General features: G+C 43.5%; 2 protein-coding genes and 1 long non-coding RNA gene across 10 annotated transcripts in view; 2 read left to right on the top strand and 1 right to left on the bottom strand.

Moving 5' to 3' along the window:
* Positions 1-11,521, top strand: part of UNC5A (unc-5 netrin receptor A) — a 307,237-nt gene extending 295,716 nt beyond the window's left edge. For all 4 annotated transcript variants that reach the window (XM_083182136.1, XM_083182133.1, XM_083182135.1 and 1 more), the window contains 3 exons: positions 2,024-2,188; positions 4,125-4,303; positions 10,307-11,521. In XM_083182136.1, coding sequence (XP_083038262.1) covers positions 2,024-2,188; positions 4,125-4,303; positions 10,307-10,472 — 510 coding nt within the window. In that variant the 3' untranslated portion in view covers positions 10,473-11,521. The remainder of the gene's footprint in view (positions 1-2,023; positions 2,189-4,124; positions 4,304-10,306) is intronic.
* Positions 11,522-22,982: 11,461 nt separating this feature from the next.
* On the bottom strand, positions 22,983-114,165 carry HK3 (hexokinase 3). 3 transcript variants are annotated; one of them, XM_083182130.1, is made up of 18 exons: positions 114,081-114,165; positions 87,405-87,567; positions 48,535-48,677; positions 42,384-42,503; positions 41,582-41,677; positions 41,377-41,476; positions 41,115-41,295; positions 38,223-38,378; positions 37,081-37,311; positions 34,215-34,513; positions 33,821-33,969; positions 32,155-32,274; positions 31,974-32,069; positions 31,325-31,424; positions 30,449-30,632; positions 28,657-28,812; positions 24,998-25,231; positions 22,983-23,249 (listed from the first exon to the last, which is right to left on the bottom strand). In XM_083182130.1, the coding sequence occupies exons 1-18, from the start codon at positions 114,135-114,137 to the stop codon at positions 23,099-23,101; spliced, it is 2,736 nt and encodes a 911-aa protein (XP_083038256.1). In that variant the 5' UTR covers positions 114,138-114,165; the 3' UTR covers positions 22,983-23,098. The 3 variants fall into 3 exon arrangements, with proteins under 3 accessions (XP_083038256.1, XP_083038258.1, XP_083038257.1); XM_083182132.1 differs by lacking the exons at positions 87,405-87,567; positions 114,081-114,165 and adding an exon at positions 70,536-70,553; XM_083182131.1 differs by lacking the exons at positions 87,405-87,567; positions 114,081-114,165 and adding an exon at positions 53,404-53,498.
* LOC146074243 (uncharacterized) lies at positions 53,543-79,121 on the top strand. 3 transcript variants are annotated; one of them, XR_014473393.1, is made up of 6 exons: positions 53,543-53,632; positions 54,515-54,754; positions 61,451-61,571; positions 70,655-70,731; positions 72,456-72,572; positions 78,565-79,121. It is a non-coding gene; the product is annotated as an uncharacterized LOC146074243 (long non-coding RNA). The 3 variants fall into 3 exon arrangements; XR_014473394.1 differs by having other exon boundaries at positions 72,456-72,653; XR_014473395.1 differs by having other exon boundaries at positions 70,655-70,755.
* Positions 114,166-144,179: the final 30,014 nt, after the last annotated feature.

Raw genomic sequence — 144,179 nt, 5'->3', positions numbered from 1 at the left:
TATCTGGTCAATGCCAGCCATTCATATAGTAGATGAAGGGTCTATGAACTAAGCCTTATAGAGAGAAAAAGTGGATGGAGATAAAGTACCAACCAATCAGTTACTTACTGCATATCTCCTAACTGTACTGATTTCCGTGGGACTGTCCGGCTTCCCAACTATGGCCGGTGGTGTCCCAGGGTGTCAGTTGGGAATACCGCCTGTCACAGCGGTGAATAGACGCTGTGCTCATGTGAAAAGCATCTATATCCACTGAATAGAGGGACAGGGGGCATAGACAGAAGCTCCTAAGGCTCTGGCCATGCCCCCGCAACAGTAAAAAGGGGGGCATAGCCTAGTGGGGGATGCAGTTAAAATCCCGGCGGTCGGGATCCCGGCATTCAGAATCCCGACGCCGGAATCCCAACCGCCGAAATCCCGACACATTCTCCCTCCGTGGGTGTCCACGACACCCCTGGAGGGAGAATAAATTAGTGTGCCCGCTGCGTGGCAAGCGCAGCGAGCCCGCAAGGGGGGGCGATCCACGTCCCCCCCTTGTCGGGATTTTGGCTGTCGGGATTCCGAACGCCGGGATCCCGACCGCCGGGATTCAGTACTGAATCCCCTAGTGGGAAGTGCTGCGATTGTAGGCCATGCATCCTGGTTGCAAGGTCACGCCCCCTAGCTTGGCAGTTAACAATTGATTGGCTGGTACTTTATCTCCATCCGCATAATCTCTTTCCAAGGCTTAATAGATACAACTGGCCCCCAGAGCGAGTTTGGTCACAATATTATTTTGTTGCGCAGATGCATATTCATTACGTCAGTAGTTCCCAGACATTGATGGTGCACTATCAGCTGTTTTGTCCATGGCACATAGGAGCCTTCACCAAACTTTGCTATTTACGTCAATAGCTGAAACTTTAGATCATGATGCAAACAGATTGCCATCACAGCCACGCCAAAAGCCATGGATCTTCATGCAATTACAGTCTGCCACCCCCGGCAGTAATCATCAGGACGCAGGCCCTTATCTTTATATCATTCCACACAAAGGGCCAAATTCAGAATTTGCAGTGGACAGTGAGGAGAAAGCCATCTCAGAAACAGAAAGAGTAACTGCTCCTTGCAAAACTGCAAGAGAAATGCGAAGGGACAACAAGTGTACAAACCAGCGCTGGTTAAGTTGTGTACTTATTTATTGTGTGGTCATAAGTATCCACTTGCAAATCCACAAACAATTCCCAAACCATCTAATGGCTTTTACTGTCTGTGCAAATGTGAGTAGGTCTTAAAGCATCTACTAATATGAGAATGAGACCGGGTGTAAGTGGTCATGACAGATCCTCCTTACAAATTCCTGGGTTCACCTGAATTTTTTCAGATACACCCAAAAAATGGCAGATTTACACCCCTTAATGCCGACATCCTGTCAGTCAAACTGTGAGAGGATTATATTTATGATCCATGCACATTTCTGTCACTACTTCTTCTCGAGCCTGATGGATGCCAATACTAGAGCATGTGCAGTCATTCTATAATCGCTCGATTTGCTATTTCACTAATTAGCTGTCAAGTCTGAGTTAGACCCATATAGCACAAACATCAACACAACACAACTGAACATCTTGACAACCTAGTCAAGTACACTGCATCTCAAAGCCTACAGAATATAACCACAAATACTAATAATTGCGATAGCATGAGACATTTACATAAACATACAATCGTTTAGCACAAATCAACCATAGTTTTAAGAGCGTATTTTACAGTGAAACAACTTTTCCATCAAATGTAACCTTTTGCCCACACTATAACTTTCTGCCGGTTTAATAGTTGGCTGAACACAATCATGTCATTGCTTCTTTGGCAGGCACACAACTGATTTGTGGATCTTGCCCCAGGCACTTCTTATTCTCTCTATGGGTTCCTGGCTTGCGAGCATTTTGGAATTTGCCAGGTCACATAATAAGTGTTTGTCCTTAACGAACTGCAATTGTCTGAGTTGTATTCATCATCTCTTTTGTTACTGTCCTTGATGCAGGAGATTCCATTCTATCACATCTGGAATGGAGTACATGAGAACCTACACTGCACTTTCACATTGGAGCGCTTCAGCCTCAGTACTTGTGACCTCTCCTGTAGGGTCTGGGTATGGCAAGTAGAAGGAGATGGTCAGAGTTTTAACATCAACATCAACCTAAACAAGGTGAGAGAAAAGTAGCTTTGTATAAAATGTTCTCCTTTATTACAAACATACTTGTTGATGTAGTGATCCCAGATGAACGTAAGAGTTCCTGTTATAATTACAGGTTATGGGTGTTACCAATCCAGGGTTCCAACTGTCAGAATACCCCAATAGTTGACATCTTTTGCATTTTCGACATTGGATCCGACACAAAACTCAACAGTCTGAATACAATGTTCCGAGTGTTGAGTGTCAAAAACGCCATACATTGTCGGAAAATGTCCGTGAATTTGACATTTTGCGGCAGCTTCTGGCAAAATAGATCCGACTTTATGCAGGTTCAAGCTCCTTATCCGATCCAATGCGCACGGGACCGCGCATTGGATGGGTTTGGGGTTTGGATGACAAACACATGCCATTTGGCCACTTTTCATCCGATTTCTCAGTTCAATCTGTTGTAATCGGGTGAATTAGCCAAAATCGCATAAGTGTATGGCCAGCTTTAGTGTATCAAGATAGATAACGGCGGTGTCTAATTGCAGGGAGAAAGATAATGGTGGTGTCTAATTGCAGAGAGATAGATACTGGCACCCGGTGTCCGACCCGGCAAATGTTCAGGGTTGGACACGGGGCTTCCCCGGAGTTAGGGGCCATGTAAATGGGTAACCCGGGTCATCCGACCCAGGGACCCATTTCCTCCAATCAGGGAGCCCCAACCTCCGGACCACAGCACCCTGAGGTCAGCCCGGAGGTTGGGCAGGGGCTGCGTACAGCCTCCGCTGCTGTCTGCGGTACTATGAAGATAGCAGCAGAGGTGCGGCATCCATTCACCTCATGAACGGAGGCTGGTGGCAGCCCGGCAGCTTACCTGGCTGCTGGGCTTGCCAGCGTGTCGGTCGGCGTTGCGGGGGTGTCAGGCGATATTGCGGGGTGACGGTCGGCGGGTTTCCCGTCGCTTGGAGATAATGTCATCACCGAGCGCTGGCTCGGTACCCGAATTCACCGGCGTCCCCTACCCGGCTTAATGCCAGGGGACGCCAGTGTAAAAGGGAACAACTGTCGTGTCGCATCCGGGTCCAAAAACCCGAGTGCGACCCAGCAGTTTTGGTGTAAAAGGGGTATCAGAAAGCTCAGCAAAATGTGCTGCGCTGTGTGCTGAGCAATCTGTAAGGCCCAGTGCTCTCCGCTGAGAACACTGACCCTGAACCCGGCGTCCCCGACGATTAACTTGATTTATCCACCATGCTTAATATTAATCGCCGTGGCCACGCATCACTCAGAAAATGGTCTGACATCGTTACGTGTGTAGGCCCCATTAGACATTGCCATTATCTATCTCCAAGCATTAGACACTACCATTATCTATCTCCACGCACTTTGACACTTTCGTTATCTGTCTCCGCGCACTGGATTGTGCTTGGAATACAGTTAGTATAGAAGTAATTCAATATTTACCACTTCCATTGGTGACAAAATAAATACAGAACATATGGGATGAACTGAGCATATTGTTTCATTTGAGTTTCCCTATAAAAAGTTGGTAGACTAGAATAGTAACATAAGCAGCTTTGAAGCGCTGTATTTGAAGAGCTAAATAGGAAATATGAAGATTATGTATTGAAGTTCACTATGTGACTTATACTGCAGCTAAAGAGGTCAATGACAGTTGAACAGTTAAGCGATTCTCCTGCGGTACACAGGATAAATTCTGCCCAATGTCTACCTGTATGCAATATATGGCATTACTCTTTCTGTGCAGTTTTTAAAAGGTATGCACAATGAAAACTGGAGAGCTGACAATAGCTACAGATTGCAAAGTACTAGGTCACTCTCAGTGTAGTGTTTTATTTCCGCTGTACCCATTCTCCTGTACCCTAGTTTTATCTAAGTTTATATTTCTACTGTGACATATACATCTGGTCACATAAAGGTTCTAACTAAGAATGGTTTGATTTAGGAAAGTCGCCCATCACAGATACTACTGGATGAAGGAGAAAAGGATGCACCAGCTCTGGTGGGACCCAGCGCCTTCAAAATCCCCTTTCTAATGAGACAGAAGATCATTACAAGCTTAGATGAGCCATCCTCCCATGGAGCCGAATGGAGAGTGTTAGCTCAGAAGCTGAATCTGGACAGGTTAGTTGAGTATTAAAACAAAGCTTGCTTGGAGATTGCTGTATAATATACTCAATTTGTAAATAGCATGATACGGGGCATACAGTAGTAGAGCAACATTCTCATTGGAATCCCAATCTGCCAAGCTCACACTTTCCTCATACTACTACATTTAAATAACAACAACATAAAAACCCGTGACTTTAGACAAATACTAAGGGCGGGTTTTCTATTTCTGACAGCGGAAATAGCGGCAGCACCCATTCAATGCTGGTATTTCCAAAAGCATTAAAGGCGGAATTCAACAAAATTAATCCGACTGTAAAACCAGTCGGATCTGTGTTGTCGAAAACAAACATGGATTGTCAAATTCACAGACATGTCCCCTTTTCGACAATGGACAGGCGGAACATTGAATTCCGCCTGCCGATATACTGTTGAGCCAGGCGAAAACGGGCCAGGATTGAATACCCCCGCTGTATTGTTTTTGCCTACTGAAATTGTATCTGGTTGAGTTTTACAGTGTGAGCACAGGGGCATCGGAAAAAGGGGGGACAAACATGACAGAGACACAGCTGCAGGAGAGTGCTAAACTCCAGATCCATACAGGCTGCTTCTCCTTTAAAAGTAGTGTGATGCTACATGGTGCAGAGAACTGGCTACCAAAGAAGAAGGAAAATCCACTGCAGGCATCCGGAGTAAGCACTGGGGGGAGTGGGGATGCATCCCGTCACTCATCACATACTTATAGGCAGTTACTTAAGCTATATGCATTAATCAAATTGCAAAGGACAGCTCTTGTGGCAAGAGCTGGGTAATTGCTACATCCAAGTTGGCTAATAACCCTCTGATGTCACCTGCTACCTGCCTCCTCATGAGGGGAAAGATCAAGTGCTGTGGAGGGACTGTTAGGTTAGTTTATGGAGGAGAATGGTTAGGGTTAAGCTGCAGGGGTTTAGGCAGTGGCGTAACTACTGTAAGGCAGCCCCAGCAGCCGCTTGGAGGAGCAAGCAGCAGTGAGGTCTGTTTGGGCGCTGGCACCCGCTCGACGCACTGACATGCTGCTGCCTGCCGCTGCCCACTGGCTGAGCACTGGAGGCGAGTCAGCCACAGCGCGGGTGCGGCAATGGCAGAGATGACAAATCCCCCCACTGATTAAATTTATACACAGCCGGCTATTGGCTACTGTGTAGAGGATGGGCAGGCGGATGGGCGTGCTAGGGCGGCCTGGGATGTGTCAGAGTCAAGGGAAGCATCAGTGCATCACATGCTGGGGAAACACGCCGGAGAGGAGCCGGAGGGGGGGGGGGGGTGCCAAAGACTGTTTGGCAGGGGGGAGCAGAATTTATAGTTACGCCACTGGGTTTAGGGTAGGCTGAAGGGGTGGAGGGTTAGGTTTAGACTGTGGAAGTGATAGTGGGTTAGGATACAGGGATACAGGGAGCGGCCAGTGGCTAGTTAGGGCTAGGCTGCATGTGGCGGACAGTTAGGTTTAGGCTGAAGGAGTGGAAGGGTTTGGTTGGTGGTTGTGGCCAGTTAGGGTTTGTCTGTGGGGGATAGAGGTTAAGGTTGCAGGAGGGGATGGTTAGAGTAAGGGGAGGGGCAAGATATAACTTAGATATAACTTAGATATAGACTCAACTTTAGGAGCTGTCCTTTGTGATGATTGGGCTACCGGGATTATGACCTGGTGTCCTATCTGTACATGGCATGGGGGGGGGTCATGTGCTGGGAGGGATCCAATTGGGTCCCTTTCAGTAGTGAAATGTGAATAGAGGTCTTTAGGCTTCTATAGGGCAACACCATCTGAACATGGTGTTGGCCACCCACCGCATCAAAGCCCCGGAATCTACAGTATCCCATTACTAGACATTTTTTGGTTTACTGCATACCGTACCAGGTATGGGTCTCGCATATACAGTATGGGCACCATAAGAGTGATGTCATACAAGGGTTTTACTAAATAGCACTAGAGTTCATAAACTCAATGGCAATTATAATGACTGTGTTATCCTGATGTACAGTATATAAGGTCCTCCCCTATCACATAGAAACAATGTAACCTAACCAATTAAGATTCTCCATGCAATGTTTTCTGATCTGAATTACTCTTGTTTGATCACTGCAAGATATTACTAGCAATAAATGCTATACTTTTCTTGTGAAAAAGGCATTCGTGATCTCCACCATAAAGAAAATGTCCATTGAATGGTGTTTTTCTTGTTTAAATGTATGCACTTCACTTAATATTAACATTTGCAAACAATTTTACTAATTTCTCTGATCCTTTCTGACAGTATCAGCTCTGTTTTCTGCCAGCATTGTGTGATTGATAGCTGGGAAGGGATGGGGAAGTAAGCTGTGCTATCCAGCTGAACAATAGATACAACATATTACATTTAATCTTCTTTTGCTTATTTTCTAACAGAACACACAAGCATAATAATAATAATAATAATAATAATAATAATAATAATCATCATTCAAACATCATTATTATAATTTGGGGTGTAGGAATTACTAGTGTTCCAGTGCTAATTTAAACATTACAATGAATTTAAGACCGGGTTGCCTACCCTCTGGGAAATTGGGACCGCCTCCCCAATTTCTACCTGTCTCGCGCACCCCTCCCATTGGCGGGGGTCGGTAGGACCAAATTACATGTTTGCGTTGCCCCCACTGTGCAATGCCTGCAATAGCAGCATTGTACAGCGGGGATGTGTCCATGAGGACTCGTTCCCATGCCCTCAAACTGTCATATCACCCTAGTTCCGCCCTTTCCAGCACAAAAGAAGGCAACCCTGAGTTAAAATGGTGAACTAAAATAAGTGTACATACAGTAGTAGTGTATTAATATACTGTTGCGCCAGAACCGACATGACTGTATTAAACAATAATTATATATATTCTCTACATATATAATCATTAAGTGTTGCATCTGTGGTATTTGGAAGATGTCTTGAAGTGTTATCGTAATTTAAAAAGGAAATCTGCTTCATACACAGATTATTTTGGATTATACAGTACTTCTCCTTTAAGTAACCTGTTTTTTTCTACTATGAAATGCATGTCCTTCTCACCAACTGTATATCACTTTTTACAATCTACAGATAACAGCAACAATTCAAAAACCATAGCAACCAGCCATTTCCTTGCCCCTTTATGCACCATCACACACACAACTATAAAAGAAAATGTCACAGTTATTAAATGTCCTATGTGTAGCCTATGTTTTGTTTCCTTAGTAGGCTAAAAGAATTTAGCAAAAACTTCACACCAAGGCCTGAACCTGAAGTGAGGATAAAGCAAAGTTGCTTTAAATTAGTTTGTTCTCCAAGAAAATGGTGTAGAACAATTTCCAGCTCACACAAAGCCAGTTATAATATGTTGGGTGAAATTATCATTCATTTTAATGGAAAGCCCAGTGAATTCAAAATGCGGGTTATTAATGTCAAGTAGACTTAGTTGACCTGTAAAATTAGTTTAGGTAGATAAAGCTAGTTAGTGAAATAGCATGTGATTAGAAGAAGGGTTTAGGAGGTGCCCGATTCAGAGAGGTTTAATTACTAAAGGGGGGAATTGACTAAGATGGGAGTTTTATTTCAGATGGGATACTGCTATTGGAAACCAATTAGATACTATCTATTATCTTCTAGAACAGGCCTACGGCCCTCCAGCTGTTGTGAAACTACACATCCCAGCACACCCTGCCACAGTTTTAGCATTTTCTAACAGCAATAATAACAGCAACAGTGTGGCAGAGCGATTTATCGCTGGTGCACACTCCAATCACTGGCAATATGGTTGCTCAGCGACCATATTGCCAGCGATAAGTGTACCGTGTGTACACAGCTTGAGAGAAACCAGACATTTGGTGATGGTTATGGAGACTGGGAGAGTGGGCTTGGCCGTAGATTGGAGTAACAGCTGGCCTGTTTGTTTTCGGGTGGCTAGTCCTGGTACACAGGAAAGACCAGTAGCAGTCTGTGACCATAATGACAAAAGAATAGTATTTACAAATGTACAACGTTGCAGATGAAGCACAAATGTTGCACATACATAACATTGATCAGTTTATGTTAGCATTGTGGTTGTCACCCACCTCCAGTTAATGCCACAAGCCAATTAATTTCTCCCCCAGCATCACCCTCATGTCTAGCCTGCAACTGAAGTTCCCTACTTCCCCCACTACCATCCATTTGCTAATTTCTACTTCTGCACCTTTAGTTTATTACTGTCTCAGCATACAGTATTTCAGCTCCTATCGCCCTGTCTCTGTCGCTTTCTCCTTAATAGGATCAGTATCTTCTGATTAAAGCTTCATAAAGAGGAGAAAAGACATCAACAACAAAATGGAAGCCTCCGAATTAGGCGGCCGCAGGGGATTCCAGCTAAACTCTGAGGTTTTTTTGAAAGGGCAATCATTTACAAGGCAAAACCAAAAAAACCTCTAACTTCGGTTGGCATCCCGCACGGCCACCGACCTCGCAGGCTATTACATTTGGCCATGTATTTTGGTTATTACTGATTATATATATATATATATATATATATATATATATATATATATAGTCCATTTGGGTGTCACTTAAACACTGCAGTGAGTGAAACGACATCGCTTTCTCTCACACAGATGCACAAACACAGAGGCAATCACAAGGTAGTAGACTACAGGGGCAAACGCAGGATTTTCAGAAGGGGGTTTCCAGAGGGGCGGAGCAAAGCAACGGAGATGGACACTTAGGTGACCCAGTATATGCCGGGTCAGTTAGAGTATTATAGATAGACCAAATGTATATAAATAATAATAATAATAATAATATATATATATATATATATATATATATACACATAACAATATATATATATATATATATATATATATATATATATATACATACATACATACATACATACATAACAGCAGTGTAGACCACTGGACATAGCAATGTATTGGGGCCCCTACCGATCCTCCAGCGGTAGGGGTAGGGGAAGCTTTGATGTCCCGCGGGTGGTAGGGGGTATTATATCAACCGCTCAGCATGTAGGGCTCAGTAATTTCCACTAATTACCCCTTTACTGCACAGATGGTGGGAGATGGGTTGGGAGAAGGGGGCATTGGGCTTAATGAAGGGGCCCTGATACATAACTTCCAGGGTAGTGGAGGATGTTTAATACTCAGGAGGGGTGTATAGTGGAGTGGGCTTATTCATAATTTTCTGGTGGGAGGACAGCTTGTTTGACTGCAGATATCTCCAGTTCCCGGAAATAGATTTCTTAGCTTTTAATGGAATTAAAAACTAGAGAATCCCACCTAACAAATGGTATTGGGGACTAGGGGATCAGAATTCAGGAGGCAGAGCAATCCGCCAACAAGAATATAAAACTACATACCAGGTGTGTGGAGCTGGAGCAGTAACCAGCTGCTGGAAGGCTGATATCTCTGGTTCTGGGAATAGTAGAGACAAGCTACTAGTGTCCCTCAAAGGGGGAAGAGTCCCAGCTTTTGGAATATACCCTCAGAAAAACTCTAAGTCAGACAGAACCTGAAATATCTGACTGGGAAGAGCAATTAACAGGCTTGGATGGGGACCACTGCTTTTAAGTCAGATATCTCCGGTTCCCCAGGGCCGATTTTTAAAATTCTTGTACCCATGGAAAGAGGGGACCCTCAGCTTTCAGACTATGGCCCTCAGATTCCTGGAGGGGTTTCTGGGTACTCAGAACCCCCCCCCCCCCCCCTGCGTGCGCTACTGGACTAGCTTTCAAAGCATTTGCTTTGAGCGGGCTTAGTAGTGTCTTTATAAATAAGCTTGCACTATATTAAATAACTTTAGCCTGCCATACACCTAGCTGGTTGGATAGATAATCTTTAGGTGTATGACAAGCTTTTTAGATACATTCCCAAAATATGTCATGCTGGTAAAGGAAGACTACATGCAATCAACATTTCCTGGTTTATTGAAAATCTGCTGTCCATTGATAAGAAACTTCAGTTAATCTCTTCTATCTTTTCTATTGCAGCCATTTAGGTTTCTTTATCTCCAAGTCAAGCCCTACTGCCATCCTCCTGAATTTCTGGGAGGCACAGAACTTCCCCAATGGGAACCTGGCAAGGTTGGCAGCAGCTGTGGCAGACATTGGGAAACAAGACTCACTCATGTACATGATGTCAGAGGCAGAGTGCTGAAAGAGTATCAGTCACCTGCACATTTCCAGCAAGTCCAATGTCCAGGCATGGCCAAAGGCCTCTTAGATTCCTGATACCAGGTTCATGGACTTTACCCTTAAAATTCCCCCTTCCCTGGCAACTGTGGGGGGTGGAGGGCTTTAAACATATCTTTCTTGGTTCTAAAAACCCCTGCCAGTGAAAGGGTTAATGAAACGTTCAGCAGCTCCTTTATGCAGAGCAGGATTTTCAAAATCCATCATAGTAACGTTGCTCTCATTCAAACACGTTAATTGTGAAGACGAAACCAGAACAATGAAGAAAAATTCCACATTAAAAAAAAAAAAAAGGCATTACAAAGCCACTGTCTATAAAGTTGTTTCGTTTCATATTGTGGACCCTTCTAATGAACACTAACACCATCTAGTACCAAGTGCACTGGACTGAAAAAAAAAAAAAAATCACCACCTGCCACTCCCAGGGAATGAACCCACCAATCACTACAGACTTTACTTCTAAACCAAGTGTCTTGTATTGCTACCTTGTCAGAGAGGTGCGACAGTGACACCCAGTATTTGTGTTGTTCAGTTTTTACCAACACCCATACCCAGGTAAGTGGAGAAAGGTGCAATAGATTTGAAAAAAGATTCCCAATAAATACAGATATCCTCTATTTGATAGCCATAAGGACATTGAAGGGCACACCAGATCTCATTTTCTACAAATAAGGGAGAAATTCAGACAAATAAAGTTTATTGGCCTTTTCACCCCTAAGCCAGCTGTATATGCAAAATGAGAGCACTCCCTGCTCCAGGAGTAAGTGAATGAGTGTGTTTGATTGTGAAAGTGTGCGCACAAGTGTTTTATTTATTTCTTATTTTCAGATAAGAGAAATCATTTGAACAATAAAAATGTGTAATGACCAGTGTTTTTATTTTCTACATTCTGTATTAAAGTGCATTCAAGTATTTACACTTGGCCTTATGTATATATTATGTTCATTCCGCTGAAGGTGTATAGTACTTTTAGGTGACTTGAATGTAAATAAATTATATATATATTGCTAAAAAGGTTGTATGGTTTGATTACAAGCAGAGATCTGAGATTGTTGCACATCTTATAAAGTTTTAGTTATGGTGCCCTATTGTTCTCCTGTCATTTTGGGTTATAAAGTTTATTAGGTACAGGTAGGTGAGCCCTATTTACTGAATCATTCGGGATCATCCCGGTGGTAGAGTTGCCAGGCTTCTTACCACAGAAGCCTCCCAAAGACTTGCAGGAGAATGGGAAAAGTTATTAACAAAGATATTCCCCTTTTTATGCATAATATAATGTTTTATTTAATAAAGTTTTCTTTCTATGTCATTGTTTTGAAACTGCATGCATTGATGCAACAGAGATTGGCTGTCAAAGTGCTAATAGTTCTCTTACCCCTACCAGCCAGTATTCCCCAGCAATATTTTCTTGCATTAAGGAGCGAGACAAGACTTAATGAAACTTAAAAGTAACTTGTAGTTTTACCAAAAGCTACATGGTGAAAACAAAAACAGCTTAACTGACTTCTTTGGTAGCAGGGCCGGCGCTACCCACTCAGCAGCTCCTGCAAAGCAGGGAGGCACCATGCTGAAAAGGCGCTGTCTCCCTCCCTGCTCTGCTAAAGCTGCCTCATCCCTCACTGTCACTGCCTCCTGCACGCCACCCGCAGCGCCTGTCTGACAGCGGGCGGCAGTATGGAGAGGCTGAGCAGCTCCCTGCACAGTGCACACACTGTCCTTCTCCTGTGACCTGCCCCCTCTTCCTCATGGACACTTGCGCTGAGGCATGTAGCGCTGTTTGTGAATGCCTGAATGACATGTCATGTCCAGATCTGCCCCCTACCCATTGCTCCCTGCGCCTGTCAGCTGTCAATCAAATGATGAACAGGCAGCAGTGCCGCCTCCCCTTCCTTCCCTCTTCTCAGTGTGCTGTGCCAGTGCCAGTCCTCAACACCCCGCCCCCTCTATCTCCTCCACTCTTCTTCCATCTCCTCCTTCTCTCCCCTCCTTTCCCCCTCAGTCACAAGAGGGGTGTAATGGCGTCCTCAGCGTCCTGCCTACGCAGATAGAAGAGGAGGGACTGCACAAGAGTTAAACAGCAAAAGAACAGCAAGTCTTTTATTATACATGTTTATAACAATTTTTTTAATAATTGAAGATTTTTTTATATTAATTTAGACACTTTTTAAATAATGGTCTGGGTTATGTGCCTAAAGGTGGCCATACACACTGCAATAGCAGCATGCGATGCGATGTGCTGCACATACTTTTTGTACTGCTTTCGGATCGCATCGCACACACATTGCATGCATTTCGTACGATGCGATCTAGCCCATAACGTATGCGATTCTTGCAGCGTGTATGTGCACCTTTTGTGCCTGCAACATTTTACGGACACAGCACTGAGATGGTGTATGCATACATGTACATGCACCTGAGATCCTCCATAAGATCGCGTGTTGCATACACTCCCACAATCGGGCTGCAGCTTGTTGCAATGGCAATGTGAAAGAGCGCAAAATTTATGGTTTGCAGGAGGGCGCCAGACACCCTACCACCGGCCCTGTTTGGTAGTCATTTATAAGTCATATATTTACTCTCAGGAAGCTTAGGTATGTTTGTTTCGTTCAATTTGATAGTCCAGGGGTGGCCAAATGGAATGCAGTCCCTGGGTCGACAATATCTAGGTCAACAATGACTAGATAGACTACTAATGGTCAACACCTATAAATGGTAGACATAACCAAGGTAGACATTGACAGAAGGTCGACACAAGCAAAATGTTGACATTAACATGGTTGAGACTGAAAAGGTCAACACGTTTTTTTATTTTAGACTGACTTAGTTCATACTTTACCATCCAAGTGGACTACAGGTGTGTGTACACACGGGCATTTATCACTGGCAATATGGTTGCTGAGTGACCATATTGCCAGCGATTGGACTGTGCGCTCCCGTTTTTAGCCCCCTTGTGATCGCTGGAGCTTGGTCCTGCGACCAGCTAATTCCCTCTGCGGCTCCCTTTCATCAGCAACCCCCATGCGTACACAGCTATAGAGTTAGATTATAAGTGTGCCAAACCCAGCAAAAGCATTGAGCCATGTGAGGGGAGGCAGTACAATTATAGAGTGTCCATTTCGACACAGACAACAATAAAGTGAAAAACTAGTGTCAAATTCTTAAGCTTTAACCATGGCAATGTTGACCTTTTGCTTGTCGATTTTCTGCCAAAGTAGATCTAGGGTATATCCAGCCACTTAGGGGCGGTAGTTGGGAGCAGGGCAGGAGGGAGAGCGCTAGGTCTGGCTTAGCGGGCAGGAGGGAGGGCTCGCTGCGCTGTGTGCAGTTCAGTCCCAGACCCGGTGCATGTTATCTGACATTTTCCTCCACCCGCACCGTGTACAGCCGCTCAGCGTCTGAGGGTGAGCCAAGTGCTCAGCGCTGCCCGGCTGAGCGGCTGTACACAGTGCGGGTGGAGGAAGATGTCAGTCACACTGCGCCGGGACTTAACTGCGAGGCCTCCCTCCTGCCCGCTAAGCCAGACCTCCAGCTCTCCCTCCCGCCCGCTGAGCTAGACCCGAGCTCCTCCTGAAGGGTGAGTAATTATATATACACCGGAACAGCACGGTGGCCGTATCCCTCTCCGCCCCCCCCCCCCCCCCCCCCCCAAAATCAGCGTGCCGGCCGCATCACGCATCACACCCCCCACCACCCAGGAGCAGCACGGCATCCGTATTCCTCCCCACCCGTGGAGCAGGTGAGCGCCGGGGCGCTCCGGCACTGGGTATATCAACCATTTATAATAGTCTACCATTCATCCCCGAACCGTATTAACCAGTCATTGAGCTCTACCAGCAGTCCACCTAGCTATTGCACAGGTGTGGTCATTACTATCAGTCACATTTTAAATCATGTACTGCATTCATTCCTAACCAACACATTGTACAGATCCACAGGTGGCCTGGAAACTGAACTGTTGGCAGTTTTTGAGGGCAGTTCGGCCACACCTGACCTCTTATAGGGCCTACATACATGCCATTATGAAGGCATTTTCTAAGCGACTTTGCTTAGTTTGGCAAAGTCACTTAGAAAATGCCTCTAAAAATCGGTGTGTGTGTGTCTGTAGGGCTAGTGACAGCAGTGCACGTCACTGACCGATTGATGGACAGTGTCCATCAATCTCGCTGGTCGCCAGTGTTCTCCACTGGCACTATCAGCTCGTTCAGCGCCGTCAGCTCTGTGTGCTGTGCGACAGCACCACCCAACCTAGCATAGCTAGGAAGCCCTAAACACATCGCTGTGTGTGGGGCCCATTAAGTTACAATTTTGTTTTTCAATATTGAAGCTAAAAACAATGTATTTTCACACTCCTGAATTTACAGTCATATAAACTTATAAAAATCTCTACAGTATTGATCTGTAGAGTTTACTATTAATTATGGATGTATAATGGTGCAGTTACAAAATTACATAATCTCTTTTAAAGTGCAACTAAGCAGAGTACTAGGACATGCAGTAAGGTTATAGAGTACATACATCATATAGGGTCTAATTAAGTAGAGAGTCACTAAATGTTAATTTTCAACAATCTGCTCATGCGTGTATGAGACCCATGAAACTGCAGTCGCGTTGAGAAAAATGCAACTAGGGGGAGGGGCACAGTGGCTGTGTGATCATGCAATTCTCAAAAGGTTTTGTAAATTGAATAGGATTTTCATTTAATGGACCCTTATAGGCATTTAACATCTTCAGTGGTATGGCCAGGACTCTCTCGGGCTGAGCTGCGCTGCAGAAGTGGGCTCTCCCGAGCAATTTCCAGGCATGCTACTGTAAAGAAAGTAGCCAGTAAGTGGCGAACCACTGGCACACCACTATACCCCGTCGCTAATCCTCCCCATCACTGCCTACAATCCTACTTGTCGCCAAACAAAGGAATGCCCAAGCACATGAGTGCTCCCAAACCCCCCAAGTGACCCCCAAACTTCTCTAAGGGGTCACAAACAGCCAAAGCTGACAGCAACAGCCCCAGGGGAGCAGGAGCTACTGCAGAAGACAGTGGCTGCCCCTTCTGTGGTGAGTATTTCTGCGGCAGGACAAACCCCTGGGTAGGTTTGCCCTGCCCCAGGAAAACCCACCACTCAAGGGGTTAAAGGTCCACTTAAGGGAATCTATTTATGTGTTTTATTCGGTGCCAGAGAGGAGGGGATGGGGAGGGGGAAAGAGAGCGGGTACTTTTTACCCAGTCCCGCATTTGATGAAGGATCCCATGCCCCCTCCCCATCAGCATAGAACAGTCAGTGGGAGTAGAGAGCAGCGGCTGCCACAGCAGCACAGCCTCCTCTCCCCCGCTCATCACACACTGCTCAGGCAGCAGTGCCGGTACACATCCCACACCCCCTGCAATTAAAAAAAAAAAAAAATTATATATATATATATATATATATATATATATATATATATATATATATATATATATATATATATATATATATATATATATATATATATATATATACACAGGTTGAGTATCCCTTATCCAAAATGCTCGGGACCAGGAGAATTTTGGATAACGGATTATTCCGTATTTCGGAATATTTTAATATTTCAATGATGTATTTTGAAGTATCTTGCATTTATGCTGTATAAACACATAATATACACACAAATATATTTTATTACCACATAAAATACACACAAATATATTTTAATTGTTCAAAAAACAAGGTTTCAAAACGTGAAACAAAATGTGTGTACTATCTCAGCACTGAATTTGAATGCCAAGCAATCATTGTCTTGCACATATATAGTGCCAGTTACATATCATGTCCCCAGTGATGCTGTTGCAAATGTCCCCAGTGAGTTTTTATCAAAAAAAAATTTTTTTTTTCACTTTCTGGAATGTCCGTACGGAATAATTCGGATAACGGATATTCGGATACGGGATACTCGACCTGTATATATATATATATATATATATATATATATAGCAAATGGTTGAAATAGAGGTATGAGCGACAATAAATACCTGTATACTACACGGAATACTCTTTATAATAAAAAAGTTTTATTTTATATATATATAAAAAAGTGCACAATAGCACTAAGAAATGGGGAACAGACAATAATACAGTTTACATAGAAAAAACAGTAGTAAAAAATGCGATATTATTACTAAAAAAGGCCTACAAGTGATGTCGCTAAAAAATGGGGAGGGAATTACTCTAAAAAAGTCTAAAAAGTGAAGGACTTATCTTAGTGGAGGAGTCAGCAGGCACTGCCCAACGCGTTTTGTCTAGGAGACTTCTTCAAGGGGTGAGGGAGAGAGGTGTCTTGTGCTCTATTTATACTATGTATGCCTAATGCACATAGTTATGAGGTCACATCCTGTGGGATGTGTCCTCCGTTTCTATATTCATGGTTTCACGCAGAATTTTCATCTGCTTCTATAGTGAATATAATGGCTTCATGGCAACTCACTTACAAAAACAAAAAGCGCAGAAAAAACATGAATATAGTCAGAGAAATAGACAATAAAGCTTAATTGGGGGATGCGCGTCCCCACTTCCGGTGGGTGGACGTCACTTCCACCCCGTTTCCTGTGTGCGTATAGTTCAATGTACTGGGCGGCTTCCGCCCTTCTTCGGCGGATGTACTGCATTGCCACACTTCAGCTCTGTTGCGCTTTGCACGGAATGGCTGCGGCGGTTGTCAGTCAGATTCAGATTTGCGATTCAGGCCGTCTTGGCTCTAGTATGGTTTTTTGTCTCCGTTCAGCGGCCATTTTTCCGGGGACCTTTGGGGACTTTTGCATTGAAAAGCGGCCATCTTAATGGATTCTCAGTACGTGAATTGGAGTTCATATTTTCATTCATAGCGATTTCGCATGGGACATGGAAATATAAGATATATTATATTAGTACTTGCACATTTGCACATATTAAATGATTTTGTGTGACTTGATGACGATATTATATATATATATATATATATATATATATATATATATATATATATATATATATATATATAGTGAATTAAGGAAAATAATATATAGCAGCAATAATGAATAGGGGTAAGAAAAAATTAAGGTAGATGATTATATGGCAATATTCATGATATAGCAGCAGGAATAAATACATTAAAAATGTATATAGCAGCGGGAATAAAATATATATATATAATATAGCAGCATGTTTAATAAAGTGCTTAAGTATACTTAGTGAGAGAAGGACTAGTTATATGCATAAAGTATTTATGTATAAATATTATAAATATTAGGAGGAGGTGCTGAAAAAAGGCTAGGGTGTAGGTGAACCAGTGATTAAACATATTTCTGTTTCTTATGTTACAATAAGTGTCTATATAAGACCTCTTGTTTGTGGATGGGTGGTTAAGGTGATAAGTGACAGGCATAAAAGGTGAGATGTATAGAGAAATGAGCGAGAGGGTGAGTGTGCCCAAAGGGTAAAAATGTGTGTTGAACTGAGCCTTGGTATTTTTGGGTTGTCCTTATCACGAGTTTTCTTGTTTCCTTCATTACAGAAACTATTCTTCTCAGGTAGTCTCCTGTCCTGATACTGGACAGGCCCAAACACTGCTTGGCTGCCAAGATCGGACGAGATTGGGCATTGCCAGTGTGGTGTGACTAATGTTTTTTGATCCTGGAAACCTCTCGGACCCGAGTACCTATTTGCTCAGAGAGTAACTATAGTGTATAGAAGAAGGGGGATATAAAGGGATGAAAAAGAAGGGGAAAAAGAAAACAGGGGGGGAGGGGGGTGCATGTGTGTGGAAGAAGTACAGGGGGATAAAATTCCTCTCATGGGAGGGTTACAGGACCTTTACAGGAACGGGGCAATTTCGTATCCCTCATTTAGACCATTAGGGTGTAGTGTCTGGAGCTGAAATATCCAATACATTTCCCTTTGGGAAAGTTTCTTCGCCAGATCGCCTCCTCTTTCTCCCAGCTGGACATGTTCAATAACTTTGAATGTCATATCTTCTGGGTTGGATTTGTGGGTTGTTGAAAAATGTCTAGGAACTGCATGATTGTCCAGTTTGTTTTTGATACTCCTTACGCGTTCTTGAATCCTGATTTTCAATGGGCGCTTGGTTTTCCCTATATATTTCTTTCCACACGTACATTCCAGTAGGTATATGACAGAAGTAGAATTGCAGTTCATGAAGTCCTTGATCTGGAACTCGTTATTGTCCCCAGTGTCTGTAAAGTGTTTTCTGTTTGGATGGAGGTATTTGCAAATGACACATTTCCCGCATTTATAGGATCCTTTGCATTTGGGTAATTTTGTGGAGGGCTTAGATGTTTTCAGCATACTAGGTGCCAATAGGTCCTTTAGGTTTTTCGATTTCCTGTAAACGATGTCAGGTCTTGGGGGTAGGATCTCTTTAAGGATTGGGTCCATCAATAAGATCCCCCAGTGATTTTGTATTGATTTTTTAATTATGTTTTCGTGTCTGTTGTAGGTAGTAATAAAAGCTACCGATTCGCTCTTGTCCTCTTCCTTGGTTTTATATGTTAATAGTGACGTGCGGCTCGTGTTTCTTGTCTTTTCTGCTGCTTTTTCGATAAGGCCCGCTGGGTATTCTTTTTCCATAAATCGCTGACCATATGGGGTGAGTTGTTCTTCTAGATCTTCCTGTTTGCTACAATTGCGTTTAATTCTGTGGAATTGAGAGTATGGGATGTTTTCTTTCCATTTTTTTCAAATGATTACTTTTGTGGTGTAGGTAGCTGTTTTTGTCCACGCTTTTTACGAAATTCTTTGTTATCACTTTGTTGTTCTCGTGCGTCAGGATCAGGTCAAGGAATTCTATGGATGCTTGCTGTATATTGGAAGTGAATTTAAGGTTCAAATAGTTTCCGTCCAGGCCTTTAAAAAATTCTTCGAATTGTGCGTTTGTTCCGTCCCAAATAATTCAAATATCGTCTATATATCATTTATATAGTATTATGGCACTCTTATAAACTTGGTTATTGTAGATATAAAAGTTTTCCCAGTGTCCCATAAAAAGATTTGCGAAACTGGGCGCAAATATAGTCCCCATTGCTGTTCCGCATTGTTGTAAGTAAAATTGGTCTTTGACTTTAAAATAGTTGTGGTGCAGAATAAAAAACATTACATCGCAGATAAAATTTATGTGTTCCGGTGAAAGTGAGGCATCTTCTTCTAAGTATCCTTTGCAGGCTTCTACTCCTTTATGATGTTCAATACAAGTGTATAGTGACTGAACATCTATGGTTACCCATTTGTAGGTCTCTTTCCATTCAAAGTCTTCCATAGTGTTCAGCACTGCTGTCGTATCCTTTAGATACGAGGGTAGGCATTTTACGTATTTATTGAGGAAAATATCCACATACTGAGACAAGTTGGAGGTTAATGAGTCGATACCAGCCACAATTGGTCTTCCGGGTGGGTTGGTCATGCACTTGTGGACCTTTGGTAAAAAGTAAAATATTGGGGTAATAGGGTCTGATCTTAATAAATATTGATATTCGTCTTTTGTTAAAATATTGGTTCTAAGACCTTGTAGCAGAAGAGTGCGTAGTTCTTTGATGTATGTATCTTTTGGATCATTCGTGAGTCTACTGTATGATTTTTCATCTGCCAGGAGCCTCTCTGCCTCTTTTACATAGGCTTCCCGGTCCATGAGGACCATACCCCCCCCCCCCTTTGTCAGCAGGTTTTAATACTAAGTCTTTGTCTTTCTGTAGTTTCTTCAATGCCTCCCTTTCAGAATTCGTCAGATTCTTGGTTTTTATTGGTGCTTGCTCTGTATCACATAGATCCTTTTTAACCAGGTCATAAAAAATGTTGATGTTGGACCCCTTCGACTCAATTGGGTAGTATTTAGATGTGGGTTTTAGACCTGATTTAGATCTATTCTCAAAGTTCGATGTTATCGCGTCATCTTTCCTCAGGAAGTGCCTCTTTAATGTGAGTTTTCGAACAAACTTGTTTAGATCGATGTATGTCTCAAACCTGTTCATATTACTTGTAGGTGCAAAAGAGGGTCCCTTCCCCAGAAAGGAGACCTCTGGGGCTGTAAGTTCATGTTTTGATAGGTTAAAGATGCCTTTATTGGTTGCCATATTTGCGATGTCTTGCTTCGTTACGCCGCTCTTTTTTTGGGATCTCTGCCTCCCGCTGCCCCGTTTTCCTCTTCGTCTGGCAATCTTCTTTTTAGGGGGGAAGCTTGTTTTACGTTTTCCTCCAAGACCACTCTCCAATCTTCCTTCCTTCTTGTTCCTGTGCTCTGGGACAAAAAAGAAGACGATGCGGCGGACAGTTCTTGTTCTCCATTTGATCTTAATCTTTGTAGAGCTGTAAATCTGTTGTTGGTCCTTACTGGTACATTATTACGTTGAGGTAATAAAAACCACCATTTACAAGTCCTCCAGTGCCGTGCTTGGTCTCTTCTTGATGTTGGGATTCTACCGTCTATATATATATATATATATATATATATATATATATATATATATATATATATATATATATATATATATATATATATATATATATATATATATATATATATATATATATTATTTATTTTCTTACAGGGGATCGACCACGCCTCCTCTTATTGGTTACTCCCCTGCCATTGACCACACCAGGGCCTGGTGGCACTTTCAGCAGCCCTGGTTGTATTCAAGAAGTCCTAAGTTTTCCAGTGACATACTGTATCACAATGCATGAAAACAGAAATACAGTAGCATGGACCCTTTTGCCAGCACTCTTAAGGGCTCGTCTGATTAAACCCTTCTTCGAACCTTGATGATATGGTAGGGTGCAAAGTTTGATGATAACTAGTTCAAGCATTTGAGAGTTATTGTCAAACATCCATACACACACACACAACATCATTTAATTATACTTCTGTAGATATTAAAATTAGATTTTTGCCTGAGCGTTAAACAATAAAATGGGAGTAGTAGTCTTGATAAATTCTTAAACCGCACCTCCAGAAGAAAACTAGATCCTTTCCCACACAGTCATCGGAGATGAACAAGTCAGACATCTGTGGAGGTTGATAGAAGCTAATCTTCCAGCAGCTATTGATCCACAGTGGCGTTACTATTATGCAGCAGACCTGTGGTGGCTTGGGGGAGCTAGTGCCAGGGTCTGCGGGATGAGCTACAAAAAATTGAGCTTCAGTGCAGGGAAGCACAGCAGGGTCTGCCGGAAGTGAGAGGCAAAGCACCCGCACCCCAAGAGCCCGGCTCCTGCATGGAGAGACATCCACCCCCCATCCTTCCCTACACCCAGTGATGTCACTAGCGGGGTGTGGGGACCACCGCTGCTGTGCTCCAAAGCAAATGCTTCTCATAGTTGCTACACTCCTGCAGGGAGAGGAATAGCAGCCGGCAGGGAGAGGAGATGGCAGTATATGACCTAGCCTGCATGACGTTACAACCAGCATACAGACATTCCTCACCAGTGACAGCCTCTCCGAGTGCAGGGCCAGATATGACAAGGATCAACAATTTTTTTTTGTGTGTGTTTAAATCCTGATTTACCATCCATTGTGAACTACTATTGGGAATAGTAACCGGGCAATCACAGCAGTAACTGAACTAGGCACTTTGCTCTGAGCATGGGGAAGCGAACATGTTCTCACAAATTTTGCCCAGTGATGGTAAAACAAAACAAAATAAAAAAAACCTTTTAGCCAACCATTTTCATATCTACCTTTTCTGCGGCCTTCCTTTATACAGGGTCAACCTGTTGACTATCTTTTTCCTTTAGATCTATTGAACGATACCCGTAAACAACAGTGCTACATTTGTTTAGCTCCCTATACTGTATTAAAGGTATACTTCTACTGAGTAGTTAAAGATACAGAATGCAAAATTTAGATTTTCTGGGTAGACCAGACTACCAAGCCGGGGGCCCTGTGGAGCGCAAGAACCTTTAAGACTGCCTTATGATTTTAAAGTATGTATTTTTTTTATTCCTTTGTTGACTGTATGTGGTAGGGAGTTTTTCAGGTGTTTTTCTAACAGATCATTGTAAAGAAATGTAAAGCAACACTTATGGATCTGCACAGGGCTGGGGAAATCCACTATTAGGAGGACTCCTAGACCTCCTGGAAGATAGAGGCCTCTGGAACATGGTGAATATAAGGTTGACAAAGAAAGTTAGGATATTTTCACAGGGTTAGAATCCATTTCTACAAATAACAGTAGCATTAGCTAACCAGTCACACCGTATAGATTCTGGTGTCTATAGTTTCCTCAGAAAATCTGTGGCGTTCGCTATATTCAGTCTACATATCAACAGGATGTGAACAATGTCAAAAATTTTGTTTAAAGGCAAGTCCATCCTTAACCCAATTAGTATGGATAGTCTCCATGGTAAAATCTTGACATATGTAAAAAGGTCTGAATGCTGTCGTCAACATAATAAAGGCCAATAGTCTGACTGCACTGCAGTCTCATGGCATGATGAGGCCACAAAAGAAACAAAACAAAATCAATGCAAAAATATTTAATTTGTACATAAAGTAAAATTATTCCATATAAATAGAACATTTTATAAACATATGTCCATGATTTGGGAAGACTTTTCTTATGTCCACATACGGATATTAAGCTGCCCTCGCCTCAGTACCAGCAACACGACAGGCAACTGCAGTAATCAGAGCCGCCCCTTTACCAGAGCCATCTTCAGAGATGTGAAAGGTGACATCACAGTGTGGAGCCAGCATCTGCACAGCCTTCTGAACTTCTCCAGCAAAGCTACAAGAGAAACTTAGTTAGATACAGAATGCACTGAGGTACAGTCTAAACCAGGCATGTCCAAACTATGGCCCTCCAGCTGTTGTGAAATTTCAAGTGCCATCATCCCTTGCCACACTTTTGCTATTAGGGTATGCTAATTCTATGGCAAGGCATGCTGGGATGTGTAGTTTTGTAACAGCTGGATGGCCGCAGGTTGGGCAGGCCTGATTTAGCTTCTTTATGAATGCTAGATGGCTCTTGCAACTATGGCAGTTTAAATAATTGCTGCAATATATTTTTCTGCTCTGGGTGTTGTATGCCATTGCTGCCAAATTAAACAGCAAATGCATTTCAGATATAGACCATGTTTCTACAAATAAACATTACGTTGCTTGATTCATATAGGTGTTAAGATAATACAAGACAGATTCTTCAACTTTCCCAGATCAGGTTGTCATTTCCCGCTGACAGCACTTAGTACATAGAACACTAGGGGTGTAATTGGGGCCAGATGTAATAGCATGCGAGAATCAGAAATTTAGAGATTTTGGGAGAGTTTTCCCCATTTTTTTTAAAGCGGCTATCAGTAACACTGAAAAAAACAGGTTGATTTTGCCATGTAATTGATTGCAGCTTAAAAAAATAAATAAAAATAAACTCTCTCACTTTCCGATTCTTACACCTTATTGCATTTGGTCCTTGGAGAGAGACAAAGTACCAGCCAAATAGCTCTTAACTCTTTGAGTGCAAGAGATGTGCAAAATATCAGCTAAAATGCCAGCCTTACTTACAGCGACTTTCTTTTTTGGGTGAGCAATGTTTAACTAAATTCTGGTTAATTGACTTCAGATCATTTGCCTGAAGTCATCACTAAAGTGATTCATATTCCTCGACTTCAGCATTTTTAATGAATATTTTGCAAATCTCTCAAAGCAAAGTGGGCAATCAAAGGGTTAAAGGTCTAGTGCCATCTGGAAGTGGCATGGCCTCTTGTCCATTAACATTGTAGAATCCCCCCCCCCCACCAAAAAAAACAAAAACCTGTCCTGTTGAATGGCATTGTACATTGTGTTGAGGACTCTGCTACTAGCAACATCCCTAGTGAATGTGGCATAGTGTGAACTAGCTCACTAAAAAGTGGGCTTAACATCTGCCATACTGGGAGTATTCACATACTGTACTGACAATGTTGTTAATAAGGTACGTCACTATGACAATTTTGTTGGTAGAGGTCCCCAAATGTTTGTTGTTACTGGGTCCCCTCTGCTACAGTATGTAGCCTAGAAAGAGCTACTAAATCATTTTAAATGAAGAGTGTCAATTTTATCGGCTACCACTTTAGAGTAATGGAATACGGACATTGACAAGACATCAGATTTTGGGCACTTGAGGCTAGAGTGGGTCTGTGAGAAGCTATTAGAAAGTACAAGATCAGAGAATTCTCATTTCTAATCATTGCCACACCAATTACTCAACTTATTATCTTGCCAATTATGTACTACTAAGAGCTGGGGGAAGCAAAGGCAAAAATCTTTCCACCACCAGAGCATTAAGTACTTCATGCAATAAGCAGTCAGTGATGCAACATGACCAAAGATGGTGACCTAATTTTTACTATATGTGGAGGATGGGATAAGAAAATGTCCAAAACATTACTGGAAGCAGGAGCTTATGTGCAAACACGTATATACTATAAAGCAAGTAATGGCTAAAATAGTAATGATGGCTTAAATGTATAACAAAATAAATATTGATCATTCACTTACTGTGGATGCTGTTTGTACAGAGTTCCATCTACCCCTACAGTGATTTGGAGATGGTCAAGGCCCCGATTTTCTCTTATCTTTTCCACCACAGCAGCAATGCCAGCAGCACACAGCTGAGCTGCCCTCCTGGACACCTTCATGCAAACCTCTTTTACCACAACTGCGTCATCGCATGTGCATGCCAGGCCTAAACCAGTCAGGATAGCCCGGACCTCCAGTAAGCCAAGAGTATCCCTGTGAGAAGGGGTAAAAACAAAAATGTATTTTTACAAATAAAATACGTAATTAGTTGCCCCAATACAATAACTAAAATCAGTGCTAAAAAGATTCACACGCACACACACACACACACACACACTAAGGCCGCAATCAACGGATTTGGAAGAGTCGCTGCACAAGCTACAATATTGCTTAGTGACATATACAAGTCCCTTGAATGCCACCTTATTTGTATTAATTGGACACATACAGTAGAAGGACATGTATATTGTGAGAATAGGAGTATTATTCAAAAGATTCTGAACCCCCCCCCCAAAAGACGGTATTAGAATTAAAGATGGATCTGCATTAAATGTGTCTGTTCCAATGCAAAGCCACCCTTGTGTTTTGTCATCTTAGCACAGTGGTTCCCAAACTGGGTGCTGTGGCACCCTGGGGTGCCTCGGTGGGGACTTGTAGGGGTGCCTTGGTTTGGTGGGCCATGGTCAATTAAAATTATTTATAACCAGAATGCAGTAATAGGCAAACTGTGGACAAACAGAAGTGAATCCTGAGCATTACCATTTAACTGACACGAAGAATGACCTATTAACACAATTTAGCTCATTTAAAAAATGTTCCTGATTTTAATGAGACACTTTTGCCCCAGGGCAAAAATTGATACTCCAGCATGCCCAAATAAAACAAAATATATATATATATATATATATAATAAAAACTTTGGGAACCACTGTTTTAGCCTGTTTTTGTTCCTACAGTAAGATTACACTCAATACAGTAACATTAATTTCGGATAAATTTGACCACCTCACAATAATGTTATTGCATATAAGCCAAAAGCCGGCTAGCTAAACTGCAGCACAAACACAAGGCATGTCTTTTTTCTAAAAAGGTGTTACAGTATTACCAAATAACTGAACCAACAACAGAAAGCAATACAACAGGGAAATGTACTAACCAAAAAAAAGGAAACACCTGAAGTGAATGCAATCTACATTACCGCACATGGCCCCAGTACCATACTTACCAACTTTCTGGCTGCCCAATTCAAAAGCTACAGTGATGGGATTTGGTGCAAATCACATCATGGTCTGCCAACCAGATCATTTACTTGCTGACAGCTGGGAAGCCGGCTGGATACAAGAGGATTGCCCACATCCCCAGGAAACAGAGCACTGCAGCAGCCCCTGGGCTGGATGGGAATGTGGGGGAACTATTGGCGTAGAGCCGTGGGAATTTGAAAATGGGCAGCACAGAACAGTCTGTGAGAATTATACCAGTTAGCTAAAGAGGACAGTAGCATACTGTATGTAAGAAAGTCATGTAACTTTAACCACTCCATAGTTGCATATCTTCCAACTTCTATAATGTTCCATACTTGGGGACTTGTTTTAAAGTGAAAAAACCGCAGCATTAAATAGGTGTTGGCAGAAATAGCATCCGGGAATGAATACCCGCCAAAAGCTCCGGTGGGACAGAAGCAAATGATATGCAGGAGTGTACCTTATCTGCTCTGCATACTGTGTAATACGATTAGCTCTAAACCAGAATTTTTTTCAAGCACATGGAATCACACACACACACACACACACACACACACACAAAATCCACGTGATAGAAAAATAACTGATCTGTATAGCAAATTGCTATCAAGTTCAGAATATCATAGAAGTCCTTTTCTAATATCATCCAATCCATATAGAAACAAAATATAGATAAGTCAATATCTACAAATTCCCATACCCAAAATCAAAACCTTCCGGAAGCAGAGAAACATTGCAAACCAGCAGCAGATGAAAGTTGCATTTGAGATTGCATTGTGCGTACACAGAATAAAATGGCAATAAAATGACCAGCCTGGAACTAAGGTGGCCTGATAGAATACCTCTATATGGAGAATACCTCTATATGGAGAAAAAAAAAAATACCCAGACTGATTTAATCAGCGTATTTATACAATCCTGCAGAAATCTATCACCATCCTGCCAGAATCCTTGTGGAACACAAAATAATGGGCTATTGAATTTCACCTTAAGTTGTACATTTACAAAAGTGGGAGTTTTTAGAGGAGAGGTTGCGCTTAGCAACCAGATTCTACTTCTCTAGTACCTTCTAGATCAGGGATAGTCAACTCCAGTCCTCTAGCGCAGCGGTTCTCAAACTGTGGGTCCTGACCCCCAAGTGGGTCCCGACTCCATGTTGCTGACCATAAGGCTGATGACTTTTCTAATCTCAATCAGTGATTGAAGGAGTCTAAAAGGTGTTGGATTGTCTGTTATTTTAGACTCCTCCCATCATTTTGTGCCTCCACAATGCTGCCATGCATGTACTATCTGCTGACTACATATGTGATGTGATGACCTTCTGCAGTAACGTGCTGGGGTCCTGTCATTTTTATTGTTTGATGGGGTCCCAGAGCAATATAGTTTGAGGAACGCTGCTCTAGAGCGAAGAACAGTTAACGTTTTCCATGTCTCCTCACAGAATCACAAGTGAGGTAATTAGCTCCACATGTAGATCATTTATAATGTCAGTCAGTAATGAGTGCACCCGACTGGTTTCTGTGGGAAAGATCTCAATTCTAAAAACTTACACTTTAGTAAATTCACCCCTTAGAATTGATGACTTGCATGCAGTTGGAAAAGGGACACAAAACAATCTCTTTAAAAAAGTAATCAAGGCACCATTGGGTCCACCGTAAAACAAAATAGTCAGTAAATGGGAAAACCATCACTGCAACTTATCTCCCTAGTATTGGCCAATTTTCAAAGTGCACAGTGCCAACTGTTCAAAGATGCCAATAATAATCTTAGTAGTTTAGCTGAAGATGTACAGAGATCTATACAATATGCAAACCGATCCATTCACAAGTCTACAGTAGTAGGACTCCATGATAGAAGCCACTAGCTGTCCAAGAAAGGCATCTCTGCACATCTGGATGTTCTGCAGAAGTACTGGGTCTGATTATTTTCTTGCCAACACCAAAATGTACAGTATAACACACACATTCCAAAGGGTGCAGCACATACTTTGATGTGTGTGATGTTGTATTCTATATTCCAAGAATGTATGGGCTTCAAAATTTCACTTCCATTAACCAATCACAATTAGTCAATTCAAGGAGCTATATGAAGAAGGCAAAGATAACCATATCTTCTCCTTTTTACTAAATCTTGAAGAAAAAAAAGTGCTAACCAGTCAGATTATGCCATTGTTCTAGCACAGCCTGTTAGAAGATGATTGGTTGGTGCTTTCACTCGCCAAGATTTAATAACCCCTCCTGTTTTTTTGCAGCTTGGCAGTGTACTGAATATGCTTCAATATATAAAATAACAGCATTTGTTCAAGATGGGTTTTGCTAGAGGTAACTAACTAAACAAGGGAAAAATCTAGAATGAAGAAGTTATCCAAATGAATAGGACATCTAACCCTCCCCTTACCTTTCAATGTCTGATAAAAATTTTGTAGGGAACAGGTTTCTTGTATTTAACTTCTCTGAGATTTTGCCACCAAACAAAACTCCACGTTGAGTAAGGACAATTAAAACTTGACGTACAATCTCTCCTAGGTACATTCCACTGATCATCTTCTCAAATCTGGAAGAAAGTACACATGGGCAATAATTATAAATTAGAATACTACGAATACTAAATTAGAAAATGATTGACTTCACATTTGTAAAGCTGGCAATAGACATGCAGATACAATAATTCACTTATTTGACAAATATTGCAGACCACTGTGCCACTAACAAGGCTGTGCCATGCCCTTGCACCACATTGTTTGTGGAGGCTAGGTGTAGGAGGGAACAGTAAGAGGTGTAGGGACAGAGGGAATGAGAGCGGCGGGGGGGGGGGGGGGGAATAAGAAAAGGAGGTGGGAGTAATATGAGACATTAAAAGGATTGAGTAAATAAAGATATGGGGAAGCAGAGACGGTTTAAGCCTTCAGGGGCCCGGGTCACTTTAGACAGGGGGCTCTCTCCCTCTTGTCATTACTGGCCACAAATGGCAATATTAGCAGCAAAGCCTTGCATACATATTTATTTATAATGTCACGGACTAGTTCAAATGAACTAGGAGGCAAGTTCAAATGCAAGGACATGTTATGAAGCAAAGTAGGAACATTGCGATAAGAGTACATGTAAACTCCAAAGTTGTTGGAAAAGTGCATGTGAACTCCATGGGTAAGTGGGCATTTGGATTATCAGTAAAGTGATATACAGCCAGCCAATCAGCTCCTACCTGCCATGTTACAGGCTAAGCTTGAAAAATGACAGGTAGGTGCCGATTAGCTCGCTGTTTATCACAGTCAGCTCCCAGTAATGCACTGCACAATTGTGTACTCAGCTCCCGATGCTCAAATAAATAAATCAATAACCTGGTACCACTCCACCTGCACTGTAAGATGGGATTCAGCTTCACATTACAGACTGTTGACTCTTGAGAGTCTGACCCAGTACTCACAAGAGTACTAGCAGAGATACAATTTTTGTTACAGAGGTTTTGAATACAGGCCTTATTTAATCCGCACTTTCAGGATTAATTGTTATTTATACAATATGTGAACACCAAGCTACAAATTTTGGTTTACATCGGAGAACCTATATAATCTCCTCTTGTATTTTTTCTTGGCCAGCAAGCCACACAAATTGGGTATTGGAGATTAGGTCATTAAACTATAACAGAACCCAACATGAATCAATTTATACAATGATTTTATTGAACAAGATGCTGAGCCATAACATACTGAAAGAGAATTACAGTACTGTTGGCACATTGGAATTCCCGCATCAGTTTTTTTTAATACTCACATCACTGTTTGTCCTCTTTATTTTATTTTTTTACATACTGTATTTAGCAGTTTTTTTTATAATTATTAAAAAAGTTAAATTGAATTTCTCTTTTCTACTTTGGTGCACCACACTCAGACAAACCATTTCCTGTCCAGTTTACAGTAATTATCCTAATATTTTTGTCTGTGGTAGCACACCCTGATAAAAATTTGTGATCCAGTGGATAATAAATACCAATAAAGGAATAAAGAGATCTCTACAGTATATAAATATCTAATCGATATGTACACCTGATGGTGATTGATTCATAGACGTTGTGTGGAAATCAATCAGTTAATCCATTACTTTAGAGTTAGTGTAGCAACCATTTTATACCATGCATGCACCACTAACACTGTACACGTAGAAGCAACAACTCTCAACTAACTAGTACTAACCTCTGTTTACCCTGATTAATTGAGAACTGGTCTACATCACAGTCATAGGCGGTAAGGATATCATGCAGGCATCCATTGTCTCCAAACGCCCCCCACTCCATATTTATACACATCCTTCCCTCATCCCCCTCCAGGACCTTCACATTCCTCATTTCCTCCATATAACAAGCATTTGTTCCAGTACCTGCAAGATCAGAATAAGCAGTTTAGAAATCCAGAACGAAAAAAAAAAAAAAAAAAAGATTTAATTTAATAGAAAGCATTGAATAATACAGGGCACTGGTGTAGCTACCATGGGTGCAGGGTTGCAGCAGCTGTAGAACCAGAGCTACTTTCAGAGCCTGCTGCTCCTTCTGCATCCAGGCACAGAATGCCCCCAAAGCACACCACTCCCTTCAGCCCCAGTAGATGGACTGTGGAGGATGTGTGGTGGGGGGGCACATGGCGCAAACATTTACCCAGCCTGGCCTATCTATTACACCACTACCTGACTGGCTCCCAGGAGCAAACAGTGCAGTGATTCACAGGTATTTAGAGGGTAAGAGATAATGATAGGATTTTACCTTCACCCAAAGCCCGTTCCCCCTCACCCCTCTTCCTCCCTGACTGTCTCTCCTAGATGCAGTTAAACTCCCTCTTTAACTGAAGACCCGCACTGTCCCCACATGGCTCTGTATCCCCCGGACATACTCTCACTAGTGACAATGAGGGTGGGGGCTATAGGTCCTACAGAATTCTAGATGCACCCCTAATACGTGGTCTAAATTACCGCCAATAGAAGGGAGTAACCCTGGTTATAATTTCAGCATTAAGAGAAAATAAATACATAAAAGCATCACATTTCTACAATAGCATGCTGGAAATTATGTCGCTCACCCACAATTAGCCCGATTTCACAGGCTGCGTCATCATATCCACAAGACATCATTGTTCCAACAGTGTCATTCACCAGAGCTACCACATGGAAGTCAGGGTTCTGGAAAATACAGTAAGTGCGCAGTTAGCAGGTTTGCAAAACATCAGCAACAGTTTCAATCACCAGTAAAAAAAAAGCCAATGAAAGAACATCTTCATAATCCCTGACCCCATTCTGACAATCTTAACATTCCAATCTCCACAGAGTTTCATCACACAAGATAATTTACCACTAAACAGAGGCAGAACTCTGGGAGGCAAGGGAGTCATCTGTCGCCGGGCTCCTGCTCCCAAAGGGGCACCTCTCCTCCCCATGCAAGTATAAAGAAGTTATTTAAAAGCCAACGATATTGCTTCTGTGGCTGAGTTCTGAGAAATATATGTGTTATCTATCGATATTACTATATAAACATATACTTTATATAAGGTTTTATTGGTTTGTGTATGCGTGTACGTGGGGGAGGGGGCACCAATATATATCTTGCCTCTGGGCAACTGGAACGAACTTACGCCACTGCCACTAAATACTGTTTATCACAATAGTAGTGACAGTGCTGGAACAGGAACACAAAAACAAGAAAGAATCAAGGAGTACATAGTATTAAAATACTTTTTTCCGAATAGCTGCCTCTCGAAGAAGCTTGACCACATCTTCTCCCACACATCCAGATGCACTGAATCCCTTTGTCCATGAAATTAGAATGCCCTGTATACGGAAGGACACAAGTGAGTGATACAAGCATATAAAGCATACAAACAATTTGGCGCCATACAGTGGCTACAGTATGTACCCGATCAAGGCTGGTCTGACTACAGGGGAAGGAGAACGTGAAGCCTAGAGGCAGCCTCTTCCCTTCAAGACCATTTTCTTTTTGAAATTCAGTGATGCAATCCACGATGTGATCAAAGAGCTGGGGAGAGAAGATGGGCTTTATCCAACATGGCAAATGTTTCAGACATCCATAGCTTCACAGTCAACACAGCAGAGTAGCGCATTGTATTGTATTTGCAAATTGCCATCTTTAGATACAGGGAAAGCCATAATGCAAAGTCATTTATTTAAAGTGTACGATTACATGCACAAAAGAAAGGCAATCATTTTACTGGATGAATAGAAGAATGCAGCCAATCAGAAAATCTGGAGAAATAAAGTTATTTTCCAGGGAATCTCTTAATCACAAACTGTGCATGGAACCTTAACATTAGTCATCGAAGATATCTTGCAGAAAAACAATTAGTTCCACTTGTGCTCACAGTGTATTAGTCAATTAACACATGTTTAATGAGAATGGGTTTGGGAAACCTTGACCTAGAGCAGGGCCAAGGTCCACCCATATAGGCGCCTTTATGCCCTGCTCAAAATTGGTTTGTGGGCATCTGCCATCTGAGCTTCTTGGTAGGCAGCAGAGAATGCGGCCTGGCCACTTTGATTGTGAATCACACAGAGTGACCATGCAGCATTTTCTACCAGCCTCATAGCCTGCAGCCAGGCAGTGAATGGCTGTTAGCATGCTGATTTGTGGATGGATGGAGCTCTCAACCAGAGTGCAGCATTCTCTACCTGCCTTCCAACTGCAGCCAAACCGTAAATGGATGTCAGCATTTTGATTGGTGGATGGACAGCCACTCACTGTATGGAAGAAAGTGGAGAGATGGCATGGGACCACAGTTCATATTTGGCAGGTGTACTAATTTCACCACTTTTAAAAGATTCCCAGGTGAATATAATTATTCACTTGTTTCCCTGGGTTTCTCGCAGAATCATATGTACTGATGGTGTCCTTGAGGACCGAATTTAGGAACCACTGCCCTAGAATAGATAGCCCTCCTAAACACATACTCCTCCACTGCATGGGTGGGGGAGAAATTACCCAAGCTGGTGTGAAATATCATACCGGTCCCAACACATAACATTGCAGGGGTGGGGCTACAGAAGCACACAAGACCCCCTATTTGGGCTACAATCCTATCTGTTGATTGTGACGCATATAGAAACGCAGCCTGTAATGCCTTGCAGATGGTAATAGCAGTAACCTTGCAGGTTTATAGTCTACCGTTGGTAGGTAATTAAACAGACTTCTTTCCAATGCCAGCAGTCTTATCTATAAAGTACAATATAAAACACTGAATGGCTTGCAAGAAAGGCCGCCGTCCCAATTCTTAATGCAGTCACTAAAGCTTTTCAAGCAGCTCTTCAACATCTATATATATTGTACACAAGTAGTATTTCAGCAGATTTATGAAATTATTCACATGACAGTTGTACAAAGATGGGGGGTTGGCTACAGGAACACTTTAAAACCCTTTTATTTCAATAGAGCAGCATTCACTAAGAAACAACCCTTAAGTAGTTAAAAAAATAAAAAATAATAATTTATTATTATGCAAAAACATTCATTGGTATTACCACTTTATATAAGACAGACCCAATATAAGCAGTACTGAGGGGAGACTTACCTCTTCTCCTGTTCCCTGGATCACATGAGTTGACAAGGTAAATGTTTTGCTCACCATTTGGATCCCTCCTTCATTTTTTATGCCCACCCGGGTATACAGAACTCGAAAATTGGTTCCACCTAAATCTAGAGCTAAAAACTCCCCTCTTTCTGTAAGGGACAAAAAAGTAAATATAAATTGCAGCCCACCACAACAGGGTATGCAGATTAAAGTGATAGAACTGTGGCTATACTTAGGGCAGTCCGAGATTTAGGCAAGGGCATTTTATACTATTAGCACAAAACCTAACCAACTGTTAACTTCAAAAATCTAGTGGAATAGTAACTATAGGTAACACAGCACATATAAAGTGGGTATATTAAACAGTTCTATATCATTACGTTATGTTGGTTACCTGTTCCATCAGGTGTAGCGGACACATAGGTAGGGAGCATTTTCACAGTACCCTGAGCTCCACGCTGTAGCCCAATATCCATTTCTTTGCGCATGAGACGTTGTACCTCTTTTAACTGCCTTTCAGACATAACGAATGGGGCCAGGATTTCATTGATGCAACGTCTTTGTTCTACCCGTCGTTGAGCTACAGCTGTAACTATAGCAGTGCCCTTTCCACTTCCATCCTCAGATACTAGAAATTTGATTTGGCAGCTTGGCGCCAGTTCCTCTATTGCCTTGCTGAGATATGCACCAAATCTGGAAGACAGATGTACTTTATTCCCTTTACACAGGGATATACTGTAGTTCTGTTTCTATAGAGCTAATTACAGTTCTAAGTTATACCTCTTTCACACCGCACAAATAACCTGTGGACACGGTGTGGTCTGAAAGGGCCTTTAAGAAGAGACCGGGTCCAGCAACCTGGCAATCCGACCCAGGTACAAAGAAGGGTTTTATGCGGATTGGGTGGCCCGGGTCCCGTCCACTTCTATGGAGGAGGCAAGAGCGTGACCTTAGTGCTGCCTCCTCCCCTGCTGCCCCTCCACAATGTCCACTGGATGACATCAGCAATAATCTGGGTAACTTCTGGGACGGACCAGTGTCAAACTCCCGGGTCCGACCCGGCATTTGCGATGAGAAAGCGGTATAAGAGGAACAGCAACAACATTTTATTAGGGATCCGGGCTAGAGCCGCAAGCTGGGGGGGGGGGGGGGGGTGTAATCCATACATATGCCTTTTATTAATATACAGCATAGAACATATACTCTGATTTTAAATGAGAGAGTGCAGAATGTTCAATATCATCCACTGTTGAAGGCGTGTTATTGTGCATGTTACTGTAGAAGCCTACCTTGAAGAGAAGTAACATGTACAATAACACACTTTCAACAGTGGATGATATTGAACATCTGCACTCTCTCATTTAAAATCAGAGTATATGTTCTAAGCTGTATATTAATAAAAGGCATACGTATGAATTACAACCCACCAAAATGGCTGTTGAGGCTACTATGGAGCGTATGCAGAGCCATCTTGAGATTGTGGGCGGGCTCCACTAAAAACTTTGTTGATGCATCCCGCTACACATTGCCTAGGTTTCGCATACATACTAATTGCATAAGCACCAACTTATGTGATAAGTGACCTGAAAGGACAGCTCTTCCCGTATGAGCTGTTTATCAATGAGCTCACGTCACTGGATGTGTAGAGTGACACAGTGGTAGATACTGTAGACTACACTTAGAGCAAACGAGGCCCTTGTTTACCTACTAAATAACTCCACTGGTTAAATAACCGAGCTGTTCATAGTTGCAATTCATCTGCTGGGGTGTACAGAAACTCTGCTGTATCCTAAAGCCGGCACATATTTCCAACATGTGCATGCTCTTACCTTTGGAAAACCGACTGGGAGGATTAATTAGAAATTAAGAATGTCAGCTTCCATTGCTAAATGCCAGCGAGAGTTAAGAGAAAAGGGGAAGCCCATATAAGGGCAGTTTGTGAATGTCAGTAAATGCATAGGAATATGTAACATCACTGAAATGTGGTAGTGTTAAGGAAACTCTTTCCTTGCAACCCATTAAAGAATAGTGAAGTCACAATGCTATGGAACAGGTTTACCATACAAATGTGTCCTCTTACATCTTCACTCACGCCATGCCATTCCGGCATCTAGTTAAAGGCATATACAATCTTGTGTCCCCTTCAATGGTATATAGTATGTGCACTTATTAACATCATGGTGAGCAAGAGGTAATATATGTAGCAATTAGTGGCAATGCCCACTCTCGCATTGCATAGAAATTAACGGTGGTTTAAGTGCAGACCATGCAATGAACAAAGCAGCAGCAGGGGGGTGGCTTGGTCTCCCTGGCCTTAATAGGACTCGAACCACAGTGGAATGCTATGTACGAGTTTCCCAATGCAGTCCTCAAAGCAACCTAATAGCCAAGATTTATAAGATATTCAAGGCTCAGCACAGATGGTTAAATCAAATTGACTGAGGCAATAATTAATTCACCTGTAGCCAAGCATGGATATACTTGAAACTTGGACTGTTCATGTGCTTTGCGGACGCACATGTGAATCTCTGCTTTATGTTCAGCATTAACCAGGCCAATAACCCAGTGAGCGAGATGCTGCACAGGCTGAGCAGAACCTGAGCTGCAATAAATGAGATGTTGCCCGAGTCTTGTACTGTAATTCAATATTCACACCAATTGACAGTATCTAATACTCAATTAATACAATGATCAGTCCTGTAGGTGCGACAAAAACAGCAGATACTTTGTGCCAAGATTTATAGTGTACTACAGCTTAATTTATTGCATAGTACAATGGGAATTAATAAGGGCCTGTTCATGAAGCGCATGGTCTAAGATGCAAAAATATCTGCTACAAAAATCCTTTGGTTGTGGCGTTGATGGTGTCAATGCGATTACATTGGGACTATAGGTCCCAGCCAGCCAAAACCAGCAGTTCGGCACTTTGAGAACTGCAAGTACCAGGACGTCTTGACAATAATGGGCTACTGGCACCTATACTACCTCTATGAAGAGAAGATGAACTATAAAAATAAGACACCAAATTACTTTATCCATTATTACATACTCACCTAGTCCTTGGTGGTGCTCGGTCCCCTTGTCAAAGTAGAATAAGGTCTTCAGAAATCAATACACCACCGAATCCCTGGACACATTGTACTACCGCAGCGCTAATGACCATTCAGCACATTGTTCTCTCATCTAATCAGTGGGCGGCGGAACAGTAACTATATTGGCTGTGTGATGCATGCACAGTGCAGGAAAAGCGACAATCTTACTTGGGGTTTGTTTTGTACACATATCCATCTACTCCCACTGTGATTCTGCCCACTGGGTCTGGTCTGTTTTTGATGCGGTTGGCCACTGCAGCAAGTCCAGCGGCGCACAGCTTGGCAGACCTCATAAGCACAGCATTGCATACGCTCTTCACAGTCGCGCAGTCCTGATCACTTGGAGTTAGTCCCAAAGAGGTCAACACACTTTTAGTTTTCTCCAAACCAAAAGGTTCACTGTACAAGAGAACATAAATAAGAATACATCAAGAAGGAAGCTAGATCTCATGTCCCACTAGCCCAAATACCATCTCTCTCACAGGAGGAAAATTACTAAGATGGGAGATCTATTTCACATGCTATGTTGCTATGGCTAACTAATCAGAATCTACATATTTATCTGATTTGTTGCCCACAGCAACATCCCATATGATATAGATCTCCCATCTTAATAAATGTCCCGCAGAGTTTCCATGCTTTTTGCAGCGCCCCATTACTGCCATGCCCTCTTTCCTCCCTAATATGCCTGCATAACTCCAATATCCTCCTGATAATTTGACTGATTAGACCCTCTCTCCTCATTTTCCAACATGGGACTACCAAGGCCACTGCCCCACTACCAATGTCTCTATCGGACAGGGTCATCTATGTCATTGGCTAGTTTTTGTACTAGGCTTATGTGGAATTCTTCTGTCTGGACATTAAGCTTCGCCAAAACTGCATCCCTCCCTTTTATTCTGTGTCACTGCAATGCTCATGTCTTGCATTTTGTCTTTCTGGGATTTGGTTGGAAATGGAACACTATTTATTCATTTTTATACTTTATAATGGGAGTTACCATGCAGATTAGGCAGTATGGCTTGCCGTTTGGTCATTAATTACAACCACGCACTCGATTATGATTGTATAATTTTCCTGTAGTTCTGTAAAGCACTGCAAAATCTGTAGAGACGTAAATAATCTTTGAGGATGACAGATCAATATAAAGCTTACAGTGGATACTATAGAACCATGCACAGTCCATAAATAACCATTGCGCTCACACATTCTACAATGTTTGTAGGTTACATATTGATTAATAGGGAACAATTAAGAAGCAGTTTAGTTTGCATTCTATAACTAAATGTAAGTTACGTAAAAACACTCACTTCTCAATTTCTAAGACATCCTTTGTCCCGATTGATCCTTTAGTGTCCAATTGCGATGTCTTGACACCTCCAAACAGAAGACCTTTATTGGTAAGCTCCAGGAGTACGTAACGTACAATCTCACCCATGTACATTCCACTAGTCATCTTTTCAAATCTGTATGGAAAGGTGGAATATATATGTAATTAGAAAGGTTTCACACATATATTGGTATATTAAAAAAAAGCATGTTTAGAATGTATTCATATACTGTACTGTACTTAGGTCTGCATAAGGTGTTTATTCAAAATAAAATTATTATTTTAGATAGAGAATACATGTATTTTGCATACATGACCTTAGTAACCTAATTTTAAGTTACAGGGACATCCCTGCATGAATAACCAGTTCCCCATATATTGTGTAGATGTCTAGCAGATGGATTGTAGAAAAAAAATTAATAAAAAAACTTGACAAAAACCACACTTCAAGTGTCTACATATTTGGGCCACCTGAGCTTACTGCAGACACAAGACTAATAATTATATTAATTTTGCACAATTGCAGTAAAACTATGTCCCTCCTCACCACTGTTATTTTAGATAATTCTACAAAAAGCAACTTACTCCAAATCTTTAATAAAAAAAGTATTTTTTATTTATTATAGTAGCGTTTCTTAAATTAGTTAGGCACCCTTGCTTAAAGTCATTAAACAGGTGGCTTTGTCCAATACTTTGCTTCTCTGTTTGACCACCGGCATAATTACAATCTCATTTAAGGTTAACACAGAGAAGTTCCATAATGGTAAAGTTAGCAGACACTGAAGTTCTGAAATACTTAGATCCTTTTACTTTAGCTAATTGGAGATCAGTGCTGTATAGCAAAAGGTACAAAATGGGAGCTTGGAACATAATTAGCTCTTAGATGTTCAAAGACTGTATGGTGTATTATGTTCTACATTTGAAGATAGAGATTTTTAATTTTAAAAAGCTCCTGCCAGTTCTCTTGAGTTGACAGTGTAAAGAAATTTATATATATATATATATATATATATATATATATATATATATATATATATATATATATATATATATATATATATATATATATATATATATATATATATATATATATATATATATATATATATATATATATATATATATTTTAAGTAGGTGTGGCACTCAGCTTTCTCATCCAAATAAGGAAATGACGACAGGACCAAGTCGACGTGTCGTGTCAACGTTTCAGTGCTTTTATTTGTACACCATCATCAGGATCCTGATGATAGTGCACAAATAAAAGCAATGAAACGTTGACACGTCGACTTGATTCATCTTATTTGCATTGTTATGTAACCAGGACACACAAGGAGCTTCCAATGATTAAAATGATATGCAGCATGCCTATATTCTGTGTGCGACTGTGGCTGTACCTGCATATGGAGTGCTATGTTACAGTGATTTCTATGAATACACTATTTCATATGCAGATACAGCCTCACTCACACACAGAATATAGGAGTGCTGCATATCATTTTAATCAGCAGAAGCTGCTGGTGCCCCTAGGCATTCCAAATGCCCTAGGCAGTTGCATAGTCTGCCTATACCTAAGGCCGGCTCTGCATATATGCATATATATATATATATATATATATATATATATATATATATATATATATATATATATATATATATATATATATATATATATATATATATATATATACACATATACACACGTTATATTTTGTAGCTAATTTACATTACCGATGTTTCTGTATTATAATGGGAAAAGAACAAGATAACATGCTTTAACAACCAAGGCAGATCTGTCTTCTGTTCAAAACACAAGAAAATATTGTGTAGTAGTTGAGCATTAGATTAGGGATTACCAAACATAGTCCTCATGTTATAACAAAATACATGCTTGAGCACAGATGGATAAATAAAAAAATAACTGAAGTACTAATGAAGTCACCTGTGCTCAAGTATGGCTATACTTTCAGTCCAGACTGTTTTTGTGCCTTAAGCCCCGTACACACGGGGGAGATATATTGCTCAGCCATATACAGTATGGCTGAGCAATATATTGCTCAGTTTCTCCTTTTCATCAGCGACCAGAGATGGTCGCTGATGGGAACCTCTGCCGGCGGTGCCGCAGTGGTAATCAGCTGATCGCAGGAGCAAGCTCCTGCAACCAGCGATTAGAATGGGGCTGAGAACGGGAGCGCGCACCCGACGACTTATCGCCAGGGCACACTCCCATCACTGGCAATATTTCCAGCGATTTCAGCCCCTATCGCCCCCGTGTGTACACAGCTTTGGAGTCAGTGGTAAGGAACCCCTGCCATAGAACATAGATGTGTATTTTATACCCTATAAGCCAAGCCCTGCCAGCTACACAACTATATGCTTAGAAGGCACTAAAAACCAGAACAGCTTTCTCCCATATACTGTAATTACTTGATAATGCAATTCTAGGATTATTTGAATGGGCTCAAAACTACTAACTTAATTTAGTGAAAAACGGTTTGTGTGTGTGTGGGGGGGGGGGGGGGCTAAAGGCACCCCATCCCTGATCTGACACTTCTAGGGGATTTTATTTCCTTCTTTATCTGCAGTCCAGAAAAATAAATCCCTGAAAAAGGTGACCCTTTTCCAAAATCACGAAGACACAAACTCACAGCCGTCCATCACAGATTATATTTTGGTATAAAAACATGTTTTACCATGAGGAATTATCTCCATTACTTTTTTAAATTTTAAAGATTTGCACATTTATTTATTTTTTTTTAAAAGGTGAAATGGACGTTTTGAGGAACAAACAGCAAAATACTGCAAATAACTTATGTAAATGGAACAACCACTTATTGTGCTGCACAAATGAGAATGAAATTTAGGCTACACGTACCGTTGCTTTCCAGGTAAACTGGATGCTTGATCTACTTGAGCGTCATAAGCAGTCTCAATATTTAATGCTCCATCATCGCCAAGTGCTCCCCACTCCATGCTAACGCACATTGTACCTTCATCTCCCTCTACAGACTCCACGTTACCCATCTCTTCCATATAACATACATTGGTGCCAGTATCTGAGGATAGACAATAGGACAACTTGGTACAATGGATTTAGTGCTGCTAAAATGGAATTAAGCGCACCCCATAGAACTCACCAATAATAAAGCCAACTTCACAGCTGTGATCTTCATAGCCGCAACTCATCATAGTCCCAACAGTATCATTGACAATGGCAAGTACATCAACTTTATAGTCCTGTAGGAAGAACAAGATTTTACATGTTCTAGCATGGTTATAGTGGGATGTGTGAACTAGTACCACAAGTCAATTATTAATCAGGCAAGTGTGGCCAAAACTCACTCCACATCTCTGAATGGCATCCTTCAACAACTGAACCACATCATGTCCTTCTACACCAGAGCAGCGAAATCCCTTTGTCCAAGAAATAAGTACACTCTGTGGGAAGAGAATTGATTGGGCACAGGGTTACATCAGCTACACACTATTGTTCTAAAGTAAAAGGTATATGTGCAAGGGCAGAACTTCCAGGGGTGTAGCGGCTATGGGGCTCACTTCTGGGAGGGTCTGTCCCATGTTTCTTTGAAAGTTTTTTCCCCATTGGACCCTTATTTCCCTGGTAGTGGCACACAATGGCATGGCTAAGACTGTTCACCACCAATAATGACTGTATGGATTGCTATTTTATTTTTTGCTGTAAAAACATTCACATAGATTAGCATATCTTGGGGGGGAAATCACAAGGCTTGGCTATGCTGCAGATGCCATTGCTTAACTAATGCCCAACAAGAACACCAAAGGAAATTTTGACATTGTAACAATTTCAACAACATGAATGTTGAACTTTGGTGACTGCATTTCAAATAAAGTAGGGTTTGCCAGAATACATGCTGGTTTATTCTGAAGAGGTGGGCTTCGGGCCATCTTTACAAAAAGGCTTACATCTAGGGCCTAACATTAAGCTTTTGAGTAAATCAGTCGAGGTAAAAGTTATCTCCACCAGCTGATATACTGGGAACACTCAAACACCAACAAGGAAGATTTCCTCTAAAATGTACACTCAACCTTGTTCAGTACATTATTCTGTGACTGCATGATAGGAGGAGAGGGAAAATAAAGAGTGAACTGAACACTATGATTTTACCTTGTCTAGTTCAGTTTGCTTACAGGGAAATGAGAAGGTGAAACCAAGTGGGAGAACTTCATCCTTCAGGTTCTGTTTTTCAAGAAAAAGACTGAGGCACTCAGCAACATGAACAAATAACTGCAAGGATAGAAAGAGAAGGGGAAACTTTTAAGGTTTGATTGGATGAAATAACAAATTGAGGAAGTGAATGGAGATCAAGTACCGGCCAATCAGCTCCTAATTGCCATGTTACAGGCAGTGTTTGAAAGAGGACTTTCAATTGGTAGCTGTTTGATTGGTACTGTACCTCCATCCAATTTCTCCCTAGAAGGCTGAATACACTTGTACAGAGACTCATTTGCTTTCTTTCAAGCTATTAAGTCTTCAGAAGTCAGTTTACAACAGGACATTCGCAGACCAAAACCCACAACATTTTTTCATCGGGTTCAGTATGATTTACCTACAGCCAAAATCCTGACGTCAAAATACCGGCAAGGTCAAAAAGAAGACATGATTTTTTTGCGCTTGGCACACTATTATAGTGCCCCTCCACTGGGTATGAACAAATGTGTTTCAAAGAAAGAAATCATGAAAAACTCATGACGAATTTTTGACCTATCGACATTTTAAACAGCAGTACTATTGACCATGCCAGCATAATGAATGTAGGCATTTTGATCATCAGATCGAAAGCCTCTCAATCAGGGGCAAACGCAGGATTTTCAGAAGGGGGGGGGGGTTGCCAGAAGGGCGGAGCAAAGCACGGAGATGGACACTTAGGTGACCCAGTATATGCCGGGTCAGTTAAAGTATTATAGATAGACCAAATGTATATATATATATAAATAAATATATACATACTGTACATACATGCATGGGCGTCAACAGCAGTGTAGACCCCTGGGCATAGCAATGCATTGGGGCCCCTACTGTTCCTCCAGCGGTAGGTGTGGGGGTAGCTTTAATGTCCCGCGGGTGGTAGGGAGTATTATATCAACCGCTAAATGTAGGGCCTAGATCAGTAATTTCCACTAATTACCCCTTTACTGCACAGATGGTGGGAGAAGGGGGCATTGGGCTGAATGAAGGGACCCTGATACATAACTTCCAGGGTGGTAGAGGATGTTTAATATGCAGAGGAGGGGTGTATAGTGGAGTGGGCTTATTATTCATAATTTTCTGGTGGGAGGACAGCTTGCTTGACTGCAGATATCTCCAGTTCCCGGAAATAGATTTTAATGGAATTAAAAACTAGAGAATCCCTCCTACCAAATGGTATTGGGTGCAGGACGTGGTCCCCTCAGTCATTTACCCGACGTCGGGATCCCGACTGTCAAAACGCAGACAGCCACCCCCTTTTTTCCCCTCGTGGGAGTCCACGACCCCATAGAGGGTGAAAAGAATAGGTGGCTCGTGTAGCGAGCCACTGTGCCCGCAGCGAGCCCGCAAGGGGCTTTGTTGCGCTTGCCATAATGTCTGAGTCTGGGCAGTCAAGATCCCGACATCGGGCTAATGACTGTCGGGATCCCAACTGTCAGAACCCCATACCACACCCATGGTATTGGGGACTAGGGGATCAGAGTTCAGGAGGCAGAGCAATCCCCCAACGAGAATATAAAATTACATACCAGGTGTGTGGAGCTAGAGCAGTAACCAGCTGCTGGAAGGCTGATATCTCTGGTTCTGGGAACAGTAGAGACAAGCTACTAGTGTCCATCAAAGGAGGAGAGTCCCAGCTTTTGGAATATACTTTACCCTCAGAAAAACAGTCAGACAGAACCTGAAATATCTGACTGGGAAGCACAATTAACAGGCTTGGATGGGGACCACTGCTTTGAAGTGAGATATCTCTGGTTCCCAAGGGACGATTTTTAAAATTCTTGTACCCTTGGAAAAAGAGGGGATCCTCACCTTTCAGCCTAGAGCCTTTAGACTCCTGGTAGGGTTTCTGGGTACTCAGAACCCCCCCCCCCTGTGTGCGCCACTGTATAAAAAAAAAAGTCTGAGCAATATTCAATTATGCTATGCCCACACACTGACCAATCATTCTGATCATGCCAGCATTTGGTACGCTACACTATTATCGTTCCCCACCAGGTGAGGCAATAGATTCACATGCTAAGAGAGCATCACCCAATCTGGCCATGAAGGATCACCAAAAAAAAAAAAAAGAAAGTACCCAGCACCTGGTCAGTTACATTTATTGAAAGCTATACTTTTTAAATAATCGTATAGATATATATATATCTCTTACTAGCGTGACAAATATACAGAATTTTCTCTCCCCTCCCCCCCCCTTCAAATTGGCCTCTAGTTGTAAATCTAGTGAAGTACAGATCAAATGATCAGATTATATCATCAAGAGGGTACACAAACTGTTTATAATACACGATAGACCCAGAGGCGTAACAATAGCGACACAGACCTGGCGTGTGGGCAATTGTTACGCTGCCGCCACATCTGCTGTGACCGGGAGTCGGGACCCAAAGATTTACTAGCATGCGTCCCGGTGCTCCTCCTGGCTGGCTCCTTATGAAAAATGTCCCTCACAAAATGGCCAGCACCTTACAGCAGACAGTTTGAGGATGCTAGAGGAGGAGGTGAACATGCAATAGGTTGACAAGGCAAAACGTCAACACATGAAAAGGTCAACATGAGTCATTTTTTGTCGACATGGACTCCCAGTTAGTGTAGAGCATACCCTTGCCATGATTCAGGCAAGTTTGAAAAAGTCCATCCGTCCGTCCCCGCCCCCCCCCCCCCCCCCCAAAAAAAGGAAGTTCAAAACTTGTCATCCTTTTCATTTGTTTGTCAACATTTTGTCAAGGTCTACCCATTACATGTCGACTTAACGGTTTACTTAGAAACTGTAGACCTTTTAACCATTTCCCAGTAAGATTAATATTATGGAAAAAAAAAAAAAACAATATTTAGAAAAATTTACTGCTGTTCAAGTTAACATTTTCACATCCTATATAACATACCTCTCAACATGACCCTTTCCAGGAGGGACATAATGCTCTGTTTCTGAACATCCCTCTTAATGTATGATTACCATCACCTGTGTTGAAGCACCTTATCAATTAACCTGGTGATGGCAATCATACATTAAGAGGTCCAAAAACAGTGCATTGTGTCCCTCCTGGAGAGGGTCATGTTGGGAAGTATGATGTAATAAGAGGCAAAATACTGCCTCACCTTTATGGTAGTGAACTATTTTTAAATTATTTATAGTTTCTTATATAGTGCAGCACATTCTGTTGCGCTTTACAATTGTAGACAGGGATAAAACAAACTGGGTAACAACAGACAGACTTGGAGGTAAGAGGGCCCTACTGCAAGCTTACAATCTATAGGGACAGTGGAGGGAATTTAAGTGTTTTGCCACTAGATGGCACCCAACAGAGAAATTAAAGTGCTGCATCATACTGCCATGCACAACCACTGATACGGACATTACTGATAGCTTACATTACGGATGGCCATTGTTGCCAATTGTGCAACTGGCCATCGAGAGTGATAAACTATACAATGGATGACCATCGATTTTTTTTACAGAACAATGGTCATCCATTGTGTTTGATTGATTGGCCTGTGGGCCAATCAAAACACAGGGTGGGGCTTTGCAGGTGAAATCAGTGAAAAACACAGCAAAGCATAATTTTGCTGTTCCATCGATCGAGGGAAACCATCTGGTTCTCCCCCATGGCGAAAGTATTTGACATCAGCCATGAACCATTAATGATTTTGAATCATCGATGGTCATCCCTAGCTTGTATTATCATTTTGATGGGCTGGGAACTAGTACAGTATGCCAATAATCTGCCACACCTTGCATGCAGTGAATGCATAGGCGTGCACACAGAGGGCAGTATTCAATGTGGATTTTGGCGATGTGCAGCGAATCCTGTTTAGGATTCGCTGCACATTCGCCACTGGTCGCCGCGTTCCGGAGCCTCGCCGGCTCCGGTATTCAACGAGTCAGGGGCTCGCTGCCCCTGACCGGCGAATTTGAGCTCCTGCGGCGGACGCCGCAGGGAGCCTGAGGACGGTGGCAGGCAGGGAGATGGAAGTCTCCCTGCCTGCCCCAGAACGTTTGTGGGGGGGAGGTGGGCTCCCCGGGTGCCAGGCAGCACAGGCTGCCTGCAGGGGACCGGGTATATTCACTACACCCGATCATGCATATGTAATGATCGGGTGAAGTGAATATATGAATATCTAATGAGCGGCTCGGCTCCGGCCCCCTGCTGGCTGGTCTGTGTAAAATAAAAATATATTTTTTTAAATTAAATATATATTCATGTGCTTACAGCACATGAATAAAAATAGCATGCCCCTCCTCAGAATAAAATTCCTGATTTTTTTACACCAAATGTAAAAAACAAAACACTTTATTTTAAAAGTTCACATTCCACTTCACCATAAAAAGATAGCGATTGCTACTCGGTGAATCATGGCGAAAAAAACCTTGAAATGTATTCGCCATCTGGTCATTGAATAGGGTGATTCACCGTTTTTGTCAAAAATTTGCCTTACAGCACAAAATCGCCATAAAAACATGGCGAATCAGCCTCATTGAATACCGCCCAGAGTGTTAGGGGTGCAGAGGCACCCCCTTATGCTGCGCCGGCCCTTAAACACCTCCCTGCCTCTAGCAATTAGCAATACCTTTTACCAAAGACTTTTGCTTTTTAGAACTGTATTCTATTAATGTTTTGCATTGTTAATTGTACTAGACCATTGTCATATCACTACATACCTGTGTAATCCATATATGTTTTTTACTTTTATTTGAATGAACTGTTACATAGAGTAATAAGAAGATTAAAAACGGACTGAAATAAGCAGGAGATTATATCGTGGCTGAGAGACTTTTATATTGTAGTGAGTGCCAATAGATGATGGTAGACACGTCTGATTGGTGGTGTTAGACAAACCCAATGGGTGTTAGACATGCACAATTGGTGGTGCACCCCCCTAATAAAAATGTGCTGCGCACGCCTATGAGTGAGACCACACACACAGAAAACCCCGCCCATTTAACAGGTACTTGTTCCCCAATGGTACTGATCACTGCTGTTGTTGAATAAATAAATACTAAGGACAACTTGGGCTGGTATATTATGCCTATGCATGGTAAGACTTTAAATGAAGATTGTAACAAAATACAAAAATAAATAAATGAAAAAGGGGTGAGGAGAATTATTCTCAAGTAGAGATTTTTAGGAAGACCCCTGTATTTGCACAAAAATGATCAACTCTTAAGAGCCATACACACTAGAAGATTATCTTTCCAATCTGGCTGGTTGGAATGAAAATCTGGACATTTTTGGGAACAAATGGCAATAGACCATTTGCCCCAAACATGGAAAAAATTGGTTCATTTAGGGCCCATACACACTAGAACTGGGGTAGCAAACTCCAGTCCTCAAAAGCTACCAACCGTTAATGTTTTCCATGTCTCCTCACAGAGGGGCAGATTTATTAAGCTCAGTAAAGTGATAGTGTCTGGATTTTACCACCGGCCAATCAGCTCCTAACTGTGATGTTACAGGCTGTTGGTTTGAAAAATTACAGTTAGGAGCTGATTGGCCAGTGATGAAGCCAGACACTATCACTTAACCAAGCTTAATAAACCTGCCCCAGAATCACAAGTGAAGTAATTAGCTCCACCTGTGGATCTTTTAATATGTGTCAGTCAGTAATGAGTACAACTTTGCAGCAGCTAGGTGGTCTGGAAAATGAAAACGGTTGGTAGCTCTCGAGGACCGAAAGATATTGGTCAACAATTTCCCTTAAGCTGATCATGAAAGATTTTGTGCATCCACACTGAAAGACGGGTGCAAATGGCCTGAGCAATATTGGCAGATTGACCTGCATGTCCAGAAAACAAGATTGATGCCAATATCTTCTAGTGTGTATGGGCCTTTATGCAAATTATTGCTTTTGTCCATTTTCCAAATGGTCAATTGTAATTTGTACCCAGAAATTTCCAGATTTTCATTCCAACCTACCAGATTGGAAATATAATTTTCTGCTGCTTAAGTGAGAAAACCATAAATAATTACATTACATTACATATTGCATCAGGAATAGGTGAAAAACATAGCAGTCCATTTTAGTTCCACAGTGAATTTTTTTTTTTTTTAAAGCCCTACTTAAAATGTACCTGTTTTCCTTCCCCGGTCACTACGGTCCCAGGAATGTCATATACTTCACTGTCCATTTCTACTCCCCTAGAGCCGTCCAATTTCACCTTGATGATACGGATATTAGCACCTCCAAGATCAAGAGCCAAGAAAACACCACGTTCTGTAACAAAAACAAGCTAATAAAAAAAATCCTAGGAGCAAAATCTATCACAGACTACAAGAGATTGTGGGGTATATGTATGAAGCAGTGATAAGGGAGGAGGAGAAATGAGCCGGGGAAGTGCCCATGGCAACCAATCAGCACTGAAGTAACATCTATAATTTGCATAATATAAAATTATACAGAGCAGCTGATTGGTTGCCAAGGGCCACTTCTCCTCCCTTATCACTGCTTCATACATCTGCCCCTGTGAGAGATAAAGTACTAACCAATAAGCTTCTAATTTACATTATGCAAGTTGTGATTGAAAAATTACAACTAAGGGCTGTTTTGGGTGCTAATCTGTCTCTCACAATTTTATCGCTTACCAAACTTTAATAAATACCCCTCTAAAACGTACTTAATGGACAAAATTATTCATTATTTCACAAAGTTTAACTGGCCCTTACATCATTGGATGGTTTCCATGCGTACATACCATGAATTTGTGTCTGCCTCTTATCCTTAAGCCATGTACACACGGCTGCAATAGGGGCTGATATCACTGGGAATATGGTCGCTGGCGACCATATTGCCAGTGATAGGAGTGTGCCGCGGTGATAAATCGATAAAACGCTGGGTGAGTGCTCCTATTTTAAGCCCCCTTCTAATCGCTGGTCGCAGGAGCTTGCTCCTGCGACCAGCTGATTACCTCTGCGGCACCGCCGGCAGAGGTTCCCTTTCATCAGCGACCATTTCTGGTCGCTTGATGAAAAGGAGACACTGAGCAACATATTGCTCAGCAATATATGTCCCCTGTGTGAACGCACCTATAGTTTTTGCATGTATCAATTTGCATACCTCCCAATATGACCTCTTCAGGAGGGACAGAATGCTAATTTCCTGGACTTCCCCCTTAATTTCTGATTGCTATCACCTGTGTTGAAGCACTTTTCTTATGGAAGTCCAGAAACAGAGCATTGTGTCCCTCTGGAATGGGTCATGTTGGGAGGTATGGACCCAGGTTGGGAATGCCTGCCCTGGAGTATCCCAGATTTTTACAAAATAAACTTTCACATACAGTAGATGTACACTTGCTCCATAATGGTTCTGACATAGGGTCAGATGTATTATAGCAACACTTCCTGCTTCGCCTCATTACCGATCAGTGGCTGATTAAAACAAGATGAAATGCAGGCTTCAAGTCAGCAGCCGCAGAACCTGTGTAAATCATACTGTAGGTGTCTCAGTTTAAAGGGATAATATGGTAAAGAAAGCCCATGTATAGGGGTCCCTGATTGCCTTATTTTCATTCCTAACATACTGCAACTTAAGGTGTGTACAAAAAAGTCCCTACACATCACCCCGTGTGTATGGGGCTTAAAGGTGCCCACACACGCACCGATCCCGGCGGTGCGATGCTATGCGATGGGGCAGAGCCGGCCCTAGCCTAAATGACGCCCTAGGCAAGATTTTGGCTGGTGCCCCCTAGCACTGCGACTAGTTCCACCTCTGACCCTGCTCCCCTTTCCCAGCACCATCAACCCTCATCATAGCAGTCATCATTTCGGTGCTCCTACACGCAATATTTTAACCACTTAAGTGGTATGCCCGGAGATTTTCCGGGCTCAGCTGCGCTGCCACAGCTGGCTGTCCCGGAAAATCTCCGGGCATACCACTATGTACTGTAGGTGCGCGCCAGTGGTGTCTCCATCGGAGCACCACTGGCGCACTACCTTAGGGGTGCCCCCCCCCCCCTCGGTCAGCCTCTCCCCACCCCTCTTGTTGCCCCCCGGGTCCCTCTGCTCCGGCGTACACGGCGATCGTACGCCGGAGCTTCCCCACCGCCGGCCGCCAATCATCTGACCTGTAGTGACGTCGGCGGCAGGCTCGGGGATGTTCGGGCGGCTCGGGGGAACTCGGGACAGTTCAGTAACCAGAGTCCTCCCGAGCCGCGAACATCCCCCAGCCTGCCGCCGACGTCACTGCAGAATGTGACAGGCGCCGCGGCTGAAGGATGAGATGCTGAGCGGCTGCAGGGAAGCTCCGGCGTACTAACGCCGGAGCAAAAGGGGGACCTTCCAGCTGTCTTGTGGTGGGTTTTGCTGGGGCAGGATAAACCTGCCCTGGTAGGTTTGTCCTGCCCCAGCAAAACCCACCACTCAAGGGGTTAAATAGAAACAGTGCACACATTCGGTGCTCAGCCCAAACAGGGGTGCAACTTTATTCACATTATATCTTGCGATGGTGTCCTTTATTCATGTTACATCACACAGTAGTACCACTTTACCTTATGTACATTACTCCTCACATTATTCACATTATACCCTTAGAAAAAAATCCTGAGAAATATTGTATTTTAAGCACCTCCATGGCCACACTGCAACCCAGCACAAAGCAGTGTGTGCTGGACAGAGGAGAAGAGCTGCAGCTGCTGCTGTCACCTAAGGGGAGGTGGCCCAGGGCCCCCATTGGGCCCTTCCATCAGACTTTGGCCTGGGTAATTTATACCCCCTACCCCTTTCTCTCTGTACCCCTGATAATACCACACAGTAATGCCCCTTACACATGACACACATTATTAATGTCCTTATAACCATAATGCCCCTTACACATTATGCCAACATTTATTAATGCCCTTCATACACATAATGACACACATAATGCCCATTACACATATGTTGCATATTATTAATGCACTAATACACATGACACACATAATGCCTGTTACACATATGTTGCACATTATTAATGCATTTATACATGACACACTTACACATATGCCGAACACTATTGCACAAGCAACCCACCTGCAGATAGCACTCGCACAGCCACTAACACTGTGACCTCTGCTTGGATACAGATGTTTCCTCATACATTTTGACTTAATAAGACATGCAGCTCCTGGCCAGTTCTGCTAACATTTGTTGAAAATTCATCTTATTTGCATTGTTATGACCAGCACACACAAGGAGCTTCCAATGATTAAAATTATATGTGGCATGCCTATATTCTGTGTGCGACTGTGGCTGTACATGCATACGGAATGCTATGTTACAGTGATTTCCATGAATACACTATTTTATGTGCAGATTCAGCCTCACTCACACACAGAATATAGGCATGCTGCATATCATTTTAATCAGCAGAAGCTGCTGATGCCCCTAGGCATTCCAAATGCCCTAGGCAATTGCCTAGTTTGCCTATGCCTAAGGCCGGCTCTGCGATGGGGTGCGCGCTTCCGCGGCACCTCATCGCACAGTACAAAAAGTATGTGCTGCACATACTTTTTGTACTAGCTTTTTATCGCATAGCATCGCATCGCATGCACATCGCATGCACAAGGCATACGATGTGATGCTATGTGTGCTAGTTAAGCACAGAACGCACGCCGGGATCGATGCGTCTGTGGGCACCTTAACAGTGCATGTTTTCCAGATCTCGTCACAGAATCGCAAATTAAATAATTAGAACCACCTGTGGATCTTTTTTAAAAAGTGTGTCATTGAATATACATTTGCTCCAGCAAGGAGATAGGAAAACATGCACTCTTAAGACCTGTGCACACGGGGAGATTTCAGCATGAAACGCCGGTGATATGATCGCTAAGTGACCATATCCCCATGTGTAAAGGAGTACAGGGTGATAGTCGCCGGGAGCACTCTCCCGCGATCAGCCCGGAAGTCATCGCTGGTCACCGGAGCATGCTTATGCTACCAGCATCTTCCTGGCGACCAGCGGCTTCCCTCAGTAGAGTGTCTTGTTTTCACCAACGACCATTGCTGGTCCCTGATGAAAACGGGGCACTCCGCAATTTGGTCTCTGAGCGATATATTGCTCAGCAACCAATCGCTCGATATGTACGGAGCTGTACTGTGTGCAGAAGACTGGATTTGAGAAGCACTGGTTAATTCTATAGTTAACATAGTGCCATCAAATTACAATACATAATGCTTTTCAATCACAAAACATTTGTTTGTTCACATCATATACTAATTAGAATCTGTGTAGTCCAGTTGGCTTTTGCTGCCTGGATAAAAAAAATAATGATATATACACCCTCAACCTATTGCTTGTCGAACTACTTGGTGGAGACCCAATGACCGTATTGTACAGGCTCCACAGTACAAACACCAGCTCCTGTTACACAGGTGTGGCTGCATGTAACATGTACTGTATGTAGCTGAGCTCTTACGCAGCCCATGTGCTAACAGTGACCTCCATGCATTGTGAAATGGGGTGCATTAAATCGGGTGCATTAAAGCAGGTGCAGTCTGATATGGGGGTGCTGTATTGAGTAGTGTCGGGTGATATGAACATTGCAGTATATGCTTGTGACATGGGGTTCAGTAAATTCAATAAACCACTTTGCGCTATATATAATCGCTTTTTATTTTATAGTAGTGCCTTACTATAAAATAAAAAGCAATTATATTGGTAACTGTCTAAATTTCCATTTTTTTTAGATGAGCGCAAAGTGGTTTATTGAATTTACAGGTATCCTTACGAGAGTGGACTTCTTGTCCATTTCTGCAGCACTCCAGAGACCTAGGCACATCCTATTGAGTGTAGACACATTCATTCTATTCTATGGGGATTCAGTAGGCAGGGGGACATGGGGCGCAGGGTGACGGGGTGTAGTAAGCACAGGGCCGGATTAACAATGGGACGGATGGAGTTTCTGCTCCAGGTCTCTCATTGTAAATAGGCCCACAGGACACTGACAGCTTTGCTCCAGCAATCTCACCTTAGCTTAGATCAGTTTCACTGCAGAACTGTCACTGTGCAGGTTGCAGTGTCATCATGTGGTGACCGTGCAGGCAGTGTGGTGGCCGCCCCTCCCTTCAGCTCTCTTTTCCTCTCCAGGGTCCTCAGCCTGGCCTGCTGCCACTCACAGTCACAAGCTCCGCCCCCAGGCCTCACGAGGAGCTGCTGCTGCGGGAAGCCTGCCTGGTACTAGCATCAATCAGTGTACAGTATGTACTACTGTGTGTGTGTTTATGTGGTGATATGTGTGTGTATATGTGTTCAATGTGTGTGTATTGAGTCTGTGTCTAGTGTGTACTCTCTCTGTGTGTGTGTGTGTGTGTGTGTGTGTGTGTGTGTACCAGTGTCATTCCTTTTAGTATGTCCATACAGTATATATATATGTATATATATATATATATATATATATATATATGGTGATGTGTGTAAAATGTGTATACTGTATGTGGTGTGTGTATACGTGGTGCATGTGTATGTACTGCATGTGTGTAGTGTGTGCTGTTTTTATATATGTGGTATACTGTATGTGTGTACAGTATATGTGGTTTGTGTGTATTGAATGTGTATGTACATATGTGGTGGTGGTGTGTGTGTATATATATGTACATGGTATGTTGTTGTGTACTGTGTGTGTGTCTACTGTCTGTGGTGATGTCTGTGTGATTTACATGGTTTCCGGCTTTTTCATTGCATGTACTATGATTTCTGGCTTTTCTAATACACTTTACAGTATGTGGTGCATGTGTGTGTAGTGTGTGTGCTGTTTGCATACTGTACTGTGCGTGTATTGTGCATATGTGGTGGGTTTGTGTGTACTGTATGTGTGTAGTGTTGATTGTAAGCTTGCGAGCAGTGCCCTCCTACCTTTTGACTGTCTGTAAATCCGCTTTTTGTTGTATCAATGTCTCCTTTTGTAAAGCAAAACGGAATATGCTGCGCTATATAAGAAACTGTTAATTTATAAATAAATAATAATTAATAGTGTGTGTGTGCAGTGACATAACTATAGAGGGTGCTGGGGATGCAGCTGTTATGGTGCCTGGGTAGCCATAGCAGATAATCCCCTGCACCCTCTTGATTTTATTTTCCAGTTTTTTATAGTGCAGTGCAGGCAGTTGCTAAGCCGCTGCTCTGGGTCCCCCTATAGTCACTGCGGGAGCAGGAGACCCAGCACTGAACCAGGGGAGACACGGTGCCGCATCAGAGGAGTTCCGGTGTCACACCAGCGAAGACATGGCGCTGCACCAGAGGTAACTTGGCATTGCACAGATGACCCACTGCCTAGGAGAAAACCACTGCGCTGTGAATGGGAGACCAGGTGCTTACAGCTGGTGAGTGAGAGACCTATTACTGCCATATGTGTACACAGTGCCGCTTGTACTGAAGGGTGGGGGTGGAGGAGGTAGATTAGGAGAGACAAAGTGATATCCCTGCTCTCCATTATCTACCCACCCCCCTTTGCCTCCCATCCTACCCTCACCCCCCTCTCTCCCTTCCATCCTCTCCCTACTACCCTTTGCCTCCCTCCTACACTCACCCCCTCTTTCTCCCTCCCATCCTCTCCACACACCCCCTTGCCTTCCCTCCTACTCTCACCCCTCTCTCTACCTCCCATCCCTCACACTGACTCTCACCTTTCTTTTTCTCCCCCATCTTTCGTAATTTTCTCCCACCCCACCCTTTCTTTTGCTCCTCCCATTTTCTCTCAACACTTTCTCACTCCTGTTTCATCTCATCACTTCATCTCTCTGCCCCTAAAGTCTTTCTCCTCTTTCCCGGCCCCCCTCTTTTCCTGAGATCTTCTCTCTCTCCTCTTTCCCCACCCCCTCTCTTCCTGAGACCTTCTCTTTCTCTCTCTCCCTGCCTTAGACCTTCTCTCTCTTCCTGAAATGTTCTCTCTCTCTCTTCCTGAGACCCCCCCCCCCTTCTCTCTCTCTCTCTTCCTGAGACCTTCTCTCTCTCTCTCCCCGAGACCTTCTCTCTTTCTCCCTGGGACCTTCTCTCTCTCTCTCTCTCTCCCTCTCTCTCTCTCCCTGATACCTTCTCTCTCGCTCTCTCTTTTCCTGAGACTTTCTCTCTCTCTTCCTGAGACCTCTCATGACAATGTTTATGCGTGTGTCTGTAAATTTGGTAATGTGTGTTTGTGTACTGTATGTGGTTGTAGTGTGTGAGTGTGGGGCATTTAATATTTGTATAAGAGGCACTGCTACCGTGCACATTTTTCTGCACGTGTAAGTGCACATTTTTGTGGGTGTAAGTGGCACTGCTATTGTAGGCGTTTATTATGTATATAAGTGGTTCTACTACTGTGGCCATTTATTATCTATATAAGCAGCACTGCTACCATGGGCATTTAGTGTTCACTCTAGGATGGAGACCGGGCAGGGCGCCGGGGGGGGACCGGGCCACAGCTGGGGGCGGTCCCGGGCCGCCAGTGTCATCATAGGGGCGTGCCCGGGCCGCCGGCGTCATAAAAGGGGCGTGCCCGGCCCGCCGGCATCATCAAAGGGGCGTGCCTGGGCCGCCGGTGTCATCAAAGGGGCGTGCCCGGGCCGCCGGCGTCATCAAAGGGGTGTGCCCGGGCCACCGGCATCATCAAAGGGGCGTGCCCCTCCAAAGCCACTGCTTCCGGGGAAGCGCCGGGCATCGCCGTCTACGGAGACGCTGGGCTTCCCCGTGAGGCTGTTTTAGCGGGGTGCTGCGAGAGGGGCAGGGCGTTTTGACCTTTAAAAATCGGGCAGGGCGCAGCGCCCCGCTTAAACAGCCTAGCGGGAACACTAGGCATTTATTATGTATATATAAGTGGCACTGCTACCATGTGGATTGATACGGGTATACACTGTGTGCAAATGTTCCTTTAAACTAGTGATGGCTAACCTTGACACTTGTTGAACTGGACATCCCAGCATGCCCTGCATCAGTCTTAGCATGGCCAAATAGTAAAACTGTAGCAGAAACAGGAAATGCTGACATGAGTTTCAAGGTTTCTGTGGTGACCATTTTTATCTTGTAGCATCTGGACCCCAACTAGTGTACCATGTCTCCTTATTTTGGGTAAGGTGCCTTGCTTTGCAACCCCAGCAATTGGCACATTTTATCGTATGTTGACCATGTACCGTGTTGGCCTTTCGACCATGTTGCCCAATAGTGGTCAACCTATAGGCTGTATAGCGGAACATTACCAAAAACCTAAGACTCTCCCACTGACGTTTGGAAAGTGGGGAGATATGTATGTAAATGCTTTACAAAACGGTAACACCATCCAACTGTTCATAGCTAAAGAGACATTTAGGTTGGAGATATAGCATTGGGCCTGCGGTAGTCACTCCTGCTTGTTCACGTTCTCTATGGTATCACTGGTCCTCCAGCCCAGCTCACTGCTGTGTGCGGGTTGGAAATACTTTCCTGTGGATGTCCCATAACTATTATATATTGTGCAACTGTCTCTGCTTTCATTTCTAATTTGCCCTTGTATGGACACAAACAATTAATGCTTTAATGTATCAATGTTTACCCCAACTGTGGACATCCTTACTCTCGATGTAATATGCACGGTCACAGGTTTCTTTCTTACGCAGTTAATGGCTTCTGTCATGCTGACCTTCCACCAATCACAGCGGTGGGATTATTCAGACACTAATGGATGGCTGAGGTCAGATCTAGGATCTTGTTTTTAATGCAAGAAAATGATTGGAAAGCAAATTTATTAATTAATTGTTTTATCAATATAAGATATTTACTGTTTTCCTCCTAAATTGTTGGTGTTTGCATTGTGTAGCAGATTGTCTAGTTAAATACATACAGGTACATGTATATATTTTTATGTAAGCCACCAGGCCGGGAGGCATTATGCTTTGCTACTGGGAAACTCATATTAGCCAGATTATGGCTTTCTTTGCTGAGCAAGGGGTTTAACACGATCCCTCAGCATACATTGCGGTACACCTGCAATGCACCCGGCGATGCTGTGTGCTGAGCAATCATGCTGAGCGGGGCTTAGCCTATTGTTTATAGGCAAAGCCCGGCGATCTAGCAGGAAAGCCAGTGCAAGCACTGGCTTTCCTTGCGGGCGGTAGCGACGTGCGAAAACGTGCGTCGCTATGGGGCAAACACATGGATCACCCAGTGCTCAAAGCGATCTAGTCTAGTCAAAGGAAGCCACAGACTCACATTTCTTCAGACATTGGGAAGAGGTTGCAGGGCATTCTTGGGTAGCAGTAACAATTGTAGTATGAGAATGGTTACCAGTGGGGGAGGTAACCCAAAGGCCTTTAAAGGCAGCATAGAAAAGGAAGGAATTGATGACAGATTGGATGACATAGAGGAAGTAGATCTGCACCTCCTAGCTGTGGTAGTCTTGCTCAGATGTCTACGCTTACCCAAATAACCTAAAGGACAATAAATAAGTCGCCTAAGGCCCAAATGGTCCGTTACATAGTACAAATAGGTCACAATGGAATCAAACAACTCTGTAGGAAGGAAACTTATGCCAGAAGAGCAGAAATGAAATAAAGTTAGCAACGTATCTATCCCATTGACTTGACTATGGGCAAATAGAATATATCACCAAACTAAATTTTAAACAACCTCAGGAGACAAAAGCAGAGAGTAAACAGTAATAAGTAATAATTCACACACAGGCATATTTGATAGGACAAACAGCTTTATTCTGATCGGCAAAGCCAAAGAGCTGAGAATAGGAAGCTCAATAATAATGTGGCCAACTTGAATGGGTGGTCCACTGCAAGTTTGGTAAGAAGTCTTTCAATGATTGAGCAGAGGATGGTATTGTTCTCTGGTTACAAGGACCACTCTGAGCATATATATGAAAATCCAAAGATGAGATCTTCTGGAGAGATGTTATATCCTGGGGGATCCTGAAAACAATAGGCATTAGGCTGGTCTTCAGGAGTGGACTGCTGCATTGCCTGTGGCTGGAATGGTGGAGGGATTGTCTGGTTTTCTACATTCTCCCATGAAATGCTGGCATAAAATGGGTGCAGCCGTATGTTTCCGTACCATCCAAAGCGAGTGTGCCATTCCTTGTCGAACAATTTCTGCAAGATGTCTATAGCCTCAGTGCTCATCTCTTTTGGATAGATGGGTTCATATTTCAATATTGATTTAATTATGGAATTTTTTGTCTTCCCCCTGAATGGATACTTTCCTGTTAATATTCGGAAAAGTATTACACCAAAAGCCCACCAGTCTGATGAAAGGCCATATGGGTCTCGAGCCACCATTTCTGGTGCCATGTAGTAAAGCGTTCCTGCATATCCAAATATTGTTTTTACCCCAAAAATGTTTTCTACTGCCAGACCAAAATCACAAATTTTGATGTGTCCCTTTTGGTCAATGATGATATTGTCCAATTTCAGATCTCTGTGGAGTATTCCCAGATTATGTAGGAATTTGATCCCACACGCAATCTCGGCAGTACATGTCAATGCAGTGGTGTGGTCCAGGGAGCCCTTACGGGCTATTTGATCTTCTACAGTCCCACCACTTAGGTGTTTCATCACTATAAAAGCATATATGCTGTTCTGAAAAGTGGCATAGCAGTTACATAGGTAGGGTTTGCCAGACACTTCCTGCAGTATGCGTTTCTCTTTGTGCAGGCTTTCTTTATTTTTCTTGAGAATTATTTTAACAGCTACTGGGATGTTGCTGCATGGTGGGGTTGCCAGCATCACCCTCCCGAAAGTACCTTTGCCGATGACTTGGTGGAAGTGGTACTGAGATGCAATTAACGGAAGGGGCCTTCCCAGGGGTTTGGCTGTTTCATTCTCAAGCTTTTTTTTTTTCCGACTTCCTCCTGATTAGCGTCACTCTCTAGACGTCTTTTGCCTAGTGTATGTGTTTCGGGCCTCTTCGCGTGTGCTCTGCCCTCGCTGTGTTTCTGGCCATGACATTTTACATCATTTGTCTTTCTGCAACTCTTTTTTGTCACATTGCAAGGATCATGTTCATCATTATCTCTCCCCCTCTTTATGCCTCCACTGTGCTCAGCGCTACATTCATCTCTACACCTCTTTACACTTCTCTGTCCATCATCACATCCATTTCTGCTCCTCTTCAGGCTTTCTCTATGTTCATCACTACATGCATTTCTGCTCCTCCTCACTCCTCCTTTCTGTCCATCATGACTTTGCCTTTTCCTCTTTTTGTCAAGGCTATGACTACTCCTTTCTCCTCCAGGGGGTAGCTTTTTGATGCTCTGAGATGTTCCGTCATCATTGCTACCATTTTCCATTTTTCGTTCTCCAAGCTACAACAATTTGTGCTCAAAGTCCAGTATCCATAACAGGAATGAACCAATGTTCAGAATGTCACTACTGTGGCATAAACAGTGATGTCATAGAGGAGCACTATTTGCTGATTTAAAGGGGCCCATCTACAGATTTAAAAATCATTGCGTTTGATGTATGAGGTTCCTGCCAATAAGCTCTTAACTGTAATGTGTTTGAAAAATGACTGTTGGGAGATGATTGGCTGGAGCTAGGGTTGCCACCTCATCCCTTTAAAACTGGAGACATATTAATTACACAGGTTCTGTGGCTGATTAAAAAAATACAGTTGGAATGAAGTCTGATGGCTGTTTAAAAAATAACAGTTGAAATTGAGTCTTGAAGTGAGCCAGCCACATAACCTGTGTAATTAATATGTCTCCAGTTTTAAAGGGATGAGGTGGCAACCCTAGCTGGAGCTCTGTTTATCATACACAATACATTTAGTAGATAAAATGCCTTGGTAAATGGGCCCTTTAATAGCCAATGTATTTTCCTGTGGATACCTTATCAATTCTGTTAGGTATATGACATCTGAGGTCTCCTATATAAAAGGTCTCATGAGGCTTACTCAATTCAAATGACTTCCAGGTTGCCAGCAGCTGCAGACCAACCCGGTAGTGTCTACTCTTGTGTATGCTCCACAAGGGAAAGATAGCATGGTGTTATATTGCAGACCTAGACTTTAGACTTAAAGGCCCCCACACTTTTGCCGCAATCTGGTGCATTCCACCAAATCTGACATCCGATGCGCCATCCCATGCGCATCAGAGTCGGATTGGCAGGCCATAAGATGGGTTGGAATCGGACCATTGTTATCAGTGGTACATTGCATCCGATCAGGTCCGTAGGTGTGTGTCTATAGGTGTGTGCCAATTAATAGCCATCCACTTATTTGATAAGAGTTTTGAAATCTCCTGCCTGCCCACCCGCCGCTACAAAAACTGCACATTCATTTTAACATTCAACTTCCCCGGCAGTTTTTACATGCGATAAATGGTACATGAGTCTTCCTGGGGAGCTGCTGGTGAAGATCAAAGAAAATTGGGTCCAACTTGTCCTTGGGACAAGTCAGCCTAGTGTATGGGGATCTTAACTTTTGCTGAGATTTTGCAGCCACCATCTTAAAGGGAAATAAAGGCTATTATCATTTGCCATATATAAGATTTGTTCCCAAATTTCATCTGGTTACCAGCTTTTTGATAAAATTGATATAATAATTTTGTAGCCAGCATGTACTGTAACATATGTTTCGGGGGTTTTCTCCCTATTACTACCCTCAGCCTTACTCCTTAATGGTATACTTATAATTATATTTAGGGTGAAATGTAATAGGATGAGAGATTCAGAAAGTGAGAGATTTGGTAAGAAATCTCCGGTTTTATGTCAGTAATATGTCCATACAGCGTCCAGATTTAGGTGTGATATCTGCAGCTGATAGGAGGGTGGACAGCATTGAGAATTAGTATAGTGTGGGATCGGGAATATGGACTAAAATGCTGAAAGTATACATAGCCTAGTGAACAGGTCTGAATCAGACCCTCCCTGAAAATGCCTGGGCACACCTGCGTTTTCCCTGACACCCACGGCTATTATTTAATAAAAGATGCTGGATTTAATCGCAGGATGGCCTTACGCATGTGACTGCAAGCTTTACGCATGCACAGTTGATGGATAGTCATCAGGGCTGAGAATTCACAGGTCTGAATAACCCCCAATGCTTTATGTCTATTACTGTAGCTGCCTGGAAAAGTAACAAAACCAAGGGGCCGTGCTGAGTTACTGGTACACAATATACCCAGATGGCACCCAGCCAGTCGGAGTCCTGTGTCACATGGACACAGACGATGGTGGATGGATTGTAAGTACTTAACCATTGGACACAGGACAAACGTAGTTGCTCTATGCTGGGAAATTACTAAAGAGCAGTTTAATCAAGCTTTCATCTGTCATTTCTTAGACCATACTAGATCTAGAAGCTGAGTAGTTGCTCTGTTTAAATTCTCTACTTTGTCTGCCTCCAATGCTTGATACATCTCCTCCTTTGGGTGTTAGCATTAGGCTTTTGTTAGCTATATATATGCATGTGTACCGATTGATGTAAGGCAGCCTTACTTCATCCTCTGGCAGAAGGACAGGTTGCTGGAAAGCTCCTACTACAATCATATCAATAAACTTTAAATAGCTGGCAGCAGTTATCAACTTAAGATCTATATGCATAGCAGTCACAATGATTAACAGCTTGTCAGCATGAGATGATCCAAATAGTCTCCAGAGTATGCACCAGGAGACCGAGCAGAGACTGTTACCGGCCTTATACATGCCAATGGTAACTCCTGGAGCAGGACAGATCTGGACATCTATGCTGTAAGCCACTACTAACGCGTTTCACCATGATTGCACTTCATCAGGGGTTGTCAACCTAATTCACTGGTGCGGCTTAAATGCCTGTCAGCTGCTTATGTCAGCCGCATCTGATTACATCATTAAACATGCTATTATTTCAAACAATTGTGCACAATCAAATGATGCAGGCTAAAACAATATGTGGAGAACATTATCACATGCTTAAATAAAGTGCCAGTACTTCAGGTCTTCATTTATATGAGGATCTAGGTAGATTAGAGAAATGGTCAAGAGCATGGCAACTACAGTTTAATGCCAAAAAATGCAAAATCATGCACTTGGGTCTCAGAAATCCAAAGACTAAATATAGTATAAATGGCACTATTATGGAAACTACTGAGGAAGAGAGGGATCTAGGTGTCACTATTTCAGGGGACTTAAAAGCAGGTAGGCAATGTAAAGGCCCATACACACTTGAAGATTTTCATTTCAAAAGCCTTTGCCAAAATCTCTGAAAGATATATTTGTCACCAAATTAGTGCATACACACTGAGCTATTTTCCCCAAAGAGCAAGGGATTTTCAGGAGGCGAAAGACTTTGCTGAAAATCTTTCATATAAAAGGCTATTTACATAATGGGCAGGGTTTGTATTCCAAGGGTGGGAGCAGGGGCCATTTTATTCAGTGCATTTCTGTTCTAGGGGCCTGATTCAGAACTGATCGCTGGGCTGTGTATATTCGGAGCCCAGCAAACAGGTAAACGCTACCTGACTCTGATCCGACTGGGCAAAATCCCACCCATGTGCACAACTACCATTTAATTTGCCACCGTGCACGTAGGGAGAAATCCATTCACCTTCCCCAGCAATGTATACATTACCGCCACAACTAAATATACATTGGGGGGCAGTGGCGGTGGTAACATATACATTGTTGACCTGCGCCGGCAGTGTATACATTAACGCCATAAAAATATACATTGATGGCCAGTGGCAGTGGTCTCATATACATTGCTCCAGCAGTGTTTACATTAATAACTATTATCACTATACATTGGTGCGCAGCAGTGCTTAAAGTGGTGAAATTCGCTTCCCTGACTCCCCCATTATGTCACAGCCACACAGTCAGGAAAAGAAGAATGTGGCCACATAATACCACCCCTGATTCAAAATGATGCCCCACAGTGCAAAACAACCCAACACCTAATAAAAACTGAACATTTTGTGCCAAAAATTTTAGGGCATGGCTTTATGGGACAGGGACACAGAAATGCACACAGTAATGCCAATTACACATTATGCCACACACCGTAATGTCCATTATACTATATGCCAAACACGGTAATGCCCATTTCACAATATGCCAAACATGGTAATGCCCATTTTTTATTATGCCACATAAGTGCCGCTTACATACATGCTCATTGCCAGGTATTACATTCTCAGTGCCAGGGGTAACATGCCCAGTGCCAGAGGTGTGCACTGTGTGGGAAAGGAGACAGCAGGGCAGAGCGGTGGGAAACCCGGATGTCTCAGAACAGGTCCGTGCGTCCGTGGTGCGGCTATTTCAAATGACTTGCGAGCCAATCGGTGCTCGCGGCCCGGCAGCTCCTCATTTGTTGCCGTCCCGCGAGCTCTGATTGGCTCACGAGCCGTGAGTTGGCACATAATTTTAAAATAGCTACGCCACGGACGGATGGACCTGCTCTGAGACATCCGGATTTCCCACCGCTCTGCCCGGCTGTCAGCTGTTTAGCGATGCGGACGGAGGCGGAACCATTCCACCTCAAAAATAAAACTGATGGAACGCAGTTCTGCCCAGTTCCTGCTCACTTTAACCCTGGTGGGCAGTGGTGCCCATAATATATACATTGCTGGCCTGTGTCAACAATGTATATATTACTGGCTTGTAAGTAACATTGGTGGGCAGTGATGCCACTAAAATATACATTGCTGGCATGTGCCAGCAATGTATATATTACTGGCTAATTCATAATTATTTGTGGGCAGCAAGCAAATTAATAATAATTGGTGCCCAGTGGTGCCAATAATATATACATTGCTGGCCTGTGCCAGCAATGTATATATTACTTGCTTATAAGTAACATTACATTGGTGGCAAGTGGTGCCAGCAATATATACATTGCTGGCATATGCCAGCAATGTATATATTACTGCCTTAAAAATGTAACATTGGTGCCCAGTGGTGCTAGCAATATATACATTGCTGGCATATGCCAGCAATGTATATATTACTGCCTTAAAAATGTAACATTGGTGCCCAGTGGTTCCAGCAATATATACATTGCTGGCATATGCCAGCAATGTATATATTACTGATTTAAACATAAAACATTGGTGGCCAGCAGTGCCCCCTGCTCTCAGTGCTCTGTGTTAAGCATAGCAGGGGGGGCGGGGCCAGCAGAGAGTATTGCCGGGTGAGGGAGAAGTGCTCCGTGGTGAGCAGGAGGGCGGGACAAGCAGACAGGCAGGGACTCGGAGCAGGATGCATGGAGCCGGCGCAGCAGCACTTGGACAGGGTGAGTATTATGAGGGGCGGCGGGGCGGTCCGCCGGGCTGAAAGTGGTTAATCTTTCAGCCCGGCAGGCGTACACACATGGCGATGATGGATGAAAAACCATCCATCATCGCCACATCTGCTGGTAAAACCAGCAGATGAACCACTTTCCTAGCGATGATGCGGGAGCGCGCATCATCGCTAGTCGGCAATCTCCGGGGCATACACACTGGGCGATTTTCGGCCGAAAATCGCTCAAAACTGCTGTTTTGAGCGATTTTCAGCTGAAAATCGTCAAGTGTGTATGGGCCTTAACAAAGCAATGAAGAAGGCAAGTCAGATGCTTGGTTGCATAGGGAGAGGTATCAGCAGTACAAAAAAGAAGTAATAATGCCACTGTATAGGTCATTGGTATGACCTCACCTAGAGTATTGTGTTCAGTTCTGGAGGCCATATCTCCAGAAGGATATAAATACATTAGAGACTGTACAAAGAAGGGCAACTAAAATGGTGCATGGCCTACATCACAAAACGTACCAGGAAAGACTAAAAGATCTTAATATGTATACTTTAGAGCAGAGAAGGGAAAGGGGGGACATGATAGAAACTTTCAAATATATCAAGGGTTTTAACAAGGTACAGGTGGGAGACATTCTTCACAGGAAGAGGAGCAACAGAACACGAGGACATGCACTGAAACTAGAGGGAGGAAGATTCAGGGGAAATGTGAGGAAGAATTACTTCACAGAAAGAGTAGTAGATAAGTGGAATAGCCTCCCATCAGAGGTGGTAGAGGCAAATACAGTAGTATAATTTAAACATGCTTGGGATAAGCATATTGATATCCTTACAAAAAATAAGGATCAAATATGGTTTGAGGTAACATGTTCAAAAAAAGGGGCAGACTAGATGGGCCAAGTGAATCCAGGGGCGGATTGGCCCGGCGGGAAACCGGGCCATATCCCGGTGGGCCGGCCCATAAGAGGTCAAAACTGGCCGCTGGACCCCCCTGGCTGGGCCGCGGACCGGCTGTCTCAGCGGTTAGCGGCCGCACCATCTTGCCCACATCAATGACAATAGTTAAAATGGCCGCGGGAGGGCTGCTGCGCATGCGCAGCCGCAAGCAACACCTCCCGCGGTACTTTGGTGTGGCTGACTGGTAGTCAGTAAGCCGAAGGACTGGCTCCCCTCTGCAAACTGCATTATGGGAGAGAACTCGGAGAGGATAGAGGAGCAGTGTGCAGCCAAAAGCTGAGAACGCTGCAGCAGTGCTTCCTCCCAGACCCAGACTGAGCCTTCGCCCGGAGGAGAGAGATGACCTGCCTGGCTGCTAGTAGTACTTTGTGTCTCACGTGGAATGTGTGATGCGCTGCCTGTCAGCTGAGGAGCTGAGCCTGCTGTCGGGATGCTGACACCATCATGTCATGGTGTGAGGCCAGGTATTTGTGTGGAGGAGGGTTTTTGTGTTTATGTGGGTTGTGGGCTGTCAGTGTGTGGGGCGATATATATAGTATACTGTATGTGAGACGTTTGAGGTGGGAGGCTGTAAGGTTGTTGTCAGTCAGTGTCAGGGGGAGGTGGAGCAGTATGTGTATCTATTTTACATTTGTTAGTGGACTATGAGGGTAATATGTGTTTGGGATGGTTTTCAGTTGGGGGGGGGGGGGGGTTCATATTTAAGTGTTTTAATATTTTTAAGTTTAAGCTGTATTCTTTGTTTCGTACACTCCTGACGATGGGGCCACGGCAGTCGCGTAACTACCATGAGGCAGACCCCGTGGCGGTTTGGAAGAGGGAGCGCCAGTGGGGCCTGTGGCACCCGGCGCACTGCATTAGGCTGCTGAGCTGACAGTCAGTGACAAAACAGTCTGATGCCCGGTCGTGGCAATGGTGGGCAGCATTAAGTTGCGCTGCCGCTGGCCTGGGCATTGACTGTCACTTAGACAAATTGGCACAATCCCACTGTGCTACTGTACACAGCCTATTGGCTACTGTGTACAGGATGGGTGGGCTGGCCGGGATGGAGGGGAAGCAGCTGCTGCGTGTGACGTCATTAGGTCACACGCAGGGGAGACTCGGAGAGTCCAGCAGAGTGGTGGGTTATTTTTTTGTTGTGTGGGCGCGAGTGTGTGCACGCAATATGGGACCTCTCCTTTGTGTGTGCACGCAATATGGGACCTCTCCTGTGTGTGTGCATAATATGGAGGGGTCAGTGATGTAGTGTAGGGCATAGAGGGGTCAGTAGTGTAGTGTATGGTATAGAGGGGTCAGTGATGTAGTGTAGGGTATAGAGGGGTCAGTAATGTAGTGGTGGGTATAGAGGGGTCAGTGATGTAGTGTAGGGTATAGAGGGGTCAGTAATGTAGTGGCGGGTATAGAGGGGTCAGTAGTGTAGTGTATGGTATAGAGGGGTCAGTAGTGTAGTGTATGGTATAGAGGGGTCAGTGATGTAGTGGCGGGTATAGAGGGGTCAGTAGTGTAGTGTATGGTATAGAGTGGTCAGTAATGTAGTGGTGGGTATAGAGGGGTCAGTAATGTAGTGGCGGGTATAGAGGGGTCAGTAATGTAGTGGCGGGTATAGAGGGGTCAGAAGTGTAGTGTATGGTATAGAGGGGTCAGTAGTGTAGTGTATGGTATAGAGGGGTCAGTGATGTAGTGGCGGGTATAGAGGGGTCAGTAGTGTAGTGTATGGTATAGAGTGGTCAGTAATGTAGTGGTGGGTATAGAGGGGTCAGTAATGTAGTGGCGGGTATAGAGGGGTCAGTAATGTAGTGGTGGGTATAGAGGGGTCAGTGATGTAGTGTAGGGTATAGAGGGGTCAGTGATGTAGTGGTGGGTATAGAGGGGTCAGTAGTGTAGTGTATGGTATAGAGTGGTCAGTAATGTAGTGGTGGGTATAGAGGGGTCAGTAATGTAGTGGTGGGTATAGAGGGGTCAGTAATGTAGTGGTGGGTATAGAGGGGTCAGTGATGTAGTGGTGGGTATAGAGGGGTCAGTGATGTAGGGTATAGAGGGGTCAGTAATGTAGTGGTGGGTATAGAGGGGTCAGTAGTGTAGTGTATGGTATAGAGTGGTCAGTAATGTAGTGGTGGGTATAGAGGGGTCAGTAATGTAGTGGCGGGTATAGAGGGGTCAGTAGTGTAGTGTATGGTATAGAGTGGTCAGTAATGTAGTGGTGGGTATAGAGGGGTCAGTAGTATAGTGTAGGGTATAGAGGGGTCAGTAGTATAGTGTAGGGTATAGAGGGGTCAGTAATGTAGTGGTGGGTATAGAGGGGTCAGTAATGTAGTGGTGGGTATAGAGGGGTCAGTAATGTAGTGGCGGGTATAGAGGGGTCAGTAATGTAGTGTATGGTATAGAGTGGTCAGTAATGTAGTGGTGGGTATAGAGGGGTCAGTAGTATAGTGTAGGGTATAGAGGGGTCAGTAATGTAGTGGCGGGTATAGAGGGGTCAGTAGTGTAGTGTATGGTATAGAGGGGTCAGTGATGTAGTGGCGGGTATAGAGGGGTCAGTAGTGTAGTGTATGGTATAGAGTGGTCAGTAATGTAGTGGTGGGTATAGAGGGGTCAGTAGTATAGTGTAGGGTATAGAGGGGTCAGTAGTATAGTGTAGGGTATAGGGGGGTCAGTAATGTAGTGGCGGGTATAGAGGGGTCAGTAGTGTAGTGTATGGTATAGAGGGATCAGTAATGTAGTGGCGGGTATAGAGGGGTCAGTAATGTAGTGGCGGGTATAGAGGGGTTATATGACACCAGTTTTTCCATTGCAGAGTACCAGGGCATATTGCTTTTGATTCTGCCAACCCTGGCGTAAAGTTGCATATGCAATTGCATAAAAAAATATAATGAAGGCTGCAACTGCATGCAACTCTATGCAACTCTGAATTAGATTCTATTAGTCAGGATCCGCCCCCCTCTTGACAGACTCCACCCCCACAGCAGACCCCGCCCCCAGGGCTGCTTCCATAAATTTCCCGGGCTGGTTTTACATCCCAATCCGCCCCTGAGTGAATCTTATCTGCCGTCAAATTCTATGTTTCTATAATATAGAGAAGCAACTATTTAACAAATCAGTGATCATTATTGAAAAGTGCTATGAGGAAAATAATCGTTTCAATGTAAAAAAAAAAATACCAGTACCTCATACGTTCATAATCATTCTGACTATACTTAGTAAAATCACTTAGGGTCAGATGTATCAAGCTTCAAAAAGAAATAAAATGGAGAGTGATAAACAACCAGCCAATCAAATCCTACCTGTTATTTTTAAACCCAGCCTGTAACATGACAGTTGGAAGCTGGCTGGTTGGTTGTTTGTCACTTTTTGATACATCTGGCCCTTAAAGTGAACATGCTTGTCAGCAAACTGATACTTGTCAGATACAGTATTACTCAGTGGAAACCATGCATTACAGATCAAAATAAAATACAGTCTATGCCTTTCCTCTAGTGGAGCATTGTTGTTGAGTGTTGCACTCCTTTGATTTCACCTATAGGGGACTATCAGGGAGTTACGTTGTGTAGATCGATATCAGAACTAGGGTGGCCAATCCTGGGATTTGGCTCCAAAATTTTGGGATTAGAATGCACATGCACAGTCTAATGCCAGGTAGCTTCTGAGCCTGTCTTCTCCCATCCCTGTGTTGCTGTTTGGCTCTGCACAGTGCGATGTGGTCAGAGGTCATGCTGCGCAGGCCGCACCGCCCCTCTGTCTCCCTCCCGGCCAGCACGCGCCTGCCTCCCGCCTGGCTCCAGCCCAGGATTGGCTTCACTAATCAGAACCTCTTCACAGTCTATTTTTAGCATTGTATCTCTAAGATCCCTTTTTAGCTTTATATTTTCTTATTCATGATTTATCTTTTATGTGCTAATTTTTAAATGTAGATTTTGTTATGTTTTTTTTTTTTTATATTGATCTGTTATGTACAGAAGCTTGTGTAAATTATATTCCTTGCACATCAATTATTATCAATGTTATTGTACAGTATTTGAGCATTGTGGATGATATTCCATATTGAATCACAAAAAAATGTAGTTCTGATTCTGTGTTTTTACAAACTCACTGTGCAGCACTGAGTATTACAAGGGAGACTGCGCAATGCTCTGCAGCCCAGCTGCTGCTTTGAAGGCAGTAACTTAGGTACAACAGGGTCATTAGGTCGACATGGGTAAGGTCAACAGGGTCATTAGGTTGACATGGGTAAGGTCGACAGTGAAAAGTTGACACGTTTTTTTTTTTTAAACCCTGTCAACCTAACCCATGTCGACCTATTGCTTGTCGAACTACTTGGTGGAGACCCAATGACCGTATCCTGTGCTCCACAGTACAAACACCAGCTCCTGTTACACAGGTGTGGCTGCATGTATGTAACATGTACTGTATGTAGCTGAGCTCTTACGCAGCCCATGTGAACAGTGACCTCCATGCATTGTGAGATGGGGTGCATTAAATCGGGTGCATTAAAGCAGGTGCAGTCTGATATGGGGGTGCTGTATTGAGTAGTGTCGGGTGATATGAACATTGCAGTATATGCTTGTGACATGGGGTTCAGTAAATTCAATAAACCACTTTGCGCTATATATAATTGCTTTTTATTTTATAGTAGTGCCTTACTATAAAATAAAAAGCAATTATATTGGCTTACTATCTAAATTTTCATTTTTTTTCACTACATTCATTACATTAGATGAGCGCAAAGTGGTTTATTGAATTTACAGGTATCCTTACGAGAGTGGACTTCTTGGCCATTTCTGCAGCACTCCAGAGACCTAGGCACATCCTATTGAGTGTAGACACATTCATTCTATGGGGATTCAGTAGGCAGGGGGACATGGGGCGCAGGGTGACGGGGTGTAGTAAGCACAGGGCCGGATTAACAATGGGACGGATGGAGTTGCAGCTCCAGGTCTCTCATTGTAAATAGGCCCACAGGACACTGACAGCTTTGCTCCAGCAATCTCACCTTAGATCAGTTTCACTGCAGAACTGTCACTCTGCAGGTTGCAGTGTCATCATGTGGTGACCGTGCAGGCCAGGCAGTGTGGTGGCCGCCCCTCCCTTCAGCTCTCTTTTCCTCTCCAGGGTCCTGAGCCTGGCCTGCCACAAGCTCCGCCCCCAGGCCTCACGAGGAGCTGCTGCTGCTGCGGGAAGCCTGCCTGGTACTAGCATCAATCATTGTAAATGTAATGTGTATGTATTTATGTGGTGATATGTGTGTGTGTATATGTGTTCAATATGTGTGTATTGAGTCTGTGTCTAGTGTGTACTCTGTGTGTGTGTGTATAATAAGTTATGTGTAAAATATGTGTGTGTGTGTATATATATATATATATATATATATGGTGATGTGTGTAAAATGTGTATACTGTATGTGGTGTGTGTATATGTGGTGCATGTGTATGTACTGCATATGTGTAGTGTGTGCTGTTTTTATATATGTGGTGGTGTGTTTGTACTGTATGTGTGTGTACAGTATATGTGGTTTGTGTGTATTGAATGTTTATGTACATTTGTGGTGGTGGGGTGTGTGTGTGTGTGTGTGTGTGTGTGTGTGTGTGTATATATATATATATATATGTACATGTTATGTTGTTGTGTACTGTGTGTGTGTCTACTGTATGTGTTGATGTGTGTGTAATTTACATGGTTTCCGGCTTTTTCATTGCATGTACTATGATTTCTGGCTTTTCTAATACACTTTACAGTATGTGGTGCATGTGTGTGTAGTGTGTGTGCTGTTTGCATACTGTACTGTGCGTGTATTGTGCATATGTGTTGGGTTTGTGTGTACTGTATGTGTGTAGTGTTGATTGTAAGCTTGCGAGCAGTGCCCTCCTACCTTTTGACTGTCTGTAAATCCCCTCTTTGTTTTATCACTGTCGGTACTTGTATCCTAGCACGGCGCCCGTCGGGTCCCATCACATACCATAACTTAAGGTATGCGATGGGACCCGATCAGACCCGACCAGGCTTTTAAAGACGTTCCCATACAATTTTAAAATCGCATTGCATCACATGCCATTACAATGGCATGCGATGCGATGCAACGCGATTATACCCGATTTTACATTGTACAGCCACCCTGATGGCTGATTACAATGTTAAATGCCCCCCCAGACCCGATTTTTTATTGTATACCCACCATGATGGTTAATTAGTATGTGAAATGCCCCCCCACCACGTCACACCACGATCAACGCCAACCCGAAGCGTGGCGAGCCCGCGAGGGGCAGTGGTACGCATCCTCTGACCTTTTCATACCCCCACTATCCACGTCGGCATGGAGTTGCGTGGCGAGCGGACGCGGAATACATTTGAAGTAGTGCGCGTCCCCTCGCCATGCTGCTGGCTTGCTGCGCTCGCCATACTATATAAGATCAACTCCACGCCGACGTGGATAGTGGGGGTATGAAAGGGTCGGAGGATGCGTACCGTCGCCCCTCGCGGGCTCGCTGCGCTCGCCACGCTTTGGGTTGGCGTTGATCGTGGCGTGGCGTTGACAATGGGGGGTCATTTGACATAGTAATTACCCATCAGGGTGGGTCTACAATGAAAAATCGGGTCGGGGGGGGGGGGGGGGGGGGCATTTAATATAGGAATAATCGCATCGCATGCGATCTGGTCACATGCGATGCGACCGATTTCACACACCCGATGCCACACAATGTAAATCGGTGGCGCCATGCTAGGAAACAAGTACCTCACTGTCTCCTTTTGTAAAGTGCAACGGAATATGCTGCGCTATATAAGAAACTATTAATAAATAAATAATAGTGTGTGTTTGCAGTGACATGACTATAGAGGGTGCTGGGGATGCAGCTGTTATGGTGCCTGGGTAGCCATAGCAGATAATCCCCTGCCCCCTTTTGATTTTATTTTCCAGTTTTTTTTATAGTGCAGTGCAGGCAATTGCTAAGCCGCTGCTCTGGGTCCCCCTATAGTCACTGCGGGAGCAGGAGACGCAGCACTGAACCAGGGAAGACATGGCGCTGCACCAGAGGTAACTTTGCATTGCACAGATGACCTGCTGCCTAGGAGAAAACCACTGCGCTGTGAATGGGAGACCAGGTGCTGACAGCTAGTGAGTGAGAGACCTATTACTGCCATATGTGTTCACAGTGCCGCTTGTACTGAAGGGTGGGAGTGGAGGAGGTAAATTAGGAGAGACAAAGTGATATCCCTGCTCTCCATTATCTCCCCACCCCCCTTTGCCTTCCATCCTACCCTCACCCCCCCTCTCTCCCTTCCATCCTCTCCCTACTACCCTTTGCCTCCCCTCCAACACTCACCCCCTCTTTCTCCCTCCCATCCTCTCCACACACCCCCTTGCCTTCCCTCCTACTCTCACCCCTCTCTCTACCTCCCATCCCTCACACTGTCTCAGCTCTCTCCCTTATTTTTCTCCCCATCTTTCGAAATTTTCTCCCACCCCACCCTCTTTCTTTTGCTCATCCCATTTTCTCTCAACACTTTCTCACTCCTGTTTCATCCCATAATTTCATCTCTCTTCCCCTGAGGTCTCTCTCCTCTTTCCCCGTCCCCCCCTCTCTTCCTGAGATCTTCTCTCTCCTCTTTCCCCGCCCCCCTCTCTTCCTGAGACCTTCTCTCTCTCCCTGCCTTAGACCTTCTCTCTCTCTCTCTCTTCCTGAGACCCTCTCTCTTCCTGAGACCTTCTCTCTCTCTTCCCCTGAGACCTTCTCTCTCTCTCTTTTTCTCTCTCTCTCTCTCTCCCTGAGACCTTCTCTCTCTCTCTCTTTTCCTGAGACCTTCTCTCTCTTCTCTCTCTCTCTCTCTCTCTCTCTTCCTGAGACCTCTCATGACAATGGTTATGCATGTGTCTGTAAATTTGGTAATGTGTGTTTGTGTGTGTGTACTGTATGTGGTTGTAGTGTGTGAGTGTGGGGCATTTAATATGTGTATAAGAGGCACTGCTACCGTGCACATTTTTGTGGGTGTAAGTGGCACTGGTATTGTGGGCATTTATTATGTATATAAACAGCACTGCTAATGTGGGCATTTATTATGCATATAAGTGGTTCTACTACAGTGGGCATTTATTATCTATTTAAGCAGCACTGCAACTGTGGGCATTTATTATGTGTATATAAGTGGCACTGCTACCATGTGGATTGATATGGGTATATGCTGTGTGCAAATGTTCCTTTAGACTAGTGATGGCTAACCTTGACACTTGTTGTTGAACTGGACATCCCAGCATGCCCTGCCAAATAGTGAAACTGTAGCAGGGCATGCTGTGATGTTTAGTTCAACAACAGCTGGAGTGTCAAGGTTAGCCGCCACTGTTTTAGAAAGTATGGGGTTAAGGCCTTTTGTAAATTTCAGCTCCAGGCCCATGTGGACCTTAATCTGCCACTGCCCTTAATCTGCCACTGCCTTAGCCATAGTTGCTGAGTCTGTCTGGTGTTCCTCCATGGGAGGCATGGCACTAACAATGGCATGATCATAGCTTCATCACTGATGCAAACTACCAGCAATTGCGACATTGGGACAGATGTATCAAGCTTCAAAAAGTGATAAAGTGGAGAGTGATAAACAGCCAGCCAATCAGCTCCTACCTGCCATGGTACAGGCTGGGTTTGAAAAATGACAGGTGGGAGCTGATTGACTGGTTGTTTATCACTCTCCACTTTATCACTTTTTAAAGCTTGATACATCTGGCCCATTTGGCCCTTATTCAGATCTGATCACAGTACAAATTTGTTCTCAAAATGGACAAAACCATGTGCACTGCAGGTTGGGCAGATGTAACATGTGCAGAGAGAGTTAGATGTGTGTCAGTTATTTTGTTTCTGTGCAGGGTTGCATTATTTTTACACTGCAATTTAGATTTCAGTTTCAACACCCCACCCAAATGTAACTCTCTCTGCATATGTTAAATCTGCCCCACCTGCAGTGCACATGGTTTTGCCCATTTTGAGAACATATTTGTACTGCGATCAGATCTGAATAAGGGCCATTTTGCAGTACTAGGGAGGATCATGTAGTTAACAATCAGGGAATCACTTCATCCTTCCCCTGTCACATCTGAATTGGACGGGTGTGGTATGATTCACCAACAGTCATTATCCCGACGTCGGGATCCCGACTGCCTGGTCTCAGACAGCGTGGCCAGCGCAACAAAGCCCCTTGCAGGCACGGGGGTGAGCTAAGCTCGCCACCTATTCTATTCTCCCTCTATGGGGGTCGTGGACGAGGGAAAATAGCCGACGGCCATCGGGAACCCGGCTGTCGGTGTTTTAACAGTTGGGATCCCGATGTCGGGTTAATGACGGTCGGGATCCCGACTGTCGGACTGCCGAATTGGACATGCTGGAAGAGTGGTTATCTACTCTACTCATGGACAATATGGGCTAAATTTACTAAAGCTTCTAAAAATGATAGGAGGTGATGTTGCCCATAGCAACCAATCAGATTCTGGGCCAGATGCAGTAAGCTTTAAAAGTGATAACATGGAGAGTGATAAACAACCAACCAATCAGCTCCTGCCTGACATTTGTCAAACACAGTCTGTGACATGGCAGGTAGGAGATGATTGGCTGGCTGTTTATCACTCTTCATATTATCACTTTTGAAGCTTAGTGCATCTGTCCCTCTGTCTATTGGGTACTTGTTTCCTAGCATGGCGTCTGTCGTGGGTCATCGCATACCGACGCGATTTTTGGGCTATTTTTAGCCTTTTTCCCGACAATTAAAAAATCGCGTCCATCGCATGCCTTAACTTAATGTATGCGATGCGACCGACGCGATTTAACATTGAATGCATTGTATTCAATGTTAAATTCCTATGTAAAATCGGGTCCATTGTATGCCATTATAATGGCATACAATGCAACCGATGCGATGGACCCGATTTTACATAGGGAACAATGTTAAATGGCCCAATGGACCCGATTTTTGATTGTATACCCACCCTGATGGGTAATTTGTATGTGAAATGCCCCCCCATTGTTAACGCCATCCCACGATGAACGCCAACCTGAAGCGTGGCGAGCGCAGCGTGCCCGCGTGGGGTGGTGGTATGCGTCCTCCGACCTTTTTTATACCCCCACTATCCACGTCGGTGTGGAGTTGATTTTATATAGTGTGGTGAGCGCAGCGAGCCACCGAGCCCAAGCGTGGCGAGCGGACGCGTAATACCTGTGAAGTAATGTGCGTCCCCACGCGGGGCTCGCTGTGCTCGCCACGCTTCGGGCTCACTGCGCTCGCCACACTATATAGTATTAACTCCACGCCGATGTGGATAGTGGGGGTATGAAAAGGTCGGAGAACGCGTACCGCCGCCGCTCGCCACGCTTTATGTTGGCGTTCATCGTGGGGTGGCGGTAACAATGGGGGGGGCATTTGACCCATCAGGGTGGGGATACAATGAAAATTGGGGTCTGTGGGGCATTTAACATTGGGGCCAATGTAAAATCGGGTGTCAGGGACCATTTTACATTGGTTCCAATGTAAAAATCGCGTCGATCGCATGCGATTTGGTTGCACGCGATGCGATCAACGAGATTTTTTAGGACCCGATGGATACAATTTTTATCGCTGGCGCCGTGCTAGGAAAAAAGTATCGTCTATTGTTTTCTATGGTACAATAGAGACTTGATACGCAAAATTTGATTGGTTGCTATGGGCAACATCCCCAAATAATTTTTAGAAGCTTTAGCATACACCTTTCTTATTATTAAACCTGTTCAACACAGGTGATGGCAATCATACATTAAGAGGAAAAGTCCAGAGGCAGAGCATTGTGTCCCTCCTGGCAAGGGTCATGTTGGGAGGTATGCTTTAGTAAATGGGTATGGGTCATTAATTCAACGCAAGTATTAGGTAGACAATGGGAAGGTCAACAGTCAAAAGATCGACATGAATTTTTCACTTCTTTTTACTGAATGTCAACATGGTTGACATGGACACCATATCTGTGCACCACAGCCCCTCGCTGCCCTCGCCATGCTTCGGGCACGGTGCCTCGTTACGCTTGGCACACTATTCTATTCTCCCTATATGCCCTAGTGGATGATAGGGTAGGGCATGAAAAACCCGCAGGTGCTCACCTGAAGAACGTGCACACTGCGCAGGCTTTTGTCTGTTTACCGGAAGGAGAAAGGAGTTTTTACAAATATGTATCTGACTTCTCCTCTCCGCCGATGTGCCGACAGCTCCGGACCACATAAATCTAGAGAGGTTAACTTCATGAGTATACATTCTAATAGCTGGTTATTGTTTTTGTGCACGCCATATATATTTTATATTAATATTTTTTTTAGTAACAAAGACTTTTACATGCGGACTATATATCTGCGATTAGGGCATTATCCCCATATGCAAAACTGACTCTGCAAGTTTATTTTAAAATGTTTTACAATGTTTCTTCTAAACTGTTGAACATGGTTACAATTGTTTACTTTGTACTAGAATAAATGGTACTTGTTATGCTTTATTTTGAGCACAGCGCTTCATTATACCCATTTCTTGCAGGGCATGAAATACAGCATGTCTGCGCAAATAAAAAGTGTAAAACTCATGTCGACATTTTGACTGTCAACCTTCCAATTGCCGAGCTAATGCTTGTGTCAACCTTTTGACCCTGTCGACCTTAGCCATGTTGACCTTTTCATGTGTTGTCCTAAGCCCTGTCGACCATTAGTGGTCGACGCAATGCATTTCGACCTTAATTGTGTCAACCTAACGACCGTATACAGTAGCTAGTAAATGTAGCCCTATGAGAGAATAGACAAGTCTGCCACTAGGTCCGTTGTACTCTTAACTTTAATGCATAAATCATAAACACCAAGAGGTGTATTTCTTGCTACCAGCACTCTCACAACTATCATAAACTTCACATTTGCTATTGATTACAGTTTATCCTGCAATATAAGAAAAGAAGAAACACTGTAAAAATGTGGTAATATCTTGCCACACTTCCTTACAACATTGGTAGTTACACAAATGATGAGGTGGACACACATTGGGCCTGATTCTGGTTCATTCGCAAAAGCAAATGCTGGCTCTAATGGACAAAACCAGATGTAACAAGTGCAGAAAGAGTTACATTTGGGTGGGGTTTGTACTTCAAAATGATATCTATATTGCAGTGTAAAAATAAAACACCAAGTATTTACCCAGCACAGAAACAAAATAACACCCAAATCTTAAGCTGGGTACACACGGAACGATTTGAAGCCCAATGTGGGTGTTCCCGATCTATTGGAATGACCAATCGATCAAATCATTCCGTCCATCGTTAATGATGCACTCACCCGCGAATCGTTAGCGATGCGTGCACCCGCGAATCGTTAACTATGGTCAATGATCTTTTCTGCATGCAGGAAGATCATAGACAGACCGTTTGTCAAGTGTATTAAATTGTTCCGTGTGTACGCACGACAAACAATTTGATACATTGTTCCGTGTGTATGGCCCTTAACTTTCTCTGCACCTGTTACATATGCCCCCCTATACAGTGCACATGGTTTTGTCCACTAGAGAGAGAATTTGCTTTCGCGAGTGAACCAGAATCAGGCCCATTATCTGTCAGGGAGCGAGCATGAGAGGAATCACATTTCCTGCAGAGCCACATAAATTTATTTCTCATACAATCCCTGAATAGACCCAATTAATTACTTGGCACAATGCCCTTTCTTTAACCCTGTGTTTGCCAAACTGTAATAACATTTCCTACCTTATCCTAGATGGTTTAATATGAACTATATAATCCAGAATAATATAAATCACCCTTGCATAGCAACTGCTCTGCCAGATCAGGGGAAGCTGCCCGTTCCTTGGTGACTGAGTCAGTAGCAAAAGACAAGGTGGGGAGGTCTGGTGCAGCGCCCCCACCAGGCCAGCCCAAGTGAGAGGGTAAAAGAAAGGGGAGGTTGGCACAGCCATGGTGTAAATTATGTAATTGATTCAGGCATTCAGCGATCATTTTAATAAGTCCTGCCATAACATTTTTTGGTGTATTTGATATGCAGGACCCCTTTTTACCAGAATGATGCCACTGCATATTGTATAAGTAGACTTAAGGACGCCATACACCAGAACGACTTTGGATCTGAATGTCTAATCTCGACTGGTCATGTGACGGATCATGTGCATATTGTGTGCACACGACTGTACGATGCGCTGTCCCATGGATCACACAGTTGGCCATTAGATGAGATGTGCTGAACATCTCATCCATCAGCTCTCATTACGGTCGTAAGCAGATCGCCTGACGAAGTCTTCTGACGAAACTCATAGGGGCATGGTCAACATGACGGGAACTCTGCCCTCCTGAGCTCGGAGCTGTGGCATACGCGCCCCGGGAAAACAACCCTGCCTGACTGTGGTGACTGATGCTGGACGTCTGGAGAACACACACAGGAGGTCCAATGAGTGACACACTCTATCGGTGAAAACCTGTCCGTGAATGCAGCTTGCCAGGGGTTTTACTATATGTCTAGTGGTAATCAGTCCACTGCAGCTGAATAACTCGGTACGAGTTACAAACTATATGTTTTAAAAATAAAAGCGATATTGCACTATTGGATTACTAGGTGATGGCACAGGTAATTTTTTTTAATTCTTATAGCGTTGAATGAAAAAAAAGATTGAAGAAGTGCATGTGTGTAGTGGCAAAGGAACATATCCTTGTTTGTTCTGACCCTGTAGACTTGTCTAACTGCTCACAGAGTGCAGGGCATTAGAACTACATGGCTGAGTGCACAAGTACAAGATGATGCATTTGGCTAAATATAAAAATACGAAACATTCACAATTTCCTCATATAGATGATTACACACCGCAGCTGATTTGAAATGACATCTCTAATAGGACAATGTTACTTAAAACATTTTTATTTGCAGTTAGGATCAAATGTCAAGTACAAACCACTGGATCTTTGACCTCTTACAATGCGCCTTTCATTTGGATGTGCAGCCTATAGACAAACTACTAAAGGTGGCCATACATCAGAAAGACATTGCACCCAATCATACAATCTCAATGCATTGCTAAAATGGATTGTAGGCAGATTGTGTGCACATCGTGTGTACACAACCATACAATCACACAATCTCCCGGCCCCGGGAGATTGGAGGATTGGTCCTGTGATCTGACATGCTGCACATCAGATCAGTTGGGATTGGCAGCAGATTGCATGAAGTACATGCAATTTGTTTTTAGATGGCTCATACAACCAGAGTCATGTACTGCTGGCAACCTGTAAACTTAAAAAAATGCATTTTTGGTACTCTTATCCTTTTGATCCTAGTAGGCCAGCCCCCTATTTAAATGAAGCTTCAATCATGCAGCTGATGGATTGTATGACAAATTGTAAGTACATTGTGTGTCCAAAAACCACCAAGGACTGCCGGGGAGTTGAAGGGAAATTGGACACAATCATGGTTGTAAGACCGGGCTTTCTGATGTATGGCCACCTTTAGTCTAGTTTTTATTAGAGATATTCAAAATGTAAATTGCAAGTAGGCTTCAAGACTAAGGGCCTAAGGGCTTCAGCATGGATCGCTAAATAGCGAATTTGCCAATCAAGAGATTATTATCAAATTATTGCATCTGCGACCTTTAGCATCCCGCATGCACAAGGGGAATTAGTGACAGAAAATGCGTATGGATCGTAAATGCAATTCCCTTGCCGTTTAACTGACAGGAAGCTGGCGTTTAGGTGGGGTAACCTGACATTTCTTGGTGTGTCTGAAAAAAGGTAGGCATGTCCAGGTTTAAGAGGAGGGTCTGTGTCATCACTAATCACCACTACCACCCTGTATCAGTCACAGATTAGTGGAAGCTGTTCAGAAGGCGGATGAGGGGGAGTGGACGATCACCATAAAAATGGAGATGTGTCATTGCTGTTTAGGGGATGGAAAGAGAATCGAGATCCTTGCCTTTGCGATCTGCGGCTAGCGTGGCACCATAGGTGCCGTAACCTTCACATTGGTGATTGAGAACACAGGTTATATCCCTACTGTAGCTTCATTACCATACAGCATGACCAGTGCTGCTTCCAAGGAAGTTACAACTCCAACCACATCTGAATTAGGCCCATACTGTCTTACTCTCCCAGATTGATTGGCAGAGCTGGAATAGGGGAAGAAAGGGCCACACAGGGTCATTGTAATTACCAGGATTGCACCTGTTACTGTATCAGATGGGGGCTGCCGTGTCTCTGTGGTCTGCATGTGTAAGTGCACCCATGTGATGGTGTGGTGTGAAGGCGTACCTGGCTCTGGAATAGACGGCTTCAGGGATCTTTACGGCTTCTTCTGGAGAACATGTGGCAGGGAATGGCACACTTCAAGAAGAACCCACAAAAGGTACACTACTACTACTACTGTTAACAGCGACAGTAATTTATTTACTAACACACAGACTGGCCGCTGCACTATTTCAATAGGTTGCAAGTGACATAACAAATACTCAACAAACGCAGTTACGGTAAAGCATAAAATAAAGCAATTATCACTTCAATATTCTAACCTGCATCGGCTTTAACAGTTACACTTACATAAAAATACTAAAAGAACAAGACTCTCTGGCTCTGTAGCCAATCTAAATGCTTCCACAACCTTTATGCAAATTAACGGTAATCAACGTACATTGTCCCAGATAGACAGTCACTGGCTCAAAACAATGGCCCCACGTCAAGAGGTCCTCAAACATATAAGTGTACGTCCCTATAATGGTGGGAGCACTTATTTATACTCCACATGGGAAAGGGTTAATGGTAAAAGGTCCTCAGGAAGAGGGACAGGCAAGCTCCCTTCTTAGGGGTAGCCTCGTGTTCTGTTTATTAACCAGGCTACAGGGGTAGCCTTAACAGTAGACGGCCTTGGCAGTGGGAGTCTCACAGGTGCTGTCCCCTCTCTGGCTCTCGGGGTTCCCCTATTCTTGATAAGCAGCTAATGCTGTGGCTGAAGCAACAACCCCTCTCCGTGGGCCTTATTCTACTTCACTCTTTCTGACAAAATCCTTTTTAGATGGACAAAACCATGTGCACTGCAGGTGGGGCAGATGTTACTTGTGCAGAGAGAATTAGATTTGGGTGGGGTTTTACTTGTAAGTGAGATCTATATTGCAGTGTAAAAATAAAGCAGCAGTATTTACCCTGCACAGAAACAAAATAACTCACCCAAATCTAATTCTCTCTGCACATTTTTACATCTGCCCACCTGCAGTGCACATGGTTTTGTCCATCTAAGAAGGATTTTGTCAGAAAGAGTGAACTAGAATAAGGCCCTGTATGTGGGTTGTAAATAGGCGGTATGGGATGCCCCTGCTGGGTAATACAAGGGGTGTTGCTGGCTCCTGCAACATGGATCACTAGCTATACTGCTGCATGCTGTCTGGCCTCTCTGCTGGGTGCTTCAGTGTGCTTTCTCTCTCTCTCTCTCTTGCTTCTCACACTTGGGACAGCAGCCTTCTTCACCTTTCTCTCACACATGCCTCAGTGCTTCCTACTCTTGCAGCACACTCCTTTTCTCTCTGACACTGGGCTCTGGCACTCCACGCTGCAGCTCTCCTTCACAGGGCTTTCTCATCTCTTCTTGTCACGCTGCCTGGATGTCCTCTCACCTCTCCTTCCTGCACCCAGGCAGGCTTCTCCTCACAGGACTGGAGGTGAGGGTGGCTGCTGGATCCTAGTGCTGGCCAGGTTGGTTTAACCCCTCATAGCCCTGGTCACAGGGAAGGGGTTTTGCAGGCAGCATTTGCTGCAATCAAGAGACATACTGTAAAAGTTGGGACAAGGGCACCACTGCAGATGTAGTGCCATATACACCATAGAAAGGTTGCCTGTCCCCTTATCACTTCAACGATAGTGATGAAGAGACTCAGGAGCCATCTGAATGCATTGTGCATGTAGAAGTTGAACACATAGTTGAGAGTATCCAAAGGGAGTTGACCATGGGAGGTGAGTACTCACGTTCACAGGGAAGTAGACTGTATACCATATGTGGGGCACTGGGGGGCATATTGGGAGGGCACCATGGGGAAGGATGGCACAGCCATATAAAAAGGGGGAAATCAATTTGCAATCACTCACCGTCAAATGGATTTTACCCCACCCTCCATGTGCAAGTAATGAATTTTGAGCAATGGAACAGAAAAAGAACCTGAAGAAGAAGTACCAAGGGACTGACATGTTTGTAAGCACAGCTGGCGCTACCTGCTCAACAGAGGATGTTAAGCAGGAGGTGCCAGGCTGGAGAGGAGCTCTACCCGATCTGCGTGGGTAAATTCAGACCTGATCACTGGGCTCCTAATTTGCAGAGCCCTGCGATCAGGTAATCGCCGCCTAGCCAGAGTGAAATCCCGCCCTGTGCAGCGAAAATATCACAGCCCTGCGATTAGCTGCAAATCCATTTGCAATCACCATTGAATAATTTTTCCAGTGTGTGCAGTCTGTGCGTAGCCCTGAACCTTCTCAGCAAGTGTGAGAGAAACAGGCTGATCGGGGACGGAGCTGACATCCCCCGCTGTTGGAAGGGAGGGCCGCCGATGGCGTCCTTCTCCCCACGACCTTTGCAACGCTGAGTATGTCTAGATTTATTAGCCAATTGTGAACAGGAGGGAATACTTTAGATGGTGAGTGATTCTGAATGTATTTACCCCTGTGTGCACGGCTGTGAACGCATTTGAAGCAGTGCACATCGGCAGGATTTCACTTGAGCGGGGCATCATGGAGGAGCCTTTGCCTTTCAAAACCTTGCAGCCCAGTGAGCAGGTCTAAATTGGGCCAATTGAATGGATTGTGAATCCGCATATCAGTGATCAACTCCTAATTGAACTGATAGTCTTTGTGCTCATCACATTTTGTGGTCACATTTAAAACAATAACATGGGTCCATATGTGTCTATCGATGCGTGCCTTTGGGCCAGATGCACTAAGCTTCAACATTGATAAAATGGCCAGCCAGCCAATTAGCTCCTACCTGCCATGTCACAAACTGTGTTGAAAAATGTCAGGCAGGAGCTGATTGGTTGTTTAACACTCTCTATTTTATCACTTTTGAAGCTTAGAGAATCTGGCCCTTTGTGATGTGTACTAATGTCATATTTTTCTTGGCATAAAATTACAATGTCAATGTACTGATGGCTACAGATCATCCAAGTCTTTTATTGTTGCTGCACATTTTCTGTCTTCTGCAGAGCAGACTTTAATAACAGCGCTCAAGGATATTCAAGTTCCTCTTGCTGCAATACTCCATTGTAACCTTTACTGTATGCGTATGATCATTGTCAGTGTGAAAGGCAAATGATCGCTGCCATGTGTCTTTCCTGCAGGCCCGGCTTCCTTCCAATCTATGTTTGTCTAATCATCTGAATGTGTTGAACAGTCAGCATTTCCCCATAACCTCAGTCAGGGACCTCTATAGTTGTTTTAAAGCAATCATAGCCCTTACAGTGACCTCCCTTAGCATTTTCATTAACCCTCAGTAAATGACTTTGGAAGGATGGTTTGACCAAGACATTGTCCTGGTAGCATCACACTGTTTCCATCTCACAAATATGTACCCAGTGCCTCAAGGGATATTCAATCTATATCCTTAAACGTCTTTACCCTGGCTGTGCTCCAGTCTCTTTATACGGTAGAAGTAATTTAGCTTTCATGAAGGTGTTCCATGCAGCCATTTCTTAGATGTAAAGATGGAGCCGCACTCATTCAACCCACTGGCACGCAACAGCTTTCCGTCTCAGCGTGCTGTTCACCGGAATGGGTCCACATGAGCGTCTCATACGCGCACCATTGTCAGCGAACGGTGCGCCAAGACAGAGAGATACAGTATGGTGCGCCGCCGGGTTGAAGTGAGTGCAGCTCCATCTGTACATAAGATATGATTTCATGAATATTACTATGACTTATTCAGCCTATACAATAAAGCTTTTTTCAGCCAACAGACAGGATGTACTAACATCTTGCGGTACTTCCTGCCACATATCATGATGCTACTGACTGTACTGTACTAACATAGTCAATTAATAGCACAAAGGGCAGCTCTTCCAGTAACAGCCACCCTTTGCAACCAGCACTGGTCTCTGGACTTCCAGATTTATGACCCTGGAGTCTGTCTGCGCATGTGCCGAAGGAAGTGGCGGCAGCGGAAAATGATGGGAGGGATTCCGATTTCGCGGAATAAAGCCCATAGGCTTCTATAGTGTGAGGGGAATCTAGATGATAGGTCTACAGTGTCTAGGTCCATGTTGACAAGTCAATTTGCCCTAGCTCGACATTGACAAAAGTTTGACACAAGCATAAGGTCAACGTGAGTTTTTCATGATTTTTTGGGGGGGACTTATTCATACTTTAACATCCACGTGGACTCCAATTGGGCACCATGCCCGAAGCAAGTAAATTGAGTCATGCAACGGTTGAACAGGTTGTACATGGTTTCCTACCCTCCCGGAATGGGCAGGAGGTTCCTGGAAATCGGGTCCCCCTCTCAGTCCCCCAGAAAGGTAAGCAAGACTCCCGGAATTGTGCCTGACCCCCACCCCCTCGCATAGTGCGTCATTGTAGCCCCACCCCCCGCTGTGCAATACCTTAAATACCGGCATTGCACGGTGGGGGCATGGCTACAAGTACACAATTGGGCTGGCCACACCACCAAATGCATCATACCTTTCTAGCACTGCCCCTGCCCGCCCCTTTCCTACCCAGTCAGCTGCCCAGTCCCCTGCCTCAAAGGAACTGGAAGTATGTGACATCACTGACATGGGGCCTGATTCATAGATCTATAGAAATGCCTTTGCAGCTGCGGTGTAGTATGTTGGAAAATGCAAATGTAGCAGCAGCTAGTATTTATATGGGGACACGCATTGGAGGCATCACAAATTGGACGCACATCGGTCAATAATCAACCTTATGAGCAGCCCCATGGTCGCACAGCATGGCTGTCGGAAGTGAGAAGCTGGAGCCAGTGTAACCACAGTTGCAGACTATAACAAGCCCCTGAAACAGCCGCGCCATGCCTGCATTTCAGTACCGACTCCCTTGTTATGTCCCATACATGCTTCCTGACTATCAAGCACTTAAATTCTCAGTGCGACGATTGCTGTCATGCCTCTGCGTACAACATGGACGTTGTGCCCATCTCTGAATCGGCCAAAAATCTTCTTATTTGTCACATTATTTTAAGAAAGCAGAACGGTGGATGGGGGGAAGAAATTTCCACAAAACCGTCTGACATTTTCATTACTCATTGCTCATGTCTTGCTGAAATAGCCAAATAAAGCACAGGGTAGCAGTAACTGATTATTTCACTGCACCATTAATATTATACATGGTAATGCAGTATAAAGTGATAACATTGTATACATGGTGCTGTAAAGGATAATAAGCTTTTCATAGTGAAATATAGAGTACACAGAGCCCTGCTTATGAGTGCATACAATGTAAATGATCACCATGCATCATCAGAAAAGCTGTTGCCTGGCAGTATGGGTGATTGGAAGGGCTTGTTTACACAAGTGTTTGTTTTTTGTTTCTTCCTGCACATTCCTAATATACACCAAGGGGCAGATGTACTAAGCCTTGGAGAGTGATCAAGTTGAGAAAGATAAACTTCCAACCAACCAGCTCCTATCATTTTTCAAAGACAGCCTGAAACATGACGGGCTGATTGGCTGGTGCTTTGGGCCTGATTCACATTAACTCGCTAAGCAGCGTAAATTTACTGCTCAGCGAGCCATCTAACGATGGCCACCGGGTGAGTCAATGCTCCCCCCCCCCCCCCCACACACGATCATCCCGGCTCCATTGCGAATGGATGTTTAGCATAAAACTGTTCTGGGGCGAAATCAATCGATGGTCGCTGACTGACCTATATCTGTAGCGTGTCGCTCTAAGAAGGGGGCAGGCATCGGACCACCCATGTACCCATGGAAAGGCCTAGCATTTTCATGTGGACGCCCATAAAATGCTAAGCATCCCCATTCGCCACCCCCCTGACCGCCTCCATCCTGCTCCCCCTGTGCGAACACCTCTGCAAGCTGCTGAAGGCGCCTGCACAGTGGCCCTACAAATGTGTATGTAAGCATATACACATGTGCAGAGCCAAAACATTGGTTTCCGTTGCGAATATGCCGGGGACCGGTCGGACCTGAATCAGGCCCTCTATCGCTCTCCACTTTATCACTCTTGAAGGCTTAGCATATCTGCCCCTAAATATGTTAATACACACAGGGCCGGCTCTACCACTAGGCAGCTTTAGGCAACTGCCTAGGGCGCCAGGATCTCTTGGGGGGGCGCCACCAAGTCTGCCTATAAAAAGATCAAGGATGTCTGTGAGGATCCTTGTTGTACTTAATGCAGGTGGTTTCTGTGGAACTTCTAAGACCTCCCCTCTATAATTTCTCTTGAGGCATACTGTCCTATTTTGCTACCCCTCCTCCTTGTACTCGTTTGTGGATGGCAAAGGGGAGGGTGCTGGGGGTCCTCCAGGGAAAGCAGGGGATCACTCAATTGATAAGATGCTCCCTGCTGTTCCAGAATGTTAGGCAAGTATGCATTAAGTGGTTGGAAAATGGTTATTGGTGGCAGTATGGGGGGGGGGGGGGGGGGCAGTAGGTTGAAGTTTTGCCTAGGGTGCTTAGAAGCCTTACACTGGCCCTGAATACACGCATGGTTTTGGCCACACATCAGTGAAAACATGTTAGAGAAAAGTACTGTAGGTCCTATATTTTACACACCTGTATAAATAAACACACACACACAAGCATACATGCATACACGCACACACACGCATACATGCACACACAATGTTCTTGTTGTATGATTCTATGAACAGGTTCACTAAAAGAAGAAGGTTCCACTAACCGGTGCCGTCTGGAGTTGAGCGGACATACATAGGAAGCATTTTCAATGTTGATGGTATCTCCTTTTTTGCTTTTAGTCCTCTCTCCATGTTGTCTGACATCAAATCCCTCACAGCCTCCAGCTTTGCCTGGGATAGAAGAAACGGTTGTAGACATCTTTCAACCTGCACAACAGAAGAACAGAAAATCAGAACGTCCTTATGGAAGCAGTTAGACATACTGGAAAGTAGACATACTGTTGGCTGTGCTAGGCAGCGAATGAGGCAACATACAGTAATAATGCAGCACACTGTACAAAACCAATAATGGGAGTTATTCAGAGCCGAATTCACACTCAATTATATATCGAATGACTGTGCATGCGTACGGATCACAGGGTGCATGTGCGAAGCCAAACAGCTTAAAAAACTATGAAGAATCTATTCGCAATGCTCTCGCAACTTCACTGACAGGAAGTCGCCATTTATGGCCAGAAACCTGATGTTTTCTAAGTGTGTCAGTAAAAAGGCATTTTTAGGGGGGGGGGGGGGGGTGATTTCCGCTCTGGCCTCGATTAGCCTGTTTCTACCGGACAATTGTGGAAGGGTCAGGGTTATGCACAGACCTGAAAAATCATTTGATGTTGAGTTGCATCTGGTTTTCCCTTATAAATGGTGGCCACTTTAAAAAACATCCGAGATCGGACCCTATTATTTACCTCTATACCTTTAAACAGGTATGCTCATGGATTACACAGATTCTGTTGCCGACTAAAATAGAGTGCAATGCAGGCTTGAAGTTAGCCAACCACGGAGCCTGTGTAATGTTTTAGTGTCCTAACTTAAAGTGACATAATGGTAGGCCTATTGCTAGCTCAGATTGAAATAGTGGGGAAGGGGTTCCATAGATTGTACAACCATGCCATGCTCAGTCTAGACTTTTCTTAGGCTATATTTCCACTCTGTATGGGAACATAAACACATTTATTTTATATTAATCTTATTTTAAAAAATTAAACACATGGTATACAGTATGTACCAATATGCCATCACTTTCACAATGTATTAAATAAATAAAGCTAAGCCAAACAGTACGTTAGGAAAGTGAGCGGACTTTGAAGTGACATTTACTTATTAAGCAATGCAAGACCTGGAAAGGTTGCACAAGGGCGTTCTTGTGGAGGCAGCTAGACTGAAGATGGGCATACATTTTGCTGTACACGAGGCTGACAGTGAGTCACGTTTTGGTGCCAGTACAAATGTAATAGCGGCCCAGATTTTTAAGTTCCTAAATGACCTATAGCGAATGAAACAGTAACACAAATAAGTGGGGGTAAGAGCAGACATTCACTTATAGATGTGTTCAGTGCCAGATTAAGCCTTCGGGGGGCCCGGGGTACTTTAGACAGGGGGGCCCCCTTGCACTTTTCATTACTGGCCGCAAACTGCATGGGAGAGTATTACACTGTCAAAACACAGAGTAAAGGCAGAATAAACTTGGTCAATGGGTAACTGCAGGGGATATATATACAAGTGGATGGATTCTGAAAATTGTTTGCAGCAGTAGAATTTGTATAAAGTAATAGATTAGAGGTGGAAATTTTTAGAAAAATCCCAAAGTGTTACTTTTGCAGAGTCCAATGTGTGCCAAATTGTGCCATACATGGCACAATAAAACCAAGATGAATGTGGACACATCTGTGTATATATATATATATATATATACACACACATACACATACATACTTACCACATGAGAAGCCTGTGTTTGTCCCTCTGCACCTTATTCTGTAGGAGACCTCACAGTCCTAGTGCTGCCTCTGATTAAAAACCCTCCCATGACTAAGCTGCTGCTGCTGCTGCTGCTGTTCTCCATGGGCCTGAGAAGCATGTAATGAGCTCCACCAATCACAGTTCAGCACAAACCTCTCAGCCTCTGCCCTCTGGTGCAAAGTGTCATGGGACTTAGTCAACTCCCAGTAATGCACAGCACACTTGTGCAATCAGTGTGCCTTGGCTCCCAATGCTCAGCACCATTAATCATTGTCACATTGGCAGATAGGTGAAGCTGCAGCACTACCCCACTCCCATGCACAAAACCTTAAGCTAAAAAAAAATAAAAAATGGATGTGTTACTTTACTGTCTGAGCAAATGTTTATTTTAATGAGGCGATCTTTTTTAGATTTATCATTTAGCACTGTCGCAGATGCTTTTTATGTTTTAAATATGTCAAGATAATAGGAAAAAAGGAAAATGCATCTTCAAACAAAGTGGAAACTGCATTGTACAGAATAGGCAGTGCTAGTATCTACGCTAACTGAAAGGATTCAAACCTGAGTCCTTCCCATGAAATTCAGAATGCATACTGACACCAAATTGTAATCGTAACTGCCAATAAGTTACAATGACAAGTATAACCTTGATTTACAAAAATAAATAAATAGCATTATTTATCAGAGCATTAGGCCGGGTACACACCTGGCACACACATATCCGCCGACCCACCGTTGGATTTGTCTGGTAATGAATGCATATGAACAGACAGACTCAAGGGAGCAGCCTGCATCTTGCATGCTATTACCTTTTGCCTCATGCCTCCAACTGTTATAATTTATGCAGGACTATCTCAACTTGAGAATTCTGCTACATCATCGCAGCTACAGGCATGTGTCCCACTGTGGAGCATTCTCCAATATTCTGCATAACAGCAGTTAACTAGGGTTGTTTGTCCCTGCTACTGCTGGTGAATGGGGGTTCGTTCAGGTACTCAAATTATTGTTTTTAGATGTTTTCTAATATTTCAGTAAACACAAGTCCAATGGTAGGAGTCTGTGCATCGCAGGACTGGTTTTGAGCATGTGTACAACTCACATGGAATGCCCCCGCAGTATAATTGACATGCTACAGTTGTTTGGGGTCTGGAGTGAGATGTGGGCATGCCAGCATCTGCATCTTCTGATTCCCTGGCTGTGCAAATCTAAATAAGCTGAGAATTACTTAAATGGTTGTGGGCCACAACCATCACAACCGATGGTCATCCAATGCTGCATCTTCAGATGCTGGCAGGAGGCATCATTTTCCTACAGATGCCTCCTGCAGCATTGGCATGCAGAAGCTGCACCGCTTACCTGTCTGGATGCTCTAGCTCTCGTGACTGGCAAGAGTTTGACAGACGGTGCCATTTGGGTGGGCGGTGGGTGCCACGACTCTGTGCTCTATTGTACAGCATGGGCACCAAGTTGGTAAAATCAACTGATCACTCCACAGCCAATCAGTATGCAGCTATCATCACGTGTTCCCTTTGGCCAATAAGCAGCATTCTTCTGGTATTTAAAGGGCTAGACAAGTACTCCAAATCATCAGAGCAATGTTTCCCAATGATTTTGTGCATTAGTTGTCTGTGGTCTGCAGTGTGCTTCTGAGGTGTTTGTCTCGCCAAGCTCCTACATTCCTATATGACAATTCCAGCATCTCAGTCAGTCCAAGTCACTTTGTTTGGGTCCACCGATTCAGTACCAAGTACTTATCTATTCCCTCTCGGTGCTTCGGGTATCAGTATACTCCATTGATCTGGTTCAGCTGATCTAGTCACAGCAGGTCCATCCAGTGATTCCAGCCAGTTTGGTTTTAAATTATTCTTCCTGGTCTAGTCCAGCCACTCTGGTATACTGTGCTTACTCTTGGACCAGTCCAGTTCAGTTCCAGCCAGTATCTTATAAGGCACTTTCACTCTAGTCTGGTTCTATCCAAATCTGTACTTAGTCCATGCTCAGTCCAGTTGCATACTAAGCGGGCCATTTCTTCTAAATGTCTTCTACAGGTCTAGATTCTGGTGACCTGGACAAGGGGCTGCTACCTGCTTATCAGTCGTAGTGTGGAGATCCCTGGTGAAAACCAGTGATGAGTTAGACCCCGTACCCTTGTACCAGGTCTTGCCAACCATCAAAATCTAGTTTCTCCGGTTTATGGAGAAACAGTATCTCAGACCAGCTATATTCCAGGCTCCAAATACTACTTCAGCATCTTGCTGAAATCGTGAGACAAATCCACAAACACCTCCAGGTGTGACAGTATTATTGCAACATTTTAAAACTATGAATCAGGCCCAAAACACTCAGAAACTAACTTGTATTGCATTACATCTGGGCCCATTGTCTTTTTGTCTGTTTAGACCAGACCTTTGCTTTTGTGTATGTTCTGGGCCCACACTTCTATCTGCACCACTAGCCTTCCATACTACGTCCAGATCATAGTACCTGAGTATCAGACTTTGGGCGGGATTTACTAAGACGAAAATGTACATTTGCATTTTCAAATGTACTAATACCCGGCCGCCGCGTCATCGCAGGGCAGGGTATCGGCACCCATGGGATTCTATCGCTGCCCTCCGTCCACAGCAGACTCCTACCCCCCTCCCCATCCTCCGTGCTGCTCCTCCTCCCCCAGCAGCATGTCACAGTCCGGTAGGTCCTTCCGGCTGCAGGGGGGGAGGAAATGCCGGGTACCGCCGCAGAGCCCAGGAGGTGACGCACACCCCCTCGCGGGGGGCCTCCCTAACCGCACCATGATGCTAGCCGCATATGTTAGTACATATGCGCTAGCATCGCGGCAGGTACGTGGCGAGGGGCGGCGATGCATGTTAATACATCCCGCCCTTTTTCTATAAAGAGGATTGAAGAAAACAGCAGGGATACATGGGGATTTCCCTGACTGTCTTCTGGATGTGAACACATTCATTGCATCCCACTGTGATTATTTTGCATAAAGAACTAAAATTTTCACATTCAAAAGAGAAAATTAAGCTGCCCATACACTAAGGCTATATACATGTGATTAGGTCACTTTTTATGCCACTGTGGTGAAAAAAATCATTTAAATCCCATGTATTTGACATCAGGTTTGATACGTAGTCCCCTGCGCATCGCACTGGAGCCTGAGGATACAGTGTATCGTATGCGATCATGCCTGCCGGGAAGCTGCCGGGTGGCTCAAGGGGGATCGCATGCGACTTCTCCCCTCGCAGAAGTCGCACAAGTGCATGGGCACCTTAAGAAAAGTTTTAACGTTAAAACCCTTTTTAAATCTAATTGCTGTGTGTGTGTACACACGGTTTGTTGTGCGATTCGAGCAGGATGCGTGTCCCCGCAGCATCCGGATCGAAAGTAGAAAAAGACAGTACGATGCAGCACAGTCTATTTCTACTACATTGTAAACAAGGGCCATGCTGCTTAATTCTCCCCCCTGGCCGATGCCACCTGGTCAAATCAATATCAGTGGAAGCTGGATCAGCCCATGTGTACACACCTTTGGGCTGTCTCTTAATATTAGGGATCATTTAATTTCATACACCCCTCACCAATCACTTCCTTCATCTAAAACATATTTAATATATTTGCCTGCTTGCCCTTTAAGATTATTCCTCTATTTTAAATGTGCAAGTTTACAAATGCGATCTGCTAATATCTGTAGCATGGCAACATCAGTACTATTTCTCTAACACGGCTAAACTGATGCCTTCCGCTATGTAATGTGGCAGTCAGGCCCTGAGAGTTCCCACTGCATTGTACACAACTTATGAGATTGACCTTTCTCTCGCTGCCTCTGAGCCAGTGAAGCAAATGGATCAGTTCTAAGAAATTTGCATCAGTCCTCTCTCATCAGGAATAAAACATAAGGAAAGCTCCACATGAAACTACTTTATAACTTGAAGTACCAAGATTGAAATGGAAGATATGAATAATTAGGGTTTAGTAACTCTCACTTAGTAGTCATTTAGGAATGATGTATGATGCATTATGACACCTGGCAATGGTTCATTGCAAATGGGGTTTATAGCTGTCTTTCATTTCTAAATAAATATAAACAGCAAGGAAACTGAGTGAATAATGTCTAGCTTGTTCTGCCTTGCTGTGTTTGTAAATGTATTTAGTGTAAAGGCAAAATTAGATCATAAAACATTCCTATACCGAGCTGAAGTGTTGAATTAACCACACGTTCCTTATGAGAGGGTAACTCTTTGTATAAAGTAAGGGCAGTCACAACCCCATCTGATTCCAACTACCAAGGTAATATTAGGTATATTGCAATTATTCTCTCATTCGTTGATCAGGTGGTAGCATAGGACCATTACCAAGGCGATGAGAAAAGCTTCTGATAATGTCTACATCCTCGTTGCAATGTAGACATGACCACTGTCCTGATTCACAGATCAAAAATGATTGGAGGACGAAGGTGGAGGTGCACCGAGTACTCTCGCACCTGCTCTCATCCCCACACTGTAGTGCTTCCCTCCCGCTGTATCACTCTGCTGTGGGAGCTGTTAGAGAGTGATACATAGCTGTAAGAAGACATTTTGGTATTCTGTGTCAGAAAGAGCATTGGTGCCTCTCCCTATTTTAAATAGGCACAATGCACTCCAATAAAAGGGTGTGGCCTCACAGGAAGGGGCATGGCTACACAATAGTACTGACACAGGGGGTAAGCAGTAGAGTGGCCCTTAGCAATAGGTAATTTTCCAAAAGTTTCAATTTTCCTGCTGCCACCTCCTTATCCTGTTCCACTCAACAACAAAAATGGGGTATGCAAAATTCAGCTCAATCAGACAACTGCTAGGCGACCCTCAAACGCCTTGAAGTTGGAATATAGTATACAGTACGCAATGATTAGGTCCATTCAAAAGTTGTATAGGCTTCCCTATCTTGACCATTTTCTTTTTTCTTCCTGGAGAAATTTATGTGGACACATCCAGACAATCCCAGCATAAAAGGTTCTGAATCAAATTTTCCAAAAGTTAATTTAAAAAAGAACTGAAATAACATGAAAAGTGTAATTAACAATTAAATTAAATCAGAGCTGAGATGGGTACCCATGACAGGGAACAGAGGGGTTCCCTGTGATAAGTGTTCCCTCTAAGCTGTGCGCGCGTGCGCGCGCACACAACTCGACGAGCATGCGCACAGACATTACAACAGAGCGCACAAAGCAGCAGTGGTCCCTTTTTGCAGTTGTGGCCTTAATTAATGTGTGTTTCACCCATTAACTACATTGTGTGCTGTGTTTTGAATGTTTACATGTTTAATATCATTTTGAAGTAAAGCTAACACAAATGCTGAACGTAATTTTCCAGTTATATATAAGCGACACACAAAAATTTAAATTTCCTTCCAAAGTTTCATAGCCAAAATCTTTTGCAGCACACAGCCTTCGTAAAATTAGAGGGAACATTGCCTGTGATGTTAGTCACAGGGTCTCTACGCAGAGTGTTGTGGACCCGCTCAACACAGACATCAGTGCCCGGAGAGCAGCGCAGGGTTGTGGGACCCAAGAATTGGTAAGTACAGTATGTGTGATTGTATGGTGTAAAAGGGGTGATAATTAAGCTGTACTATTCTATGTGTCTGTTTATTTATTTATTTTTATTCTTTTTACAGGAGAACTACAATCTAAGGGGTCCCATTTATGCACCAAGTCCCAGCATGTGGAGGAGGCCTTCTGGGACTTGTAGTTCTCCTGTCAAAAGCAATGTTTTTCATTCTAATTTTCACACTTTAATTATCAGCCCGGCCCCCACAGCCCAGGGGTGCCAGGGACAGCAAAAGGCATCAGCCCTGGATGGGTGAAGCCTGCCCCATTATATTTATTGTCATTTATCCTTCTAATACCAATAAAAAGTCTGAAAATGATTTTCATTTAAGAGATCCGAGGACTGTACAAAAAGTATGTGCAGCACATAGTTTTTGTACTGTACGATACGATACCCACGGGGCACCTTTAATGAATATGTTAACTAAAAGAGGCCCTAGCAAAGAACCCTGTTGCACACCACTTAGTACAGGTATATTACTCGATACTGCACCGTTTACAACCACACTCTGTCTATATTGCAGCCAGTTTCCTACCTATCTACACATTTTTACCCCAGTACCAAATCCTCCATTTTATTTATCAACTTCTTATGTGGTACAGTATTAAAAGCCTTAGCAAAATCCAGGAAGATCACGTCTACAGCATTTCCATTGTCTAAGTTGTTGCTGACTTCCTCATAAAATCTTATTAAATTCGTTTGACACAAGCGATTTTTTACAAACCCATGTTGGTTAATTATTATGTGCAGCCCTAAATGTTTTTGGATATCACCCCTTAAATAATTTACTCTCTAATTGCAGTTATGCTCACGGGTCTATAATTTGCTGGGTCATCCCTTTTTCCTTTTCTGAATATTGGTACTACCTATGCTATTCTCCAGTCCTTAGGCACATTACCAGATGAAAATAAATTCTCGAAAATGTACCACAGAGGGTTTGCTAATTCCTCCCTTAATTCCATTAGAACCGTAGCATGAAGCCTGTCTGGACCTGAGGATTTGTTTGTTTTGATTTTGCTGAGCCTATTTTTTATCTCATCTGTAGTGAATTCAATATTATATTCATGTTGGCTCATCCCATTTGTGGTACCTGTGAGTTCCACTGTCTGCTCCTCCCTAGTAAACACAGATGAGAAAAATGTATTTTACAGTAAAGCAATATTCCGTTTCTCTTATTATTCTTTTGGTATTTATGTATATTTTATTATTATTTATTAAAAGTTTCTTACAAAGCGCACACATATTCCACAGCGCTTTACGGAGAATATTTGACCATTTACATCAGTCCCTGCCCCAGTGGATCTTACAATCTATATTCCCTACCATATATACACGCACACACAGATATTCTAGGGTTAATACGTTGGGAGCCAATTAAGCTACCAGTATATTTTTGGATTGTAGGAGGAAACTGGAGTACCCAGAGGAAACCCACGCAAGTACAGGGAGAATATCCAAACTCCGCACAGTTATGGCCTTGGTGGGAATCGAACCCATGATCTCAGTGTTGTGAGGCAGTAATGCTAACCATTACACCACCATACCTCATGATGATCTTCTTAGGATTGGTTTTGCTCTCTTCATTTTACCTTTTAGCTACTTTGATTAATGCTTTACAAATTTTATTTACTTCTTTGTACTTATTGAACACCTCCACATTCCCATTAGCCTTGTAAATTTTAAATGCTCTTGTCTTATTGTTTATTGCTGTCCTTACTTTTTCCTATTGATTTTACCCTTAATGACTTTTGGGATATATTTAATCGTTAGTGTTTCTAGCGTATATTTTAGGGTTTCCCACATTTCCTTTTTTCCCCTTCAAATAATGCTTTCCACTCAATTTCTTTTAAAGAATTCCTGAGATGTTCGCTTTCCTAAAATTTAGTATTTTAGATGGCCCCGTATGTTGTTGTTTAGTAAAATTGATTTTGAGTGAGACTATGTTGTGGTCACTGTTTCCCAGATTTTCTATTACTTTTGTAGTTTATACTAAAGTCTATATTATTTGTAAATACTAGATCCAATAATGCCCCGTTACGAATCAGTGTTTCAACTGATAGTGTAATAAACTGATTCTTAGATAAGTTTAGGAAATTACTGCTTTTAGCTAATGTACAGATGGAGCCGGGCTCCCTCTTGCTGTCGAATCGCCAGACTGTCTCCGCTGGCGATCCGCCAGCAGCCCAGCGCTCCATCTGACTGAGACGCACGCGCGTCTCAGTTTCCGGGCGGCGGGGCGACGGGAACCCTGTGGGTTAGGGGAGGTGGCGGGGGGAGCGGGGAGGCGGTGGGGACCCGGGGGAAGCGCCGTCGGAAGGGGACGCGCGCGCATTTCGTGCGCGCGTCCCCTTTCGCAGAGCAGATGGCGGCTGGCGGGGGATGGCGGCTGGCGATTTTGCCACCATCCCCTGCAAAGACAAGGCCGGCTCCATCTGTACTGGTCTCATTTGTCCAGTCTGGGTCTGGAAAGTTAAAATCCCCCATAATTAATACCTGCCCCTGATCTGCTGACTTTTTGATTTGGTCTAAAAGTAGTGCCTCTCCCTTTTTATCTCCGCCCAAACAGCCTCAGTATTATCCTCCACTATCCCTGAGCTCATATCCTTCCCACATGGTTTTAAGTCTCTCTGCACATGTTACATCAGCCCCATCTGCAGAGCACATGGTTTTGTCCATTAGAGAGGGATTGTGTTTTTCTGAGTGAATCAGAATAACCCCCTAAAAGTGTATCTTTGTTTAGCCATAACTCACATATGGGCATAATGTACAATTTTTGTGCAGAACTGTTAGAGGCCCCTTTTTTTGAGACATACGTATCTAACTCAGCATGAGCCCTTTATTGGTATTTCACATTGACTTTTTTGACAATTACAATAAATCACAGCTCATGATGCATGAAATTATACAAATGAACTGTATGTGAAGTAAATGGAGGACGTAAAGGTAAAGTGTCAGAATTAATACCAGCATGAACAAGGAGTGCTGTGAAAACATAGCTCAGATTGCAGCGCTTAATAGAAATGATCTTCAGTTGATGAAATTAACAAGCAGAAACGTGTCATATTGATTTAGGATCCAGGCCAGTCTAATTACAGACTGGAGAACGCCAGTATCCATTCATTGTAATGACTTATACACACGGGGCGATTTCAGGGCAATTTCTAAGCAATCTGAGTAGATCACTTAGAAATTAAACAAACACCACCCCATGTGTATACCCCCCAGTAATGGCGATATGCGGTCCTGCGCCTCTCTATCACCTGTTTAGTACTTGACTGCATGAGGTAAAAAACTAGGCAGATCGCCGGTGTTCTCACCAGAGAACAGTAGTCTGCACAGATCGCTCAGCACACATCGCTAGTGCATCGCATGTGTGTCAGCGATGTGTGCAGAAATCGATCAGCACGTGGCACCCGTCGCCTTGTAGGGGCCTTAAAAAATGCTTGGTATATGAGTAGCAGAGAGCAGATGTTAGGAGTTCAACTGTACACTAGCATTGTGCCCTATTTTAAAGGGTGCGTATACACCATATATATACTGTATATGACTAGTGTCCGTGGATCTCCAAAACACTGCCATCTGCTGGCAGAGAGTGAAACTACATCTCTTTCTCACACATGAACAAACACCGATGGTAGCAGACTACAGATGGAGTGTGGCTCATGCTTGCAGGGGCCATCGCCAGCCCCTGCCAGCCATCAGGACCCACCAGCCGTCAGAAGGGGGCGTGCACGCACAAGATGCTTACGCACCCCGTTCCGACGGTGCTCCCCCCCGCCACATCCCCCGAAGCCATCGCCGGTCCCTATCGCCTCCCCACACCCCCCCTAACAGGGTCCCGTCACCCAGCTGACGACAGACTGGGACGCGCGTGCGTGTGAGATGCTCGCGCATCCCAGTCTAACATGCTCGCGCATCCCAGTCTAACAGAGTCCCTCTCTGCCAGCGCTCGCCAGCAGGGAGGTTATGGCGAGCGCCGGCAATGAAAGAGAGGGGTTCCATCTGTAGCTTTCGAAGATTTTGCTTCAAGTGGGCTTACTAGTTTTGTATATTTTAATATACAAATAGGTAGGTAGCATCAGCTGTGTCATCTTGGCACAATAGGAATCTCATGTTTTACGGAATCAATGCATTCGTGGGTTGGGACATGTGAAATTACATTTTCATGAACTGATCATTCTGCAAAACTGTTCATGATTCCATAGAACAAATTGAAATAGGTCACAAAACAATAGGCCTAATTCAGACCTGATCGTACGACTTCTAATTCGCAGGTGGATGATTATTTACAGACAGCATGCGCATGGCCTGTAGTACGAATGTGCGAGGCCTCCTGTGAAAAAAGCCTGCTACTTTTTTTAAATCAGTGGCCATTCACAGTGTGATTGACAGATTGGGGGTGTTAACCGTCTGTTTTCTGGGCATGTCAGGGAAAATGAGGGCGTGCCCAAGTGTTCTGCGGGAAGTCAGGCGACATCAGCTCTGGCCACGAACAGCCTGTTTCTAACGCATACACCGAGTAAGTCCAGAGCTACGCACAGACTGCACACAGTGGAAAATCATTAGATTGTAAGTGGCTTCAGATGGATTTTCAGCTCTTCGGATGTCTGCAATATTTTTGCAAGCCTTGCTAAGCAATTTTCAGGCCTGCAAGGGGCAGGATTGTATTCTGGCAGGGTGGTATATACCTGATCACTGATTATCAGCCCTGTGATGAGATCTGAATCAGGCCCAATGTACTGGAAATGTTGGCCAGCAGGTGGCACTGCCTATGACATTTCACTTTGTCACCAGCACAAGCAGCATGGCAGTAATCATATACTAATAAGGACCCTTAAAAAAATGCACTTTAGGCATTAGAATGCACGTTGTTGTACAAAGTGGAAATACAAGTGCATGTACACAACTGTAAGATGGGTACACTGAGGGGATGCTGTGAAAGGGGTGAGGAGTACTATGAGCAGGGTACTGTGAGGAGGGTAAGCTTGGGGGGGGTAATGGTGAGGAGGTGCTGTGAGGAGGGTAATGTTGAGGGGGAGCTGTGCGGAGGATAATGGTGAGAGTGTGTGAGGAGAGTAAAGATAAGGGGGTGCTGTGAGGAGGGTAAAGATAAGGGGGTGTTGTGAGGAGGGTAAAGATAAGCAGGTGCTGTTAGGAAGGTAATGGCCTGGAGGTGCTGGTAGGAAGGTAAGGGTGAGGGTTTGCTGCAAGGAGAATAATGCTGAGGGAGGGCTTTGAGGAGGGTAAGTGTGAAGGGTGATGTGAGGGGGTAATGGCGATGGGGTGATGTGAGAGGGATAATGGTGCAGCGGTGCTTTGAGAAGGGTAAGGGTTAGGGGGTACTGCAGCTACTGTATGGAGGTAAAAATGATTGTGAAAGGTTTCCACAGGCAGACGCTCAGATTTTGGTATATATATATATGGCTTCCCTAGTGGACCCCAAAACTTTATCTTGCCTAGCGCTCCATGGAGTCTAACTCTGGCTCTGTCTGAAACCGCATGCAGTGTCCTGGGACAGAGCTGGGGCTTCAATTTATATTATTCATTATGAAGTTATTTATTCCTTATGTCAACAACAATGTCGACAGATTCACACTGTCGACATTGACATAAATCTGATGAGCCAGTCAAGAATATAATGTTGACATTTTGAGAGTCAACATTCTAAATGTCAACATCCGTAATGGAACCCAATAATGGTGCAATGGCAGAATAGGCTTTTATATGTTGTATGACGTATATGTTTAAGTGAAGTCTATTGCTTTTTCTGTACATTATTAGACAGCTAAACCTTCATTATGAAATATATTTTTTATTTTATTTCATTCTCTATTCTGTATAAAGGGATTTAGCTATGTATTTCCTAATGTTTAGAAGAAACTGTGTACAGATAAATCTAGCTCAACTCCTACAGACTGACAATGAAATGCTTGCCAAGATCCCAAGCCTCACAAATATTGGAACAGAATCATATAATAATCTTATGTTATGACATAGCACATGACTGAGCAGATCTGCAGAGAATACAGCAATGCTGCTGTATGCTGTACGTAAAAGGTGAATTTTCCATCTACATTCAACAATCTATGGAATGTTTTGGAGGATGGTGGAATTAGCTGCAAAGTTTTTTACATCTTTTAATATCAAACATATCCAGGGCTGCCGACAGGGGGGTGCTGTGGGTAGAGCTGTCCCAGGCCCCAGCATCTGGAGGGACCCGGGCAGCTGCAAAACTCTTCCCTCCTCGGCGGCCCCACAGCCAGGCACGCACAATACACAGTGCAGCCTGCAGAGCGCAGAGCCTAGGATACAGAGGGGCTTGGCGTTCCACAGGCTGCACAGTGCGCTCCTGACCGTCCTTGAAGGAGGGGGATGCCTCGCCGCCGGTTGGTACCTAATGCTAATTTGGGGGGAAGTAGGGGGAGGTGGGTTACGCGCGGGGGGGAGTGCCGCTGGGGGCCCGGGGGCTCAGACTGATGGTCAGTCCCGGGCCCCAACATTTCTAGTGACGGCCCTGAACATATCTATGCAGGTTGACAACAAAAAAGACTGAAAAGTCCCAAGGCGCTACCAGTCCTTGCAGCCGAAATTCCAAAGCGAGGACCACTTAGCACTCCTCCTGTACGTATCTTCCAAAACAAATGGGAACTCCTGGCGCTAGACTTGTATATTCAAACTCCCGATAATTCTCTCATGCAAATATGGAGACAAGGAAACGTGTGTAAATAATGGATAGGGTACAACTAAATAGGGGGTGAGTGGGCCCAAAAAATGAAGTCGTACCACGACTCACACTTTGCAAGTGGTTACAATTATGTAACGGTTTCTTTAAGGTCCACCAACGTGTGAGACAGAGGGTATTACCAAGGACAGGTGAAATCAAAGGTGCATACCGTACTCAACTGTATAAACAGGAGTTGGAAACATATAAAGGTTTCTTTTAATCCTAAGAATCACATTAACACGTGACAATGAAGGTACTTCGTACCATACTCACGAATAAGTACTGGTACCATAAACACATAAAGGTATCTTGTGGTGGGACTGGTGGGTGGCAAACCTCCACTTGATAGGTCCCCACGTAGCAACGGATGTACCCAAAAATGAAGGGATACCAGTCTCAGTAACAAGATGATTTATTTTAAAAAACTGTAAAACGTGACCCATTGGCCAAGGGCACGATACAGATTAAAAAGTACAAATGAAGCAAAATGAACATAAAAAAGCATAAGAACTCACTTGACATCCAACATGTTTCGGCGGGCTCTGCCGCCTTTTTCAAGGATAATCAGTGAGTGAAGCATACAGAGTTCTTATAGCAAGATGGAGGAACCGTTTCCGGGTCATGGTGCATTTCCCTAGAGTGATGTAGATAACACTCATAGGGTCTAATAAATAGCCTAATTCTACCCATCGCTAGGTGAAGTGATGAAGTATAATAATATAAAACATAAAGTGACAGCGTTAAAGAAGTAGACAAGGGAATAACCTGTACTCGGGCGATGGTATCCGGCTATTGGAACGCATCCCCGGAAGTGTTGAGACGCATATCCGGTTGGTGCGCCGGGTAATGCGTACGTGCATACATAGCATAAAATATTGGTTCCCCTTATGTGAGGCGTGAAATCCGGATGCGCACAGGGGGAAATATATGTGAAAAGGCCGGATGAGGCACGTGACTTGGTGGAACGCAGTCAGTGACGTCTGCGCTCCACAATATAGGAAGTGGGATAACTCCTATATTGTGCAATAGGCGAACTAATAATGTATACGTTCTCCTGTTCTTCTTAAAAGTGCAAAAGAATATGCTGGACGATAAAGTGCAGTAGTGCATGTAAACATATGTAAAGTGACCAGATGCGACACGTGACTTCCTGGAACGCAAACAGTGACGTCTGCGTTCCAAAATATAGGAAGTGGGATAACATGTGTATGGTATAATGGGCAGACTAATAATATATGCATTCCCATCAAACTGCACTAAATTATAAAGTGCAGTGGTCCATATATTATAAACATGAAAGGGTTCCTCCATTTACAATATATATAACAAAACATACTGTAAATAAATTAACATGAATAAAAAAGTAGCAACATCATAAAAACTATTTTCACTTAAATGACGGTGTACACACAATTCATATAGATGAGAAAGGAAGCTGGAACATCATAAAAACCATTTTAACTCGAATTCATGATTAAGGCCAGACGGGGAGAGAGTGGACAGATTAAATATCCACCTCATCTCCGTTTGTGCCAGTCTAACATCTCTGTTATGGTTTCTCCAATCACCCTTAACTGCCTCTAACCCCCAAAAACCTGTGATAAATTTCACAGAACTATCATGAGTTTCTGCGAAATGTAGGGAGAAAGGGTGGTCCTTAAAGCCTTTTTTAATGTTACGAACATGTTCGGCTAATCGAACCTTTAGATTTCTTTTGGTTTTGCCGATATACAGCTTATCACATGCACATCGGATCGCGTAAATAACGTAATTCGTGTTGCAAGTGATAAACTGTTTAGGCTTCACAGTGATGTTTTTAAATTTTATCTCTGTGAATTTCCTAACAGTAGAGGGGTGGGATTTACACATGGAGCAATCTCCACATCTGTGGAAACCGTTGTTTCGTGTAGACATAGTACCCTTTTCCATAAAAGCGCTCCTGACTAATTGATCTTTTAAGCTAGTCGCTCTTCTATATATAAATTTGGGGTTCTGCGGCAAAATACTAACGAGAGCCGGATCTTCAAGTAACACTCTCCAATTTCTCTTGATGATATGCTCAATAGATTTATGGTAAGCATTATACTGAGTGCTGAAGGCTATAGTATATTCGTTAGTGTTAGTAGTAGAAGTAGGTTTATTCTTAAGCAGATCTGCTCTAGGGAGCAATCTAGTCTCCTCCAGAGCTCCCTCAACAAGAGTGATGTTATACCCTTTATTAATGAATTTATTTTTCATTAAAGCGGCACTTTCTTCAAAGTCGGTAACATTAGAGCAGTTCCGTTTTAAGCGTACAAATTGCCCTTTAGGAATATTAGAAATCCATTTCTTGTGGTGATTGCTCGAAGGGTTGATGTATGAATTCGAGTCTGAGGGTTTATAATAAACAGAGGTTTCAATCTTATTATCTTTTATATAAATCCTAAGATCGAGAAAGTTTACCTCATTTTTACTGATGTTAAAAGTAAGATGAATATTAAATGGATTTGTATTAAGGTAATCACAGAACTTTTTAAGTTCTGCCTCCGGACCTCTCCATATAAACAAAACATCATCTATATATCTCCACCACTGGACCAGATTTGCCTCCCAGTCATGACCATGCCATACCATCAGGTTTTCCCATCTGGCCATGAACATGTTGGCATAACTGGGGGCAAATCTGGTCCCCATGGCGGTACCAACCTCCTGATTATAGAAGGTACCGTTAAAATTAAAATAGTTATTCGTGAGAATAAACTCTATACCTTGTATAATTAAATCTTGCAGTTCTGGGTTGATATTAGTTTCTTGTAAGGCAAGTTTCACTGCTTGTATACCATCAACATGCCTAATAATCGTGTATAGGGATGTTACATCCGCGGTGATTAAAAAACATTCATCATCCCATTCAACCCCACCGATTTTATTCAGTACGTCCTTGGTATCTTTTAAATGGGACCTATTTGTAAGGACAATAGGTTGGAGGTGGTGATCTATAAAATACGAAAGATTGGCCGTAATACTGTTGGTGCCTGCAACAATAGGTCGCCCTGGGGGGTTCTGAGCATCCTTGTGAATCTTTGGCAAAAGATATAGGACAGGAATGGAGTAGTCTTCCCTTACCAAAAATTCAGCAGTTTCGTTACTCAGAGTCCCCAAATTAACAAAATTATCAATCAAACTCTTTAAATTGGCGAGAATTTTATAGGAGGGGTCTGTCTTTAGTTTTTTGTAAGTGACTCCATCATTGAGTTGGCGGGCTACTTCAGCTGTATACATAGACTTATTAAGAACAACTACAGCTCCGCCTTTGTCGGCGGGCTTAATAATTATATTCAAATTACCTTTAAGGCTATCAACAGCATTTCTTTCTTCCAAAGTCAAATTATGCTTTAGTGACGGGAGGTTATCTTTTAATATTTTAAGTTCATTGTTGACCATTTTTTGAAATGACTCAATGAAACAACCTCTGACATGCTGAGGGTTAAACGTCGAAGGTTTTCTGAAAGGATTAGTGGTCCGATCAGTTGTTTCTGAATTTTTTTCTTGAAAAAATTTCTTTATTGTAATCTTCCTAATAAATTTGTTAACATCAAGGTATAGATCAAAAAAATTGATGGAATTACTAGGTGCGTATTTTAAACCTTTTTGTAATATTTTGGTTTCACCCTCAGTTAAAGTGTGGTCACTTAAATTGTATATTTTGGTGACTTGGTCCTCTGAATTAGGGGGGGAGATTTTAGTGGAACCTCGTTTCCTTCTACTTCGTTTTCTTGTACCTCCTCTTTTGCCCCTTTTGATTCTCCTATAAAGAGTGGGATTCGTTGGGGTGGGTGTGGCTAGTTGATTCTCCATGTCTGACGGTTCCTGTCTAAAAAATCCTCGTTATGGTGCATAGACAATCTGTTGGGTGGATGCTCCAGATTCTCAAACCTATTTTGAGATGAGAAACGATCAACCCAATTAGATGGACCCTCTCCTTCATGGAACCTTCTCCTGCCGGGAGGCTGCTCTGGAAAGACTGGGTCATTCCTCCTATCTACCCAAGGTCTAGAATTCTTTTTGAATGGTACCCTTTTCCATCCTCTTTGGTTATAATTTCTAGGAGTCCTAGGGGGTAGTGGAGTTCTCTCATGATTAGGATTGGACCTCAGAATTTCACTATAGAGAGGTTTGGGTCTGGAGGGTGATTGATAACTCTGGGGTTTCTTTTTAGGATCCCTTTTTGGGACAGTGGTCCCGGAGACGGGTCGGCCGCATATCACTGGTGGCCCTGGAACGGACCTCCCAGGTAATGCTACCTCTTTTATCCCGTCAGCGGAAGCCCTGTCTCTCTGGAACTTTTTTTGTTTCCTCCTCATAAGTTCCCTTTCGTTTTTTTGGAGTTTTAATTTGATCTTACTTTCAAATTCTTTATACTCCAGTTGATCCTTAAATGGATCAGTCAGAGTTTCAAGTTTTTTTAGGGTGGATTCAACCTCCTCCATATCTCTTTTCCTCTCCTGAATAATTAATTCCATCAGTGATATGGAGCATGTATTGAGGGTTTGTTCCCATCTTTCTAAAAACATATCTGACGGTTTGTTAAATGACGCCTTTTTGATTATCTGAAGTCCCCTGGGGATAAGCTTCACTGAGAGATACTTCTCTAGTGTAGTGACCTCCCACCAGAGACGGCTCTCTTTTAATAGAGTGGTCTCCAGTTTAGACATCACATTTTCTAAGGTGTCATCAACAATTTCAATGTCACCTATAGTATCTAAAGAGAATACTGTATCGATATGTTGGTGACGTATACTGCGATGAACATACATGGTAGCAGCCTAGAACAATATTTCAAAAGTGAATGAACAAACTGACAACAAAAAAGACTGAAAAGTCCCAAGGCGCTACCAGTCCTTGCAGCCGAAATTCCAAAGCGAGGACCACTTAGCACTCCTCCTGTACGTATCTTCCAAAACAAATGGGAACTCCTGGCGCTAGACTTGTATATTCAAACTCCCGATAATTCTCTCATGCAAATATGGAGACAAGGAAACGTGTGTAAATAATGGATAGGGTACAACTAAATAGGGGGTGAGTGGGCCCAAAAAATGAAGTCGTACCACGACTCACACTTTGCAAGTGGTTACAATTATGTAACGGTTTCTTTAAGGTCCACCAACGTGTGAGACAGAGGGTATTACCAAGGACAGGTGAAATCAAAGGTGCATACCGTACTCAACTGTATAAACAGGAGTTGGAAACATATAAAGGTTTCTTTTAATCCTAAGAATCACATTAACACGTGACAATGAAGGTACTTCGTACCATACTCACGAATAAGTACTGGTACCATAAACACATAAAGGTATCTTGTGGTGGGACTGGTGGGTGGCAAACCTCCACTTGATAGGTCCCCACGTAGCAACGGATGTACCCAAAAATGAAGGGATACCAGTCTCAGTAACAAGATGATTTATTTTAAAAAACTGTAAAACGTGACCCATTGGCCAAGGGCACGATACAGATTAAAAAGTACAAATGAAGCAAAATGAACATAAAAAAGCATAAGAACTCACTTGACATCCAACATGTTTCGGCGGGCTCTGCCGCCTTTTTCAAGGATAATCAGTGAGTGAAGCATACAGAGTTCTTATAGCAAGATGGAGGAACCGTTTCCGGGTCATGGTGCATTTCCCTAGAGTGATGTAGATAACACTCATAGGGTCTAATAAATAGCCTAATTCTACCCATCGCTAGGTGAAGTGATGAAGTATAATAATATAAAACATAAAGTGACAGCGTTAAAGAAGTTCCAGGGCCACCAGTGATATGCGGCCGACCCGTCTCCGGGACCACTGTCCCAAAAAGGGATCCTAAAAAGAAACCCCAGAGTTATCAATCACCCTCCAGACCCAAACCTCTCTATAGTGAAATTCTGAGGTCCAATCCTAATCATGAGAGAACTCCACTACCCCCTAGGACTCCTAGAAATTATAACCAAAGAGGATGGAAAAGGGTACCATTCAAAAAGAATTCTAGACCTTGGGTAGATAGGAGGAATGACCCAGTCTTTCCAGAGCAGCCTCCCGGCAGGAGAAGGTTCCATGAAGGAGAGGGTCCATCTAATTGGGTTGATCGTTTCTCATCTCAAAATAGGTTTGAGAATCTGGAGCATCCACCCAACAGATTGTCTATGCACCATAACGAGGATTTTTTAGACAGGAACCGTCAGACATGGAGAATCAACTAGCCACACCCACCCCAACGAATCCCACTCTTTATAGGAGAATCAAAAGGGGCAAAAGAGGAGGTACAAGAAAACGAAGTAGAAGGAAACGAGGTTCCACTAAAATCTCCCCCCCTAATTCAGAGGACCAAGTCACCAAAATATACAATTTAAGTGACCACACTTTAACTGAGGGTGAAACCAAAATATTACAAAAAGGTTTAAAATACGCACCTAGTAATTCCATCAATTTTTTTGATCTATACCTTGATGTTAACAAATTTATTAGGAAGATTACAATAAAGAAATTTTTTCAAGAAAAAAATTCAGAAACAACTGATCGGACCACTAATCCTTTCAGAAAACCTTCGACGTTTAACCCTCAGCATGTCAGAGGTTGTTTCATTGAGTCATTTCAAAAAATGGTCAACAATGAACTTAAAATATTAAAAGATAACCTCCCGTCACTAAAGCATAATTTGACTTTGGAAGAAAGAAATGCTGTTGATAGCCTTAAAGGTAATTTGAATATAATTATTAAGCCCGCCGACAAAGGCGGAGCTGTAGTTGTTCTTAATAAGTCTATGTATACAGCTGAAGTAGCCCGCCAACTCAATGATGGAGTCACTTACAAAAAACTAAAGACAGACCCCTCCTATAAAATTCTCGCCAATTTAAAGAGTTTGATTGATAATTTTGTTAATTTGGGGACTCTGAGTAACGAAACTGCTGAATTTTTGGTAAGGGAAGACTACTCCATTCCTGTCCTATATCTTTTGCCAAAGATTCACAAGGATGCTCAGAACCCCCCAGGGCGACCTATTGTTGCAGGCACCAACAGTATTACGGCCAATCTTTCGTATTTTATAGATCACCACCTCCAACCTATTGTCCTTACAAATAGGTCCCATTTAAAAGATACCAAGGACGTACTGAATAAAATCGGTGGGGTTGAATGGGATGATGAATGTTTTTTAATCACCGCGGATGTAACATCCCTATACACGATTATTAGGCATGTTGATGGTATACAAGCAGTGAAACTTGCCTTACAAGAAACTAATATCAACCCAGAACTGCAAGATTTAATTATACAAGGTATAGAGTTTATTCTCACGAATAACTATTTTAATTTTAACGGTACCTTCTATAATCAGGAGGTTGGTACCGCCATGGGGACCAGATTTGCCCCCAGTTATGCCAACATGTTCATGGCCAGATGGGAAAACCTGATGGTATGGCATGGTCATGACTGGGAGGCAAATCTGGTCCAGTGGTGGAGATATATAGATGATGTTTTGTTTATATGGAGAGGTCCGGAGGCAGAACTTAAAAAGTTCTGTGATTACCTTAATACAAATCCATTTAATATTCATCTTACTTTTAACATCAGTAAAAATGAGGTAAACTTTCTCGATCTTAGGATTTATATAAAAGATAATAAGATTGAAACCTCTGTTTATTATAAACCCTCAGACTCGAATTCATACATCAACCCTTCGAGCAATCACCACAAGAAATGGATTTCTAATATTCCTAAAGGGCAATTTGTACGCTTAAAACGGAACTGCTCTAATGTTACCGACTTTGAAGAAAGTGCCGCTTTAATGAAAAATAAATTCATTAATAAAGGGTATAACATCACTCTTGTTGAGGGAGCTCTGGAGGAGACTAGATTGCTCCCTAGAGCAGATCTGCTTAAGAATAAACCTACTTCTACTACTAACACTAACGAATATACTATAGCCTTCAGCACTCAGTATAATGCTTACCATAAATCTATTGAGCATATCATCAAGAGAAATTGTAGAGTGTTACTTGAAGATCCGGCTCTCGTTAGTATTTTGCCGCAGAACCCCAAATTTATATATAGAAGAGCGACTAGCTTAAAAGATCAATTAGTCAGGAGCGCTTTTATGGAAAAAGGTACTATGTCTACACGAAACAACGGTTTCCACAGATGTGGAGATTGCTCCATGTGTAAATCCCACCCCTCTACTGTTAGGAAATTCACAGAGATAAAATTTAAAAACATCACTGTGAAGCCTAAACAGTTTATCACTTGCAACACGAATTACGTTATTTACGCGATCCGATGTGCATGTGATAAGCTGTATATCGGCAAAACCAAAAGAAATCTAAAGGTTCGATTAGCCGAACATGTTCGTAACATTAAAAAAGGCTTTAAGGACCACCCTTTCTCCCTACATTTCGCAGAAACTCATGATAGTTCTGTGAAATTTATCACAGGTTTTTGGGGGTTAGAGGCAGTTAAGGGTGATTGGAGAAACCATAACAGAGATGTTAGACTGGCACAAACGGAGATGAGGTGGATATTTAATCTGTCCACTCTCTCCCCGTCTGGCCTTAATCATGAATTCGAGTTAAAATGGTTTTTATGATGTTCCAGCTTCCTTTCTCATCTATATGAATTGTGTGTACACCGTCATTTAAGTGAAAATAGTTTTTATGATGTTGCTACTTTTTTATTCATGTTAATTTATTTACAGTATGTTTTGTTATATATATTGTAAATGGAGGAACCCTTTCATGTTTATAATATATGGACCACTGCACTTTATAATTTAGTGCAGTTTGATGGGAATGCATATATTATTAGTCTGCCCATTATACCATACACATGTTATCCCACTTCCTATATTTTGGAACGCAGACGTCACTGTTTGCGTTCCAGGAAGTCACGTGTCGCATCTGGTCACTTTACATATGTTTACATGCACTACTGCACTTTATCGTCCAGCATATTCTTTTGCACTTTTAAGAAGAACAGGAGAACGTATACATTATTAGTTCGCCTATTGCACAATATAGGAGTTATCCCACTTCCTATATTGTGGAGCGCAGACGTCACTGACTGCGTTCCACCAAGTCACGTGCCTCATCCGGCCTTTTCACATATATTTCCCCCTGTGCGCATCCGGATTTCACGCCTCACATAAGGGGAACCAATATTTTATGCTATGTATGCACGTACGCATTACCCGGCGCACCAACCGGATATGCGTCTCAACACTTCCGGGGATGCGTTCCAATAGCCGGATACCATCGCCCGAGTACAGGTTATTCCCTTGTCTACTTCTTTAACGCTGTCACTTTATGTTTTATATTATTATACTTCATCACTTCACCTAGCGATGGGTAGAATTAGGCTATTTATTAGACCCTATGAGTGTTATCTACATCACTCTAGGGAAATGCACCATGACCCAGAAACGGTTCCTCCATCTTGCTATAAGAACTCTGTATGCTTCACTCACTGATTATCCTTGAAAAAGGCGGCAGAGCCCGCCGAAACATGTTGGATGTCAAGTGAGTTCTTATGCTTTTTTATGTTCATTTTGCTTCATTTGTACTTTTTAATCTGTATCGTGCCCTTGGCCAATGGGTCACGTTTTACAGTTTTTTAAAATAAATCATCTTGTTACTGAGACTGGTATCCCTTCATTTTTGGGTACATCCGTTGCTACGTGGGGACCTATCAAGTGGAGGTTTGCCACCCACCAGTCCCACCACAAGATACCTTTATGTGTTTATGGTACCAGTACTTATTCGTGAGTATGGTACGAAGTACCTTCATTGTCACGTGTTAATGTGATTCTTAGGATTAAAAGAAACCTTTATATGTTTCCAACTCCTGTTTATACAGTTGAGTACGGTATGCACCTTTGATTTCACCTGTCCTTGGTAATACCCTCTGTCTCACACGTTGGTGGACCTTAAAGAAACCGTTACATAATTGTAACCACTTGCAAAGTGTGAGTCGTGGTACGACTTCATTTTTTGGGCCCACTCACCCCCTATTTAGTTGTACCCTATCCATTATTTACACACGTTTCCTTGTCTCCATATTTGCATGAGAGAATTATCGGGAGTTTGAATATACAAGTCTAGCGCCAGGAGTTCCCATTTGTTTTGGAAGATATCTATGCAGGTATTAAGATTTCCGGAGGAACCCTATGGACTGGAGCTTAAGAAAGCACATTACAGTATAAAGGAAAAATAGTCTTTTATTTTTTTCCAAAACATTATTAAAGTATATTATTTATATTACAACTGGAGTAAAATGAATACTGTCTGTCAATGTAACTATTATTTTCTATTTGCTGTAATGTCATGTGTCTAGTTTGCTCCGCTGGCAGATGGCAATCCTACAGATTTTCAGGCGCAACCTTGATCAAATATTAGCTGTCATGTCAGTTATTATTCGTTCTGGGGTAAATTGAATGTACTGTATCACATCTTTAGGACAATAAGAAGAGATTCGTCAGTATTAGGCTATAAAAGTTGTACTGACTCATTAGTCTTCCATGACTACAAAGTAAATAAAACATAATGCACGCCCTAGATAGTTAGCTTTTTTTTTAATGCATATATACCACATATAGGGGGTGATTCAGGTTGGTTGTACAATGTAAGTACGGGATGCAGTTAGTATCCCGGCATTCGGAATCCCGGCGGTCGAAATCCCGACTGCCGAAATACCGGCACTTTGTCCCTCTCTAGAGAGAGAATAAATTAGTGTGCCGAGCATAGCGAGTCACCGGGCCCGCTACATGGCGAGTGCAGCGAGCCCGCAAGAGGGGGGGGCCATCCACGTCCCCCCTTGTCGGGATTTCGGCGGTCGGGATTCCGGCGTCGGGATTTTAACCGCCGGGATCCCGTAAATACTGGCAGCTTTATTCTTACACTGCAATTTAGATTTCAGTTAGTTTGAACACATCCCACCCAAATCTAACTTTCTCTGCACATGTTACATCTGCTCCACATGCAGTGCACATGGTGTTGCCCATTAGAGAGATATTTTGCTTTTGCGAGCCAACCTGAATTAGACCCATAGTCATATAAAGTATCGTATTAACCTTTAGGATAAAGTTCGGTACTTGTGTAGTTTCATGGCAGCACGCTACACTACGCTGTCAGCGTAGCCCAACGGCAGCCTAGCGTAAGTAAGTTTAATTTATATAGCGCACTTTCTCCAACAGGACTCAAGGCGTAGTTAGCATAGTGTCCCCGAGGCAGCTCTGTGTAGTCAGCGTAGTGTCCCTGTCAGGCAGCGTAGTCACTGTATTGTCCCTGCAAGTTGCAGCTCTGTCCCCGGCATGCCTGGCTAGCCCAGTGAGCGCCTCTCACACAACGCTGATAACCGCCAGATGCCTTGCTCTGGTGGACGCTGGCGGAGAGGCGATCACGTGGGTGCCGTTGGAGAGGCGCTCCATCTGCCTGAGACGCACAAGCGTCTCATACACTTGTGCGTCTCAGTAATTCATGCGGCAGGGTACGGCAACCCTGCCCGTGTCCACTTCAGAGAAATGGTCAGGGTTAGGGGTGCGCTTGCCAAGTGCGCCTCATGCACAATAAAGGACGCATTTGCCAGTGCTCCGCATTACATACAGGAAAATGCCTCCATTTTAAACCCCCACTATCAACGTCAGCCTGAAGTGAGGCGAGCGCACGCGTTACACGTCCTCCCAACCTGTTCATACCCCCACTATCCACGGCGGCGTGTAGTTGATTTTATAAAGTGTGGCGAGCGCAGTGAGCCACCGAGCCCCACAAGGGGACGTGTAAAATGTGCCCAAAGAATGGCGAGCGCAGTAAGTCCCACGATGGGTCGCGGAATACACGTCAAGTAATCCGCGTCCCCACATGGGGCCCGCTGTGCTCGCCACGCTTCTGGCCCGGTGGCCCTCTGCGCTTCCACGCTTTATGAAATCAACTCCACGCTGACGTGGATAGTGGGGATATGAATAGGTCAGGAGAACGCATACCACGTCCCATCGCGGGGCACGCTACGCTCGCCACGCTTCAGGCTGACATGGATAGTGGGGATGTTTCAGGAACACATTCACACCTTTCATGTCAGGCAGGTAAAAAATGGTCAATGGTTCCCACACAATGTAATAAGCGCTGACTGACTACGCTAACTGCGTAACTGGGTGAGTTATTTTGTTTCTGTGCAGGGAAAATACTGACTGCTTTATTTTTACAAATTCAAATAAAAAAAGTTGTGTAAAAATATTATATTTCCTATATAAGGTAAGCATTACAGGTCATTATAATGAATAAAAATGTTTTCTTGCCAATTTTTACACCTATTTTGAAAAATTCACTTTCCACTCAAACGGTTAAGAGGGAAGTCCAGGAACAGAGAATTGTGTGCCTCCTGGAATGGGTCATGTTGGGAGGTATGATGACTTCATTTTGAAGTTTTGTTCTGACCCATGGGAAGATTTATCAAATCTTGGGGTAAGAGAAACACAGCCTGTAAAATGAGCTGATTGGTCGGTGTTTTAACTCTTGATTTATGACCAGCATGACACTAATGCTTAATACTGTAAAGGATGCCCCCCAGAGGAGGAGTGCTAGCATAGATTTTAGGTAGGGACAGTGTTCTCACCTCCTTGCTGATGGCTTGCTGAGCATTCCTTGCTGAACCTGAATGTGACTTTTCCATATCTTTATGTTTCTGACAGAAACAGCAGCACACTGAGGAGAAAACAGTGAATGTATAAAACAGGAACAGAAGAAAGACATTGGCAATGCAATAAATTACATAAACAAGAAGTGTCAACACTAACTAACACATGATTTCCAATCTCTGGGTAGGGATTGTCCTATATGTCATACTGTACCTTGTGCAAGGATGAACTTCACAAGAGGAAATGATAAACTGCTGTATTTACATAAGCACACGGGAAATAACCTGAAGAAAGAAAGAATAAGCACCCTGACCACATATTGGGAAAGGACATGAGAGTAATAGTAATACCTACTGCTCTTTCTTCCAATGTGTGCCAGTTTTCCTAGGACTAATCACTTTTTTACACCCAATATCTTTAACCCTTTGAGTGCCAAGTGAGTTTGTCAAAATAAGTGTGAAAATTGTCAAGCAAGCCTTTTTATTCATCATAATGACCTGTAATGTTTACCTGATATAGGAAATCTTTTTTTACACAACATTTTTAAATTTATATAACAAATGTGAGTGACGCTGGCATATTTAGCAGATATTTTGCATATATCTCACAGAGATGTTGGCATTCAAAGGGGTAAATCCAAACATGATGCACAGTAATGGGTATATTTCACTCTTAACTTATTCAAGCCCCCAAATGAAGTTCAGTATAGGGTGGATTTATGGCCTTTGCATACATATAGGTTTATTAGTTTTTCATTTCAAAATTATAGGCGCTTTATGTATATTCTGAAGCTTGTTTATTAATATTATAGTTGGTGTAATGATTAGCATTACTGCCTCACAGCACTGAGGTCATGGGTTTGATTCCCACCATGGCTCTGAGTTTTTTTATCCTCCCCGTATCTGTGTGGGTTTTCTCCGGGTACTCCGGTTTCCTCCCACAATCCAAAAATATACTGGTAGGTTATTTGGCTCCTAACAAAATTAACCTCAGAATGTCTGTGTGCGTGTATATGTGGTAGGGAATATAGATTATAAGCTCCACTGGGGCAGGGACTGATGGGAATGTTCAATTATTCTCTGTAAAGCGCTGCGGGATATGTGTGTGCTGTAAAATTAACTGTTAATAAATAATAATGTATATATCCCTGCTATTCACATAAAGCTGACCACAGGAGATATCTCCTACAGTATATTCAGCTGTAATGAGGATACATTAGTCCCAATTTTTGCAGTTCAGGTCCATACAGTTCCAATAGGTGTCCTGAAGTGGATACAAGTGAGTTAGCAGATGTGTTATTGTCAGGGATTGTATAGAAGGATGTAGTTTCACTGACACTGGCAGCCAAAGCATACTTGCCTACCTGACCTTCTCAATGAGGGAGAAAATGCTCTGTTCCTGGACTTCCCTGGTAATGTATGATTGCCATCACCTGTGGGGAGCTAGGTAATTGATAATAAAACTGTTTCACCACAGGTGATGGCAATCAAACATTACCAGGGAAGTCCAGGTACAGAGCATTTTCTCCCTCATGGAGAAGGTCAGGTAGGCAAGTGTGAGCCAAATACTGGGCAAACATTTGGTTGCTCAGAAGTCCAATAGTGTGGTCAATGTTCACCCAATAGTGTGCCTTTGTATGCCACACTGAGCGGCTTTCCCCCTGCCCGGCGCCGACGGAGGTGGGAGGACGGCGTTGCATAGTGCAGCGCTATGCAGAGCCGTTCTGAAAGCCACTCATCTTCTGGTATATAACCAGCAGATGAGCTGCTTTCCCGGCGATGATGCGGGAGTGCACAGAAGCGCTCACTGCTGGGGCATACACACTGGGCGGCTTTGAGCTGAAAGCCGCTCAAACAGGCTGTTTTGAGCGGCTTTCAGCTCAAAGTCGCCCAGTGTGTATGGTCCTTAAGTGTCTCAAAAGACATTGAAGCAGCTGCAGCCTTGGCATGATTTTGCAGTAACGTATAAGTCATAGCTGCTACTGCTTAACATCCACCTCTAAATCGGGCAATATGTTCTTGTGCATTTTACTCAAGGCCGGATTAACCAATAGACTGATTAGGCGGCAGACTGGGGTGCTGGGTCCTGTGGGGGGGTGCAGTGCCGGCACAATAGTTGCACTGGGATGGGAGCGATTCCTGGTGCTGCTTGTGTTGGGACCAAGCAAGGTCTTGTAAGGGGACACTGGGAAGAGGAGATCCTATGAAAGCCACTGTGACTGAAGCCACTGCCGCCCTTGCCAGCACTGCTAGGGCGGTAAGTGGCAATACGAATGGAGTCAGTGAGGCCGGGACACTGGAAAAAAGAAGATACTGTGCGAGCTGTAGCTGGCTCCTTCGCCGAGTTTGGGATTGATGCCGCTGCCTCCGTTGCCAGCACTGCTAGGGCGGTAAGTGGCAATATATAGGGGGATGAGGTCTGAGCCTGTTACAGACTTTTAGCTGAATATGAGTGATAAAATTTGTGGTGGGGAATGCGGGGAGGGGGCTTCTGAGCGACATTTTTAATAAAAAAGAGTGTATGCTCAATGTCATTAATGGTGCAAGAAATGTTATATAGCCAATGACCTGTGTGTTCAGCATGGGGCAGGGGACATCGCTGAACGATATCATTGAGTCTGAACACTTTGCGCTGAACTTAATGTCCGCAGCACTAATCACTCAAGGTTACTCCCTTAGTAACAATAGATTTATCAGAAAACAAAGAGTAAGTGATTTTTGTGCGCTGACACCTTTCCAGAAAATGTGAGGAGATTACTTCGGTGACAGAAAATAATATGAAATATAAAAAGGAATATACTCTCCTTATCCAGTTTCTTCACCTAACCAGAGGCTCTCCATTAATTTTTATGATTGAGGTATATGAAAGATAAAATTTTATAATAGTGTGATATTGTTGGAATAACAAATTTATTTATAGACACTCGATAAAAGACACACACAAAATCACACACACGAATAAAGTACAACACTGTTGCTACATAAAATGACTAAGGTACACAGGTACTGCCTGACGAAGGGACATTTCAGTCCCGATACGCGTTGCAGCAGTCTGGAGTGTGTCACCAGAGGCCTTTGGTTTTCCGTAGAACCGGGGCTTTCCAGAATTGAAAGACCTTTTCTACAGGCGCTTTAAACACCAGAATCTGGTAAACCTCCACCTTAGTCATTTTATGTAGCAACAGTGTTGTATATTATTCATGTGTGTGATTTTGTGTGTGTCTTTTATCGAGTGTCTATAAATAAATTTGTTATTCCGACAATATCACACTATTATAAAATGTTATCTTTCATATACCTCCATCATACAAATTAATGGAGGACCTCTAGTTAGGCGAAGAAACTGTGGATAAGGAGAGTATATTCCTTTTTATATTTCATATTATTTTCTGTCACCGAAGTTATCTCCTCAAATTTAAGGTGTCAGCGCACAAAAATCACTTACTCTTTGTTTTCTGATAAATCATTTACGATATAGTTTGGTGTGTACACTCAATATCGTTTGCCTGAGAGTTCACAGGAAATCACTGCCGATATCTCCAATGTAGCATATTGGCTAGTGTGTATGGGGCATAATATTGCATAAGCAGTCCCCATAGCTTCCTATGGTGACTGTGATAATTGGCAATTTCCAAGCTTCTAAATGCTTAACTCTAATTGCATCTTTAGAAATCCAAATGAAACATTTTGCCAGGGCGGCCTTTTCCATGTCGACCTACCTGTATTGCTTGTATCATCCTTTTGAACATGATGACCTAATTTATGTCGACCTTTTGACTGTCGGGCAATAGTCGACTGTCGACCCTATGACCTTTACCCATCTAAACAGTTGTTTTACTGATTCCACAGCATGGCATTCAACAGCAGACATTCCACAGCATGCCTTCCACAGCTGGCTTTCCACAGCCTGGCAGTCCATAGCAGGCATTCCACAGCATAGCATTCCGCAGCATGCCTTCAACAGAAGGAATTCCATGGCATGGCATTTAGCTGCATGCCTTCTACAGCAGAAATGCCACAGCACGGCATTCCCAAGCATATATTCTACTGCAGACATTCCAAAGCAAGGCATTTCATTGCAGGCATTCCGCAGCATGGAATACTTAGCAGGCAGCCATAGTATGTAGTTCCACAGCAAGTCTTCCACAGCATTGCATTTCACAGCAGGCATTCCACAGCAGGAATAATTAGAAGGCAGCCATAGTATGTAATTCCACAGCAAGCATTCCACCGCATGGCATTCTGCAGCAAGCCTTCAACAGCATGGCATTTCACAGCAAGCATGTCATAGATTGGCATTCCAAATCTTGCAACCCTCAGCATGGCATTCCACAGCAGGCATTCCTCAGCATGGCATTCTGCAGCAAGCCTTTCACAGAATGGCATTCCGCAGCAGGCATTCTACAGCAGGCGTGCCATAGATTGGCATTCCAAATCCGGCAACCCTCAGCATGGCATTCCATAGCCGGTCTTCCTCTGCATTGCATTCCACAGCAGGCATTCCTCAGCATGGCATTCCACAGATGGGTATTACACAACATGGCTATCCATAGCATGACAATTAATGGCATCAAATACAACACAAAAGCGAAATGTGAAAGTTCTGATGCTGAAACTATGCACTGTAGCAGAAGTGTACCTATTCACATTTCCATTTACCCTGGTACAGATACTTACAAAGAAAGTGGCAGCTGCAGAAGATTCACTAACAAGGAAAATTCCACATTTAATTCCAACTAAATAATTGACATTACAGTATATGCAGACGCACACTAATGATGTGTATTTAATGTACAGCACTGACAGAAAGCAGCCAATGCTAGTGGTTGCACATTGCCAGAAAAGAAAGCCAGACGTACTACTTCATAAATGAATCAGTAAAGATGTACCAGAGAAGAAGTTTCTAGGAATCCCCCAAATATACACACCCACAAGTCACCCACCCTCCCCTCTCCGAGCTACTGTGAGAAAGTCGGATATTGTAGATACCAATTAATAAACAAATGAGAGTGAAGCATTTAAAACACACTGCTCTCTCCTCGTTGTCACATACCTACTGTACTATCCAAAAGGTGCCAGCTGTCCCTGATACAACTCTTCCTGTGCATTTCTTATATTTTACACTTAACATACATTAATGGGAAAGGAATATTTCACATGCAAAAAGAATCATCACATTCAGTAATCCTACCATGATGGTGATTGTATCCCATAAAACCTACACATGGATGCACAAAATTAGTAGTAAATTAGCCTATTAAAAAAAGAACAGAGTTCTGAAGCGTGCTATCCATGTAGGCAGGTGAAATACAAAGCATTGCTTGTGGCATCTGCCAGGCACAGATGAAGGGTAAAGCCACTTGGGCTGCAGTGGGAACATATGATACATACCTATGTCTAATGAAGAAGTGCACTAAGGAGATCTCTTGTCCTTATTAAACTCTATAAACACACACCCATTCTTCCTCCCTTTGAATTATAATGTTACTCCTCCCAGACACTGCAATGTGCCTCTCCTACTCCTGGAAGTAAAAACAGGAACCAAACACAACGTGCATATGCACATGTCTATATTTATAATAGCAGTATTATTTTCTCACCACAGAGTCAACACTAATCACAGCACGTAAACAACTTATTACAGGGAATGCATTACACACAATTCACTTTTAAACATAGCTGCTGTTGAACTGCTGCATCAAAGCCCAGGGAGAGATATGGAAAGCAAATATGGATGTATGGTTTTATGAGGACCAGAGCTGGTTCTAAAGTGCCACCGAAATATGCAGGCAGATCCCGGTCGTTGGGAGGGAAGGACAATGATGTAATCAGCCTTCGCAGTGGCATTACAGTTATAAATCAACAAACTACTACTACTACTACAGTGTGGCAATATATGTTTTATGAGCACCAACGGTGGCGTAATGTGAATAAGGAGCACTACAGGGTGGTGTAATGTAAATAAGGAGCACTACGGTGTGGCATAATGTGAATAAGGAGCAATACATGTGTGTGTGTGTGGTGAATAAGCCAGTAGATGCAGGGTGTACTATATCAGGGCATTACTATTTGGCAATATGCAGTGCTTAAAATGGTCTGGACTGGTGTTGGAGTTAATTTCCCAAGCCACATACCCCCACTCCCATTAGGTGATGCAAGGGGTACACCCCTGCAAACTATAAACTTGTAACCTACGGCTCATAGACCCCGAAAGGAACAGTGCACACCAAAGACATGTGCCACAAGAAATAGATGGCTGTGGCCACACAATAGTAATCTTGAATTAAATTACATCAGATAGTAGCACAATCTAATATATATATATCACACCACATACTGTAGTAGCACCAATTATTCATGATATGACACACAACCAGACGCAGAACTCTGGAAGGCAATGGAGTCAACTGCCGACGGGCTCCTGCTCCCAAAGGGGCACCTCTACTCCCCTGCAAGATTAAATCAGGTAATTGAAAGCTGTCGATATCGCTCCTGTAGCTGAGATCTGAAATATGTGTTCTCTCTCTCTCTCTATACAGATGTAGCGCCTCTCAGCCAGCTCAGGGAATCATTAGATTCCCTGAGCTAGAGCAGACTGGCAGAGAGGGCTCCATCTGACGGGGACGTGGGAGCAGCTCACACGCTTGTGTGTCCTCTTCACATCGGCAGGCTCTTTCAGAATGGGGTACGCGAGCGCCCCCCCTTCTGGCAGATGGCGAATAGCGGCGATTGGTTATAGAATCGCAGAGAGCTTCTCCATCTGTATATTTATATATCCCCTTCTCACTGGAATCCCCACCTTCAAGGGGTACCCTAAGAGCAGAAAGGGAGGTGTAAGTCGTGGGAAGCAGGACGGCATGGGTGAGTGTAAGAAGCACCTTTGGCCCTAAGGACTCCATGTTTCACGAGTCTGGAGGAGATCCCAGTGAGTAGACTGTAGAGACGACTGCATTACTGATTCCTAGAAAACTGCGAGGGTAGGTGGCAGAATGTTGTCCCACCATTGCTGCCATGGATGTAAATGTGTTTGTATTGCTGCAACTGCATCGTTTATGCTGCATAGGAGACTCTTGCTGAATTGAAATGCTGCACCGCTGTAAGCTGATGTAATTGACATAAAGATTGTGCTGGAGAAGGCAGAGGAGAAAAAGTAATGAAATGTAATTACCGTGACAACCCGGAACTGGGAACTGTTTAAATAAACCGTGTGATGTTTTTGAAAATAAAAGACCATGACGTTTTACACTTCAATTGCATTGCATGACTGTTGTGTACCCCCCCACCCCCAGGTACCACACTAATAGTGCTTCTTTCATTCTCGAGCAGAGCCATTTGAAATGCAGTAAAATGTGCAATATATGTAGAATAAAAAGCACAGCTAAAGAATTAAAAAATGTGCTAATAGTTCATGTGTAAAAATTAGACACACTTTATATGCGATTTTAATGTGTTGATGATGTTAGATTCTTTGATGTGTTCCTGGCAGAAAGAAATGAGAGTCCTCCACTTTTTTCAAATCTGAGACTGACACATGTTGTATAGGTACCCCACCACTTAATACAGAAGCCTCCTTTCCAGTGTTCCCTCTAAGCTGTGCGCGTGTGCGCATGCACACAACTCGCCGAGCATGCGCACATTCATTTTAGTGTACTCATTTTTTTTTTTTTTTTTGCATTTTTGGTGGCCCCGGACACTGTGTATAACAATATGGCTCTGCTGGGCTTGTTGTCAGTCAGCCTGTAAGCCCGCCCTTGGTTGCCAGGATCTGTCAGGATTGGCTCCCCTGCACATCTGATCTTTATACCATTATGTGACGCACAAAAATTTTAATTTCTTTCCAAAGTTGCACAACCAGTATCTTTTGCCGCACACAGCCTTCATAAAATTAGAGGGAACATTGCTCCTTTCTCTCCCTCTCACCTCTCCTCAACTCCACTTACATCACATTAAATTTCCACCTGCAATTTCACTTTCTAAACCAGGAGCCCGCACATCCCTACACTCTCTTCATCATCCTGCTCTAAATTAATCTCCCTTAATGTAAATGTATCCCTCTCCCCTGTGCCCTCCGGAATGCCACATGTTATGTAACAAATTGATCCCCACCCGTGACCTCTTTTTCTGCAACTCCCTGAATATTTTAGCCATCACAAATCCTGGATTTTTCCCTCTCACATCACTTCTCCCATGGCTTTCTCCTCTGGGGAAATCACATCCTCTAAACCATGGTCCAGAGGTCACCATGGTGGTGGTGTTGGTGTTCTTCTATCTTCCAATTACTTCTACCAACTCAGACCCTCAGAACCATCCCTTTCATTCTCTACATTTGATCCTTTTCACCTCTTCTAACCTGTTTACCTTCTAGTAAGTGTCATTTGGCACTAGCTCCAAATTTCTTTAATTATTTTATTTCCAATTCTTCCGATCTTCCATCCTTCATCCTTGGTGATTTCAATATCCCTATTGATCTCCCTAACAGCTTCTAAACTCATTAATGTTGTATCATCACTTGGTCTGTTGCAATGGACATCTTCACCATTCCATGTGAGTGAACACTCACTTGATCTTTGCTTCACTCTCCATTGTGATATATCATTATTTCACCAATTTCACTAACTGTCTGTTTCCTTTATGAGCATCACCTTCACTATTATAACTTATCACTTACAGCTTCTGCACTTTTGCTTCCAAGACAACCATCACAAAGTGTAACCTCGAGGGTGTCAATTCCGCATCCTTATACTTACTCTATTCATCATGCTCCCTTTCTCCTGGTCTGTATTTCCAAATACAATGTCTCCCTTACTTCTGTCCATGACTGCTGCTCCAGTGGTCACTACATACATCCATAGATCCAAAATTAAACCTGGGAATTTCAACTGTACAATATATCTGCAAAAGTCTTTGGGCCTTATTTTGGTTCTTTCTTTCTGACAAAATCCTTCTTAGATGGGCAAAACCATGTGCACTGCAGGTGGGGCAGATGTAACTTGTGCAGAGAGAATTAGATTTGGGTGGGGTTTTACTTCAAAGTGAGATCTATATTGCAGTGTAAAAATAAAGCAGTCAGTATTTTCCCTGCACAGAAACAAAATTACTCACCCAAATCTAATTCTCTCTGCACATGTTACATCTGCCCCCCTGCAGTGCACATGGTTTTGTCCATCTAAGAAGGATTTTGTCAGAAAGAATGAACCAAAATAAGGCCCTTTATGAGCCACCAAGCAACAGTAGAGGAAATTGTGCCCCCATGCATATTTCATCTATTTAAAATGTATGTACTCACCCTACAGTGCTGCCCTCTCCCTCTTGAAACATTAATATATCAAGATCCTTATCTCCTTTCAGTCCTCCAACCCTGTAGATACCTTAATACTTTCATCTTCACCACCTTCCTACCTCACTCCCTGCTTTTGACTTTTCCACCTACTTTGCTAAAAAATTTACTCCATATGTCAGGACATCATATCCCACCATACCCTCAGCACCACATCACCGACTTTCCCAGCCTATCCATCCCCATCTATTTTACCAACGTTGGCTTCTTTCTCCCTAGAACATGGAGATGAAGTCATCCAGTCCTCCCCTTCCACTAGACTATCAATATAACCTATCTCCTCCTGTCTCCTGTTGCCTGTTCCCACCTTCCCAATCTCTTTGATCTAAAACACTCTTCAGGCAATCCCCCATGTATTTAAGCATGTAATTTTCTCCAGCATTCTGAAAAATAACACCCTTAATCCTAACACTCTTTCCAAATACTGTTCCATATATTCCATCTCATTTCTTTCCTTCCAATCCCTGCTTGCCCTATGTCTGGTTTTAGTCCTTTACACTCACTTTAGTCCTTTACAGAAACTTCCCTTTACAAAAGTCAGAAATGACCTCCTTGCTTCCAAAAGCAAAGGCCACTAATCTCTGCTTATTCTTCTTGACCTCTGCTGCTTTTGACTGTGGCCCACCCTCTCTTTCTGCAAATCCCACACTCCCAGGTAAATATAGACTGATTCAACATATTTACTACCTATCCAGTGAATAATGTGAATAGTGGTGAATAATGAATTGTGCTGTATGAAATTAGACTTTGTCTACTGCCCTGCAGCATGAACATTTCAGGATTATGGAGTGTTTGTTGAATGCTCCTTTTTGAAGCCTTCAGTACATTCCTTCATTGTGTGTAGTGGTGTGTATGGGGAAGTGTGGACTACATATTGTCCCAACAACGTCTTTTGCATTGGTCCCACTAACTCCCTTCATTCTGCTGCATTGCTGTACTTTATCTGTAGTCAATATCTTAAATTGTCCATGTAGATTTTCCCTTGACAAAGATTGTCAGGTTAAAAGTCATCTTATTGGAAGATTCTGAAACATGTCTACAAACTGACTGTCAAGCACAATCATTGTTGGGTTATTTAATTTTGCTTGCAGGGTGGTGCCTAAAGGGCATATTTTTTCGTAGGAAACTGGAGTTTTTTATGGCTGGTAATGCATAACCATATCTTTTTAGTTGCCTATTGGTCAAGGTAAAGCACAACCAGCACATTTTTGATGTTTTTCCCATTTCAATGTTTGTATTTGGTTGTTTGCATGTTGTAATGTGCAATCAAAGCTTTTCACCAATACTGCATGTATAACAGGCCTTTGCGCATATTGGAATGGTGCATGGTGTGCTGCATCTCGGCCTCATTAGTTTGTGAAGTGTTAGAGTTTTGGGTTAAATAATTGTGCAATGCTACTGTAGCATTGTTTTTTGTGTGACAATCTAGAAGCTGAACAAGCAATTAACGATATCGGCGGTGTGGCATATCATGCCTAATTCAGAGCTGATCACTGTGAGAATTAGCAGCGGCAGAAAAAAGGTAGAATGAAATCCCTCCTTGCAAATTAATGTGCTCCCTCTACGAATAGTGGGCCTTATTCGAGTTCACTCTTTCTGACAAAATCCTTCTTAGATGGACAAAACCATGTGCACTGCAGGGGGGCAGATGTAACATGTGCAGATAGAAATAGATTTGGTGATTTTTTGGTGATTCTTTGCAGGGTAAATACTGGCTGCTGTATTTTAACACTGCAATATAGATCTCACTTTGAAGTAAAACCCCACCCAAATCTAACTCTCTCTGCACATGTTACATCTGCCCCCCTGCAGTGCACATGGTTTTGTCCATCTAAGAAGGATTTTGTCAGAAAGAGTGAACTCGAATAAGGCCCAGTGTACGGTTAGCGAAGAATTCACAGCTGAGCGAATATGTCTAAAACCATTTGTTAGACGCTCACCATCGATTTATTTTTCTACCGGTCACCTCCGATCGCAAGTGTGGCACAGCTGTGGACTTTATCGGCGGCTGCAATGAATGCAGGCTTATCGGAGCTGGAACTGTCATCACACACTCTTCCCTAAACGCTTGAGCACACCTGCGTTTTCCTAGGCCTACTTCCTGTCAATTAGCTTGCGAATGGCTAGCAAAGGAAAAAAGTGTCACACACCATTGCGGCCCAGACACATTTGCAGTCAGGGCCGGCGCCACCACTAGGCAAACCTAGGCATTTGCCTAGGGCGCCGGCCACTGGAGGGCGGAAAATGCCGCCCGGGTACCTGTCCTACCGGCGCTGTCTATTTCAATCTGGCGGCGGAGGCAGCGGGGGTCCCTGCAGTCTATTAAAAATCACGAGCGCTATCCGCCGGGCTATGCGGAAGCGCTTCTAGTGTGAAAACTCTGGCAGCACGGCGCACGCTGATCTCAGCCAATCAGCGTGCTGCCAGTGTTTTCACACTAGAAGCGCTTCCGCATAGCCCGGCGGATAGCGCTCGTGATTTTTAATAGACTGCAGGGACCCCCGCTGCCTCCGCCGCCAGATTGAAATAGACAGCGCCGGTAGGACAGGTACCACCCCACACACCCACCCCCACACCCCCCCCCACCCCCCCCCACCCCCCCCCGGCACCGGGGCGCCCCCAGCCCGACTCGCCTGGGGCGCTCCGGTGCCTTGCACCGGCCCTGTTTGCAGTGTACCGATAATCGTACACTGTTCAAATTCGCACAACAGGAATCAGGTCTGCATTAAGTCCATGGAATAGTGTGCAAGGGGCTTAAGTGGGGAGATGAATATATGATTCAATATGAATGAATGTTTTGTCTATGTCCATTGATGATGACACCACCGGACTCATTTGGGTAATTTCACCCAAAGCTAAATAAAACATTTTCAGTGTGTGCAAAAATAGGAGGTGATCTCGGCAGCATAAATACAAGTGTTTTAACCTGAGTTTTTTCTAAAAGGTTATTTGAAGATTCTGTCCTATTATAATGATGACATTTTTGACTAAAACCACCCTGCCTCCAAGTTATGGGGGTTATTCCGGTTCACTCGCAAAGGCACAATCACTCTCTTATGGACAAAACCATACGCACTGCAGGCGGGGCTGATGTAACATGTGCAGAGAGAGTTAGATTTGGGTGTTTTATTGTTTCTGTGCAGGGTAAATACTGGCCGCTTTATTTTTACACTGCAATATAGATATCAGTTTGAAGTACAAACCCCACCCAAATCTAACTCCCTCTGCACATGTTACATCTGCCCCACCTGCAGTGCATATGGTTTTGTCCAGTAGGTAGTGATTGTGCCTTTGCGAGTGAACCAGAATTACCTCCTATGTGTAAAGTTACACTAGCTTGGAAAGTAAAGTAAACCATAAATCGAATAAGATAGTACAACAATGATTGCAGGAATACAAATGAGTGCTTGTACTCAAATACGGCCTTATTTATAGACATACTGAAACTCAGGGACGTGCGGTGATGTAAATAGCTAAAGAGTCCCTGACAAAATAATGCTAGGTACACACCAGAATGATCATGATCGTCAGAAGATCGTACGATGGAGCACACGATCTGCATACGTTCCCATCATGATCTGTGCCCAGTTGAAGGTATCATTTACAAATCCTGACTGTAGCAGGTAGGATGTCCAAAATTACCAAACGACCAGCAGGGACGCTCATCGGATCGGATTCGGATCTAAAACATGCAAAAACGTGCCCAATTTACATACAATCGGTCGAAATTGCATAAAAATTGACCAGATTGAGGCCAAATCGTTCTGGTGTGTACCCAGCATTACCGCAATTTGTGATTTATTTATTTTATCTGTTTTTCTGTGACATATTCTTGCTGAGAAGAGACTGGATTATGACTAGAGATGTGTATTCTATGACAATGTTAAAAAAGCTAAAAATCACAACACACAATGGAAAACTATATTGAATTTATAGCCCTGAGTGTGCAGTTAATAAGAACCTGCACATCTTTATTGCTCCATAAAGCAGATGCAAATATTATTATTTTTTCCAATTTCATGATTTATATGAAAATGTGCAGGGTTCCTCTGCTCCAATTGTGCAGGAATCATTCTTTATTCTGATTGCACTCAGGGGGTTACTCTAGTTGATTCACTTGGATGCATATATGCATCCTTGCGATTCAACCTAACTCCGCCTTGCGAATGATGGCACGCCGGGCCCACCACTCGAATAAGGTCCTCAGTGTAAAGTGACTGTTTAAGCACCTCTTCCACTGTTTTCATGCATTTGAATAAAGTGGTGTTTTTATTCAGTTGCAACCAATCAAACTCATCATTTGTATAGTTAGGGCCGGCTCTATCATCAAGCAGCTTTAGGCAACTGCCAAGGGCACCAGGATCTGGATGGGCACCACTGAGATCTATCACAAAATGAAGGATGAGACAGACATCTTTGTTGTACTTAATACATGTGGTGGCTGTGGAACTACTTGAGGGGCTGGAAAATGAGCATTGGTGGCAATGTGGGGTTGGAGGAGGGGGGCAGCGGATTGAAGGGTGCCGAGAAGCCTTACACTGGCCCTAAGAATGGTAGCTTCTCCATGATCACTTTTGCCTTTACTCATACACCAGGGTCACAGCTGAGCGGTTTTGCTTGCAGGATGTTCTGCACTTTCAGGGAGTGGCCCTGAGTCCTCGACACTCCCATCACTTTGTAATGAAAGTTTTCATAGCTCGTAAAATACCCTCCAGGTTTTCTAGTTCCGCTTGATAGATCTATAGTGTCTAGCTAGACAGTTAATAGATCAACACCAAAAGGTCGACGTGAAAAAGGTCACCACATGAAAAGGTCAACATAAATTTTCACAATTTTTACATTTTCTAACTTTTTAATACTTTACCATCCATGTGGACTACAATTGAGAATGGTAAAGAGTGCTGAATGAAGCACTAGGCCCGATGCATGGCGAATGCAGGTAGCCATGTAAGTTACACTAATTGGGGAGCCATGTCTACAGGTCCCGACATTGAAACCGTAACATTTTACAATTTCATGTCAACCTTTTGACCAAGTCGACCTATTGCATTTAGACCTTTTGGTGTGGACCCATTGACTTTCTATTCAAACACTGTCTATTTTATAATCCTCGCCCATTTTCTATTAGGCTCCAAATAGTGTACAACAGATATATGAGCCCATTTCATTTTATCCTCTCCATGGTTGTTATGTACATCATGGCAGTAACACTATGATGAAATAATCATACACTCCCAGTGTCATTCTTTAGGTATGATTCATACAACCAGCATTTACTGACTACTCTGTAGTTCCTGCTCTGCCACCTCTTAGCTAGCGATTGGCAAGAGTAGAATAATTACCCAAAACCAGTATACTGATGCATTGCAATAGATACCAATAAAGCAGCTGTAATTAAATGTAACCAATTTCACAAGACAAAAAAGTATCCATTTACGTAACTTTCCTGCAGGCGATGTGTGTCATTATTTCCCTATATCTTTCTTAAGCAGAAGTGATTTATTTATTAGCATTTGTGCAGGCTGCATTCAAAGGATATCATGCCAAGGATGCGGAGTTTGATATGGATTTGGACTTTGGACTACTCTCCAATCTGAATTGTAACAATTACCAAACACTGCTGCTCATGATTATTATGTGGTATTACTCCCCCCTAAACCCCAGGGGCTGGCAACTTAGAATAATAATAATAATAATAATAATAATAATAATAATAATAATTTTATTTATCTAACGCTCTTTTCCAATAGGCCTCAAGGTGCTTAAAAGATAGAATGAATTTAATACAGTACAAGAACAATGAAGAACAGAAAGCTTTTCATTAACAATACTTAAGGGAATTAAGGAAATGCTTTAGTAAACAGGAAAGTCTTTTTTTGATGGATTCTAGAGTGGGGGCTTCTCGAACTGTGCGGGGAAGTGAGTTCTATAGAGTCGGAGCAGCATGGCTAAAAGCTCGACCCCCAGAGGAATTACAGAAGATTCTAGGTACTACTAAAAGTCCTTCCTCTACAGACTGCACTAATCGCGACAATATGGAATCAGAAGCTGCTTCAGGTACCTTAGGCCTTGGTCATATAGGGCTTTGAAACTCAGTAAGTTGATCTTGAAGTTGATTCGCCATCTTATAGGAAGCCAGTGAAGGGAGTAGAGAATGTGAGTTATGTGGCTAAAACGGGGCTAGTTGGTTAACAGCCTGGAAGCTGTGTTTTGTTCCAGCTGTAGTTGGTACAGCAACATCAAATGAATGTTGCCTAGCAATAATCCATCGCATTAGCTGGTACAATCTAAATTCGATCGAGGGATGATAACAGGGCCAGTGCTAGGGTGTCTGGTGCCCTCCTGCAAATCATAAATTTTGCGCCCTTTCACATTGCCATTGCAGCAAGCTGCAGCTCGTTTGTGGGAGTGTATGCACTGTCCACTGTCCCCACTGCCTATGGCCTGTTGCGGGGGCATCATTTCAGCATTTCATGCAACCCTCCGTCACCACCCACCCTCCCCGCCGCTGATGGCCTGTTGTGGGGGCATCGTGTCAGCATTTTATGCGAGTGGTCGAGACAATGCAGGCATGTCAGGTGGAGGGCTTCGACGGATGGGGGACATCGTACACAACCCAACACATGGCTGGCCTGCATCTGGCTTCACAGCTACTGTAGGCTGCACAGCCAGGATGCAGCCGATACTGTGCAATAGTTTCACTGTGTAGCAAACTGCTCACATCTCAGTGCTGTGTCTGCAAAATGTTGTAGGCATTATTTAAAAAGTGTCTAAATTAATATTTAAAACATATACAATTATTAAAAAATATGTTATAAACATGTACAAAAAAAGACTCACTGTTCTTTGCTGTTTAAATCTTGTACAGTCCCTCCTCTTCTATCTGTGTAGGCAGGACACTGAGGATACCATTTCCCCTCTTGTGACTGATTGGGAAAGGAGGGGAGAGAAGGAGGAGTTGGAAGAAGAGGGGAGGAGATAGAGGGGGCGGAGTGTTGAGGACTGGGCTGCACTGAACACTGAGGGAAGGGGAGGCGGCCTGTTCGTCATTTGATTGACAGGCGCAAGGAGCAATGGGTAGGGGGCGGACCCGGACATGACATCCAGGCATTCACAGTGTCACAATATTTGACAGGCTGCAGCAGCCAGTAGCCATGATCAAAATAAATATAAAAATATAAAGTTTAGATGAGCGCAAGGCACGGCACCGGCTGCACAGGCTGTACAGAGACTGGGCAGGGGGGGAATCCAGCATTGCCACACCACACGGTCACCGCCACTCTTTGTTATTACAGCGCTGCCTGCCACAGCACAAGAGTCCGATGACCTTCCATTGAGGAAGAGGGTGCAAGAGGAGGACTTTGGAGGACAGACAGTGTGTGTGTGTGTATGTGTGCAATCAGGGTGAGGGAGCAGCTTTTCATACTGCCACCCACTGTTAGACAGGCGCTGCGGGCAGCGTGAGGGCTGAGGCAGCTTTAGCAGAGCAGGGAGAGAGTGCCTTTTCAGCATGGCGCCTCCCTGCTTTGCAGGAGCTTCTTATGTGGGTAGCGCCGGCCCTGGGTGATAAACAATTGAATTCCATCCATTGTGTCTTTACACTTTCATTCAATAACACAAGATACACGATACACTTAACAGAAAAGAGAAGTGTTTTATTTTTAAGAAACTAAGGTGACAGTATACAAATACATGAGTAAACCGGAAGTGGCCTCTTGAACTTTGAAGGAAAGTGAGTTTCATAGAACAGGACCCACAAAGCTGAAAGCTCCACCCCAGATTAATTTCCAGGAAATACTATTAGTCATTTATGTACAGTTCACAGTTAGCGGGCAGGGCTGTATGGAATCAGAGGTTGCTTCGTGTACCATGGGACCAGGTCATGTATAGCTTTATGTATATGCCAGTGAACGGAATAGAGAACGAGGGGTAGATGGATGAAGCAGTGATAAGAGAGAATTGAGCCAGAGGTGAAATGGCACATGGTAACTATCAGTTGCTCTGTATAATTTTATTTATGCAAATGATGGATGTTACTTCAGTGCTGATTGGTTGCCATGGGCCACTTCTCCTCTGGCTCACTTCTCCTCCCTTATCTGTGCTTCATACATCTACCCCTGAATGACGTGTGTCTGGAACAAATGAACCACTGTAATTTCTGTTCTGTAACATTTTGCTAACCATCTCATTTAATACAATCTCTGTTTTTACGTATATAAATAATCACACAATCGCAGTGCTGAGATATGTAATATATACAGTCTTTGGACAATATTTCGTTTTTAGGAATTTAATTAGTTGACAATACCATAAGAGCAGACAACCATCTATCATATTAAATACTCTATCAATTCTGATTTATTGGGGGATGCATAGCAATTTGCAGAGGAACATGCAATTTTCATACCTTTTACCTGAACAACATTTCCTTCCTATAAAAGATGGAGAAATCCCCACTTTATTACCGCATATCAATGAAATTTTTCATTCAATATGGATATATAAGGTTCCGCATCGCAGGACATTACTTTTCCTTCACCTTTAAAATACATCAATAAATCTTCCAGGTCTAATGTGGTATAAATCTCTCTGGCTCACAGATTTCTATCTCACATAAGAGATAGAATAACATTTTTCTTAAACGTGGTTGTGATGCAGCTGAGGAAAATATCAGGATGCCATTTCTGTATGTGGAATAGCTCCACTGGCAATAAATGTCATCTTATTCACAGGCCATGCACAGTGTAAATGCTAACACAAATACCAATAGGAATCACTAATTTAAGTGGATATGTAGCGTTGACTTTTAGATTTTTTTCAATGATAAGTTGCAGAAATCCTCACAGGTAATGCGATGTAATGGTGCTTGCTCCATACCTATTATGTCAGTCTCCTCTTGGGCGAACTTTGACATCATTTAGGCTAATGCCCATTTTCTCCCTGCAGGCTGCCAGTGTAAAGAATGAACTGATAGCATTGATTTGAGTTACACAGTTTTGCTTTCCATCTCTTTTCCATCAGCAGGTTGTGCAGGTGGCAAAGACCAGGTTAATAGTATAGTTGTATAAGAGCCTACCCACAAGAGAAAAAAAAAAGCATGATTACAGATGGGGCGCCTCTCAGCCAGTGCCGGGGCTCGGCAGCATGCCCCCGCTGGTGATCGCCAGCAAAGAAGCGCTCCTTCTGCCCGGGACGCGTGAGCCTTGTCCCAGATTTTTGGGCAGCGAGGGATGGGAACCCTGCCCATATCTGCTTTAAGGAGACGGGCAGGGTTAGGGGGGTGCAGGGAGGCGGTGGGACTGGCAGTTTGCAATCAGGCCTCCAGACCTCTGCTGAATGAGAAGGGTTTCATCTGTATGTACAGTTGTGCTACTCGAGGTGAATACAATCCTGTGTACAGTGGAATATACACTTTTTTAGCACACTGCTTCTAAGCATGGTATACCATATTTGCTCCAAAAACTGTATCAGGCCCAAAGATTACCAATACATTGTTGGTGCTCAGGTGGGCAAGCCTGGGCACAGTGCTGCCCTGTTACAGTACACCACTGGCTCTAATTTCAAGAAGGATGAAGCAGACTAGAGGCCTTTGATTTACTGATAGTGAGGAAGATGCTGGTGACTTGGTGAGCACAGTTTCCATGGAGCAGAAAGATGCAAGGAGGCAATGTAGGAGGAGGCAATGTAGGGGCAAGCCTCTGTTCTATACACATACACACTAAAGCTGGACATACACTAGTCAGATTCTGCCTTTCCACCCATTTCCGACAGATCGGGCTGAGAAATCGGGTGAAAAGTGGACAAATCAGATGTGTAGGACATACGATCCAATGTGCGTTCCCTTGTGCATTGGTTTGGAATTGGAGGTCGGGCCTGCTGCATGTCTGACCTCTGACTCTGACCCCATCCCAGCAGCAGGGAACAAGGTTGCATGCGATACATCACATGTCAAAGGGCCACATGCAATGTATTGCATGCAATCCTGCTGCCCAGGAAGGTCCCGGGCGGCTCAAGGGGAATTGGCCGGCCATACACTGCTACAAGGAGTTGTAGTAGTGTATAGCAACCTTTACCCTGCTCATCATAGCGGACATGTTATAACGTCATTCTCTGTATATGTGGATTACTGTTGTCATATTTTCGCTTTCCAAACAAAACCAATTTGCATTATTGCAATAGATGTTTTCTGTTCAGTTTCTGTACTGTAAAAAACTTTAATAAAATACAATTACAGTACACTGCTGCTCCACATATTAATAAATCAATCAGGTTTCAATTTAGAAAAATCCAAATCTGTAACCAGGGCTGTCATCAGAAATTGTGGGGCCCTAGTACAGATAAAGAAGCAGGGCCAAACTTGTCAGATCCTCCAATTAACTACTAGGCATTAATGCAACTGGGGGACACTTGACGCCAAGAATATGAGGTGGTCAGTCCTTTTCCTTCTGGAACCAGGATGCAGCACTCTAAATGTAAAAGAAAAGTTACCGGTAACTCTGGGCCCCTAGTCAATCCAGGCACCTTACTGTCATACCCCATGTGCCCCATTTCAGTCACCAAGCTGCCAATAGATCTGCTGCAGTTCCCTTAAGGTCTCAAATCCTCAAGTGATCATACAAATGTATAAATCAAGATGGAACTTTATCATAGCCTAAATGTATTTTTACATACCAAAGGCATACCTACAACTATAATTGTATCAGGATATCAACAAGCAGGGGAAGGGGAAAAAAAGGTTAACAATAAAGGCATGGTAAATAATAATACATAATCTAAAATTGAATAAATACAGTTTATTTTCAACTGGTTTTGAATATGAGAACCGGATACTTTTCTGCACCTGCAGAAGATGCACTTTAAAGTTAGTGGAGCATAAACCCCTTATGCTGTGTATACTGTACATGTGAGATTCCCTTGCTATTCGACTAAAGGCCCCCATACACTAGGGCGACTTGTCCTTAGGACAAGTCGCCCCCGACTTCCCCCTGAGCTTCCCCGGCTGCTCCCCGGGGGAGCTTGATTAGATTGGCACTTGATGTGCCATTTTTTACATGTGATAAATCGTCTCGATTTATCACATGTAAAAAACCCGGGGAGCAGGGGGGGGGGGGGGGGGCTACAGAGCAGGGCTGCTGGTGGGAGCAGGGGGGGCTGGGGACGCTGCGGGGGACACAGGCGGCATAGAGCCGGGAGCTGTCAGTGCTAGAAAAAAAAAAGCCTATACAATGAATGGGCAGCCTGTGATTGGCTGAGCGCTCTCTCAGCCAATTGCTGACTGGCTGAGAGAGCGCTCAGCCAATCACAGGCCGCCCATTCATTGTATGGGCTTTTTTTTTTTTATTCCGTACTGACAGCTCCCGCCGGCTCCCCCTGCCCGGCTCTATGCCGCCTGTGTCCCCCGCAGCGTCCCCAGCCCCCCCTGCTCCCTCCACCGCCGCGCCGCCCCACTAGGTCCCAAGTCGGGTGGTCGGACGTGCAGCAGGTCGGACCACCCGACGCAGATCCGATGCGCACGGGACCGCGCATCGGATCTGAGGGGACATCAAAACCAGCCGATTTTGGTCCGATTTCGGCCAGATCCGACTGATCTGGCTGAAATCTGACCAAAATCGGCTAGTGTATGGGGGCCTTAAGATTCGTTTGCTATGTAATCATTGCTAACTCTGTACTATTTACATACAATTCATGCTTTCTACATTCAATCTGCACTATATAGTCATTGCTGCACTGTCTATTTGGCTTTTCGGTACTAGTGTAGTTCCACAGCGCCAGTAAATCGCATGTGATATCGCATGCGATTTGCATGCGATTCGATGTGCGATGCGATTTATTACCTGTTCATACCCCCACTATCCACTACGGCATGGAGTTGATTTTATACAGTGACGAGCGCATCGAGCCACGGAGCCCAAAGCGTAGCGAGCCCCGCGAGGGGCTGTGGAATACATGTCAAGTAATCCGTGGCCTCGTGGGGACACGGATTACTTGACATGTATTCACTGAGCCCGAAGCGTAGCGAGCCCCGCGAGGGGCTGTGGAATACATGTCAAGTAATCCGTGGCCTCGTGGGGACACAGATTACTTGACATGTATTCACAGAGCCCGAAGCGTGGCGAGCGCACACGGATTACTTGACATGTATTTACCGAGCCCGAAGCGTGGCGAGCGCAGCCAGTCAAAATCGAATGTCAAATTGTACCGTGTGTAGACAGCATAAGTCTCTAGTTACAATGGCTTTTGATCAGCTGTGACTTGGAGATGCAATCAGTATGTTTACATTTATAATGTCAACACCACAATATTGACAGCTATTATGTCAACATGTTGACATGTGAAATATAGACGATATACTGGGAAAAGAGGGTTGTGCTGTAGCAGCAGTGCATTAGGATTAGGCTAAAGGAGGGGATGTTTAGGGTTTGTCTATGGGAAGGAAGATAAGGATAGGTACTAGTGGAAGAGTTAAGGTGCCCATACATTGGAGACAAGACCACGCATCGGATCAGATGTCAAACACATCTGATTTGGCCACTTTTCACTATTTCTCTGCCCAATCTATTGGAATAGGGTGAACAGTGGTCACGTCGGACAAGTCTATGGCCAGTTTAAGGGTTAGGCACTAGGAGGGAAAGTCAACAGGATGTGACTGTCGGACAGGAAGACATCGGAGCCGCTGGATCCCACAAACCAGGTAAGTCACCACTAGACCACCTCATCACCATTTGTCTTCATTTTAATAATGTCGACATTTCATAAGTGGCAACATGATGAATGTCAGTGTGATCTAAGTGAGCATACTGCACACTAGAATCATAACATAAGTTGACTATATGCATCTTAAATATACTTATATTCTAAGCTATATCTTGTATTAATTCCAGATATCAAGTTTCCCTAACATTGATGTCTTGCTACATACTACAGACCACACTGTGGGCCTTATTTAGATCTGAGCTCAGTACAAATTTTTTGGAAAATGGGCAAAACCATGTGCACTGCAGGTGGGGCAGATGTAACATGTGTGAGAGAGTTAGATTTGTGTGAGTTATTTTGTATCTGTGCAGGGTAAATACTGGCTGTATTATTCTTACACTGCAATTTAGATTTCAGTTTTAGCACATCCCCCAATTCTAACTCTCTTTGCACAGATTACATCTGCTCCTCCTGCAGTGCACATGGTTTTGCCCATTTTCCAAACAAATTTGTACTGAGCTCAGATCTGAATAAGGCCCAGTGTGCTGTCATTATAATTACTTAATACAGCCACTGTTAATTTATTTGAAAAACTGGTGATAAAATAGAAAAGAACATTTTGTTATGAGTGAAACAGATTTATGTAAAATAACTCTTCAAATGATAGTCTGGTTCTAAGACACAGCTAAAGTAAAAATTAAATTTATTTTACTAAAGGAAAGGTTAATTAGCATAAATAAAATCTCATCACACAAACGCTGACTTATACAAGGAAGAAATACAGATCATGCAAAACAGGCTTTCATCAGAGGCATGTCAATGCAAGTTATGTTTTTTTTTTTAATTATGTTCTGTAAAGTATATATAATTATCTGAATAATATTTTGTATTTTAATGAGTCGCTGTTTAAAAGTAGTTTTACAAATGTAAACTTTGTAGATCAATAAGGAGAAGAATGCCCCTCCTTGATCAGAACACACAGGTTACATCACTATGGTGGCAAGTATCACATAATTAATTAGAGAGTAGGCACATACATTGATGTTTCTCCCAGGTATGTATCTTACGGTACTTGTTTCCTAGCACGGCGCCCATCCCATAGCATACTAGTGGTGCGCGATGCGTGCAATGCGATATTCATGCTAAATTAACAGGAGTGCTTGTACAATGAAATATCACATAGCATTGCATGCCAGCAAATGGCATGCGATGCGATTTTTAATTGTACAAGCACCCTGATGGATGCTTACAATGTTAAATGCACCCCCATTGTCAACACCACCCCTAATATCAATGCCAACCCGAAGTGTGGCGAGCGCAGCGAGCCCGCAATGGGTGGCAGTACACATCCTCCGACCTTTTCATACCCCCACTATCCACGTCGGCGTGGAGATGATTTTATATATTGGCGTGGCGAGGGGACACGGAATACGAGCCTGAAGCGTGGCGAGCGAAGCGAGCCCCATGAGGGGACGTGCAATACATGTAAAGTAATCCGTGTCCCCTCGCGGGGGGTTGGCGTTGATAGTGGGGGTGGCATTGCCAATGGGGGTGCATTTAACATTAAAAGCACCCATCAGGGTGCTTGTACAATAAAAAATCAAATCGTATCGAATTGCATGCATTGATGCGATTGTATAAGATGTAATACAATCAAAATTGGGGGTGCCGTGCTAGGAAACAAGTACCTATCTTACACATAAGTTTTGAGAATCGTTAATTAATTATATGGGGGGTGGGGTAATATAATTCTGTATTCATGAAATTACCTTACTATTTTTTTGTTTGTACTGTTGGATACGTTTCCTTCCTTCATGTGTTCCCAAAGTGTACATTTCATGTAAGCTTGCCAGGAATAGGCCTTTGTCAATAAGGGAAATAAAAGGAGATTTCATGCCAGCACCAGGCTAGGTGGAGGAACCTGTAAAACTGCTAGGTTTGCCCTTAGTATTAGTATTCCTTGGTTCCACCTTAAATAAACTGATTTCAGAAACCACCCATTACAATTACTTCCTCATTTCATTAATGCTGAAAACTGATTGTGATATGTGATTTTATATATATATATCTATAGATATATATAGATATATATGCATGTATGGCCAAACTATGCTTCTCCAGCTGTTGTGAAACTACAAGTCCCATCATGCCTTGCCACCATTTTACTATTGGGGAATGCTAAAACTTTGGCAAGGCATGCTGGGATGTGTAGTTTCACAACAGCTGGAGGGCCACAGTTTGGCCATTCCTGGTCTTAGGGGTGTTTTGTGTCCCCCATCCCATGTCCATAGGTCCCCATTATAAAATAACTTCCCACCCTCCGTTTTTCAATTGAATTCCAGTGGTGTGAAATTCTTATAATAGTACCCCCCCCCCCCAGTAGCAATAACAAAACAAACATGTTTTATAAACCACCCCCTCTCTCCCTGTTAAACTGCCATTTGTTTGTTCTCCCCCACCCTCTCCAACATAATTTAACTTCAATTCCTCCCCAACCTCCACTGGAGTGACCCCCCCACACACACACACACACACACACACACACATGTGCATATATTCTTTCACAACCAAACACAAATGCACACAGCACAGCAAAGTATGTGTCAGGGAAGACTACCCCCTGCTGCAGCTGATCCCTGCACTCTAAGGGCATGTACCACTTCAGTACCACTTTCTAAGCAGCGGGTGATCACTAGAGAGCCACTTAACGCTGCCCGTCGGGCCAACGTACCCCGCCCCTTCCCCCCCTGGTGCCCCAAAAGTCCCCTCGGAATCATGCAAATGAATGTGTAGCTGACACATCCATTCGCATGTGAGCGTACAGGAGATAAATCATTTTATGGTTGCCAACCATCAAATTATTTTTTTCCCACACCATGCAGGCTCCTGACCCGCCTGCGTTCGTATGGGGATTCCCAGCATTTTTCTGGGCACACCTATTGTTTTTGTGGGCACGCGTAGGAAACGCTGGGTATCAGCATGTGCCAGCCCCCTGTCCCCCCACTGCCAGCCCTCTCTGTATGAATGCCTCGGCAACTCTGATAGTCACCTAAGGCGTCCATACAGCAGCCCTGCACATGCGTATATTCATATATAGTTGATGCCGATTTCACAGATACCATTAATCTAGCGTTACTGACTCAAGGTAACGTTATGTCTTTCTCGGAATCAGAGGCTGAGGCTATCCTGGCAAGAAAAGCCGTTGATGAGGATGTTGATAACACCCGCCCATTGGAGTTCCTATTTAAGGACTGGATCAAGTTGAAGCAGAAAGAGGTCGACTACATGTACCACAGCATCACCCTGAGTGAGTACTACACCAATAAACGTATTCCCAGGGGTTTCAGGGTAAGGAACGCACCCACTATAGGACGCTTCAACGTCTCATTATGCAAAAAGTGGATTGCGATATTAAATAAGTGCAGCTTTGACCTCATCCTGCTCGTTATTGAAGAGTCTGGACGTGAACTTGAGTTGGTCCGTGAACGTATTGCCACTTTTGAGAAGACTCACATCTGATTGGCTGGACAGATTAAGTAAACAGGTCAGCACCTATAAAAGGGACTTGATACAATTTAAGAATCTAAATTATCCAAAGTGAACACCGATTATGAGCAAAATCGTGTATATGCATGGATACATGGTGGTAATAACATGCCAGGATCACGCCAGTATGGTAGGCCCTACAGGAGACGTGGCTAAACAGATAAAGAGGCCACTGACTCCTCACAGGAGGGTCCGATGACCAGTGACTCTGATGTGGCATCCCGACCAAGGAGACGTGCAAAGGCTGTCCTTCCCCCTTTAGGGGTTCGCACGCGACAACTGACACCCCGAGATGCCGGTACAGGACGAGGAGAGGTGGACAGTGTAAAAGGTCGTGGAAGAAGGGGCAGACCACCCCTGAGAGCATAGTGTTCAACTTATCCTCACATGTGTTGACTGAGGCGGAGGAGAGGGTCCTCAACAAGGGACTATCGTTTGTTCCCTCCACACGATTCGACACGATGCAGTGGGAGGTCGAAAAGTACAAATTGAACAGACTGCTTAAGTTAAAACAACATTTTAACAAATGTGATAAAAATGTTATCTCTCCCCCAGCCTCAAAGGATATCCCAACACAGTTATCCAAGTTACAGCCAAAATCTGTCTTTGAACCTATATCGTTTAATCCTAACATTAAAACGTTCATGCAAGCTATTGACCATGAGGTTTCTCTAGGTATTAATAATAAATCCATCAAAAGGCCTGTTGCTAGGTCGAATTTAATCAGAGAAGAGTTTTCTGCACTACATGACCTCGGTACTTATACTGATATAGTTTTACGGCCCGCAGACAAAGGCGGTGCCGTGGTCCTACAGGATCTTGGTGACTATAGACTGGAGATCACCAGGCAACTGGCTGATGTGTCGGTCTATAGGACTCTAAGCAGAGACCCGACCATTGAGTTTACTAATGTGTTAAAAGGTTTGTTAAAGGTTGCGGTTGACAACGGTGTCATTACATCTGAATTATCAACAGCGCTTATGGTAGTAGACCCTGTAGTACCGCTGCTATATACGCTGCCAAAGATCCACAAGGGCCTTGATAGGCCCCCAGGGAGGCCTATCATAGCAGCTTGTGGATCTTTGTTCCAAAATGTATCTACATACATCGATGCCCTACTGCAGCCTTGCATTAGGGCTGCTCCTGGACACCTGTTGGATACCACAGCCTTTTTAACCAAACTGGCATCATAGGGGCATATACCTGCTGGTAGTCTGCTTTGTAGCATAGACGTAACTAGTCTGTACACCGTCATTCCCAATCCAGCAGGCCTGGCGGCGGTGAAGAGACTGCTAACCAACAATGCTAATTATGTTGGACCTGACATTGATTTTGTGCTTTCCCTCCTCGAGTTGGTCTTGACATACAACTATTTCCTGTATGACGGGTGTTTTTTCTGCAGTGCGTTGGCTGTGCAATGGGGAGTAATTTCGCCCCATCTTACGCCAACGCATTCATGATGGATGTAGAACAGGATATATTTTTTGCTAGATCCGATGTTTCTCGATGTGTGTTTTTTTACACGAGATACATCGATGATCTCTTTGTTATCTGGACAGGCAGCAGGGAGCATTTTGTGTCGTTCATTGATGGCCATAATGCAACCACCAGTCCTGTGAAGTTGACTTACACCACTGATGAGGTGTGTGTCAACTTCTTGGATGTGGCACTGACCATTGGTGAGGGTGTGATAGAGACTTCCGTGTACACTAAACCTACGGATAGAAACACCGTTTTACACGCCACCAGCTGTCATCCAGCACCCATGAAGTTTAGTCTGCCTTACTTGCGATTCTTGCGGTCTAGATGCATCTGTAGTACGGATGAGTTGGCATTGAAACAAATCGACATCATGTTTTCCAAATTTGAGACACGAGGTTATCCATAAAAGATTTTATCTGAGGCTAAGCACAAGGCTATGTCCAGGTCAAGACAATCGTTGTTAGAATACCAACATAGACCCGCTAATAACAAAAGGCTACCCTAGGCAAACCATTACAGCACTGACAGTTCTATTGTCAACACTACCATCAAGAGATTGTGGCCACTGGTACAGATGGACCCAGCTTTAGGATTAACTTACACCAGAATTACGTCATGCTACACTCGTGGCAGGAGTGTGCGTGATATAGTTATGAAAACTGACATTTCCAAGCTGAAGCAGGCTAGTAGTGAGCAATTCTTGTCCGCTAAACCAGGTTGTTTTAAATGTTTGGGGTGTGCCACCTGTAGGGCCCTCATAGTGGGTGATACTTTCAGTCACCCATCCAGTGGTGTAAGGATGCAGATGAAGCATCGCGTCACTTGCACGACGAGATATATAGTTTATATGATCATGTGTCCATGTTCTTTGCATTATATAGGCAAAACACAATGCACCTTGCGCGAACGTATGGCTGGGCATCGTTCCTCCATCAAGCTCGCCCTGGAAAAAGGTTCCAGTGACCAGCCGGTGGCGAGACACTTTTTGGAGGCACGACACACCATCCCCATGATGCGCTATATGATCATTGATCATATACCGGCATCAGTACGCGGCGGCAACTGCGCTAAAAAACTTTTGCAGTGCGAAGCACGGTGGATACACCGGCTTGGCACTTTGTCCCCCAAAGGACTTAATGAGAGCAAGGGTTTGCATTGTTTTTTTGTGAAATACAAGCTATAGGTTCTCTCTGCATGATTAAAGGTTTTTTTACAGTGGCTCCTCGGCCCTCTACCTATGATATGATGTTTGGATATTAGTAACATGTGATATAGCATCAACTCTGTCCGGTTTTTAACTTTAATGTAGTGTTTTTGTTATTTTTTGATTGTTGTTTTATGTATGTATTGATTATGATCATTATCTACAGTGTTGGTGGGCTATTCACGTGTTTGATATATATATGCATTAAGTTTCAGAGGCAGCCTTGCTATTAACTTTGTTGTTTATTTATTGCCGTATTAGTGATATGATCTTTGTTGATATCCGTCACTATGGCAACTCAGTTTTCTTCCGGCTCTCACACCGGGCGTCAATCAGGCCGCGGTGATGCGCAGTATATGCGTATCAAACAGGTGGGTGATGATGCTGGAATGAGGCCGAGTGCTACTGCTGTTGTGAAGTGTCGGCGTCCTTGGAGACACAAGTTGTCATGGCAACATTGGTTGCCCCAGGCATCCGCCGAGCGTAGTGGCTTAGCCGTGATGACGCACATCAGGTGCGTCCACGCTGCTGACGTCATGGCGCCGGCTGTTTTGCCGCTAGAAACGAAGCATCTGATTGCAGGGGAGCACCTGGGGGTATGTATAAATGTCTGTCATTTTAATATTGTTTTTTGTGTCCTGAGGAAGAACCCAATAAAAGTGGTTGGAAACGTTGGCAATTACTGCTATCCTGATTCCGTTTGTTTTGTTGAGTGCCGCCGTCTGTTGGATATATTCATATATACACATGTGCAGAGCTGCACCATCGGTCCCCGGTGCGAATACCCCTACAGAATCAGTCTCTAAGTCCCTACCCACAGTGTAACCACCACTCCATGCACTGGATTTTGGGGTACGCTTCTGGCAGTGATGTCAACAGTCAGAGTCCACTACATCACTGTATCTATCCGGAGAGCCAGAGGAGATTGTGCAGAATCGAATAAACTAAAAACTGGATACACATCAGGGCAGTGTGGCGTATGTGATGTGTCTTGGCATGGTAACGTACTACTGGCTCAGGTCATATCAAATGCACCTATGCCAGGAAAGAGGTTAGTGGGAACAGATGAAATGCAAAAACACTTGTAGGCCATGAATTTAAAGAACATTAACAAAATATGTGAATGTAAAACAGAGCAAGAAGTCTGAAAAACCTTTATAGAAGTTTTCCGACAAGTCTGCGCAGTACTCCACTTTTTTTTTAAATAACATAAACTCTATATCATGTTTCACTAAATGATTATTGGATTGGCCTACTTATCAAGTCGCCACCTTTATTTTTGTTTTGCATATTTTGAATTTTAACCTGTGACTACAAGGACACTGTCCAGAGAAGATCAGACGATGATTGACTAAGAACAAAATACACCTCTTTCACTGAAATTCTTGTGACAGGGTACATTTTCAGCCACTAGATGGAGACTATCTTCACCAAAAATCTACAGTATGTATGTTCAAATACACACACACTCGCACATAAACAGTACGTTAATTTGAAAAATGATAATGTAAACAATTAAACATGTATGTTACAATGAACTATAATGTTACATCTCCTCAAATGTTCACAGACTATAGACTTTTTTTAGTACAAAAAAAAAAAATCTTTGAAGAAATATATACATTTTTTTTACACTTTAAAGTTTATGGGGGCGATTCTCTAACACAGAAATGCGGTAAAAAACCCGTTATCGGGGTTTTTACTGCATTTCTGTATGCTGTATTGTGCCTCCGCAGTGGCAGCGCTGCAGAGGGAATCGCCAGCAAATCTGGCGATTCCCTGCAGAAGCCTATGGGCTTCTTACCGCAGTGCTGTT

This window comes from Crinia signifera, chromosome 4, assembly GCF_055691185.1.
Source record: "Crinia signifera chromosome 4, ASM5569118v1, whole genome shotgun sequence".
Taxonomy (NCBI): domain Eukaryota; kingdom Metazoa; phylum Chordata; class Amphibia; order Anura; family Myobatrachidae; genus Crinia; species Crinia signifera.
Note: the sequence above shows the minus strand (reverse complement) of the source record. Positions and strands in the feature narration are given on the sequence as shown.

Excerpts from the sequence above, each read along its gene's own strand:
- HK3 (XM_083182130.1), bottom strand. The coding sequence starts at position 114,137 with ATGGAAAAGTCACATTCAGGTTCAGCAAGGAATGCTCAGCAAGCCATC. Across the intron at positions 41,296-41,376 it reads TGAAGTTGGCTTTATTATTG|ATACTGGCACCAATGTATGT; the intron begins GTGAGTTCTATG and ends GTCTATCCTCAG. Across the intron at positions 33,970-34,214 it reads CGCTACACCTGATGGAACAG|AAAGAGGGGAGTTTTTAGCT; the intron begins GTAACCAACATA and ends TGTCCCTTACAG.